Genomic DNA, 121896 nt, shown 5'->3' with positions numbered 1-121896 from the left:
TCTGTAGCCGATAGGCTTCCGTAGCTATCCCCTAATTAAGTAACCTTGATGAGCTGGAGTTTTGCCACCCATGAAGATGAAATTATTTATACATCATGATATAGGTCTGACTGTGGATGACTTACTTCTAGTTTTCTATAAATTACACATTCACATTACATCTACTCTGTCCTAATATTTAAAAAAAAACAAAAACAAAAAAAACACAGATGAACAACTAATGTTATGCTAATGCAAATGAAAGCTATTTTATTTTGACTACAAGACAGACATTTGAACTTGCCAAGTCTCATGTGTGAAAACTAGTGCATCAACAAAAATCTCCATAACAACAATCTTCTAGTTCTCATTTTCCGGAACAAGTTAGAATATGAGATAAGGAATCTGACTGGATTTTCTCATTTATCCTTATTTTTATAGATTATGGGGAATATTTATCAAGCAGTCATACAGCAGGAATATTCTCTGTAGCCCGTAGTAACCAATCACAGCTCAGCTTTAATTTTACCAAGGCTAAATAATATTTCAAAGCTGAACTGTGTTTGGTTGCTGGGCAAAGAACATTCATAGGGTACAATTGCTTAATTTAATCTCCCCCCGTGTAGTCAGTTATAGATTCAGTTAGTTTGCATGCAAAAAAACACTTAAGGCTAGAATCACACACAGCAGTTTTTTTTTTTTTTTTGAAAACTGTCACTGACAAGTGAATCCAGCATTTTATGTGCCTAGACAGTATGCAAACTGTACAACTGCTTGTCTCCTATTCCTGCTCACTCATCCCCTCAACCCCCCCCCCTCCATAGATTACAAAAGACTCAGCAAATTTGTCTTCACTTTGCTCCTCTGTAATGAAGACAGCTTTGCTTCATAATAAACAGATAAGAAGTGAGGGAGGGGGGACGCTGGAAAACAGCTTTTAGAGTACAGAAAGAGGCCAATTTTTGCCTAATAAAACCTGTTAAAGAGTTTCTTAAAATTGCTTATAGTACGGATTTCTGCAATATATATTAATTACTTTTTCCATTAAGGCTTCAGCTTCTACTGCAAAGTCCTATTTTAAGTTTAAAAGAGAAAATTCATTTAGTAGCAATAATATAAAACACTTATCACAATAAAAAAACCTTTATTAAATATTTTTTCAGTTCACATCTGCATTATAAATTTCTATTGATCTGCAGAACAAAGAAATAGAAGAGCCAAATCTGTTCTGTGGGGTCAGTGAGGTACCATTTGTTCCTAACTTCTGGTTTCTAATATTTTACAATACAAAACACTGCATTATTTTGTCTGGCATTTTGCAAGAGGCTCCTACTAAAGCTCCCACACAGTTGTTACCACAGCTTGTTACCACATTGTAGTGGCACAATTTTTGTATGATTGTATTCACATTTTCTTTTTTGCTTTCAACCAGTGTACACCATGTACACACCACACTTTCTTCTGCCAAGTTTGTGTGCCGCAAGCAAGCCACATTCAAGAAAGCAACATCCATTTTACTTTTGACAGCCATTGTTATTTTAATTATAATTAAATATAAAAAACAGAAAACAAACTGAATCCACTATACTTGAAGTGTCACTGTCATTACCAAGACTTTTGACAGGTCATAGAGACATGTCAGAAGTTTTTTGTAACAGGTACATTTTAAAAGGACATTCACAATGCTTGCTCTAGCTGCAGACCTATCCACTAATTCTAAAAGGCATCCACAATGCAAAGCACTTGCCCATAACCTTGACACCAATCTCCGCCAATGCAATTTTATTGTTGTGCATTTGGGTTCAGAGAAAGCACCCAAGCATCTCAGGTTTAAAAAGTGTCCAGCTTCTTGTACTTAGCCATCATGTGGCTGAAAAAGATGCCTGCAATACTCCCATATACGGGATACAACATGAGCTCTATATCTAAAGGTACAAATATCAATTCAACCAGTATAAACTGCCTTAATCATAGAGGATAATGTTCATAAACTTGTCTCTTCACATACTCTAACTGGAACATTGTAATGTCGATCGTCTTCAGTTATAAGTGTTACAACTGGCCAGTCGGCCTGGTCATTAGGATAGTGGGTGATAAATTCATCTGTTCCATATTTGTATAATCTATAGACTTTGATGGTGTGCTGCAATGCATATCCAAGAAGAAACATTTCGACCTAAAAAACAAAACATAAGACAATTGTTAGGCCCCAGTGACATTAGTTTCCATACGTCAGATATATACAGTAAAAGGTAAATTCACACGCAACAGAATCGCAGCGGATTTCATGCACCTCCTGAAAGTTTCAATAGGATTACAAAACTGCAGCGGAACTGTCATCCTGCTGCGAGTACATAAGTGGCAGCCACCTTAAACCTCCCGCAGCCTCCGGCTTGTTTTGTGGCTCCCAGCGTACTGACATCCCAGCCAATCAGTGCACTGTCCCACCACAGCACACCAATTGGCTGAGCGGGATGTCCTGATGCCGGGAGCCACAGAATAAGCTGGAGCGCGGACCAGGAAATGTATGCACCGGGCCACGGGAGGTTTAAAGGGGCTACTGCTTACATACTTGCAGCAGGATGACAATTTCCTATTGAAATTGAAAGGAGGGGAAATGCAGCGGATTTAGTTGCGATTCCGTTACGCATGAACCCACCCTAAGGCTGGGTTCACACTATGTATATTTCAGTCAGTATTGTGGTCCTCATATTGCAACTAAAACCAGGAGTGGATTGAAAACACAGAAAGGCTCTGTTCACACAATGTTGAAATTGAGTGGATGGCCGCCATTTAATGGCAAATATTTGCTGTTATTTTAAAACGGCTGTTATATTGAAATAATATCCGTTATTTACTGTTATAAGGCGGCCATCCACTCAATTTCAACATTGTGTGAACAGATCCTTTCTGTGTTTTTAATCCACTCCTGGTTTTGGTTGCAATATGAGGACCACAATACTGACTGAAATATACGTAGTGTGAACCCAGCCTCAATGTATACTTTTTATTGTATGACAGCTAAGCATTCTTTTGTGCCAGTTTGAAATATTTTTTTAACTCTGCACAGGAGCCTCTGCCGCTCACACAGCTAGTGCCACTCATTGATAGCAATCACTGCTCATTGTGGAAAAGCTGCCACACTGTGCTATAGCGATGGACAGCCTGCCTCTCAGGGTACTGTATAAAAGAGTATACATGGTATACTGTACTGTGTGGCAGTGCTTGAAAAGAGCAAGGGATAGAGAGCTGCAGGGCTTAGACAGGCCTACAGAGTCAAATGTTGGTTGCAGCAGAGGGTCTGTGTTGCCCCTTATTGCTGCCACTCAATGAAAGTTGCGCAATGGAGAATAAATGTATAGTTTTTTTTCTCTAGAACGTGCCTTCAAGAAAAATGCAAATGCAGAGTAAAAGCCTGTTGCACACACTGTAAAATTTGCAAATGTACCACAAACATAACAAACTATATGATGCACTTTTTGCATACATTCACTTACCTCTTTGCGACCAAAAATTTCCATTTTTGCATTTTGTTTTCCCTTCTAACCTTAGCGAAACCATTAAAAACGGTAAAACAAAAATGTTATTTTGATTAGTTGGGCGAGTACAAATTTTTTTAATGAAAGTTAAAGGGGTATTCCACTCAAACATAACTTATCATATGTTGCTGCCTATGGTGAGACAATGAGTGATGCATGTGTCCCAACACTGCGCCCTGCAACTTCAGAGCTGTCTGAATTGACAGGCAGTCACTGGCTGGGACCACCACGGCTGATCGGCCTGTCAGCTCAGAAAGGTCACTCTGAAGCTGCAGAGCGCGGTGCCAGGAAGCATGCAGAGCACAGGAGAATACCTGGAGTGTGGAGAGGTAATGTATTAGCCCTTGCTTAACCCCTTCCCCCAATATGACGTCCAGGGACGTCATGAAAAGCAGTGGCAGAACGCATCATGACGTCCCTGGACGTTATGGTTTCCCTGCCTCCCCCCTCTGTCTCTATCTAAGATTGAGCAGCAAGAGGAGGCTGTGTGACACAGTCTCCTCCTGCTGCCTCTGCCCGGAGGGAAGCCACGCTCCCCCCGGGCAGTTAACCCCATAAACGCCACGGTCAATGCGACCACAGCGTCTATGGGGAGATTCAGTGTCCTCCCGCCGATAGGGCGGCGGGGGGAGGCTGAAGAACGTTGCCTCCCCCCACCGCCACTACATTTATGTCCCCCGGCCCCCTCCCCTCGTCCACCGATACCGGCGGATCGCCGCTATTACCGTTATAGCGGCGATCCGCCGGTACCGGGCATTACCGGCGCCGCCTTACATCTCCCCCCACCGTGAATCCACGGTGGGGAGAGATGAAAATGTATCCCCCAGACCCCAGATCAGCCCCCCTAGTGGGTGATCACTATCCCTCCCCGGGCCCCCATCCCTGCGAACAAACGATGTTTGTTCGCAGGGATGGAAATGAATAAATGATCAAAGCCCCATGCTCTCCGCCACCGAGGTAGCGGAGAGCATGCGGCAGTGATCGGGGACCCCCCCGTGTGGTCCCGGAGCAGGCGATCAGCGGTATATACTATATACCGCTGATCGCCTGTTTCTAGTGCAAAAAAGCACTTTTTATCCCCTGTCTCCATAAATCATTGGTGACAGGGGATAAAAAGTGATACAGTGTCGTCCCCCACCCCCCCAGTCACCCCGTCCCCCAGTCACCCCCCTTCCCCATATACATTACCTGATCCAGGGAGGTCCGTCCTCCTCGGCGTCCAGGCTGATTCTGAAGTGCGCATGCGCTCCAGAATCAGTTATCTCGGAAAATTTAAAGTGACAGACTAATTTGGTCTCTGTCACTGAACTATGATTACTGTGATAGAAAATATCACAGTAATCATAGTAATATAGGGAAAATGAATGTGTAAAAGTACAAAAAGTGAAAAACATACAAAAAAATAAAACACACACTTTTTATTATAGTAATAATTGCAGTTTACTCCCAGATTACCCCTAACCCCCCCCAGATTACCCGTAATCACCGCAGGTTGCCCATAATCACGCCAGATTGCACGTAACCACTGCACGTTGCCCATAACCACCGCAGATTGTCTGTAACCACCCCATGTTGCCCGTAACCACCGCAGATTGTCTGTAACCACCCCAGGTTGCCCCTAATCACACATAATTCCCCCCAGATTGCCTCTGACCACCCCAAATTGCCAGGGACCCTCTCCAGATTGCCCGTAACCACGCCAGATTGCCTGTAACCACCCCAAATTACAGGTACCCATCCCAGATTACCTATAGACACGTTGCACATACCCACGTTGCCTGTTACCACCCCAGGTTGCCCGTAACCACCCCAGATGGTCTGTAACCACCCCAGGTTGCCCGTAACCACCCCAGGTTGCCTGTAATCTCATTTTTTTATTGTATTTTAGTAACTGCGCTATTCTAATAACTATTACTAGCTGCGGTTTTGATCCAGCAAATTGGCGCTCCCTTCCTTCTGAGCCCTGCTGTGTGCCCATACAGTAGTTTATGCCCACGTATGAGGTACCGTTTTACTCAGAAGAAGCTGCGTTACAGATTTTGGGGTACGGTTTTTCTCCCATTCCTCGTGAAATTGAGAAATTTTAAACTAAACGAACATATTATTGGAAAAATTCGAGTTTTTCATTTTTACTGTCTTATTTTGAATACTTTCCTCTAATATCTGTGGGGTCAAACCGCTCACTGCACCCCAAGATGAGTTCTTTGAGGGGTGTACTTTCCTAAATGCGGTGACTTTTGGGGGGGTTCTATTCTGCTGACACTACAGGGGCGCTGCAAACGCACCTGGCGCTTAGCATTTTCAGTGCAGATTTTTCTGTAGTTTCTAAGCGCCAGGTGCGTTTGCAGCGCCCCTGTAGTGTCAGCAGAATAGAACCCCCCCAAAAGTCATCCCATTTAGGAAAGTACACCCCTCAAAGAACTTGGGGTGCAGTGAGCGGTTTGACCCCACAGATATTAGAGGAAAGTATTCAAAATAAGACAGTAAAATTTGAAAAACTCGAATTTTTCCAATAATATGTTCGTTTAGTTTGAAATTTCTCAATTTCACTAGGAACAGGGGAAAAGCTGCATACCAAAATCTGTAACGCAGGTTCTCCTGAGTAGAACGGTACCCCATATGTGGGCATAAACCACTGTATGGGCACCCAGCCGGGCTCAGAAGGGAAGGAGCGCCAATTAGCATTTTCAGGGCAGATTTTTCCGAAGAAGTTTCTAATTGGCGCTCCTTCCCTTCTGAGCCCGGCTGGGTGCCCATACAGTGGTTTATGCCCACATATGGGGTACCGTTCTACTCAGGAGAACCTGCGTTACAGATTTTGGTATGCAGCTTTTCCCCTGTTCCTAGTGAAATTGAGAAATTTCAAACTAAACGAACATATTATTGGAAAAATTCGAGTTTTTCAAATTTTACTGTCTTATTTTGAATACTTTCCTCTAATACCTGTGGGGTCAAAATGATCACCACACCCCAAGATGAATTCTTTGAGGGGTGTACTTTCCAAAATGGGGTGACTTTAGGGGGGGTTCTATTCTGCGGACACTACAGGGGCACTGCAAACGCACCTGGCACTCAGAAACTACTTCAGCAAAATCTGAACTGAAAATGCTAATTGGTGCTCCCTTCCTTCTGAGCCCGGCTGTGTGCCCATACAGTGGTTTATGCCCACATATGGGGTACCGTTGTACTCAGGAGAACCTGCGTTACAAATTTTGCGGTACTTTTTTTCTCTTGTTCCTCGTGAACTTGAGAAATTTCAAACTAAACAAACATTATTGGAAAAATTCGTTTTTCATTTTTACTGTCTAATTTTGAATACTTTCCTCTAATACCTGTGGGGTCAAAATGCTCATCCTACCCAAAGATGAATTCTTCGAGGGGTGTACTTTCGAAAATGGGGTGACTTTTGGGGGGATTCTGTTCTGCGGACACTACAGGGGCACTGCAAATGCACCTGGCGCTCAGAAATTTCTTCAGCAAAATCTGCATTAAAAAAGCTAATTGGCGCTCCTTCCCTTCTGAGTCCGGCTGTGTGCCCATACAGTGGTTTACGCCCACATATGGGGTACCATTGTATTCAGGAGAACCTGCGTTACAGATTTTGGCATGCTTTTTTTCTCATGTTCCTTTTGAAAATTAGAAACTTTAATCTAAACGTATATATTATTTGAAAATTTTCATTTTGGATTTTTTTACGGCCTAATTGTGATTACTTTCCTCCAGCCCCTGTAGGGTTAAAATGCTCATTATAACCCTAGATTTATTCTTTAAGGTGTCTATTTTCCTAAATGGGGTCACTTATGGGGGTTTTCAGGATACCAGACTTCTAAATCCATTTAAAAAAAAGAACTGGTCCTTAAAAAAAAAAAAAAAAAAAAAATCAGTTTTGGAAACTTTCACAAAATGTGATAATTTGCTAATAAATTTCTAAGCCCCATAACACCCTAAGGCTGGGTTCACACTACGTATATTTGAGGCTGTATGTTTGAGGCTGTATAGCAACCAAAACAAGGAGTGGATTGAAAACACAGAAAGGCTATGTTCACATAATGTTGTAATTGAGTGGATGGCCGTCATTTAATGGCAAATATTTGCTGTTATTTTAAAACAACGGCTGTTATATTGAAATAATGGAAGTTATTTACCGTTATATGGCGGCCATCCACTCAATTTCAACATTGTGTGAACAGATCCTTTCTGGGTTTTCAATCCACTCCTGGTTTTGGTTGCTATGAGGACCTGACATGAGGACCAAATACAGCCTGAAATATACATAGTGTGAACCCAGCCCAAAAAAGTAAAATAGGTTTCCCAAATTATGCCAGAATAAAGAGGACATATTGGTAATGTGATTTAGTTACTAATTTATGTGCTATGACTTCCTATTTTAGAAGCAGAGAATTTCAGAAGTTCATAAAATGCAAAATTTCCTAATTTTTCATGATATTTGTGTGTTTTTTGTGAAAAACATCAAAAGTAGTGACCAAATTTTGCCACTAATAAAAAAGTGCCATATGTGACGAAAAAACAATCTCAGAATCGCTAGCATACATTAAAGCATCACTGAGCTATAAGCGCATAAAGTGAGACAGGTCAGATTTAGAAAAATGAGCCTGGTCATTAAGGACAAAACAGGCTGCGGAGGCAAGCGGTTAATGATTATTGGGCCGTGTAATGGGCCCAGTAAAGGAGTGCAGATCTAGCAGATCGGCACTCAATTACAAATATTGATCAGGCCGCCATCGGCTCAGGTAATAAAACCCTAACACTGCGGAAGACACAAAGAACTGTGTGAGCTTCTCTCAGTCTCCCCCTCATTCCCAAAAACAAGTCCCTGGAAAGCTTTATCTGCAATTCTGGGAGGGGTAAAGAGGAGGTTTCATGGAAAGACAAAAACTGCAGGCAGGTTGGCAAGGGCAGGAAAATAATCAAAGACCTGAACTCACCCAGTCCTTGTGCCGCCGATGAGCCACTCCTGGGTCTTCCAGCTTCAGCTGGAAACAGGTACATCACGTACCCGGCTTCACCAGCTGAAATGTCATGGCTCGGCTGAGTGATCACCTGCTCAGCCAGTCAGTGACAGGGGCCGTGTCCCGTCCCAGTCACTGATTGGCTGGGCGGGCAATCATTTAGTCGGGGTTGTGACGTTGCAGCTAGCAGAGCTGCATGTCACCGGTTGGTGTTTATTATCCTGCCCCCACAAGTCTGCCTGCTGTTTTGGCCTTCCATGGGACTTCTCCTTTATCTGAGGTGGTGTTACTGATGAATCAACTGTGATTGATCCTCCCGGGATTACAAAATTACAAATAGGAACTTGTTTACATCAGTCGTCTTGGTAGTAAGGGGGGGAAAGGGGGAGATAGAGAGAGCAGCTCACAAACAGTTTTTCTTCAGCAGAAAGCAGCAGCTCAGAACTGGGGGAAGGAGACTGGATAGATAACAAGTATGGAGTGAATTGTTAGTCTCAACACGGGCAGCAACATATGAAAAGATATGCTTGAGCAGAATAGCCCTTTAAGTAAAATTAAAAAGAGTTATGGCTCTTAGAACGAAAAACAAAAACCAAAATGAAAACCAAAGCCAAAATATGTGTCATTAAAGTTTGTGATTTAGTGATTCTGCATGTGGAGATGTTATTTTTTGTTTACTTTTATTATTTTTGTTAAAGCACCCTTAATTCCAGAGTGCTTTTTACTTAATAGGAAAAATGGGAGTGATTTAAATATTTATCATTTGATTTCTTAGGGCCCTTTTACACAGAAAGATTTGAAGCCAAAACCAGGAACAGACTATAAACAGAGATCAGGTCATACATAAAAGCCTGGGATTTCTCCTCTTTTCAAATCCAGTCCTGGCTTTGGCTTCAAATCTTTGGCAGATAATCTGTCAGATAATCTTTCTGTGTAAAAAGGCCCTTACTCACATCAATGCATTACTAATTTATTGCACTAATCTGAGATCTTAGCACTCTGCTAGTAAAGTCTGCCTAAGGGCCCTATTCCACCGGACGATTATCATTCAGATTATCGTTAAATCGTTCGAATCTAAACGATAATCGTTCAGTTGAAATGCAGTTAACGATTAACGACCGAACGAGAAATCGTTAATCGCTTTATAAGACCTGGACCTATTTTTATTGTTGCTCGTTCGCAAATCGTTCACATTGAATAAGACAATCGTTCTGTTGTTCGCAAAAGATACGAAAGCAATAGCGAATAAATAGCGAAGAAAAAACTATCGCAATTACGATCATGAGTAATGATTATCGTTCCATGGAAGTGAGTGAACGTTTTCAGGTCTTTCGTCATTTTTCTAAGTCACCGAAGGTACACTTCAAGAAATTGTAAAAAATTAGCATATAGGAACTGCAAGGTTTATGAAAAGTACATTTTCCTTTACTTTTTGCCTAATTGATAAGCATACCTGCTCAAGTCCTCCAGAGTGCCCCACATGATTCAAATGATTCTTTAAAAACTCACAAGGATTTTTTGAGGTGTTCCTAGCAAATAACAGCCATGAGAATACAGGAACTTCCTTCCCATCTTCATTGGCATTAAATAAGTCAATGGCAGTTTTCAGCATCAAGAACTTCACAGCCTCATATAAGCAGTACTCCTCTTCACTTTGAAAGATCTCATCACAAGCAGCTTGTCTCTTGTCTGGGGTCTGGATTTCACTCAATTCGGACCACTTAGCAAAAACAGATGACATAAGAAATAAAACCCCTAAATAGTAGTATAGAATTAATGACAAGACACACATTGGAAAACAAGTCACGATAAAGTCTTGTGTGGTGCTCTGGGGGGGGGGGGGGGGGGGGAAATACTTACAAACCTCACTTTTTGGTGTAATATGACCCATTAGGAAGAAAGGTTGCTTTCCCTTCAAGTCAATCTTTGACTCTTTAGGAAGGCTCATAACATGACTGGGGATTTAAGAAGCCAGTCAGAAACTTACCTAAAAGAGCAAGTTAACTAACTGTAGAAAGCGGTTTTGGAGTGGTTTCCACTCATTAGTACAGGGCAGGGTGCTGGCTGGCTATTATTGTGGGACCAAAGGGGTAGTGCTTTTGCCTATGACAACATTAATGACAAAGGGGCGCCTGGCTGAAGCTCAAGCAGAAAGCATGACCGTTGTGCCCCACAGCCCTGCCTACATCTGTGCCGTAGGCCATGCCCTGTCCCCTCCATGAAGTCATCTGCATTTAGGCCCCCTCAGCGGCGTCATCTGCATGGGCCGACTTGAAGACATAGGCCCTGCCCCTCTGACGGCTGGATCAGTGGCGGCGGGGTCTAGGCATCTCGGTCGAGCTTTTGACGACATGGCAGAGGGAGCAGGGCTTATGCGGTCAATGGTTCTGATGTAGGCAGGGATATGGGGCACATCGGCTAAGAAACCCCGCCCAAGGGTATGTGCACACTAAGGAAATGTGGCGGAAAATCCGTTGTGGCGGGAGCGTCTCCGCCCGTGTTATAGACTCCATTCTATGCACGGGCGAATTCCGTCATCCGTCCAAAGAATGAACACGTTCATTCTTTAGACAGATGATGGAATCCGTCCATGTATAGAATGGAGTCTATGACATGGGCGGAGAGGCGTGCCCCCACCGCAGCCTGCGAGCGGCAAATTTTGTGGCGGATTTTCCATCACATTTCCTCAGTGTGCACATATCCTAAGATATGAAATGTTGAGAATAGAAGCTTAAGGAGGGTGCTGAGAACTCCTTATATGGAAAGAGGGTGACAATATCACTTTAAACTTGAATTTAAAGGGGTATTTTATCCAACATAAATTTATAATATGTTGCTGCCTCCGGAGAGAACCTAACCTATTCTTACCTTTATGTACTCCTCTGATGTTCTCCTATGTCATCTTTGGGTCCCTGGCTGAGTGAACCCCATCTCCCCCTCCAAGATGTACTGTTCTGGTGGTGAAAGCCTGCTCAACCAATCACTGACTGAAATAGACGAGTCTGTCTCGAAAGTGAAGGTGGGATTGCTCAGCTGGGGACCCGAAGAGGACATAGGAGGACACCAGGAAAGTGTGGAAAGGCGAATAGGCTGTTATGGTGTCCTCAGGGGCAGAAACATCGACTTAAGGGCACCAGTTTTCTATTTTTTAGGGCTATAACTGTGAAAAAACACGTCACTATGAATAAATGAACAGCACTGCTGCATAAGCTACTGAACGCTAAATAGGGTTTGGAGACCTTTCATTTTAAACTAGGTCTAGTAATATCAAAAATTACAAAAAGGGTACATGGCTCCTCCTAGAGTTTCTAATTCAAATACCCCGGGAATCATTTATAGCAGCCTGTAGTTTGTCAATGCACCATAAATATGGACTTATGAAATCTGACAGTGGGTTTAACATTGCCCTACAGTATGTCTACAAAGCACTAAAGGAATTAAGTGTTAAATAACTAAAAATACATTTACCTTTTTCTTAAGCAGTTCCAAAGACTCCTTTATCTGCACCCATGTTTTTTTGCCTCCATATGAATGCCAGAATCTCCACAGTTTAATCCACTCATACTTTTTAACAAGCTTTTCAGGCAGCTATGAAAAAATGTATTTATTGCATTAATCCAAGTAACTAAAAAGAACAAATAAAAAAACACACAACGACACATTCTACAACCTCACAAACATTAACTCCTGTGAGAAAAGTAAAGAGCAAGATAATTTTGACAGGAGAATCAATCCATAGGTGGCAGATATTGGGGAAAGTTCTGCAACTGAAAATCAGCTCCATTTAACACACCCGACTTTCGTAGCTTTTTGGCTTTGGTTTGGCCGGTGCCAAGGTCCTTTTATTCCAACTGCAGCCTGGTCACCATGCATGGGGCCAGTCTATTACCGAAGCACTGGAGGCAGGCTGGGCTGGCCCTGGGAGGAAACCCCCTCCCCTCTAGGACGCAGCTCCAAAAGTGGCATGAATCTATGAACGAATCCAAGTATCAACAGTTCAGTCTTGTGGAAGTAGAGTAAAGGCCCTATTACACAGGACCATTATCGGCCGTACTCGGCCCGTGTAATAGAAGGCAACGATCAGCCGACATGAACAATGTCGGCTGATCGTTGCGGTCAATATGTTGAACGACAAATGACAATGATAGCAGCGATATGCTGCCGCTGCTCCATGGAACAGAAGCGGTGGCTGCCTGGACGAGCTAGCGAAAGAATAAGGCGTTTAGAGCATGTCAGTACCTCAGTTTATCTATTATTTAGAAAAATAAATATTTAAATTAGGTAGTTTTGTGCACTACACTAGGGGTGTTCCCCAGCCGCTAGGCTCTTCTGTACCGCCTTCTTATGCATATTTATGTAAGTATAATGTAGTGACATCTTCACATATGCATAACTAGATGGCACAAGAGGTTGGCAGACGGGCAGACCAATGCACTGAGGGGTCAGAAAAGACCACAGCCAACTAAACTTCCCAACTTGGTTTATGAGGATTGCTTTGGTTTAACCTCTTAACGACGCCTGATGGGTATACCAGTCATGCGGCCGTTAAGGGGGATAAGAGAGGGCTCCTGGCGTGAGCCCTCTCTGCAGCCCGCGGTCCCTGGTTGCTATGTGTAGCCAGTGACCGCCGACGCAGCCGATCGCCGGCTAATAGCTATTCAAATGCAGCTGTCACAGCTGACAGCTGCATTTGAATAGTGACTGTGCCTCTCTCCCTGGTGTCTAGTGGGGGATCTCCCCCCCGCAATGCGATTGCGGAGGGGAGATCTGTTCTAAAGAGCCGGCCGGGGCTCAGCATCGGAATGACGCTGATCCCGGCTCGCCAATCTATGTAGATGGTCTGCTGCAGACCATTATAATAGAGCACCAATCTGATGGATCAGTGCTCTGTTATATACACAGAGCCTGAGGGCTTCTAATTAATGTATGTGAAAAAAAAGAATAAAAAAGTAGTTTTTATTAATAAATAACCCCCTCCCCTAATAAAAGTCCAAATCACCCCCCTTTTCACATTTTATAAATAAAAATAAACAAAGTTTGGTATCGCTGCGTGCATAATTAAATTTATTTAATTCCTGATCCCTCCCGGTAAATGGCGTAAGTGCAGAAAAATTGTAATAAAAAAAAAACGATCAAAAAGTTGCATATGCGCAATCAAGGTACCGATAGAAAGTACAGATCATGGCGCAAAAAAATGACACCTCACACAGCCCCATAGACCAAAGGATAAAAGTGCTATAAGCCTGGGAATAGAGCAATTTTAAAAAAGGTTTATTTTCTGTAAAAGGTTTTAATTTTTTACGAGCCATCAATTAATATAAAAGTTATGCATGTTACATATAGATTTAATCATACCGACTTGAGGAACATATATATAACATGTCAGTTTTTCCACAGGACACACGGCGTAAAAACGAAGCCCTCCTAAAGAAAAAGAATTGCGTTTTTTTTTCAATTTTACCACGCATATAGTTTTTTATCTGGTTTTGCAGCATATTTTATGCAAAAATTTAGCCTGTCATTACAGTGCTTGAAAAGCACTACATTGTAATCCGTATTCTTCTTCTTCCGTTTCTTCTTCCAGCCATTTCTCTGCACGTAATACAGCCCGAACCGCTTTGCGCACACACTCCGTTCAAACTGCGTTTCGAAGCCCTCGGCGGTGTGTGGTGTGCTATTTTTCGTTTCGATCGGATTTGTCGCTTTTAAGAAATTTAGGTTTAAAGACCCCGAATTTCCCATAGAAAATAATGGCCCATTGCAAATAATGGCCACACTCTGACCGCTAACAGCCAATCACAGCACATATGCAAATAGCTGAAATATAGCAGCCAATAGGAACTCTAAGGTCTCGTCAGGCAATGTATCACACATCCAGTCACATGTCCACTATTGGCCAATAGAAGATGTAATATATGGAAGGTCCTTAACGATTTTGTCTCACTGACATGAGTAAGATTGTCATGGTAACCGAGCAATGATCTTTACCATTATAAGTACCCAGATCGCTTTTACAGGGACCCAAGTCGCTCTTAAAAAGGGACAATAGCCATGACACTATTAAAGGGACCCAAGTCGTTCTTAAAGGGGCGGGACCCAAGTCGCTCTTAAAGGGGCCCATGTAGCTCTTAAAGGGATCCAAGTCGCTCTTAAATGGACGGGACACATCTTGCTCTTAAAGGGACCCAAGTCACTCCAAAAGGTATGGTACCCATGTCGCTCTTAAAAAGACCCATGTCGCTAGAGACCTGGGTCCCTTAAAGAGCGCCCTGGGTCCCTTTAAGAGCACCCTGGGTCCCTTTAAGAGTGAAATATGTCCCTTTAAGAGCGACCTGGGTCCCTTTAGGAGCGACCTGGGTCCCTTTAGGAGCGACCTGGATCCCTTTAGGAGCGACCTGGATCCCTTTAGGAGCGACCTGGATCCCTTTAGGAGCGACCTGGATCCCTTTAGGAGCGACCTGGATCCCTTTAAGAGCGACCTGGGTCCCTTTAAGAGCGACCTGGGTCCCTTTAAGAGCAAAATGGGTCCCTTTAAGAGCGACCTGGGTCCCTTTAAGAGCGAAATGGGTCCCTTTAAGAGCCACCTGGGTCCCATTAAGAGCGAAGGGACCCAGGTCGCTCCTAAAAGGGACGGGAGCCAAGTTTCTCTTAAAGGGACGGCACCCAGGATTAAAGTTTCTCTTAAAAGAAAGTCACTGGTAAAGGGACGCTCTGGAAGTCACTGGTAAAGGGGCGCTCTTTTCAAGCACTATGTATTTTCCTGGAAATGCAAATCTAGTATTTTGTAATCCGTATTCTTCCTCCTTCAGCCATTTTTCTGCGATTAATACAGCCCGAACCGCTTTGCGCACAGACTCCATTCAAACTGCGTTTTGAAGCCCTCGGCGGTATGAGGTGTGCTACCTATTTTTCGTTTCGATCGGATTTGTCATTTTAAAGAAATTTACGTTTAAAGACCCCGAATTTCCCATAGAAAATAATGGCCCATTGGAAATAATGGCCACACTCTGACCGCTAACAGCCAATCACAGCACATATGCAAATAGCTGAAATATAGCAGCCAATAGGAACTCTAAGGTCTTGTCAGGCAATGTATCACAACATCCACCCAGTCACATGTCCACTATTGGCCAATAGAAGACGTAGAAAATCCTTAACGATTTTGTCTCCCTGACATGAGTAAGATTGTCATAGTAACCGAGCAATGATCTTTCTATACCATTATAAGTAGCAGAGTTCAGTCAGTAAAATAGCAGGGCTGAGGGGACGGTACCCAAGTTTCTCTTAAAAGGGACGGTACCCAATTCGCTCTTAAAGGGACTGTACCAAAGTCGCTCTTAAAAGAGAGGGTATCAAGGGTTAAAGTTTCTCTTAAAGGGAAGTCACTGGTAAAGGGGCGCTCTTTTCAAGCACTATGTATTTCCCTGGAAATGCAAATCTAGTTGCAAAGTACAATTATTGACGCAAAAAAATAAGGGCTTATGTGGGTCCATAGATGTAAAAATGCAAAAACGAAAATTAGTCCGGTCCTTAAGGGGTTAAGAGCCCCCTGTACTGGGTAGAAGGTGGAGTGAGGGAGGGGCATGGAGATCAGTGTAGTTGTATAAGAAGTTAAAAAAAAAAAAAAAAAGGAAAAGGTGTCTTTATTCATAAAAAAAACCCTCCCCTAATGAAAGTCTGAATCACCCCCATTTTCCCATTTTATAAATAAAAAAAAAAAAAAAAACAAAGACATGTTTGGTATTGCCGAATGCGCAATCGCGCAAACTATTAATTTATCACATTCCTGATTTTGCAAGGTAAAAGGCGTAAGCGCAAAAATTTGGCATTTTTGGTCACATCAAATCCAGAAACATTGTGATGAAAAGCGATCAAAGAGTCGCATATGCGCAATCAAGGTAACGATAGAAAGTACAGATCATGGCGCAAAAAATGACACCTCACACAGCCCCATAGACCAAAGGATAAAAGCGCTATAAGCATGTGAATAGAGCAATTTTAAAGGAACTTTTTTTTTCTGTAGGTTTTATTTTTTTAAAAGCCATCAAATAATATAAAAGTTATGCAAGTTGAATATCGTTTTAATTGTACCGACTTGGGGAACATATATAACATGTCAGTTTTTCCATAGGACAACCCCCCCCCCCAAGAAAAAGAATTGCGGTTTTTTTTTTTTCAATTTCACCGCGCATAGAGGTTTTTTTCTGGTTTCGCTGCATATTTACAATTAGTGACACAAAAAACAAGGGCTCATGTGGGTTTCTAGGTGAAAAAATGCAAGCGCTATAGCCTGTTAAACACAAGGAGGAAAAAACAAAAATGCAAAAAGGAAAATTGGCTCCCTCCTTAAGAGGTTAAGTGGTTTATCTTATTTCACCTAGACCTTAGATATATGTTCCACACGTAATACTACATTTTAGCATCAAGAGCTTGTAAAGCTGGTGCAAATAGCTGAAAATTAGGATAGCTTTAGCTTAATAAAAAGGAGTTGTTGCATTAAGAAAAGCCCTTTCCTTACTAACTTGTGGCATGGGGTATGGATCTGCACACATACCCAAACATATTGGCGGGCCATAGCTAACTATATTCACATGCACTGGAAGATAGAGATATCAAATTCCCCCCAAGCCTTTCTCTTCCATCAACTACGACCCCGGAGGAAGGTACAGTAGCAAAGGTACCGGACATAGTCCACATAGTCATACATGTGTCATTGCGATGTCTTTTCCAGGAGTGGCTCTCAAGTAAGGCTCCAGATGTTCTTATGGTAGTATCTCAGTTGAAAAGGTTATTTGGCATAGATAGGGTATATGCTGAGAGACACAAACACACAGGGATCAAGAGGTTTTTTGACCGTTGGCGTTCCTTCTTGGAAACCTACTACAATGCTCAGGAAATACATGACATAATGTACCCTTTTAGATATACTAAGTGGTATTGTCAGCATGATCTGGCGGGAACTCTGGGGTGCTTACGTGTCCTACAGTCAACACCGGCAGCTCCTGACCGTACTGTATCTCCTTAGAAGACCTTACGTCCCAGAAGATGTTTGAGTGGAGGGGCAGGGGAGGCGAGGGGGGGGGGGGGGGTCTTTTCATTTAACTGCTACTGTACCAAGATAAGAAATAGCACTGTACACAGGCTTGACTATGTTTCCTGCCTTACTGTGCTGACCCGTGACATGCCGGATGTATCTACACCACGTGTTTCCAATTGTGTGTTATGTATGGTTTTTCATTCTATGTTGTTCTTCTCTTTTTCTTTAAAGAAGATTTGTATGCAAAAAATGAATAAAAATTATAAAAAAAAGCTCTTTGCTCCTGGTCTGTTTCCACTTCCTGCTTTGGGTGGAGGGCAGGCACCTCCAGTCACTGGCTTTTCTGGCCAGCAGCACTGTGCTCCTCTGCTCTGCACTCAGATGTTCTGTGTTCAGTTCTGTTATGTCAAGTGACAGCTTCAGGAGGTAGAAAGCTGTCAGTTTAAGATGGATTACAGTAGATAAGGTGGCCTAGCAGGCAGGCAGACAGCTAAAAAAGTAAATAGAACCAAGTGCAAAGTTTCTTAAAGTGTCACTGTTGATTTAGATTTTGAAAGTTAAAACAGTAGATGTCATATAAAGCAAGTTTTCAACTTACTTTTTTTTTTTTTAATCATGGAAACACAAGTCTTAAAGGGGTAGTGCGGCGGTAAAGAATTATTCACAGAATAACACACATTACAAAGTTATACAACTTTTTAATGCATGTTATGTCTGTGAATCGCCCCTTCCCCGTGTCCCACCCCACCCGTGTACCCGGAAGTGTGGTGCGCTATACATTACCTGTCACGTGCCGACACCCATCTCCGATCTTCATTCAGTGACGTCTTCTTCGGCCGGCCGGCGAACTGCTCCAACTGTTCCGAATGCCGGCCGCCCTCTGCAGCGTCATCCGATGCTCAGCCGCGATTGGCTGAGCATAACTGTGCTCAGCCAATCGCGGCTGAGCACAGTTGAGACGCGGCGGAGGGGGGACACGGGTAGGGGTGGTGGGACAGAGGGAAGGGGGCGATTCACAGACATAACATACATTACAAAGTTGTACAACTTTGTAATGTGTGTTATTCTGTGAATAAATCTTTACCGCCGCACTACCCCTTTAACACAGAAGTCCAGTATTTCCCAGGTCATCTACACACTCACAGAAAAGGCAGTCATGTGATTGATGGACACAGTGATAGAGGCCGGGACTTCATGTGTTTAGCCTCTATTTTTCATCCAGCACAAGATTAAAAATCTGCCTTCCGGAGACTAGACCGTAAGTATAGCTTACTTATGTTTTACAGCATAACAAAAAAACAAAAAAACAAAATTATATATATAATATATATATATATATATATATATATATATATATATATATATCACTGTATATGGCATACTTTATTTCACATATACTGTTGATTTAGATTTTGAAAGTTGTAGTTACTGTTTTAGATATGGTTGTTATGATGAAAATACCCCTTTAGGCCAGTTTCACACTTAACTGATCCGCTGCGGAATGCTTGCCTATCATTTGGACTCTGCGAATTTGCCGAGTGAAATCCACTGCGGATGAATTACGTGTGAAACCGCCTTAGGGCCCTATTCCACCGGACGATTATCGTTCGCATAATCGTTAACGATAAACGATCCAAACGACAGATATTACGAAAGACCTGAAATCATTTGCCCATTTACATGGAAAGATAATCGTTACTTATGATTGTTCTTGCGGTCGTCTTGTCGTCGCTATTGCGTTCCTCACTACTGCGAACGACCGAACAATTTCTTATTCAATGCGAACGAGTAACGATAAAGATAGGTCCAGGTCTTCTTAAACGATCAACGATTTCTTGTTCGGTTGTTAGTCGTTAACTGCTATTCAAATGAACGATTATCGTTTAGATTCGAACGATTTAACGATAATCGTCCGGTGGAATAGGGCCCTTAGGCTAGGTTCACACTACATATAATTTCATTAAACAACGGCCGTAGTTGCAGTCTATGGAATTCTTGCTGGAGTGTATACACTCTGGCCGGGATTTAAAGTGGTCACACAAGGAACCGACATGTCAGTTTTGCGTGCCCACTATTCATTGAATAGCAGCCGCACAAGATTGACAGAGCAGACCATGTAAAGTGCGGCTCCAAATCAAAAGAAATGAGGTTCATCTGGGATGAACCTCACCGACACTGGCTGTTCTGTGACGCGGCCGTGTCACACGTAGTGTGAACCCGGCCTCAAGCTACACTGGGCACTACACTTCAAACCTTATCGGCAGAAGCATCTGAAATTAAAGAACCAGGAAGTTCTGAAACTTTCTAATATACATTTGACTACAGTTTTGTTTCCTTGGTATCAGAGGCTGTGCTGTTGTGAACGCAAACATATTTTCTCAGATAAAGCCTTTAGGTTACCAGGACTGAGATATGCTACAATAATCACAACGGTTAAGCTGAGCAACTTTGCTAATGTTTTTCAAAGGTTTTTGACATTTAGCAAGTGCCAAACTACTGAATGTTTCTTTGCAGTCATCAGCAATATTATAGAGGACACAGTACAAGCAGTGTACATACTGCCATCTAGTGTCCTCTCTCTCTCTCTTACACACACACACTCGTTTATTTTTAGGACAATTATTTTTACAAGGCCTAAATACAATCTTACTTTCAGGGGATGACTTGGGCTCCTATTTTTCAACGATTGCAAAGTAGATTGTTTAGCATTAACCGGAAATTATCTATATCATAAAAATGAAAGTCTGTCTGTCTATCTGTCTTCCCTCTATAGACTTCCAAACGCCTAAACCGTTTGACCCCAAATTTGGTCCACAGATACATTGGGTGCCTAGGAAGGTTTGAGTGAAGGTCCAGTCCCCGCCAGATGTACAGGAGAGGAGGGGGAGGGGGAAGAGCGGCACCCCATAGAAATGAATGGGAGAATCTCCACACTGCACACAAGTGATATAATTAGTGCTGCAGCTGCCCAGCAGAAACGGCAGTTGGAAGCCTTTAGTAATCCTATTGGTTGCTCTTTCATTTTCACAGGAAGCTGGAATCTGATTGGTTGCTAGGGCCAGCTGCCTCACAACAGATCCACAGAAATAAATGCAGTAAAGGTACAAACACCTTTTGGATCCGCAGCGGATTTCACGCTGTGACTTCACAGCGAAATCCGCTGCGGATCCAGTGTCATTCAACCCTATGACACTACATACTTGCAGCGAGATTGAATGTAAATTAACCCCCTCGGGGGCTGGATCGTAACTTACACTGACAGAGGCACCCATCATCCATGGTTTTTGTCCGTCCTTTAAGATTATTGTGCAGGATGATCATTTTAATTACTCCTATTCTTAATTAGGAATGCACAACCTGCTGCAGACTACAATTTCCATCATGCAATTCCCTGGACAGCTAAAGGTTTTGGGGAATGATATACACCACTGTTTAAAATGAACCTGCCATGGTCTGTGTGGGCAGCTCCTTCATACTTTACAGGGGTAGACCGAGTAACCTGCTCTATTTCCAGTGCTAAATACCAGGCTAAAAACAAGACAGAGCGAGCAGGATAAAACAAGGCTCATCCAGTGTAAAGTATTGATCATTGCTCACAGAGAGGAAGTCAGGCTTCTTCCAAAAGCAGCACCATTCTTGTCCTGTTTTGGTTTTGTAGCCCAGTTCTACGGACATCAATGGAGCGGAATTGTAATACCACACACAGCCTGAGGAAAGGGGTGGTGAAGTTTTTGCAAGAAAGTAGCTGTTTTTTTGTCCTTTAAATCCTGGATAACCCCTTTACATTCAGCCACTGTAAATCTTTCATACTGACAGTTAAAAATATATGAACCCCAATACACAAGCAAATTAATAATTGTCCAGTGTACAGTATATTCTTAGACATGTTCATTATTATTTTCTGTTTTGATCAGTGGATTTGTTGTTATACAGCATACTACTATGTAAAAAGCTTATAATCCTGAACCATGTAGATTAAAGCATAACTGTCATTTCAGGGCCATTTTTTTTTTTAAAACATTAAATATCAACAGTACAAACGATTTTAAGAAACTCTGTAATAGGTTTTATGTACTAAAAGAGTTTCCTTCTGTAGTGAAAAAGCAATCTCCCAGCCTCCCCCCTCAATGAAGCAGGATTTCTGTGTCCATTATGCGGCTATGGAGAGGGGAGGGGCTGTTAGGAGTGACTGAGCACGGAGGATTTCTGCAAAGCACAACACCCTGCAATCTTCTCTCAGTAAGTTCATAGATAAGCACTGACCTTTCTGACACCTGAATTTAGCGTTTTAGGTGCCCAGAGTCTACAAACAGCTGACCATGTCACCTCTTCCTGCTCCCTCATCTCCCTCGGCCCCTCCCCCCTCTATAAGGATAGAATGGAGAGAGCAGAACCCGTCTTCACTGGCTTCTCTGTAATGAAGACATGTTTGCCTGATAATGCACAGATAAGAAGTCAGGGGGGGAGGCTGGGAGATTGCTTTTTGAGTACAGAAAGAGGCTTTTTTGGCTGATGAAACCTATTAGAGTTTCTTAAAATCGCTTATACTACTGATTTCTGCAATAAAAAAAAAACATGACAGTTACGCTTTAAAGTTCCTAAAGTGTATTTATGAGCACATTTTAATATTCTATGCAGACTGTTAAAAATCTTTATGAGCTGGTAATAGTAATAAGCTTAGATTATAAAAAATATGCATCAAATCAGACTTCATTGTACGGTTATAGAAATCACATCTCAAACAGTACAAATGAGTAAGGCAATGAAACCAGAAAAATATTGTGGGCTAAATGTTTGAAATTGCTGGGCTGAATGGACAAAAGAAAGGATTGCTGCTCTGGTACATTCTAAGTTAGCAGAGGGATTCCAAATTCAAAAGGGCACAATAAAAATACTCAAGTTTATCAAGCTTTACTTCATTCTGATGGAAAAAAAAAAAATACTAACAGGGATGATGTATATTCATCCCTTACTACGAGTCTTGGGTCTCAAAGTACTTACAAAATAATGTTGAAATTTACTACTAAACATGCACCAGTATTTTGGGAAAATTTGGGGCAACCAAAAGTTCCCCCCAAAAAACAAGTGTACATGCTGTGCACCATATTTATTGAGGTGTTCAGAAAACTTTGTATACCTTGTATGGTGAAAGGGCGTAATTTAGTTGGAAAGGGGGCTTGACTTACAATAGAAAACATGCATAAAACTTGTGGAAAAATTTGGCGCAATAAATGAAGTCAACAATTTTTCAAAAAGCCCAAGCGTCTGGAACATAATAAGCAAAGTATATTTACCCGTCCACATGCCTCTGTTGCGCTGCTCCCAGGTCTTGCTGACGGCCACTGGCTCTTATACTCAGGTGGTATCCGGGTGCGTCACGTACCTGGCGTTTCCAGCAGCAACATTACTGCCTGGCTGATTGATTGCCTGCTCAGCCAGTCAGTGACGTTGCAGCAGGAGGAGCTGCAGCGAGACCCAGGAGTGGTGTTAGGCGGCATCTGCTGCAGTTCCTGTACGTGTGAATGGATCCTAAAACATACTTAGAAAATAGAATAGCACGCACCAAAAATCTGTTGCAGTTAGAAGCAGTTTAGGCTACATTACCAGGTCTGGCACCTAAGCTAGGAAAAATGTGGCCTAATCTAAACAGTGAACCACTGTATTCCAATAAGTTGACAATATATTATTCAGTTATCCTACAATACAAAGGATGAAGAGCATGTATGAGTCAAACACTTCAGTACATACCCGAGTAAGACCATCATCATCTATCCACTGTGGAAGCAATGTCATCTGACTAAGGCACTGGAATAAGGTAGCTCTTAAGGCACAATAATTATCTCCTCTTACACGTCTTATGGAACCAAAAAAGCGAGACACTTCTTCATAACCCTATAAGAATAATTAGCAAATAGTGGGGTAAAGGTACCGCATAACAAATAAAATAAGATATCGAAATATAATCAAATATGCAACATTTGCCTACATCTTAGGGCCAGGTTCACACTATGCAAAAACAATGGACGCATTTCATAACAGCCATTGTTAAGCAAATAATGAACGTTGTTTGCACAACAACGACCGTTGTTATGAAATACGGCCATTGTTATTTTTAAGCAAACTTGCATAAAAGGCCCCATAAGCACACAAAACATTTTCTGCAAAAATTCTAAGATGTGAGAAGCTCATTCATACTATACAAGTTTTATAGTCATTGTGAGGGCTTTCTAAAGAGGATCTTCCGAACTGGCTGTACCATCTATCTTGTCAAATAGGTTAGGTGTGTTCTTCTACAACCTAAGGGTTCCCATACATCTTCATTAACTGTCAGTCGAAAGTTCAATTCTACTTTATTACCCAATCCACATGAATGTTTGCTCTGGTCGAATGTTTGTGTGTTCTGAATGCAGAAGGGTAGTGAGCCGCTATCCAACATGTCTGAACCTTCTCTCCACCAAGATCATCTGCCAGGGGTGGAGTTGGGAGGCTTCCAAACACAGGCAGTTGGGTGACCACTACCAATAAGGACAACTCAAACATGCTAGAGTCCGATCATTTAGCATTGAAATACCGGTGGCTGAAGAAGTTGGTCGAAGGCCTAAAGCGGCATGGAAAAAATGCATCTAACTTCTTCAGCCACCGTTATTGTAATGCTGAAAGATCAGACACAAGCATGCCAAAGTTGTACTCCTCTCTAGTGATCACACAAAGCGGATTTGTTGCAGCAATACTGCAACTATCCTATAATCTGAAAAATACATATTCAGGTTAATGGAACGGATTTTCAGAAGCAACAATTTATAAAACAAACCTGCTGTGTAGGTAGTGGCTATAAGAGAAGGGTTAGACATGTTAATTTTCAAAAGAGAGAAGTCTGGCAGCAGCTTGTCCATTTAAAAAAAAAAAAAAAAAAAAAGAGCAATAGGCCAAGCAATCAAGTGTATGAGAGAGAACAGTTGCTGCTTGAACAAATATTTGTTTATAACACCACTAGTTAAGGTTTGCCTGCCATTTCAAACAAATTTGCAGATATGAATAATACAAGCAAATATAGGAAATTCTGTAATGTATCTTATTAGGCTTCTTTCTATACCTAAAAGGCTGCTTTCCAACCTGCCCCTACACTTCTTATCTGTTCATCATTAATGGAAAACAGCCTTCAGCAGAATGAATCAGGCTTACACTGTCCATGGAAGGGGGAGAGGAAGAGATATCTATGAGAAAAACTATGGATTTACAGGTTAGACTGCTTTGTACTGGTCTAGGACCTTCTGAAGGTTTGCTATAGTGAGGCAAGATTGCAGGATGTTATTTTTTTGTGTGTCTATATAGTCTATAGCAGCAGTTCTCAAACTTTTTCTACTCAAGCCTCGCCCAGCAGAGCAAAGTAGTGTCTGTGCTTCACCAGCAGGACCAAGTGGATGCTGGGGCTTCACCAACTGTGTTTGAAGTCCACACAAAAATAAAAACTATTGCTTAGTCTAGCTTTCATTTGGCTACATATGATATAATGTAATGTAAACATGCTATATATCAGCATGTGATATGTTTTTTTAGTTATCATGGAAACCACGGCACTTCCTGTGTTTAAACTCTAAGGATAAAAAACAGGAAGTCAAGTGTTTCCCAGGTAATCTGCGCTCACAGAGAGAAGGCAGTCATGTGATTGATGGACACAATGAGCCGTGACTCTCTGTACTCGCTAAGACTTCATGTGCTTAGTTTCTTTTTTCAACCAGCACAACACTATAAAGCTGCCTTCAGGAGACTGGACCTGGATAAAGAATGGTTTATATAAAAAAAAAAAATCATGAATGTAAATTGCAAACATGCTTTATTTGTCATCTACTGTTGATTTAGAGTTTGAAAGTTATAATGACAGGTGCACGTTAAAATAAGTACAAAATGAGTCAATGTTTTTAAAACCAGAGATTGTTGCAGCCAGGTAAAGGACTGTGCAGCTTATAGTTACTTTTGTGAATACTGCCTCACTAGCTGCATCTCAGCAACAACTAGGGGGCGCCTCACAATTTGAGAAGATCTGGTCTATAGGGGCTAGCGCAGAAACTTGTCTGCATTTACAATACAGATATGAAATGGGAACAGAGATTAACTTTCCAGGGTGTGGAAAATGCCACATACTAGTGATAGAATGGCTAGAAATGTGCTGCTCCTCATGTACACACAGGACAGCACATCCTTAAAAGTCAACTGAAATTACAGTTAAGGCCACTAAATGTGAAGTATGACTAAGGGTGCCTTCACACAGACAGATTTATCTGAGAGATTTTTGAAGTCAAAGCTAGGAATGGATTTGAGAAGAGGAGAAATCTCAGTCTTTCCTTTATGACCCATTCTCTGTTAATAGTCTGTTCCTGGCTTTGGCTTCAAACATCTGTCAGATAAATCTGTCTGTGTAAAGGCACGCTAACAGCCCTTTATTTACACTCAATCATCAATTATTAGAGAATATGTATTTGAAAGAACTTGACCTGTAAAAAAAATAAATAAACAATGATGCAAACAATACATTCAGTGTCTCATACCTCTTTCATTTTCTTTGCTACTGTTGTTTTCCCTCTCCATTCCCTTTGGCAATATTCTATAATGTCAACCTCTGGTCCCACTCCTAATTTAAGATCATCTAAGACATAAAAAATGTAAAGTATGTAATTGTGTAAAATGCAACACAAAATAGCTATCAAATATGCATTTGGTTAATTCTGCACCATCCTTGCAATACAAAACCCGAGCACCACCAGCAAATGCTTTGCGAGTGGGGAACATCTGTCATATTTATCAGCATGATTGAATGTTGCAATAAACTGGATGCTTTTCCACCATACCGCCGATAGGATGCTGTTCATATTTTGTATATTTGCTGGACTGATGATTTGGAGATGCCACAAGAATGTGCATTGTACTATCTACAGCTGAGTGCTGCTGAGCCATTTGTACACTGAGCCTTATGATTTTAGAATCACGTGACTGGATAGTACATGCTCTTGGGTAACTCGCTGGCCCATTACTTTGCACCTTGTCGGACTGTATTTGGTGAATTATTCCATTATATTATTTTCTATATATGCATCACCAAGATGATGTTGCACTCTACAGGTATTCTGCTTAGGCAGCCTTGTTAGTACTTTATAGTATAATTACAGTCTAGGGGCCAGTGTGGTTGATTGGTCCTGGCCGGCACACCGGCAAGACCACTGATGACATTTTAAGTGTTTTTAATGTAGTGTAGTTTTTGGGGTTGGTCTCCCTTGCTGCTATACTCTTGCTCAATTGTACGTTGGAATATTTTTGTATATTCATGTTATAATAAAAATAATTGTTTTGATGTGCTACCTTATTGTGCATATGCTTTTGTTTCTGGAGGTTTAGTACATGCTCTTGAAGCAAATGTACCACTAAGGCTATTGAAAAAAATTGATTCAGAAGGGAGTGCGTAACCAAGAGGAGAGGACATCGGTACACTGGGGGTGCCTGGCCGTTTCCGGTGCATAGTGGCCTTATTTGCATATGAAAAACCAAAGATGGGAACTGGGCAGTGATTTGAAAAATGGACCGGCCAGGTTATAGATAGATAAAATCGATAGCCTTAGTGGTATATTCGTGCCCACACCTACCCTCTCCACAAAGGTCAAATTGACACTATGAAAAATAATAAAATGACAATTTTGATTTAGCTATTTAATAAGCTTTAAATCCCATTCTGGAAGTGCACACCCAACATGACACACCTACGATAAAGCTCATGCACATTAAGCTGGCTTAAAATGTCCGGCCTCTACAGAAAGTTTACCAGAAGATGCTCTTAAAGCGTAATTCTTAGTAGTAACTTATGACCGTAACATGTAAATAGTTACTGATCGCACCTAGTCTAACTGCCCAGATATAGCTAGGGCAGACTGGGTGCGCATCAGCATTTACCTCTCTCCAGCTGCCAAGTAATCACTGAACTCAAGGAGAACAGTGAAAAAAACTCCAATGAAGTACTCAAGAGTCTCCACGGATGCCCCCAAAAATTTAAATATGCAAAACAAGAGTCCGTGGAGTCTCGGTTGCGAGTCTCAAAACACAGGATAGCCAGATAGCTCTAGCCTGTTGCCACGGGTTGCCTCCATGATGGGGAGAGCACCACACCACCCTGATAAATAGCCCCTTAAGTCCCACTCGGTTGCGAGTATTGGAACACAAACAGGGAAATACCAGGGTATTGACCCTTTTTGTCAATGTCTAACTCAAGGTACGAGTATTGCGATCATGACAAGGGCTTGCCAAGGCAGGTCTCCACCCACAGACAGCCGTTTCGGGGTATTTGCCCCTCGTCAGTGTGGATTGGGATTCTGGCTAGTTGGGGCACTAACAAATCAACCAACAAAACACAGTAATCACTGAACTCAAGGAGAACAGTGAAAAAAAACTCCAATGAAGTACTCAAGAGTCTCCACTGATGCCCCCAAAAATTCTGCTGGACTCTTGTTTTGCATATTTAAATTTTTTGGGGCATCAGTGGAGACTCTTGATTGAGTATTTCATTGGAATTTTTTTCACTGTTCTCCTTGAGTTCAGTGATTACTGTGTTTTGTTGGTTGATTTGTTATTGCCCCAACTAGCCAGAATCCTACTCCACACTGACAAGGGGCAAATACCCCAAAACGGCTGTCTGTGGATGGAGGCCTGCCTTGGCAAGCCCTTGTCATGATCGCAATACTCATACCTTGAGTTAGACATTGACAAAAAGGGGCCACCCTGGTATTTCCCTGTTTGTGTTCCAAAATTCGCAACCGAGTGGGACTTAAGGGGCTATTTATCAGGGTGGTGTGGTGCTCTCCCCATCATGAAGGCAACCCGTGGCAACAGGCTAGAGATATCTGGCCATCCTGTGTTTTGAGACTCGCAACCGAGACTCCACGGACTCTTGTTTTGCATATGGAGCAAAAGAGTCAGATGTCTGGCCAGCTGGGTAAAAAAAAACTAAACACAAAAACACAAAGTGAGAATTGCTGTATTTTCTTAATCTGCTTTCCGAAAATGGAAAAGATACCATTCAAATAGTCATATTTACCTGAAATGATAAAAAGAGAGACACGTTTTTTTTTTGTCTTTGACTTGGATTGATCCAAACCAGGGTAAAATAAATAAATACAGTGGTACCTTGGTTTAAGTTTTAACTTGGATTTAGAGCGTTTTGCAAGAAGAGCTCACAGTTTTTAAAAATTGTGACTTGGTTTAAGAGCTTACTGTACTGAATGGGAGAGGGAGTGGAGGAGGGGCATGGTCTGCACAGCGGGGTCTACAGCCCTGTACTCTGACCCAGGAAGTCTCCCTCACCTTCCAAATCATAGCAGATCCACTTCAGGCTGGGGCTTGTATCAGGGGACAGGACTGTGGAGATAATCTCTCCATAGCTGTAACCCCTCTCTCCCAGGACAGAGAGTGCTGCATGTATGTGCCCTCATATGTCCTGCTCATTCCTTCATGCTCCCTGAAGTATCTGTTAGTCCTTGTGTTTCCCAGCCTCTCCATTACTGTACAGTAACTTATAATATGACATATTCAGCTGTTTCTAAATGTTTGTTTCATTTGTCTTACATGTCATTCGGAATAAAATATATATAGATATATATCTATCTATTCTTTTTTTTGGGTGTGGAACCAATTGTCTGCATTTCAATGATTTCTTATGGGAAAATTTGCTTTGGTTTAAGAGACGATTTGGATTACAAGCACGGTCCCGGAACGAATTATGCTCGTAATCCAAGGCACCACTGTACTATAAAGAAATAAAAGATCACACACGGTGGTTATGTAAATTTAAAACAAATATAGACAAAATGACACTATTTTCTCAAAAATTTATAAAATCAAGTCAATCAGTTAAATCTACCCAAAAATGGTGTCACTTTTTGCATAAAACAAACCATCATATGGCTGTGTTGATGGGGAAAAAAAAGCTCTCAAAAAGTGACCGTAAAAAAAAAGGAAAGAAAACGAAAAAAAAACTAAAAGTACACGCACAAAAAAAAAAAAAAATGCTCAGTACAGATGTGCTAATTTATGGAGGGGAACTGTTTTTTTATAGGGTAGTTTACATTCTAATGAAACATAATAGGTTTACACTATGTGTAAACAGACAGGACTGCAACCTACCACTTCCTCATCAGTTGGGTAGGGAGAACGGAGCGCTCAGCACTACAGAAGTTTCAAAACACGTCAGAAAAAAAAAAAAAGGAGACGGAATTCACATGGGGCGTAGGGGAAAGAGGAAAAGTACAGAGAGCTGAGTACCTTTTGCACCTTTTTCAACTGTAGCACCTCCTTTCTGGATTTTTTCTTTTTCAATTTCTTCTTCGTCTCGATAAATGTCTTCATCACTAAACAAAGCAATTAAGTATGGCTAGATTTAAAGGGATATTATCAGGCATTAATAATGAAACAAGTCGGTAAAAATAAAGTACCAGTCACTCTTCGTTATGTAGGTCATGTTAAAAAGGGAATGTGTGACCTGCTTTAAACAATATGCCATTTCCTGATGATATATTCTCTTTAACCCTTTCAGGACCAGGCAAAAAATATCCTCAACGCATTACGATGTCTGGCTAAATCACACTGCTAATAAAACCTATTACAGAGTTTCTTACAATAGCTTTTACTATTAAAACTTGTTGTTTCCTGAAAAGTGACATTTAAATGACAATTCCGCTTTAATTTACACCCTCTCCAGGCATATGCTTAAAAATAGTCCTGCCTGGACAACCCCTTAAAAAAATTGTTTAATGTATGCACTTTAAAGCTATGTTCACACAACGTTCTTTTTTCTCCGTTTTTAAAAGAGAAAATGACGTACGTAATTTCGCTGTTCGGCCGCCCGTCAGTGCAGTGACGGCTGTTAGTACATTATTCTAGTTTAGGTGGACTCACTGCCCTTTGGGTGTGTCTTTAATCGAAAAGCCCATTTAATTTAACGTCCGTCATTTTATACAGTGTGCATTGGACGTCCTTCATTCCATCGACTTCAATGCACGGACGTCTTTTCTCTTTTTTGAATGTAGTATGAACATAGCCTAAGTGTGACAAATATGCACAAATGGAAGAGATCGAGGAGGCGAGCATGCTTACACAGCACATCAAGCTCCTAAATCAGAAAAATCACACTGCAATAGAAACAAAGCACTACAGAAATAGATCTAGCAGAAATAGATCTGTAAACCAAGTGGAACAATCTTCTAACAATATAGAAGGAGCAGTTTACTACTCACGTGTCCAGAGACAATTCTTTTTGCACTGTAGACAATTGACCTGCTGTACAGGATTCGGATCCCAGGCTAGTGTGGGAACTACATGTTTCATCAGTAACATCCTTATTTAATATCTCTACAGCATCAAACTGTTCTTCCAGTGCCTGATCACTTGGTGGCCTATTAGGTTTGTTTTTAACACAGTCTCCCATTACTCTGGAGTCTTTACAAGTATGCAAAGGTTCTGGGACATTTTCTGGTTGTTTTTCACCTATGGTATTATCTCTAGGAACAAAAATAAATATGTGATTAGGAAACGTTTATATTGTCCCCTTCGAGCAATACACAAACATCTATAAAAGAAATATTTTTACCTGATTGTATACAAACATAAAGACAAGGGCCATTCACGTTATCTTCTCATAGTTGAATAAAGCGGCTTACTTTATTAACCCCTTAGCATCCCATGACGTACCTGGTACGTCATGGTGACGCTGGGGGAGTTCAGAGAGGGGTCCCGCCGGGACCCTGCTCTGAACGGCACTGCTCCCGGCTGCAATGTTCAGCCGGGAAACGCCTCTATTAGCCGGCGCGGGTCCTGTTGCAAAACAGGAACTGCCCAGAGCAGGAGAGGTTTTCTATGACAATTTGCTGCTGCTCTGGACAGTTCCTGTCTCAGACAGAGATGTCAGCAGAGAGAACACCACTTCTTGCAGGACATACAGCAGCTGATAAGCATGGGAAGAGTTGAGATTTTTAAATAGAAGTAAATTACAAATCCATGTAACTTCCTGAAGTCAGTTGATTTGAAAGAAAGATTTTCACCGGGGTACCCTTTTAAAATTGAGGGGCATGTGAAGTTATATATGATGACATAAGACCACTGCCTGATGGGCCACCACTGAGTGATGGGAGCTACAGGGATACTAGTAGTCTAAAATGAGACGAGGCACGCCGAGGTTTCACATTAAATTGCCATGGGATTGGACAGGTGCGTTAATAATTTACATAAATTTTTGATATTTACATAAAATGCTTTTAGCATTTTTTTTTTAAAGGATGGATAACCCCTTTAACATTATCATGCCCATTTCTGACTTTTGGCATCCAGGCTTATAAGCAGGGGAACCTGACTATTAGAGCCATATTCTTATAACCACCCTTTTCTGTTATAAATCAAGCATATAAATGTTTAGGTATGTTACGTGTTTATGCCTTAATACAATTATGTTTAATTAAGTTGCTATTAATAATGCTCCACTTTTCTGGTCTGATCAAAAGACAGTTGTTGTTGCCACTTTGGGAGGGTTTAAATATTAATAAACATCAAGCATGTTTGTATCTGTCCTGACATTTAAAGGGGTTGGCCAGGCTAAGAAAAACATGTCTGCTTTCTTAGGGTGTGTGCACACTGAGGAAAATAAGCAAAAATTCTGCACGGAATCCTGCCAAGGCCTACGCTCAGAATTCTGCCTGCCTCTGTGTTTCAATTTTAGGTATAGGGCACCTCCACTCTCCGCTGAAAGAATCGACACGTCAGTTCTTTCAGTAGAGAGCCACAGAGAGCAAAGGCACCCCGCACTTAACATTGAGGCAGGCAGAATTCAGATGAGGAGTTGTAGTTTTCAGTAGTACACATTGGTGGCTTTTATTGGGAGGCAAAATAAAAAAACTGCTATTCTAGAGCTTTATACATTGTGTTTTTATTTTAGTAAAAATATTACTGCTTTTATTTCCTTTCACAACAAGTTTACAGAAGGTGGCAGACCTAGGGGTGTAGGAGATAGAGATGCTGACTGGTATTTAAGGGTGTTATTACACCCCATTTTTGCCTTCTGAGGCATGGATACATTGTGAAAATCTCAAAATGGGGCGCTGATGTATCTGTGCTCTGACAGGCATAGGTCCCACACGTTTGAAAGACCTGAATGAGGTCAGCTAGTGGCTATGTTCAGGCCTTTTTCAGAGCAAAGCTGAGTTTTGTCTCAGGCTGGAGAGCACAACAGACCATGCTTTTCAGTCTAAAGCAAAATTTGTATATACTTTACACAAGTCCTTAACACAGAAAGCAGCTGATCACGTTCAGTCCTTTGAAATGCATGGGATTCATACCTGTTTGGGCACAGACACATTGGCATCCCATTTTGATATTTTTGCAGTGTATCCATGCCTCGAAAGGCAAAAATATTGTGTAATAGCAACTTTAGATACTACAGTCAGCATTTCTACCATCTACACCTTAGCAATAATTTATCATGGTACTTTATTACAGTGGGGAAGTGTTTTATAAAAAAATTAAAAAATAAATTATAAAATAAAGCTATATCTTAATATACCCATCAGTCATTTCAGGCTGGGAATCCTGGAAAAACTTCGACCTCTTACTGCTTTCAGACAGGCTGCCGGCATCTGCTTCTCCATCATCCGCACTGCTCCACTCTCCTGATAACCTTTTCGGATTCTGCTCCAGACAGGCATAACTCACAGGTTCCAGAGCCATTATTCCATCAACCTGGTTGGTGTAAATTTCTCCAGTATCCAGAAAATAAAGAGGATTTTCTCTGAAATGTTATAAAAAAAACAGAGATATGTCTTAGAATTTTATGTAAAAGAGGGATTCAGTTGCAGACCTAGCTGTAATGTGCCCCCCTCCTGGTACAACCAGGTCACCAAGAGCCACTGACCCCGTGTAACTTTAGTAACGAGTACAAGACTGCGCTGCAGCTCAGCCACATTACAATGAATGGATTACTATACCTAACACAGCCTATTACCCTATATACTGTTGGTCCAAGAAACGGCAAAAGAAAAAGCTAGAGTAGAAGCCAATTTCTCATTTAAAAATTTTTCTTCCTGACTACACATCTGTCAGTAAGAATAAAACACTGGATTAACAACCCCTCTCCAGAATCTAATGCCTAGCACCTGTAATGTTATTACCAGATATGTATCCAGGCACTTGTGGCCTCTTATTGCATTTACCATAACCAATTCTGGCAGAGAGTGATATAGTCTCACTGCTCTTACAGTAAAGAAACCCTTTCTGTGTTTTTGAAAGGCAAACTGACACATGATCGGTGGGGGTCTCAGCAATTGGACCCAATGATCAAAACTCCAAACGCTATCTGTGAGGCAACTGCAACATAACCATGTAAGCAGTTTACTTCTAGGCGACAGTATCCCTTTTAAATGATGATTATTTCTTTGACACGCCCAGTGCCGGTCTTCGCAAATGCTCAGTAGCTCAGGCCCACTGCCTGACACTGGCCTAGATTTATCAGTCTGTCTGAGACAAAAATAAATAAATAAGTGGGACACATCTCAGTTTTCATTGCTGTGGTTGGTTACCAGCTGTGTAATGCAAACATATGTTTGATTATTTTCTCAGACAGATTGGTAAATCTAAGCCAGTGTAGGGATGTATGATTACCTGTGTGCTAACCAATAAGAATGAGTGCAGGAAAAAAAAAAAAAAAGTCTCTTCTCTTTGGCACTAAACTAACTGGGTGAATGTCTTGAGTAGAAAACAAAAAGAACAGCAAGGGGCACCATAAATAGCAATACCTACAAATGAGCATTTTTCTTTAAACAAACTAAACGCAGGTTAGAAAAGTCTGACCTGCTGTTACGTTTCCATAGGGTAGTGGACGCAGAGAATAAAGGTAATTTTCTTAGCCTCCTCCATAGTGGCGTTTTCAGTAAATCTTCACTTTATTCAATATGTAAATAAGGCAGGTATGGATATCAAATAAAAAGTTACATATTATGTGATCAGTGGGTGAACAGCCTAGGGGGGGAAATGGTGGGGTAGATCAGTATGTCCACAGCTTGGGGGGGGGGGGGGGGTGGTGGGGTAGATCAGTATGTCCACAGCTTAGGGGGGAAATGGTGGGGTAGATCAGTATGTCCACAGCTTGGGGGGGGGGAATGGGGGGTAGATCAGTATGTCCACGGCTTAGGGGGGGAAATGGTGGGGTAGATCAGTATGTCCACAGCTTAGGGGGGGAAATGGTGGGGTAGATCAGTATGTCCACAGCTTAGGGGGGGAAATGGTGGGGTAGATCAGTATGTCCACAGCTTAGGGGGGGAAATGGTGGGGTAGATCAGTATGTCCACAGCTTAGGGGGGGAAATGGTGGGGTAGATCAGTATGTCCACAGCTTAGGGGGGGAAATGGTGGGGTAGATCAGTATGTCCACAGCTTAGGGGGGGGGGGAATGGTGGGGTAGATCAGTATGTCCACAGCTTAGGGGGGGGAATGGTGGGGTAGATCAGTATGTCCACAGCTTAGGGGGGGGAATGGTGGGGTAGATCAGTATGTCCACAGCTTAGGGGGGGGAATGGTGGGGTAGATCAGTATGTCCACAGCTTAGGGGGGGAAATGGTGGGGTAGATCAGTATGTCCACAGCTTAGGGGGGGAAATGGTGGGGTAGATCAGTATGTCCACATACTGCCTGGAGAATAGCTACATATATAGAGTGGCAGAAGGGTAGAAAGCTAAATAGAACTCACCCATTTTCTATCTCATTGCTTTTCTCAGGAAGTAAGGTATTTCTCTGCGTATAAATGAACACCTCTACAGCACAGTTCAGAAACTCAGGTTCCAGCTGCTGTGAGCTTTCAGGAGACGCCTCTACTTCCTCTTTCAGGGGTATATCTGGCTCTTCTTTGCTGCAATAGAAATATGCGTACAATAGTCCTATTACACAGAAACATCAATGAAAAACTTGAGTTGTCCTAAGACTACAATAAACAGAAAACTTTAGATGAATGAATCAACAATGATCTCAGCAATGACAGGTGTAGGGAGTGTACTCTAGCTAATATACACTGACATCACTAGATGTTTACTACTAAAGGTACTATGAAAATTCTTATATATTAGTATAAAGCGCTAAAACTAGTTGTGGTGCACTGATCCCTATAGTGCTAACACAATAGCGGATCCTATGCTAGTACTCCAAAATTTTTGATTAAGTAAAAGCTTGTTTGTACCAGGTCATCTCCGTCCCCTCAGAAGCAGAGTAGCTTAGAAGTGTGTTGGGAGCAGGCCTTGGCCGGCGGCTCCACTACAACTAACAATCAGCGTGTTGCATGCAGTACTCAAAGTTCAAGTAACGTCAATCCTTTCTTGGGTATGGTGGCTGGTGAGGGTCAAGCTTCGTTTTTGCGCTCTCGGCCCCCTTCGCCGGAGATCTTGTTGTAGCGCTGTATACCATTATATTCTCACAGCACTCTCTCCAGAGGACTGCATCTGACCGATTGTGCTGGCTGCCACCGGTGACTATGCTGGACCTTACACATGATATGCATAGTCTGCATTAATACTATACAGTACTTCATTGCATTATAGCTCGGTAGTTTTCCCGTGGAGTACAAGCAGTTTGCATCCTTTATGTCTGAGTGTATAGCTCAGGGGAGATTCATGTGTGATCCTAAGGGTCAGAAGGCAGGTACCCTCAGAAGTTCTGCTCTGCTGGCTGAGTATTACTTTCCTAAGGAAGATGAAGCCATGTGAACATACACTTAGCTGGGCTTTTAGATGTATTACAGTGCATGCAGAACGACAACCCTCTATTGACTAGAACAGCAAATCCCCACAACATGTCAGTGACATATCACCTGGAAGGACACTTCTTGCCCAGGTGTGACATACTTAGAGGGGCACGTCACTATGTTTAGCTTTGTCCACTGCTGCTGGGTTCCCATCTGATGAGGAATACAATGGGCCCCAATGACAGGTGCCCCAGCTGCCCGGCGCTCACACAGCACTAGACGCTACGCTGTGAGGTCACATGACTCACGTCTGGCTGTATTTATCCACAGAAGCTGTCGCTCCGGGCATATTAGTGTAGTGCTGGGGCAGGACACCTGCACACCGGCCGCCGGCTGTCACCGTACAGGACGCCGCAGCCAGTGACAGCACTGCACCCTCCACCACATGGATGTGTACACGTGCATCACCACACACTGTACCTGACACCAACATCTCAGCGACTTACCGTGACAACTACCGGAAACCGAGTACTGCACTCCTACACTTTCCTGCTTCACCCACTCCGCCTAGACTGTCACTAACAGCCAATAAACGTGTCCTGCGCTGAAGACCAATCAGCTCATCACGTTGGAATTGTCCAATCACGGGAGGTGTAGCTTACGGGGTTACTACCATTTCAGAGGTGATTGGTGATTGGTTGCACGTGACGTAGCGCCGTGGAAAGGGCGGAGATGAGTGTACAGAGTGACTAATAGACGCATATGTGGAGTGTCACGTGGGATACCGAACACGTGATCTCTCAGTCTCCTACTGATTGGCTGCTTGGGGTCAGCCTGTATATCTGTGGGCAGTCAGGTACGCGTCCTGTTCATGTCCTTAATTGCGGATCCGCAATAATATAGGACCAATGTATTTCAATGGACCTATACACACATCCGTGTTGTGTACTGGGCTGCAATCCGTTCCGCAAAAAAAAAAGGACAGACCCTAGTACGGACAGTAACTGACACATCCAATACAACTCTATGGGGTCTGTATTTTACTGAAGCAATACGGATGCAATACGGATGCAATACGGACTGAATTTGCGGATTGTATACTGACTGAAATTTGCGGATTGGAAAAATATACTGACGTGTGAATAGACCCTAAATCCCATACTGTAAAAGGACCTGCTGACATCACAAGGTCACATGACTTCCGCAAGTCATGTGACTATACAGCAGGTGTGGCATATTCAGTTTAGCCTGGCTGGTCTACAGGGCAGCCACAAGTTAGCTTCTCTCTGCTGGTCCTTTCCACAGGTAATTGTTAGGGGGGACACAACAATAAATATGATAATGGTGGGTACAGTAGTACATGGGGGAGGGGTGGAGTAGTACATGGGGGAGGGGTGCAGTACAGCATAATGGTGGGTGCAGTATATGGGGGAGGGGGTGCCTTACAGTATAATGGTGGGTGCAGTAGTACATGGGGAGGGGTGCAGTACAGTATAATGGTGGGTGCAGTACAGTATAATGGTGGGTGCAGTAGTACATGGGGGAGGGGTGCAGTACAGCACAATGGTGGGTGCAGTAGTACATGAGGGAGGGGGTGCAGTACAGTATAATGGTGGGTGCAGTACAGTATAATGGTGGGTGCAGTAGTACATGGGGGAGGGGTGCAGTACAGTATAATGGTGGGTGCAGTAGTACATGGGGAGGGGTGCAGTACAGTATAATGGTGGGTGCAGTAGTACATGGGGGAGGGGTGCAGTACAGTATTATGGTGGGTGCAGTAGTACATGGGGAGGGTGTGCAGTACAGCATAATGGTGGGTGCAGTAGTACATGGGGGAGGGGTACAGTACAGCATAATGGTGGGTGCAGTAGTACATGGGGGAGGGGTGCAGTACAGCATAATGGTGGGTGCAGTAGTACATGGGGGAGGGGTGCAGTACAGCATAATGGTGGGTGCAGTAGTACATGGGGAGGGGGTGCAGTACAGCATAATGGTGGGTGCAGTAGTACATGGGGGAGGGGTGCAGTACAGCACAATGGTGGGTGCAGTAGTACATGAGGGAGGGGGTGCAGTACAGTATAATGGTGGGTGCAGTAGTACATGGGGAGGGGGTGCAGTACAGTATAATGGTGGGTGCAGTAGTACATGGGGAGGGGTGCAGTACAGTATAATGGTGGGTGCAGTACAGTATAATGGTGGGTGCAGTAGTACATGGGGGAGGGGTGCAGTACAGCACAATGGTGGGTGCAGTAGTACATGAGGGAGGGGGTGCAGTACAGTATAATGGTGGGTGCAGTACAGTATAATGGTGGGTGCAGTAGTACATGGGGGAGGGGTGCAGTACAGTATAATGGTGGGTGCAGTAGTACATGGGGAGGGGTGCAGTACAGTATAATGGTGGGTGCAGTAGTACATGGGGGAGGGGTGCAGTACAGTATTATGGTGGGTGCAGTAGTACATGGGGAGGGGGTGCAGTACATGGGGGAGGGGTACAGTACAGCATAATGGTGGGTGCAGTAGTACATGGGGGAGGGGTGCAGTACAGCATAATGGTGGGTGCAGTAGTACATGGGGGAGGGGTGCAGTACAGCATAATGGTGGGTGCAGTAGTACATGGGGGAGGGGTGCAGTACAGCACAATGGTGGGTGCAGTAGTACATGAGGGAGGGGGTGCAGTACAGTATAATGGTGGGTGCAGTAGTACATGGGGAGGGGGTGCAGTACAGTATAATGGTGGGTGCAGTAGTACATGGGGAGGGGTGCAGTACAGTATAATGGTGGGTGCAGTACAGTATAATGGTGGGTGCAGTAGTACATGGGGGAGGGGTGCAGTACAGCACAATGGTGGGTGCAGTAGTACATGAGGGAGGGGGTGCAGTACAGTATAATGGTGGGTGCAGTACAGTATAATGGTGGGTGCAGTAGTACATGGGGGAGGGGTGCAGTACAGTATAATGGTGGGTGCAGTAGTACATGGGGAGGGGTGCAGTACAGTATAATGGTGGGTGCAGTAGTACATGGGGGAGGGGTGCAGTACAGTATTATGGTGGGTGCAGTAGTACATGGGGAGGGGGTGCAGTACATGGGGGAGGGGTACAGTACAGCATAATGGTGGGTGCAGTAGTACATGGGGGAGGGGTGCAGTACAGCATAATGGTGGGTGCAGTAGTACATGGGGGAGGGGTGCAGTACAGCATAATGGTGGGTGCAGTAGTACATGGGGAGGGGGTGCAGTACAGCATAATGGTGGGTGCAGTAGTACATGGGGGAGGGGTGCAGTACAGCACAATGGTGGGTGCAGTAGTACATGAGGGAGGGGGTGCAGTACAGTATAATGGTGGGTGCAGTAGTACATGGGGAGGGGGTGCAGTACAGTATAATGGTGGGTGCAGTAGTACATGGGGAGGGGTGCAGTACAGTATAATGGTGGGTGCAGTACAGTATAATGGTGGGTGCAGTAGTACATGGGGGAGGGGTGCAGTACAGCACAATGGTGGGTGCAGTAGTACATGAGGGAGGGGGTGCAGTACAGTATAATGGTGGGTGCAGTACAGTATAATGGTGGGTGCAGTAGTACATGGGGAGGGGTGCAGTACAGTATAATGGTGGGTGCAGTAGTACATGAGGGAGGGGTGCAGTACAGTATTATGGTGGGTGCAGTAGTACATGGGGAGGGGGTGCAGTACATGGGGGAGGGGTACAGTACAGCATAATGGTGGGTGCAGTAGTACATGGGGGAGGGGTGCAGTACAGCATAATGGTGGGTGCAGTAGTACATGGGGGAGGGGTGCAGTACAGCATAATGGTGGGTGCAGTAGTACATGGGGAGGGGGTGCAGTACAGCATAATGGTGGGTGCAGTAGTACATGGGGGAGGGGTGCAGTACAGCACAATGGTGGGTGCAGTAGTACATGAGGGAGGGGGTGCAGTACAGTATAATGGTGGGTGCAGTAGTACATGGGGAGGGGGTGCAGTACAGTATAATGGTGGGTGCAGTAGTACATGGGGGAGGGGTGCAGTACAGTATAATGATGGGTGCAGTAGTACATGGGGGAGGGGTGCAGTACAGCATAATGGTGGGTGCAGTAGTACATGGGGAGGGGGTGCAGTACAGCATAATGGTGGGTGCAGTAGTACATGGGGGAGGGGTGCAGTACAGCACAATGGTGGGTGCAGTAGTACATGAGGGAGGGGGTGCAGTACAGTATAATGGTGGGTGCAGTAGTACATGGGGAGGGGGTGCAGTACAGTATAATGGTGGCTGCAGTAGTACATGGGGGAGGGGTGCAGTACAGTATAATGGGTGCAGTAGTAAATGGGGAGGGGGTGCAGTACATGGGGGAGGGGTGCAGTACAGCATAATGGTGGGTGCAGTAGTACATGGGGGAGGGGTGCAGTACAGCACAATGGTGGGTGCAGTAGTACATGAGGGAGGGGGTGCAGTACAGCACAATGGTGAGTGCAGTATATGGGGGAGGGGTGTAGTACAGCACAATGGTGGGTGCAGTAGTACATGAGGGAGGGGGTGCAGTACAGTATAATGGTGGGTGCAGTAGTACATGGGGAGGGGGTGCAGTACAGTATAATGGTGGGTGCAGTACAGTATAATGGTGGGTGCAGTAGTACATGGGGAGGGGGTGCAGTACAGCATAATGGTGGGTGCAGTAGTACATGGGGGAGGGGTGCAGTACAGCACAATGGTGGGTGCAGTAGTACATGGGGGAGGGGTGCAGTACAGCATAATGGTGGCTGCAGTATATGGGGGAGGGGTGCAGTACAGCATAATGGTGGGTGCAGTAGTACATGGGGGAGGGGGTGCAGTACAGTATAATGGTGGGTGCAGTAGTACATGGGGGGAGGGGTGCAGTACAGCATACTGGTGGGTGCAGTAGTATATGGGAGAGGGGGTGCAGTACAGTATAATGGTGGGTGCAGTAGTACATGGGGGAGGGGGTACAGTACAGCATAATGGTGGGTGCAGTAGTACATGGGGGAGGGGGTGCAGTACAGCATAATGGTGGGTGCAGTAGTACATGGGGGAGGGGGTGCAGTACAGTATAATGGTGGGTGTAGTAGTACATGGGGAGGGGTGCAGTACAGCATAATGGTGGGTGCAGTAGTATATGGGGGAGAGGTACAGTACAGCATAATGGTGGGAGCAGTAGTACATGGGGAGGGGGTGCAGTACAGCATAATGGTGGGTGCAGTAGTATATGGGGGAGAGAGGTGCAGTACAGCATAATGGTGGGAGCAGTAGTACATGGGGGAGGGATGCAGTACAGTATAATGGTTGGTGCAGTATATGGGGGCGGGGTGCAGTACAGCATAATGGTGGGTACAGTACAGTATAATGGTGGGTGCAGTAGTACATGGGGGAGGGGTGCAGTACAGCATAATGGTGAGTGCAGTATATGGGGGAGGGGGTGCAGTACAGTATAATGGTGAGTGCAGTAGTACATGGGGAGGAGGCGCAAGGAGGCACAATGGTGGGTGAAGTAGTAAATGGTGGATGTGGTGCATGGAGGCATAATGGTGGGTGCACCCCCTCCCCCATATACTACTGCACCCACCATTGTGCCTCCTTCCACCTGCTAGTGAACCCATCATATTTACTGTTGTGCCCCCCATAAAAATTTCCAGTAGAACGGACGTGCAGTGGCACAATTGGAGACGCAAACTCGTGGCAGCCGTGTAGACCAGCAAGGCTAAACTGAATAAGCCACGCCTGCTGTACAGTCACGTGAATTGAGGAAGTCATGTGACCACGTGACGTCAGCAGGTCTATTTACGCTATTGGATTTAGACATTACCGTTCTCAGATCCGCCACTCTGTTCCCAAGTTACAACCTTCTCTGTATGTTGATGGATTAGACCTGACACCAGTATACAGTGAAGGTCGGAACTCGGGAATGAAGCAGCAGATCTGAAAATGGAATCAGCGCGACGGCCCGATTACGTGAGTATGCAGCACTTATAGGTTTACTTGCAGTCTGGACCAGTGAGGCAGGGGTTAAGGCTATTAACCAGGCTGTGTCCTGAAAATGCAGACACAGGGGAGCTGCTTTCTCTCCCCTGTGCCTGTATCTTACACTGCACCCAGCCGAGGGGGGCACTTAACCCCCTTCCTTGCTGGTATGGGTGCAGTTTGAAGTGTCTGGCTCCCAGAGGGTTGAGTGTGGATACCATGCATCCATACTTAACCCCTTAGGTGCCAGACTGTAAGCAGCTATTTGGAAAGATGCTGCTACTGTAAGCAGTAGAACACCTGTCTACAACCCCTGGTAAAAAGTATGGAATCACCAGTCTTGGATGAGCACTCATTCAGACATTTCATGCTGTAAAACAAACTCAGATCAAAAACATGATACAATATTAAGGCCATTCCAAAGTGCAACTTGTTGGCTTTCAGGAACACTCAAAGAAATGAAGAGAAAACATTGTGGAAGTTAGTGAATGACACTTTTATTGACCAAGCACAGGGAAATAAATATGGAATCACTCAATTCTGAGGAAAAAAGTGTGGAATCATGAAAAACACATAAACAAAAGACCATTCAAAATACATCACTAGTATTTAGTTGCACCACCTTTGGCTTTTATAACAGCTTTCAGCCTTTGAGGCATGGACTTGATGAGTGACAAACAGTATTCTGCATCAATTTGGTGCCAACTCTGATAGCAGTTGCCAGATCAGCTTTGCAGGTTGGAGCCTTCTTGTGGACCATTTTTTTCAATCTTCACCACAGGTTTTCAATTGGGTTGAGATCTGGACTATTTGCAGGCCATGACATCGACTGAATGTGTCTTTCTTCAAGGAATGCCTTCACTGTTTTTGCCCTATGGCACGATGCATTGTCATCTTGGAAAATTATTTCATCATCTCCAAACATCTGTTCAATTGAAGGGATGAGAAAACTGTCCAAAATGTCAATGTAAACTTGTGCATTGATGGAAGAATTAACCACAGTCATCTCCCCAGTGCCTTTGCCTGACATGCAGCCCCATATCATCAAGGACTGTGGAAATTTGGTTGTTTTCTTCAGGCAGGCCTCTTCATAAATCTCACTGGAACGGCACCAAAAAGTTCCAGCATCATCACCTTGTCCAATGCAGATTCTTGACTCATCACTGAAGACAACTTTCATCCAGTCATCCACAGTCCATGATTGCCTCTCCTTAGCCCATTGGAGTCTTGTTTTTTTATGTTTAGGTGTCAATGCTGGTTTTCGTTTAGCTTTCCTGTATAGAAATCCCATCTCCTTTAGGCGATTTCTTACGGTTCGGTCACATACATTGACTCCAGCTTCCTCCCATTTGTGCTTCATCTGTTTAGTTGTACTTTTTCGGTTTTCAAGACAAATGGCCTTAAGTTGTTTGTCTTGACGCTTTGATGTCTTTCTTGGTCTACCAGTACGCTTGGCTTTAACAACCATTCCATGCTGTTTGTATTTGGTCCATATCTTGGATACAGCTAACTGTGAACAGCCCACATCTTTAGCAACCATGCGTGAAGGGTTACCTTCTTCAAGAAGTTTCACAATCCTCTCTTTTGTTTCAAGGGACATTTCTTTTGTTGGAGCCATGGTTCTCGCCACTCCACTTCGTCCAGCAGCCCTCCAAGGTGTCATGACTGCAGGTGTTTTTAACTGCAGACTAATGGGCACATCTAATCTGGGGCAGGTGTCCATTTAGGGAAAGGAAATAGACTGGGTGTGTCCTTTTTTTCTACCTCCAATTTGAGTGATTCCACACTTTTTTCCTCAGAATTGAGTGATTCCATATTTATTTCCCTGTGCTTGGTCAATAAAAGTGTCATTCACTAACTTCCACAATGTTTTCTCTTCATTTCTTTGAGTGTTCCTGAAAGCCAACAAGTTGCACTTTGGAATGACCTTAATACTGTATCATGTTTTTGATCTGAGTTTGTTTTACAGCATGAAATGTCTGAATGAGTGCTCATCCAAGACTGGTGATTCCATACTTTTTACCAGGGGTTGTACTCCTGCCTTTTTTGTGCGTCTATTTTTTTTTTTTTTTTTTCAGATAACGGTATCCAGAGGATTACATTGGTTTCTGTGGACTACGTCGATGGTCAGCTTTTTTTTAAAATTTTTATAAAATGGTCAATGAGGGGTTTAGGGGTGGTTTTTAAATAAAAAAAAAATGTATCAATTGTGCCTTGTGTTTTTTTATTTGCATCACAGGCTTAGTAGTGGAAGCTGTCTGATAGACAGCATCCATTACTAAGGGTGGTATTACATGGGCCGATGGGAGCCCGATAATAACTATTACACATTCCGATAATTGTTTAACAAGGGCAGCAGGGACATTGTTACTGATGTCCTTGCAGCCCTTGTTTAAACTCAATACATTACCTATCCAGGCTACAGGGCTCCTCTTCCTCTGTGCTTCTCACCGAGTCCCGCGCACTCCAGCTTCAGAGCGGCCTGTCTCAGCTGACAGGCCGCTCAGCCAATCACTGGCCACTGCGGTCCCGGCCTGTGATTGGCTGAGCGGCCTGTCAGTTGACACAGGCCGCCCTGATGCGCGGGACCCAGGGAGAAGCACAGAGGAAGATTAGCCCTGCAGCCTGTATTGGTATGTATTCTTCTTTGCATATCGTCGGCCACGCACCGCTATTACACGTAGCGGTGAGTGGTCGGCGCCCGACAATTATAGGTCAGAACCTATATCAACGATCAGCCGATGATCATTGTCTTTATTACACGGAACGATAATCGGCCGGATAGGGCCGATTATCGTTCCGTGTAATAGTACCCTAAGTCGGGGGTTAGTGTTAGTAATAAAATGGCTAACACTAAACACCCCCCCCGGCTACCGCCCAGTCCAGGAGAGCCAAATTTGATGCTCCGGGACTAATGGCACCCGGCTCTTCCTAGTAATCTGGTAGCATTGAGTACTGGGGTAATATTGGGGGGGTAGCGTTAGCCATTTTATACTAACATTAAGCCCGACTTTGCAATGGATGCCGTCCACTACTAAGCCTGTAATGTAAAGAAAACAAAACACAATTGATAATTATTTTTTTATTTGTAAAAACCCTAAAACCCTCGTTGACCATTTTATAAAATAAAAAAAACTAGTCATTAACGTCATCCATGGAATCCAACATAGTCCTGGAAATACCGGTGTCTAAAAACCCCTCAGGGGGTTAAAAGGGTACTTCAGCCATTGGCTTTTTTCAGAATGCCCTGGGGGGATGGGGCGGTGAAAAGAATAACACCCACTTACCTTACTGGCTGCTCTCCCTCCCCATTCAGTTGTATCTGCAATTGCTGATACAACTGAATATACTGCTGGCAGGAGTTCCCTTTTCTGCCTCTGGGACTTCTGCCAGACCTGACAAGAGGAGACCAGAGCCCAAGAAGAAGAGCAGGAATCTGGACAGGTGAGCTTATCCCAAGAAATACAACCCCCATCATGCCCTGCTTAACAGTTCATGGTTTGAGTTGTAATTTGGCAGCCTGTAGCTTTCCCGGTTGCAGAACTACAACACCCATCATGTCCTACTGGCAGTTCATGAGAGGAGTTGTCGTTTTTCAGCTGGAGAGTCAAAGATTGGGAAAATTGATTAGAGAGTCAGTCCATTAATAATAGGGGACAATGGCACAGTACATGAGGGGGACACAGTGACACAATGCAAGAGGTGGAGGTAGTAGCACATTACATGAGGACAGTGACAGTTCATTGGAACACGGTGACACATTAGAGGGTGTGACTTTAGGATGCATTCACACTATGGGATAACCCGCTCTGGATTATGTTGCTCGCCCCCACTTGCGCGCATCTCCATTCTATGGTGAGGCAGATAACGCCATCCACCCAAAGAATTGACATGTCAATTCTTTGGATGGACGGGTGACTGCGTCTTATTTTTCTGTCTCACTCTGTACTGAACCCTCCTGCAGCTACTGTACAACAGATTGTGCAGGACCCTCCTGCATCTTAATCACATTGCGCAGGACCCTCCTGCAGCTTCATCACATTGATTTCCAACTTCCAGCAGCTCTTTCTTATATGGATTTGCTTTATCTGTGTTACTTATCTGCTAATTCTTCTTAAAGGCCCTATTCCACGGAACGATTATCGTCTGTATTCTGCTGATATTGACGAACGATAATCGAACGATATACGAACGATAATCGTCCCGTGGAATAGAGTGCAATGATTCAACGGCAGCAGATCGTTGCTATATCAGTCGCTTGTTTTTCAACATGTTGAAAAACAAGTGACTGCAACGATCAGCCGACATGAACGATGTCGGCTGATCGTTGCAGTCGCTTGTTTTTCAACATGTTGAAAAACAAGTGACTGATATAGCAACGATCCGCTGCCATTGCTCCGTTGAATAGGAGCGTCGGCAGCAGATGGTGCTGTATCCTATGGGCTGCCCGGACGATCTAGCGATCACCCGGGCAGCCCCCCCGCAGCTCCCCGCCGCCCCTCCCGCACTCACCCACTCGCTGCAGTCGCGCTGAATAGCGGCGTCAGCAAGCGGGGAACGAGGAGCAAACGAGCGCTGAAAGTGCTCGTTTGCTCCTCTGACAATCCGTGGAATAGGGCTTTTAGGATCCATTGTTTTCTCTTTTGGTGGCTTCAGAGACAATTACCAGTGATCAATAGAGCTAAGGGTCCATTACACAGGGCGACTATGAGCGGTTTGTTAAGCGAAACACCGATAATCGGCCCGTGTAATATCATTGTTTGGTTGCTTGGTTTTCACCAAGCATAAAATCCTCGCCCATTGCTCATACATGTATTGTGTAATAGGGGAGCAATGAGTGATGAAAGTGAAGGGACGCACAAATAATCCAAATGATTGTTCTGGCAGCCACTTCCTCTGCCATCCGCACAATGTCTTAGCATCTAATAGCTTAGACAAACATTCGTCAGCATTTGGTGTTGTAATACCATGACATACAATCATCTTCCCGGAACCATTTAACCCCTTAAATCCAGAAAAATGTTAATAAAAAGCGATCAAAAAGTCGTATATGCGCAATCAAGGTACCAATAGAAAGAACATGTCATGGCGCAAAAAATGACACCTGACACAGCCCCATAGACCAAAGGATAAAAGTGCTATAAGCCTGGGAATGGAGCGATTTTAAGGAACGTATATTTGTAAACAATGGTTTTAATTTTTTACAGGCCATCAGATACAAGAAAAGTTATACATGTTACATTTCGTTTTAATCGTAACGACTTGTGGAACATATATAACAAGTCAGTTTTACCCCAGGGCGAACGGTGTAAAAACACACATCCACTAAAAACACAAAATGTGTTTTTTTTTTCAATTTCACCACACATTGAATTTTTTCCTGCTTTTGCAGTGTACTTTATGCAAAAATTCAGCCTGTCATTGCAAAGTACAATTAGTGATGCAAAAAATAAGGGCTTATGTGGGTTTCTAGGTGATAAAATGCAACTGCTATGGCCTTTTATGCACAAGGAGGAAAAAACAAAATCGCAAAAATAAAAATTGCCCCGGTCCTTAAAGGGTTAATATTGTAACTTGAAGAACCACTGTTTAATAGTCTGATGACAATATCTGAAAGTGCGGCTGATATAACTCTACAACAGAGACCATTCCTGAGTGAGGAGGATAAATCCCATCACTGAAAAGGACCTTTCCTACATGTCACCTTCACGGTATAGGATAGGTAAAAAAGGTGTTTCTCCAGTATGGGAAATAGCCATTAGTATGTGAGGGGGCTAAACCTCATCACTCAAAAGGACCTTTCCTACATGTCACCTTCATGGTATAGGATAGGTGGTAAAGGTCCTTCTGCAGTATGGGAAATAGACATTACTATGTGGGAGGCTAAATCCCATCACTGAAAAGGACCTTTTCTACATGTCAACCTTCACGGTATAGGAATGGTTGGCAAAGGTCCTTCTGCAGTATGGGAAATAGCCATTACTATGTGAGGAGGCTAAATCCCATCATTGAAAAGGACCTTTCCTACATGTCACCTTCACGGTATAGGCTAGGTGGCAAAGGTCCTTCTGCAGTATGGGAAATAGACATTACTATGTGAGGAGAATAAATCCCATCACTCACAAGGACCTTTCCTACATGTTAACCTTCACGGTATAGGCTAGGTGGTAAAGGTCCTTCTGCAGTATGGGAAATAGACATTACTATGTGGGAGGCTAAATCCCATCACTGAAAAGGACCTTTCCTACATGTCACCTTCACAGTATAGGATAGGTGCCAAAGGTCCCAGTATGGGAAATAGACATTACTATGTGAGGAGGCTAAACCCCATCACTCACAAGGACCTTTCCTACATGTCAAAATTCATGGTATAGGATAGGTGCCAAAGGTCCTTCTGCAGTATGGGAAATAGCCATTCCTAAGTGAGGAGGCTAAACCCCATGACTGAAAAGGACCTCTCCTACATGTCACCTTCATGGTATAGGATAGGTGGTAAAGGTCCTTCTGCAGTATGGGAAATAGCCATTCCTGAGTGAGGAGGCTAAATCCCATCACTTAAAGGACCTTTCCTACATGTCACCTTCATGGTATAGGATAGATGAAAAAGGTGTTTCTGCAGTATGGGAAATAGCCATTACTTTGTGAGGAGGCTAAATCCCATCGCTGAAAAGGACTTTTCCTACATGTCAAAATTCATGGTTTAGGATAGGTGGCAAACGTCCTTCTGCAGTATGGGAAATAGCCATTACTATGTGAGGAGGCTAAATCCCATCACTGAAAAGGACCTTTCCTACATGTCACCTTCATGGTATAGGATAGGTGGCAAACGTCCTTCTGCAGTATGGGAAATAGCCATTACTATGTGAGGAGGCTAAACCCCATCACTGAAAAGGACCTTTCCTACATGTCACCTTTATGGTATAAAATAGATGGCAAAGGTCCTTCTGCAGTATGGGAAATAGCCAATTCACCATAAAATGGCTAAATCCTAGATCTATGCAGGACCCCACCACTAGGGGGCAAAATGGTCCTTACCAGTTATGGGAAATAGCCAATCCATTATGAGATGGCTAAATCCTATACCTATACAGGACCCCACCACTAGGGGGCAAAAAGGTCCTTACCAGTTATGGGAAATAGACAGCTGCTATAGAGCAGGCTATTTCCCATAACTGGGAGGAACCAGGTCCTCTTGCGGTATGGGATTTAGTCACCTGCTCTCCGCTCTGGCTTGCTTCGGGGCTCCCGGTGTCTTCACATCCCGCTCAGCCAATCAGTGCGCTGTGGCGGGGCAGTGCTCTGATTGGCAGAGCGGGACGTGCTGGGAACCCCTCAAGCTGAGCGGGATGTGCTGGGAACCCCTGGCGGAATGCTGCCAGCCTCCCTGTCATAATAGACTGTCATTATGACAGGTAGGCTGGCGGCTTTATCCGCCACTTTGGCTACGTGTGAACTGTGGAATATTATTCCGCTGTGAGGATGTAGCCCCTGGCCACTTAACTTGGCAGTTGCTGGACTAATACATTACCTGCTCACATTCCCGCGTGATTCACCGGCTCTCTGATGTCCTGATCAGCCAATCAGTGCCCTTTCCTGCCACAGCCACTGACCGGGACGTCAGGGAGCAAGAGAAACAGAAAGGAGTGCGGGCTGGTAATGTATTAGCCCTGCAGCAGTGGGCAGGGACTACGTTCTCACAGCAGAATAAAAATCTGCTGAGGGAATGTAGAAACATAGGGAATGACACTACAGAGTATCAGAATGGATTTCCCTGCGGAACTCACAGCCTGAAATCCACTGCTATACTGTACATGTGGACAGGGCCGGCGTTAGGGAGGGGCAAACAGGGCAAATGCCCAGGGCCCCGGTCGCAGGGGGCCCCGCACGCAGAGTGAGAGTAAGAGTAGCCAGCCCGAGCCAGCCAGCAGCATGAGGAGACGCGCAGCTTCCCCTCTGATCCATCAGACCTACAGGGGCACACACACAGCATCGCATTGCCCCGATCGCGCCCCCCCCTCTCACAACACAGCATCTCCCTGTCACCTGCTGATCGCTATGTACAGGCTGTGACAGGGATCCCTGGATGATGCTGCGACCCCCTGAGCCCGGCTGCTAATGATCGGTGGCTCCTGATGCACATCCTGTCACATGCCCATCGACAAAGTGCTGCTGTGGTCCTGGAGAAGCTCTGTGCTGTTTGTCCCTGGGGGGAGGGGGGTGTTTTACTACACACAGTCTGTGCTGCCAGCGTTTAAAAATTCATCCGACCCACCTCCTCTCCCCTCATGTGATGCTCTGCAGCTTCCTGCTAAGTTATCAGCAGCAGTCGGAACGACAGGAAGAAGGGAGAGACAATATTGTGCAAACCTCTGCACAGAAGTGAGACTGTCAGCCCTCAGCCACCTTACATCAGCCTGCTGATTAACCCCTTGTAGACTGCACCCAGCTGGATAAGTATGCTGTGTTTATGTGTACACTGTGCAGTGCTGTGTGTGATGTGTTATGTATTGGTGATGTTGTCTATCTGTATTGTTCTTTGTATGTGTGATGTGCATACTGTGTTTATATATGTGTAGGAGCATATGTCTGACTATTTATCTGACTGAATATCAATCATCTATCTATCTATCTATCTATCTATCTATCTATCTATCTATCTATCTATCTCCTGTCTATCTCCTGTCTGTCGGTCTATCTATCTATCTATCTATCTATCTATCTATCTATCTTCTATCTTCTATCTATCTATCTATCTATCTATCTATCTATCTATCTATCTATCTACCTACCTATCTATCTATCTATCTATCTATCTATCTATCTATCTATCTCCTGTCTATCTCCTGTCTATCTCCTGTCTGTCGGTCTATCTATCTATCTATCTATCTATCATCTATCTATCTATCTATCTATCTATCTATCTATCTATCTATCTATCTATCATCTATCTATCTATCTATCTATCTATCTATCTATCTATCTATCTATCTCCTATCTGTCAGTCTATCCATATATATGTAATAATAGCCAGTAGAAATACAACGGCACTCACCGGTGTCAGCAAAATTGATGCTTTATTACAGGAAGAGATATACAACAATAGTGTTCCACACCTCCTTTCTGTGGAACGCACCTGCTATTGTTGTATATCTCTTCCTGTAATAAAGCATCGATTTCGCTGACACCGGTGAGTGCCGTTGTATTTCTACTGGATATTATTATGATTGCTGGACTTACTGCTGTCTCAACGAGCAACACGTGAGCGAGTACCTTGCACACGGTACGCTTTGTTTACGGAGCCCAGGAAGCCGTAGTGCCTGCTCTGTCTTCTTGTGGCTTATCTATCCATATACACATGTGGGTGGGGGGGGGAGCAATGGGTCATTGTCTTAATAAGTTGCATGCACTCACTTAATTGCACAGGAATGAGCTAATTTAGTTTTTTCTTTCGCCTTTTGAGTGAAAATTGCTTAAGGCAGGCAAACTTAATTTAATAAAAATAATTTAATTTGCATAAAAACTTGCGCCTGGGGATATGCTGCTGCACACTATGCACAATACCTGCTGGATGTATATATGTATTTTTGGGGCCCCACTTTAGTTTTGCCCAGGGCCACATTTTGTCTAAAACCGGCCCTGCATGTGGAGCTACCTTTAGGCTGCCTTCACAACGCCATTGGAAGAGAAAAGACAGCACGTCCAGGATGAAGTTTGTGTTGTCTCTTCTCTTCCAATCAATCTACTGCCACCTTGGGCTGGTGTGGTGAGACGGGCACCCTTTTCATTCATTTAGTTTGTGCTGTTGTGATTTCCTTGTGCTTCAAAAAAAACACAACATTTATGATTTCCCTTGCAAACATGGCATTTTTTTCTCTCTTCTCTGGCAATTTTGCAATTCTGTGGCAGCTTTGGCAAAACGCAGCGGGCTCTAGGTCTGTTTTTTTTTTTCAAACCACTTTTTTTTTCTCCCATTGACTTTAATGGAAGTCTTCAGCTTTACTAAAATGCCATAGCCTATGCATATGGCGTTTTTTAGTGGTGCTTTTCATGCAGTAAAACGCCATTGTCTGGTCCCCAGTGGGTTAACTTAAAGGGGAACTCCGGATAAGGAAAACTTGTTTTCTATTAAAAGTACATTAAAAGTTATATAGATGTGTCTATATAATGTATTACCATATCTGTGCGGTTCTGCCATACTGGTAGCTGATAGAAATCTAGGAAGTAAAGAAAAATGGCCTCTGTGCCAATCCACATTGTCTCCTGCTCCCACTGCTCTCCCACCTTAGGAGACAGAGATTACATGCCTCTGTCTCACATTGTATGTGTTTGCTGAGAACAGGCTGAGGATACAGACAGGGGGAAGGGTGTGATCTCACAGGAGGCTTGGCTGGATCATCCAATCCCCTGAGTGATTCACCATCGCTGACCGGCCAGAAGCAGGTGTTGCACTTATTTCGCTGATTGTGCAGAAGTGTGCAGTGAAATTAGGGCATGTGAAGTGTCATTGCAGTACTGCAGCATATTCACAAAAATGATGCAGTAACACAAGTAAATTATGCTAAACGGCAGAGAGGATCACAGCCTTATTGTGGGGCTTAACTTCAAAGATAAAAGATGCTTGATCATAATATGTGCGTGGAAATAAAAAAAGTGTGGGGGAGCTAGGGCAGAATGTGGGTGACTGGGGGAGCTGGGGCAGAATGTGGGTGACTGGGTAGGACTGTGGGTTACTGGGGGACCTAGGGCAGACTGTGGTTGACTGGGGGAGCAGGGGAAGACTGTGGGTGACTAGGGCAGGAGGGCACATACCCAGTATACCCTCACAGCCACACACGGAGGTCCCTGGAGGAGGGGGCCGCCGCTACCGCAGGGACAGCTGGGACAGATTCGGGTGACTGGGGCGGAGATGGTAGTGTCCCGCAGCGATACGCTACCATCTCTGCCACATTCACCCGAACTCCCGAAGACCAGGAACCCCTGTGAGGAGTGGAGATTGTGTACTGTAGGGGCGGATCTGTCGGGGACAGTGGACGCTGCTGGGTGCTCTCCCTTCCCAGGCTCTGCCTCAGCAGCCAGAGGTCACCTGCCTGTGCATCCATTTGCAATTTATGATTTTCACAAAAAATCTAATCAATTCTAAAAGTCTGGGCGAATTAAGTGTTAAGTGACAATGGCATGCACTTAAGCCCTGGGGCCCACATTGTTCAGTCTGGCACACAAAGGTTTAGGTGTTGATGCCATGTATCCATACTTAACCCCTTGTGTGGCATACTGTAAACAGCATCTGCTAAGCTGCTGCCTACTGTAAAGTGCAGAACACCTGTCACAATGATGGGTGTTTTGCTCCTGGCCTTCGTTTTGCGCATTTTTCCCCTTTATTTTTTCAGATATTGGTATCCTTTGGTTACATTGGATATGTTGGACTACGTCAATGACCAGCGTTTTTTTTTATTTAAAATGGTCAACAAGGGTTTGGGGTGTTCTTTTTTGTTCTTTATTATGTTTTGTTTTATTTTTATTTACTTTCAGACGTAGTAGTGGAAACTGTCCGATAGCGTTAGCTGATATAAAATTGCTAACACCCCCAATGTTACCGCAGTACCCATCGCAAATTTGGTGGTAGCAAGCTGGTATTATTAGGCTGGGGAGGGCCAAAAAAATGGCCCTTCCTACCCTTGTACTACTAGGCTGCTGCTGTTTGGTTTTTAACAAAAATATGTAATTGTCAGCTCACCGACCAAGAATGCTCTGGTGCCCCGGATTCGCATCTGGCAAATGCGTGGTACTGCAGTTCAGAAAAAGAAGTCGGTAATCCAGCACTTGAAGCAGAGAAATTCTTTTTATTTTTCCAAATGCCAAATGTACAAACAACACCTAAGTGCAGTGACCCCACAGGACGCATTTCAAGCGCATGCGCGCTCTTGATCACCCCTGTTTGGTTTTTAAACCTGTCTGGTTATAAAAATAGGGGGAACACTATACGTTTTTTTCAAAATTATCTATTTATGGAAAAAAACGTGTATGGTTCCCCCTATTTCCATAACCAGCCAGGTTTAAAAACCAAACAGCAGCAGCCTAGTAGTACCAGGATGGGAAGGGCAATTTTTGGGGGGCTATCCCCAGCCTAAAAATACCAGTCCAAGAATGCCAAATTTGACACTCCGGGACTACTGGTACCCGGCTCTTCCCAGCACCCCTGGTGCGATTGGTACTAGGTAATATTGGGGGGGTTAGTCTTAACCATTTTATACCGGCTAACACTAGGCCCCGACTTAATAATGGATGTTATCTATAAGACAGCTTCCACAACTAAGTGTGAAAGTAAATAAAAATAAACACTACGCAATAGAGAAAAGTCTTTTATTAAAATATAACATCCCCACACCCCTTGTTGGCCATCTTATTTAAATAAAAACAATGCTTGACATAGTCTACAGAATCTGATGTAATCCACAGGATATCGATATTTGAAAGACACACACAAAAAACAGGGAGGTACAGACACGACAAGACAGTTCGCCCGAGGTCTGAACCCACCCACTGTCATTGCCTCAGTCGGCCCTAGGCGGCAGTGGACAACCACGCTGACGTTCCCTGCACTAAATGTGCACACGGAACAAGACAAGGCCGGGTCAAAATCCAAACAGGCAGTGCAGTACAGAATCGGCAAGCAAACGGATAGTCAGATAGTCAGGCAGTAGGTCAGGTAACAAGCCGAACAAAACAGATAGATTAGGAGCGGGGATCGCAGGAGAAGACAGGGGAAGCTTGGACCAGGAAGTTAACCTAATAGCCAGCGCTGAAACTCTGCCTCAGCTTAGTTTTATGCTGACCAAGAGCCCGGTCCGGATCCCCATTGGACCAGCGCTCTGATCTTTCAGGTAGCAGACAGGCAGAGGAACCCGTCAATCACACAGACAACACAGGTGCATTATCAAGTTCAGCAGCTTCTCAGCTTAACTCCTGCATTGCCGGAAGCTGAGAAGCAGTCCGGTGTGGTACACAAAAAAAAGCACCAGGACCAGTTCACACCAGGTAGTACACATTCCTGACAGTACCCCCCCCCCCCCCCATTATGAGGGGCCTCAGGGTGTGGACCTGGCTTAGACAGATTACGTGCGTGAAATTATCAAACTAGACGTGGGGCATGCCTGTCCTTAGCAGCAACCCACGTACGCTCCTCTGGCCTGAAGCCCTTCCAGTGGACCGGATACTTTAAAGAGCCTTGTACCCAACGAGAGTTTAGAATTTTCTCCAACTCACCCTGGATGATAAGTGGAGCAGGGGGAGGTGACGGGGACATCGGTGGCACATACCTTTTCAGTAGAGACTTATGAAATACACAATGAACACGAAGAGATGTGGGCAGTTTCAACCTGAAGGTAACAGGATTAATAGCCTCTACAATAGTAATGGTCCTATGTATTTAGGTGCCAGTTTACCGGACTGCACCCTTAACCTTAGATTCCTAGTAGATGACAAGACCTTTTCCCCTACTACGTACTGATGGCCAGGTATGCCTCTTTTATTAGCATGTTTTTGGTATTGTTCTTGGGCTTTAACCAAGCTCTGATGAGCTTGGGCCCAAACTGTGCACAGTTTGGAGAATATGGCTTCAGCTGAAGGGTTGAATGATTCAGCGGCGTGAGTAGAGGAATACCTAGGGTAAAAACCAAAATTATAAAAGAATGGTGACATCCCAAGTGAGCGCTGTTCATAATTATTTAAGGCGAATTTGGCTAGATATATAAAGTGCCTTCATTTGTCCTGGGAATCAGCCACGAAACACCTCAGAAATTGCTCTGGAGACTGATTAACCCTCTCAGTTTGCTCATTCGTCTGTGGATGTAAGGAAGATGAGAAGGACAAAGAGATACCCAACTTTTCACAAAATTCTCTCCAAAATTTCGCTACAAACTGAACACCCCTGTCGGAGACCACATTTTCAGGAATGCCATGCAAGCGCAAAATATGATTATTAAACAGTGTCACCAAAGTATTAGCATTTGGTAGTTTAGACAGAGGATAAGATGGCACATCTTAGAAAATCTATCCACAACTACCCAAATGGCAGTTTTTCCTCTGGACAGGGGGAGCTGGGACCAGGAAATTAACCTAATAGCCAGCGCTGGAACTCTGCCTCAGCTTAGTTTTATGCTGACCAAGAGCACGGTCCGGATTCCCATTGGACCAGCGCTCTGATCTTCCAGGTAGCAGGCAGGCAGAGGAACCCGTCAATCACAAGTTCAGCAGCTTCTCAGCTTAACTCCTGCATTGCCGGAAGCTGAGAAGCAGTCGGGTGTGGCACACAAAAACAAACACCAGGCCCAGTTCACACCAGGTACTACACATTCCTGACACTACCTCTTCAAAAATGCAGCAGAATCAGCGACTGCAGCCAGGACATTGTGGCAGCTGCTGATAGGCTGAGCTGATGATGCTCCAGCGTCAGCTCAGCCATTCAGTGGCTAAAGCACTGTCCCTGCTCAGCCGCTGATCCGAAGAAAAAAGAAAACCGGAGGGTAAGTTAAGCATTTTACTCCCCCCCCCCCCCCATTTCATTTAACCGCCTGTGGACCAGACTATGCTGTTCTGCATTACTATCACCCCCTCCCCCCTAAAAGTCAGAGGAAGAAAGGGGAGGTTAAACCCTTAGAAACCAGACGAAGGATTAAAGAAGGAAAAAAGTGTTAATTTTTTTGTGGTGGTTATAGTTCTCTTAGTAATCTGAGAAATTAATAGAGAAAGTGTAAAAATTTGCCTCTGACTCAAGGATTAATATATTTGAGGCTTTTAACGATATCTAGGTATGAAAAGATGAATAATGTGAAGAAATATTTTCTGGAGAGAAGTGCTGGAGGGGAAAGGACCATATGGGAAATGAGGAAAAGATTGGAGAAATTCACAGTGGTTTAAATCCTGATTCAGTGGATATCTCACAAAATGTAGAAGTATTTAAAAATCTGGTCCTAGAAGACTTAAAGGGGTAGTCCAGCCTTTTTAAAAATTTTCATAGGTTGCTGCTAGAAATAATCGCAACTGGATCAAGCTAGAATCTGATCGTTCGGCATTTGAATACTAGTGGCTGAAAAAGTTGGATGTAGGTAATGGTGGGAAAATGTACCTCGTAAAGCTATTGGGTTCACAACATTGGTATAGTTGTAATTGAACTGACCTACATATTAAGGCCATGTTCACACACTGTATTTTTCAATAAACAGCCGTTATTGCAGGTTGAAACAATTGCTTCTGTTTATTGACAGTTTGCAATTACATTAGAGTGTATAGAACAACTGTCTGGAGTGTGCACACGCTGTATACACTATGGCCAGTGTTCTCTGACAGGTCTATTTTTTGTGGCCACTATTTACTGAACAGCCTGTGCTCATAGTGAAAGTACAGCTCCCGGCCGTACTTTACATTGTGGGCTGTGGCAAATTATAGCGCAGGCACACCCGGATGTGCCTGCATTCCATTTCAAATAAAGTGATGTTCGTCCGGCCGATACTACAGTTTTTCAATTTCACTTAGAGTACCTGTCGTTAAAAAACAACTTTGCATATTTTGAAAAAGGCGTCAATATGTAGCAATTTTGTAATTCACTTCATTAAAAAATAAAAAAATAAATTGTGTGGAATTCAAAGTTATAACATTGGTCGCTAGGTGTCAATATTTCAAGTTCCAATACCAGTTTAGTTGGTTATTAGGGAAGTAGATTCAAAGCTCTGCTACCATGCTGTGCAGGGAGAGAGCAAAAGAGACAGACAGAGAAGCACACATCATACTATATTCTTTGTATATATGATTGTGACATCTATAATTTTATTTTATTACAGTATAAATAAATGTATGTTTATATTGAGAAATAGAGTTTATGTATTTTTAAATGCAATCTTGCCACAAATTTGCCAAACTCACAGCAAATAAAAATCACAATTATATGGCAAATGGCGCAATTCTTCCTAAAATTGTTGAATTACACAATTATTTCAGTAAAAACACACTTTTTTTTTAGAAAAAATGTGCATCAATCGAAAAAAGAATTGCTTAGTTTTTTACTGTGAATTTAAGGTTCAAATTTGCGCAATTTTAGAAAAATGTGCTTCACTCGTGAAAAAATAGGGTAATTAGACGAAAAATATACAGGTACAATTGTGCAGTTTTAAAAACAAATTGTTCCAATCACAAAAAAAAAATTGAACATTTTGACAGCAAATTTGCTGTAAAGAATTGCTAAATTTTTCAAAATTTGCGTCACAGAAAAATAGCAATTGTGTAATTATTGTAAAATTAATCCAAATTGCAAAAAAAGACCAAATTTTTGGCCGTCAGTTTATGGTTTTAACCCCTTAGGGACCATGCCTATTTGGACCTTAATGACCAGGCTCCTTTTTAAAATCTGACCTGTCTCACTTTATGCGCTTATAGCTCAGTGATGCTTTAACGTATGCTAGCGATTCTGAGATTGTTTTTTCCTAACATATGGTACTTTATGTTAGTGGCAAAATTTGGTCACTGTCTTGTGTGTTTTTTGTAAAAAACATCAAAATATCACGAAACATTTGAAAAATTTGTACTTTACGAACTTTGAAATTCTTTGCTTCTAAAAAAAAGAAAGTCATACCACATAAATTAGTTAGTAAGTCACATTATCAATATGTCCTCTTTATTCTGGCTTCATTTCGTAAACATATTTCACTTTTTTAGGGTGTTACGGGGCTTAGAAATGTATCAGCAAATTATGAAATTTTCATAAAATTTCCAAAACTGATTTTTTTTTTTAGGGTCCAGTTCTTTTTTTAAGTTGATTTAGGAGGCTTGTATACTAGAAACCCCCATAAGTGACCCCATTTTGGAAACTAGACACCTTAAAGAATTAATCTAGGGGTTGAATGAGCATTTTAACCCTACAAGGGCTGGAGGAAAGTATTCACAATTAGGCCAGAAAAAAATGGAAAATAGAAATTTTCCAATAATATATTTGTTAAGATTAAAGTATCTCATTTTCATAATAAACATGAGAGAAAATGCACCCCAAATTTTGTAACACAGGTTCTCCTGAGTACAATGGTACCCCATATATGGGCGTAAACCACTGTATGGGCACACAGCGGGGCTCAGAAGGGAAGGAGCGCCTATTAGCATTTCCAGTTCAGATGTTGCTGAAGAAGTTTCTGAGCGCCAGGTGCGTTTGCAGAGCCCCTATAGTGTCAGCAGAATAAAAAAAAAACAAAAGTCACCCCATTTTGGAAAGTACACCCCTCAAAGAATACATCTTGGGGTGTGATGACCATTTTGACCCCACAGGTATTAGAGGAAAGTATTCAAAAGAAGATGGTAAAAATGAAAAAATAGAATTTTTCCAATAATATGTTTGTTTAGTTTAAAATTTCTCAATTTCACGAGGAACAGGGGAGAAAACGCACCCCAATATATGTAACGCAGGTTCTCCTGAGTATAACGGTATCCCATACGTGGGCATAAACCACTGTATGGGCACACAGCAGGGCTCAGAAGAAAGGGAGCGCCAATTAGCATTTTCAGTGCAGATTTTTCTGAAGAAGTTTCTGAGCGCCAGGTGCGTTTGCAGTGCCCCTGTAGTGCCATCAGAATAAACCCCCCCCCAAAAGTCATCCCATTTAGGAAAGTACACCCCTTAAAGAATTCATCTTGGGGTGTGGTGACCATTTTGACCCCACAGGTATTAGAGGAAAGTATTCAAAAGAAGACGGTAAAAATGAAAAAATTGAATTTTTCCAATAATATGTTCATTTAGTTTGAAATTTCTCAATTTCACAAGGAAGAGGGGAGAAAACTCACCCCAATATATGTAACGCAGGTTCTCCTGAGTAGAACAGTACCCCATATGGGGGCATAAACCACTGTATGGGCACACAGCCGGGCTCAGAAGGAAGGGTGCGCCAATTAGCATTTTCAGTGCATGATTTTGCTGAAGAAGTTTCTGAGCGCCAGGTGCAATTGCAGTTCCCCTGTAGTGTCCGCAGAATAGAACCCCCCCAAAAGTCACCCCATTTTGAAAAGTACACCCCTAAAAGAATACATCTTAAGGTGTGGTGACCATTTTGACCCCACAGGTATTGGAGGAAAGTATTCAAAACTAGACCGTAAAAATGAAAAAAAATTAAATTTTTCCGATAATATGTTTGTTTAGTTTGAAATTTTTCAATTTCACTAGGAACAGGGGAGAAAAAGCACCCCAACATTTGTAACGGAGCTTCTCCTGAGTACAATGGTACCCCATATGTGGGCATAAACCACTGTATGGGCACACAGCAGGGCTCAGAAGGGAAGGAGTGTAATTTTAGTTACAGGCAATATGTGAGTGTTTACTGGTTATCTGGGGTGGTAATGGACAATCTCGGGGTGTTTACTGGCTATCTGAGGTTGCGACAGGCAATCTGGTGTGGTTATGGGCAATCTGGGGTGGTTACGAGCAGTCTGTGCCAATCTGGGGTAGGTACGGGCAATCTGGGGTGGTTAGAGGCAATCTGGGGTGGTTACGGGCAATCTGGGGTGGTTACAGGCAATCTGGGGTGGTTACGGGCAATCTGGCGTGGTTACAGGCAATCTGGGGTGGTTACGGGCAATCTGGGGGTGTTTACTGGCTATCTGGGGTGGTGATGGGCAATTTGGGGGTGGCGACGGGCAATGTGGGGTGGTGACGGGCAATCTGGGGTGTCGACGGGCAATCTGGGGTGTCGACGGGCAATCTGGGGAGGTGTCGGGCTGTCTGCGATGGTTACGGGCTTTCTGCGATGGTTACGGGCAATCTGGGGGGTTACGAGCAGTCTGGGGGGTTACGGGCAATCTGGGTAGTTACGGGCAATCTGGGTAGTTACGGGCAATCTGGGGAGGTGACGGGCAATCTGGGGGGGTGACGGCCAATCTGGGGTGGTGATGGGCAATCTAAGGTGGTTATAGATAATCTGGGGTGGTTACGGGTAATCTGGGGTGGTTACGGGTAATCCAGGGTGGTTACAGGTAATCTGGGGCACTTGACTTTGGTGACGGGTAAAAAAGTTGCGGCACCATTCGGAACAAGCGATCAGTGGTATATAGTATATACCGCTAATCGCTTGTACTGGGACCACACCGGGGATCATTGCCCCATGCTCTCTGCCACCTCTGGTGGTGAAGAGAATGGAGCTTTGATCATTTTTAGAAATTCCATCACTGTGAGCAGAGTCTGTTCACAGTGATGGCGGCGGGGAGGGTCAGGGAGGGGAGGGTCAGTGACCAGGTCACTAAGGTTAATTCTGGGGACGGGGGGGGGGGGACATGTTCTCATCTCCTCTCACCGTGGATTCACTGTGAGAAGAGATGAAAGCGTTCAGCTGCGCTGGCAAAGCCCGTTACCGGTGGCCGCCGTTATACTGTTAATAACGGCGATCGCCGGTGAGGGGACTGGCCAGGACTGAGCCCACACTCTACCCCGACTTCTCAGCGACCTCCAATAGCTGACAGGAGGGGGCTGCGGGCATTACCAGCGCCGCTGCACTATTCTGCACCATCGCCATAAAGAGCTGATGGCATCAATATAGAGCCCATTAGTGATCGCTGTAAAAATCCATATCGGCGGTCACTAATAACATAATACATGGGTATTAATTAATATTCTCTGGGTCGCTACGTTTTTTTTAACTATTATCACTTTGGCGCAATAGAAACTATCTTCCTAGCAAAAACCCACAAAAACTGTCGCCGCATTGCAAGATCCATGTGACAGAGCTGGTTTGGGGCTTATTTTTTGCGGGAAGATCTGTAGTTTCTATTGATACCAAGTTTTATATGTATATGACTTTTTGATCTCTTTTATGACGTATTTTCTAAAGTGGATTGATAGAATACAGCTATTCTGGTACTGTTTTTTTTATTTTTTTTTACAGCGTGTGTCGTGCGGTACAATTATTGATACAGTTTTATAGATTGGGTCGTTACGGACATAACGATACCAAATATGTATAGGATTTGTGTTTTTGATTACTTTTATGTAATGTTTTATATTATATGGGGAATGTAATGCATCTTTATTATTGGGGGGGGGGGGCTGGGGGGGCTTTGTTGTGTTTGGTGCACATTTTGTTCACTTTTTTTTTTACTTTTACACTAGTGTACATTACTGTACACTAGTGTAAAATACTTAGATCACTGATACAATACATTGCAGTACCTGATGTAATGCAATGTATTGTATCATGCCTCATGCTGACAGGCAATAGCCACGACCACCCCTGTCAGCATGAGGCATCTCCATGGTGACCCCGGGGACCTTCATTAGGACCCTGGGATCACCATGGAGACATCGGAGGACCGGACGGCACAACGGGACATCGTGATCACGTAAGTGACCCACGGCGCCGACCGGAACCCGTTAGATGCCGCTGTCATGGATTGACAGCGGCACTTAACGGGTTAAACTGCCCGGAGCGGAGAATCTTCCGCTCCGGGCAGTTTCAGGGGGGGGGGGGGGGGTCAGCGGTCACACTGACCGCTGATCCCCCGCTCTGCCGCCGCCGTTAAAAGGCTTACGCATCGGAATAAAGCCCATTAGTGGCCGCCGTGAAAAGGCAGCATGGCGGTTAAAATTTTACAGTTTTAGAAAAATGCCACCAATCATGTAAAAAGTGCATTATTTTTTTTACCAGGATTTTATGGTAAAAAATTATGCAGTGTTAGCAATAATTTGATTTTTGCAAATGTTCAGCAAAAATGCATTAAAAAAACATACAAAAAAGCTATTTCTCAAATTGACTACATTTATTAATACTGTAAAAAAGGAACTTAGTGATGTCACAATCATTTACACAAGGTGTATAGTATGATTAGTTTGCTTCTGTCTGTCTCTGATGTCTGTTGCCTGAGTAACCTGAGTCATCTGACAAAGGGAGACTGGCCTAACAGGGCTTAGACCAGACTCCCTATTGATAATGTTAGTGTCACAAAATGTCTTCCGGCCCTGTGCCTGGCAGAGGCATTGCTGCGCCGATCTGCACCTGAATAAAGACTGTTATTTCATAATTACTGTCGTTATATGTACAGTCATGGCCTCAAAATGTACAGCTGTCCTAAAAGATGGCTGTCCAATTGCCAAAAAAAGATGGTGTATGAGCCATAGGAAGCAGGTAGGGCTGAATCTTTGTCACTTCTTTTAAATCGTGTTTCTACTATCATTGGTGATGTATAACCTTCTATAATCTAAATAATTTGTTGCTTTTTGGTTTTCTCTGAAACTGTGTTTTTTTCCACAATTTTGGAAAGCCGTCATATGACCACACCATGTGACTACACACTCAGTTGCAGTTCCTAAACTGACTGTCCTTTTATTGAATCAGAAAATACCAAGCCATTAAAGTTACAATCTATATCTATTTACAATTTATAGGGGTTAATGTAGTAGCAGGTTACCAGTCCAAAGTAAATATATGCACATGCAAAAATTGCATCAACAGTAATATAACAAGAAAATAACATACCTTCCACAGTTTGCGTCTTGTAGTGGCAGTCTCAACTGAAAGGAGTCGCATACAATCCATTCAGCTGATTTGTTTTTTCTTTTTCCACAACAGGAGAAAATTCTTGTTCTTTTTCCATTATGTTGACACCAGCAAATGTAAGTGCAGATGGAGCATAAACAGCCCATGATTTCTTACAACTTTTTATAAGATTTAGCCAGTTTGCTTGACTGTATCTACATTTTTTTACATTGGACCAGTTAGGCCATTGGTGTTACTCTGTAAAAATACATTTATTATTACAATCTGGCCAACAGTTACAAAAACAACCTAATACATTATTAGGCTATGTTTACACAACGTATGACAGTTTTGTGTGGCCGCTATTCATTGAATAGCGGCGGCGCAGACCTGTCAGTTTACACAATGGAGAGTGTGGCTCCGGCCGCACTCTTCATTGTGTGCAATGGGGAACTGGGCAATTGCTGACAGAATATAGGATCAATGTATTTCAGTTGCCCCATTCACATATCTGTAGTTGTGTACAGGGCTGTCATCCGTACCTTAAAAAAAAAAAAAAGGACAGGCCCTAGTGCAAACTGAAATTCCTCCACGAACACACAAATAGAACCCTATGAGATCTGTATTTTTGTGGGTGCAATCCAGAAATACATATCCGCAAGTAGTGACTAGATTATTATTAGGATGCCTTCACACGTACCATATTGCACCGAATTTCCCGCACAAAATCTGCATGGTACAAATAGACGCACATAATACGCTGCTGAGGAAATACATTGCCATTGAGTTACATAGTAATCATTATTGCAGCGGATTTCATTGCAATAAACTTGTAGCGTGAAATCCGCTGCGATATGGTACGTGTGAAGGCACCCATAAACACACTTTTTAATTTTTTGCGGATCATCAAAAGATACAGATGCAATACAGATGGAAATTTGCAGATTGCTAATGAAAAATAGACTCAAATTTGCGGAATAAAAAATATACTGACGTATGAATAGACCCTTAAAGACTGATTTGGAGCTCTAATGAGACCACGTCTAGAATACTGTGTCCAGTTCTGGAGACCTCACCTAAAAAGGAATACAAAATAAGTTAAAGGACTAATTAAAGGAAAGCTCTTTCAGAAAAAAAGCTGAACTCAAGAGGAAGGGAACACAGTCAGATTTAATGGGGGGGTCAAAACCTTTAAATATGTTAAAGTGCTAAATAAGGTTCAAGAAAAAAAAAACGAACTTAAGAACAAGAGGAAACAGTAAAAGGTTAGTTGGGGGAAAGATCAGAAGCAACGTGAGAAAATATTACTTTAGGGTAAATTCACACGGGCGGATCCGCCGGGAGTCTCGCGCACGAAATCCGCATCTAATCCGTAATACACGTATTAATAATAATAAGAAGAATAATACATGTTTTGCGGATTAGCTGCGGATTTCGGGCGTGAGACTCCCGGCGGATCCTCCCATGTGAGATTACCCTTACTGAAAGTTAGAAGATGCATGTGTGGTTGGTAAATCTACAATAACAGAATTTAAACCTGTCTGGGATAAACATATATATATCCTAATAGGAGGGAAATACTAAAAGGGAAGACTAGATGGACCAAGTGGCCTTTTTCTGCTGACAATCCTCTATGTTTCTATATTTCATTTAAATAAGTACCATACAGTATACAGTGAAATCGCTCCAAACGTCAAAGTAATTTCAGTCCACCATACATTATTTATACAGCTATATGTTTTACTATAGTTGATCAGCGCTCGTCTTTAGCAGCTTCCTGTCTGTGCAATTGGCAACCCCTTTGTTCAAAAACAGATAAACTGCCATGAGAGCACTCTCTCTTCATATTACTCCTCCAACCCTTATAGAGAACTCAAAACGAGACGTACCCTCCTCCAAGTAACAGTCTTCATGGTTTTCACCAGAGCCCGCAGCAAAGCCTATCCTGGTTGCTACCCTCAGAGAAGGCCCCACAGTGGCTGCCGACTGAAGGAATTTTGGAGCCCGGGGATAGATGTACTTCTGCTCCCGTCAAACTTCCATATGACGATGTTGACAAGACAAGCTGAGCAGAGAGCCAAAGAGGAAAAGGGAAAGTGGCGAATAGCCAGGGAGCACAGACATTGTAGCTAAAGGAAACAACACCAACAACTGAGCAGAGAGGTAAGCAGGTTAGGGCAATAAATGCCCTCAGGTAATTGGCTTAGAATTTACTAGAATTTGTAGGCTGACCTTTTGAATGCAGGAGAACAAGCTAATGCAACCAGAGGGAGCCCAATAGCACAGGAAGCGGACACAGCCTTGGACAGGACGCTGAGGACTTTGAGAAGAAGCAGGAAAATGAGCACCGTGGACCGAGGAGTGGACAGGTGCCCGGAGCATGGTTCCACCCACAGCAGGTACAAAATAACAGGCATGTCCACGGACCAGATGCTGGCTCCTGGCATGTGCCACTACAGGAATGCTCGACCGTGTAGCGTGCTCCTGTGTATTGGGAGGACGGGTGACTGGATATGACTGTCGGCTGGACAATCATTTGGCCGTCAGTTATTGAAGGTATATAGGGGCCATAAGTGTCTTTAAAATGAAAACTCTGTAAACTAAGTAGATAAGTTGATTATTTCTCAGGCTTAGGGACCTTTCAAACAACTTGATATGGGGCCATCTGTGGAAGCAAAGTGCTGAGTGCTGATCTCACTGTATTCAGTGCCTTTACACGTTACAACTAATTGAGCGACTGGGCCACATGAATGGTTACTGTATTGTTCGTGCTGCAATTTGAATTCATTGCTATCGGCCACACATCTATTTACACAGGGAGATGAGTGGGCAGTAAACAATAATTTATTGGCCTTGATGTGGTCAGCCAACAAGCGGGTGTTTTCCCAATCCTTGGCTGATCGCTGACATCTTATAATTTTTTTTTACCAGTTCAACATTTTTGCAGAGACACTACAGATACAATTACTGACCATTTTTCGACGATCACAGATTTTTCGTTGAGTAAAAAACCCATATGCGGACATGGAAAAAATCACTGAATGTGTGAATAAGGCCCTGAGATCATAAATTAGGCCCTGCCCCCAACTGCCCCGCCACATTCACTAATAAGAGGTGCACACCTCTTATGGTGTATTTACACATTTTTTTAAGCCAACGCCAAGAATGGATTTAAAGAGGAGAAATCTCAGTCTTTCCATTATGATTAGAGATGAGCGAACCTCGAGCATGATCGAGTTGATCCGAACCCGAACTCTCGGAATTTGATTAGCAGTGGCTGCTGAACTTGGATAAAGCCCTAAGGCTGTGTGGAAATCATGGATATAGTCATTGGCTGTATCCATGTTTTCCAGACAACCTTAGAGCTTTATCCAAGTTCAGCAGCCCCAGCTAATCAAATACCAAACGTTCGGGTTCGGATCAACTCGAACCCGAACCCGGTTCGCTCATCTCTAATTATGATCTGTTTTCTGTTTATAGGCTGTTTCTGGCTTTGGCTTAAAAAATCTGTCAGATAAATTTCTCTCTGTAAACATACCATAAGTGAAACTGGCCTGACCTGCGCCTGCCGTTTGGCAGGCATAGACATCTACACCCACGTGTGAGCAGGCATAAATCATGGTAAATCAGGTGCAGGAGAAGGCCATGCCTCCTCCTCGCCATCTTGCCGTGCCCAAATTCTGCCCACCCATTGGGTGAGTGGGGCATATGGCAAAACTGCTCCTTCTCCCTCCATAAATGTCCCCCTTAGTGTTAAAACATAACAGTTGAAAGTTGCAGTAACTTTAATAGCAAAACCTAGTTGTATGTTATACGTAGCTAGAAGAAATAAAACATGCTTTGCTGTGATACTAGTAAACTACACTGCCATGCTGGTATTTTTTTTTTTTACTGTCTGCTTTTCCAGTTTCACAAGGTGGAATGCTTGTGCTTCATCTTTGCTACCACAACAAACAATCTGTAAAGGGTGGAAGTATAATATGCATGGATTTACATGGATTTATCCTAGTCCTAAGTGATCCTGTAACTATATTTAGCATCATCCTATTTGTTGTTCGCATGACATTAGGAAGTGCTCTCTAGCTGTTTGTAAAAAAGTGAGAAAAAAATTGCTCTCTCTAGCTGCTCATACTGAAAAAAAGTGAAAAAAAACATTCAAGTACCATTAAACTACTCAAGAATATGGGGGTACAACCTAAATGTAGCTGGGGTGGGAGGTTTGGAGGGATCAGAAGCATTGTCAGAGAATACAGCCACCTTAGGGTTTGTTTTTGGAACCAATTGTACTTTTCAAAGACAGCCCTCTCATTTAACCATAACACATACTGAGAAACAGAAAAATAAATATTTGTAGGCTGAAATAAAAACCCAGTTTTAGGGTAACTTTACATGTTGGTTGGTCCACAGTCCCAACTGGACACAATATCTAGTACAGGGGTGTCAAACTCAAATAGACAGTGGGCCGAAATTAAAAACTTGGAGAAACTCGCGGGCCAACCTTGATATTCATTGAAACGCATAAGCAGCATATGTGGAACTTTCAGAGTGACGTGCAGCGTTCCTGGCACTGTCAGAGTGCATCACCAAGCACTTTGCACTACGATAAATGATATGATAAATACCCACAATGGTGCCCCATATAGAACTCAGCCCCTCCAAATGTTTTTTTTTTATATATATACAGTGTCTCACATAGTAATAGTGTCCCATTTAGTAGCCATTCCCTCACAATACTGTCCCATATAGTAGCCATCACCCCACAACAGTGCCCAATATAGTAGCCATCACCCACAATAGTGCCCCATATAGAAGCCAGCCCTTCCAATATTGACCCATATAGTAGCCAGCCCCCCACAATAGTGCCCAATATAGTAGCCAGCCCTCACAATAGTGCCCAATAAAGTAGCAAGCCCCCACAATAGTGGCCTAGGTAGTAGCCAGCCCCTACAATAGTGTCCCCTGAAGTAGCCAGCCTCCCATAATAGTGCACCATGTAGTAGTCAGCCCTCCCACAATAGTGCCCCATGTAGTAGCCAGCCCTCCCACAATAGTGCCCCATGTAGTAGCCTGCCCTAACACACTATTGCCCCATGTAGTAGCCAGCCCTAACACAATAGTCCCCATGCTATAGCCAGCCCTAACACACTAGTGTCCCATGTAGTAGCCAGCCCTAACACAAAAGTCCCCATGTAGTAGCCAGCCCTAACACACTAGTGCCCCATGTAGTAGCCAGCCCTAACACAATAGTCCCCATGTAGTAGCCAGCCCTAACACACTAGTGCCCCATGTAGTAGCCAGCCCTAATACAATAGTCCCCATGTAGTAGCCAGCCCTAACACACTAGTGCCCCATGTAGTAGCCAGCCCTAACACACTAGTGTCCATGCTATAGCCAGCCCTTACACTTGATGGGGGTGAGAGCAGGGGATGATGGGGGTGAGAGGAGATGATGGGGGCAGAGAGGAGATGGTGGGGGCAGAGAGGAGATGATGGGGGTAAGAGGAGATTATGGGGGTGAGAGGAGGAGATAAGGGTACAGAGGAGATGATGGGGGTAGAGAGGAGATGATGGGGTGAGGAGGAGATGGGGGTAGAGAGGAGATGATGGGGGCAGAGAGGAGATGATGGGGGTGAGAGGAGATGATGGGGTGAGAGGAGGTGATGGGGGTGAGAGGAGGTGGAGGGGGCAGAGAGTAGATGGAGGGGGCAGAGAGGAGATGGAAGGGGCAGAGAGGAGATGATGATGGGGGCCGAGGAGATGATGGGGGCAAAGAGGAGATGATGGGGGCCAAGAGGAGATGATGGGGGCAGAGAGGAGATGGTGGGGGCAGAGAGGAGATAATGGGGGTAAGAGGAGATGATGGGGTAGAGAAGAGGAGATGGGGGTACAGAGGAGATGATGGGGTAAGAAGGAGATGGGGGTACAGAGGAGATGATGTGGTGAAAGGAGGAGATGGGGTTACAGAGGAGATGATGGGGGTGAGAGGAGGAGATGGGGTTACAGAGGAGATGATGGGGGTACAGAGGAGATGATGGGGGTGAGAGGAGGTGATGGGGTGAGAGGAGATGATGGGGGTAGAGAGGAGATGATGGGGGTAGAGAGGAGATGATGGGGTGAGAGGAGGTGATGGGGGTGAGAGGAGGTGGAGGGGGCAGAGAGGAGATGGAGGGGGCAGAGAGGAGATGGAAGGGGCAGAGAGGAGATGATGATGGGGGCCGAGGAGATGATGGGGGCAAAGAGGAGATGATGGGGGGCAAGAGGAGATGATGGGGGCAGAGAGGAGATAATGGGGATGAGAGGAGATGATGGGGTAGAGAGGAGATGATGGGGGTGAGAGGAGATGATGGGGGTGAGAGGAGGTGGAGGGGGCAGAGAGGAGATGGAGGGGGCTGAGAGGAGGTGGAGACAACACACATTTTGTACTTATTCTTTTTATTTCCTGTCAGTGATGAATCAAGCAAATACATGCTGAAGCCATAAGTGATAACTATATTAGTAAGTTACAGTGGGGAAAAAAAGTATTTATTCAGTCACCAATAGTGCAAGTTCTCCCACTTAAAAAGATGAGAGAGGCCTGTAATCGACACCATATGTAGCCCTCAACTATGAGAGACAAAAAGAGAAAACAAATCCTGAAAATCACATTGTCTGATTTTGTAAGCACTTATTTGCAAATTATGGTGGAAAATAAGTATTTGGTCAGTAACAAAATTTCATCTCAATACTATGTTATATATCCTTTGTTGGCAATGACAGAGGTCAAACGTTTTCTGTAAGTCTTCACAAGGTTGGCACACACTGTTGTTGGTATGTTGGCCCATTCCTCCATGCAGATCTCCTTTAGAGCAGTGATGTTTTGGGGCTGTCGCTTGGCAACACGGACTTTCAACTCCCTCCAAAGGTTTTCTATAGGGTTGAGATCTGGAGACTGGCTAGGCCACTCCAGGACCTTGAAATGCTTCTTACGAAGCCACTCCTTCGTTGCCCTGGCGGTGTGCTTTGGATCATTGTCATGTTGAAAGACCCACGCCACGTTTCATCTTCAATGCCCTTGCTGATGGAAGGAGGTTTGCACTCAAAATCTCACGATACATGGCCCCATTCATTCTTTCATGTACCCTGATCAGTCGTCCTGGCCCCTTTGCAGAGAGACAGCCCCAAAGCATGATGTTTCCACCCCCATGCTTTACAGTAGGTATGGTGTTTGATGGATGCAACTCAGTATTCTTTTTCCTCCAAACACGACAAGTTGTGTTTCTACCAAACAGTTCCACTTTGGTTTCATCAGACCATAGGACATTCTCCCAATACTCTTCTGGATCATCCAAAGTTTAAACAGATGCCATTACTACAGATAATGGAGGAAAAAAGAGACTCTTAAAGAACAAGTTACAGGTCTGTGAGAGCCAGAAATCTTGTTTGTTTGTAGGTGACCAAATACTTATTTTCCACCATAATTTGCAAATAAATTCTTACAAAATCAGACAATGTGATTTTCGGGATTTGTTTTTTCATTTTGTCTCTCATAGTTGAGGTCTACCTATGATGTAAATTACAGACGCCTCTCATCTTTTTAAGTGAGAGAACTTGCACTATTGGTGACTGACTAAATACTTTTTTTCCCCACTGTATATGTCTTGGGGTGATTTTATTTAAATACCATTTTTTTAAACTGGAATACCCCTTCACATGTAGTGAGTTCACTGTGGATTTCACCCTATGACTTTCACAGCGCAATCTGCTGCGATACCTCGCTGCCACTGCAATCTTGCAGTGGATTGTAGTCATACATATATACTAACATACTATATATATGAAAAGGTATTGGGATACACCTCTTAATCATTGAATTTATGTGTTTCATTCTATTGGAGGAAGTATCTGTGCCTATTTTCCAGGGGGAAGGGGGGGGGATTTATCAAGGCTCATACGCTCATACGCCAGTCTTTAGGTCCGCCCCCTTTTCTCCAGCCAAATTCACTTAGAGGTGTACAGGGGATATGGCAGGCGTAAGCTAGGGAGAAGGGACGAATCTGCGCCTTCTCCCAGTCATAGCCCCGGCTGGACCTCTCATAAATGCCCCCCAGGGGGTTGATAAATTCCCCTCTTATATTCCTTAATATAACTTAATATAATCTTACTATTAAACAACACACAGTGGCAGAGGACATTTAATACATTGGTCCCAGTTGCATGACTGCACAGCCATGCCCACTTTGTATCAGTAAAAATGCAGGAAAACCTTCCTGCATATGGTGTATATGCTCAATACCATTATGCATTGCAGCATGCAAGATCTACTACTGAACATTTGGTACTTAAAGGGGTACTGCTCAACCGCTATTGGCTGAGCATAGTTATACTCAGCCAATCGCGGCTGAGTAGCTAATGTCGTGCTGGAAGGGGGCCGGCATGAGGGAGGGCTGGGGCAGTCCGACCAGCCTTCTGAAGATTACACCATTGTCCCGAGGTGGCGGCCGGGGTCAACAGTAATGCGGTGAGTATAATGCACCACACTTCCGGGGGTGGGGGGAACACAGGGAAGGGGGCAATTCACTTAAATAACACACATTACAAAGTTGTTATGTGTGTTATTTAGCGAATAAATGTCTAACACCGCTCTACCCCTTTAACCAATAAGCTTAGGCTAAGCTGAAATGGGCTACACTCTGATATTTGTTACCCAAAACATGCTTTTTACATAGAAAAACTGGAAACAATGAATTCCATAATGGGATGGACATGTCATTTCTAAAAAAGGCTTTTGTTGGAGTTCACTGATAAAACACACAATTGTTTAGACTTATGGGAATTTATCCTTCCCTGCAACACTGAAGAGAGGCTTAATATTTTGTACAAGCCCTGGTTTTGGTAAAACAAACAAACAAATAAACCCACAAACAAACATAAAATGCAATTTTGCCATTCTGTCCTCTGGCACAGGCAATGATAAATTCGCCCCATAGTCTCTAGGCGAATACTTTTCACATTTGAACACAGACTATGAACTGACTGGACATACTGAAAGTTTTAGTTTTTCTATAGCTAAAGAGCCACAATTTGGAGACTACTGATTTACAATCTGATATACAAAACATTTACAAAACATATACAAAACAAACATCAGCTTATGACTATGTTCACACAATGTAAAAATAAGTGCAAATTAATTATTTAATGTTTAAGTCCATTAATAATGGTCACTATTTGCACTTATTTTTACATTGTGTGAACACAGCCTATATCTTTATGAATATAAACAAGAAGTGTGTTAACATCAGAGACCACTGAGATAGCTTTTACTATGTTTTAGTATACATAGGATGTCCTTTCTAAGTACCCTTATTAACTTGTCGATAACTATCTATCTCTAATGAAATTGTTATTGAAAGAAGTTTTACCTTTACAAAGATGGTCTGTGCTTCCTCAGATTCATCCTACAGCTCAGTTTCATGCATTCTTTGGGATAGACTGTATACCCAGTGTGATTTTATCAGGCTAGTCCAGACAATGCATCTAACATTTGGCAACAAATGCCAGCTTAACTTTGACAATGAGCAATCCTTTTTAGTGGCTGCTTGGAAAAGAAAATCCATGTCCTATTTATATACATATTAGACACTGAACTAAAAATATAGTTTTAAAGGGTTGTTATCAGAGTAAAGAAGCTGAGTGGTTATACTGCCTAACAGTGAGTCCAATAGGCCGGAATGAGAACTTGAGCTTTGGAGTTTTCTTTATCTAAAAATCAGGTAACACTCAACTCTTTATCTAACAAGTATTTTTGCCACATATGGGGTGGTAGGGTGGCAGGGGTGTGACAAAGCAGTATTTCCCTCTGCAACTTTTGCTCAGTCATCTATATTGTGGAAGGTTCCTGACCCTACCAGACATATACAGTGGTGCCTTGGACCAAGCCTATTTGGACAGTAATGACCAGGCTCATTTTTCAAAATCTGACCTGTCTCACTTTATGTGCTTAAAGCTCAGTGATGCTTTAACGTATGCTAGCGATTCTGAGATAATTTTTTCGTAACATATGGTACTTTATGTTAGTGGCAAAAATTGGTCACTTTCGTGTGTGTTTTTTGTGAAAAACATCAAAATATGAAAAATTCGAAAAACTTGTGTTACAGGGCTTGGAAATGTATCAGCAAATTATCAAATTTCCAAAACAGGTCTTTTTAGGGACCAGTTTTTTTTAAGTGGATTTAGTAGTTTTGTATACTGGAAACCACCATAAGTTACCCCATTTTAAAAACTACACACCCTTAGGGTAGCTTTACATGTACCAGATCCGCAGCAGATTTCACACTACGAGTTTGCAGTGAAATCCGCTGCGAATTCTGGTACTGTGATCTTCAATGGGGTTACATACCTGCAGCGGAATTTTCATTCTGCTGCGAATATGTAATGCCAGCCCATTTAACCCCCCGCCGCCCGCAGCATACGTTACCTGGTCCGCGCTCCGGCTGCATCTGAGGACGCGCAGACACCGAGAACCCCCGAAGTAATCCGGAGCGCGGAGCAGGTGATGTGTGCTCCGGCCGGCGAGTATGTATTCTCATAGGATCCCGTATGTGTGAAGCTACCCTAAAAAATTAATCTAGGGGTATAATGAGCATTTTGACCCTACAGGTGCTTGAGGAAAGTATTCACCATTTGGCCTAAAAAATGGAATATAGAAATTTTCCAATAATATATTTGTTTAGATTTAAGTATCTACAGGCAAAAAAACAAAACAAAAAAAAAGCTTATAAGTATGATCTCAAATACCACTCAGTAGAGAAGTAATAAAGCCAGGGGTTGCTAGAAAATAGCTAGAAAAGTCTATAGACACTGCAAAGGAATGTGGCAGACCATCACTGCGTGGTCTACAGGCTGCATGTAATCTGGTACTATGCTATGTATAGGGAAAAAGTCGGGTGAAACTGAATGGCCACTGGAGCCACACATTACTAACCATGCAAAGCCTTAAAGGGAATATAACGTCCCCGGTAAGGACATGATATGATGGGAAATGCAAAATGTCAGAGGTAAAAAAACAAATGAAAAATGCTGAAATTGACCATAAAAATACAGATAGAGATATAAGGATTGCCATAATACCAGCAATTAATTATGCTGAATGACACTAGTATCAGGTATGAGAACAGTAGCCAACCACTGTAATAACTGGTTAACCAAATTACATATTGCAAAAAATGTGGGTAGTCTTCCTCTGATAACCCGCAAAGCTCAAAGGATTGTATTGCCACAGTGAGAGGCTATGTTCACACAATGTGAAAAATAGAGAAAAGGTCACAGTACAGAATCAGAAGTCAGGGGGAATAGTCAGAAGGTCAAACCACAATCTGGAAAGCAGGGAAATTACAATCAGGATAGCTTAGTCACACTCTTAAGAGGCTCTTTCGCAGGCAATGAGATAAGATTCCCAGCCCCAGGCGTGTTTGAGGCAGAGACTCCAGCCCCTAGACTATTACACAGCTGACTGGCGGTGCCAGCTGCCAGTTAGCACATCACAATCCACAACACCTTAGCCGATTGGCTTGGGGGGATAAAGCCCCAGCCACAGCAATAACTAAGGGTGATTTCCAGCACACCCCTAGCAATCATTTCAACCAAAAAATTACCCCTTCAAATAATTCAAAAACACATTACTTCAAATCAATACGTCTCATCTTTATTTAAATCCATAATTCCCAAAATATCCCATAAAATCAACACTTACACAATAGACATTTAAAAACAAGGTGGAGGGGTGTCAACACATCATACTACTATCAATATTGGTACATGTGACAGGCAGGGATCATTGATAAATAAATAAATAAATAAGGTATTAAAGTGCTGTAGGGCAATACAAATCCAAAGTGCAAGTGCCTCTATAAATATATAAACCTATACAAAAATTCATCCAGGTCAATGACGCAATTGTTCACAGGCTAAACTGCCTGTATCATAGGTCCTAAACTGCAGCCCAAACAGCTCTCCACCGCCCCCCTGCCGCACATACACCCCACCACCTCACCCTCCAACGCGTTTCGCAAAAATCTTTCTCAAGGAGTGAGAATTTTTGCGAAACGCGTGTTTCACAGGTGTCTGCTGTATGGAGACCCATGAGCCACACGATTGGCGCAGCATTCCTGCAGTGTTAATTAGCTAGCCAACCACAGCATTGCGTGGGCTGGCTGGCCTGACACACCTTCTTGATATGGCACGTGTCCGTGTCCGTTACCCCCTACCTGCTCTAGGTTACACTGCGCTGTGATCATCTCTCTTTCTCTAAGCTTCTGGCAGCTTCTCTTATTCTGAGCAGCCCTCCTGGAGGATTGGACTCCCTCTATTGGCAGGCGCCAACACACCTGTATCTATCTATAGGGTTAATTGTCAGCGCCAGAGCGCAGCTCCAGTGCTGACAGTTGCAGCGGGTCCCTGACTATGACTAACAGCTGGGACCCACCATGGATGACACAGGCACAGCATTGGGCATAGGCTGCAGCGATGTTAATTTACTGTGCAGCGGCCGGAGGGGGTTAAGGAACATTTATATTTTTTTAAGGGTTTAATTTTTTAAAAGATGGCAAATAAAGTGCAAGTGAAAGAAGTTGCATATTATTGTAATTGTATCGACGTGAGGAACAAAGATATTGTATTTGCAAAGTACAATTGGTGGCGCAAAAAATAAGAGCTCATGTGGGTCTGTAGGTGGAAAAATGCAAGCACTATGGCAAAGTCCTTAACCCCTTAGTGACCGCCGTGCTGCCTTTTCACGGCGGCCACTAATGGGCTTTATTCCGATGCATACGCCTTTTAACGGTGGTGGCTGCAGAGCGGGGGATCAGCAGTCAGTGTGACCGCTGACCCCCCCCAGTAATTGCCTGGAGCGCAGGATTCTCCGCTCCGGGCAGTTTAACCCGTTAAATGCCGCTGTCAAACCATGACAGCGGCATCTAACGGGTTCTGGTCGGCGCCGTGGGTCACTTACGTGATCGCGATGTCCCGCGGCGCTGTCCGGTCCTCCGATGTCTCCATGGTGATCCCGGGGTCCTAATGAAGGTCCCCGGGATCACCATGGAGATGCCTCATGCTGACAGGGGTGGCTGTGGCTATTGCCTGTCAGCATGAGGCATGATACAATACTTTGCAGTACATCAGGTACTGCAATGTATTGTATCAGTGATCTAAGTATTTTACACTAGTGTACAGTAATGTACACTAGTGTAAAAGTAAAAAAAGTGAAAAAAATGTGCACCAAACACAACACAGCCCCCCCCCAATAATAAAGATGCATTACATTCCCTATACCCAATAAAACGTGACATAAAAGTGATCAAAAACAAAACCGTAACCACCCAAGATTGCCCGTAACCACCCCAGATTGCCCGTACTCACACCAGATTGGCACAGACTGCTCCCAACCACCCCAGATTGCCCATTACCCCACCAGATTGCCTGTTGCCACCTCAGATAGCCAGTAAACACCCCAAGATTGTCCATTACCACCCAAGATAGCCAGTAAACACTCACATATTGCCTGTAACTAAAATGACACTCCTTCCCTTCTGAGCATATGGGGTACCATTGTACTCAGAGAATCTCCGTTACAAATGTTGTGGTGCTTTTTCTCCCCTGTTCCTAGTGAAATTGAAAAATTTCAAACTAAACAAACATGTTATTGGAATTTTTTTTTCTTTTTCTTTTTTTACTGTCTAGTTTTGAATACTTTCCTCCAATACCTATGGGGTCAAAATGCTCTTCATACCCTAAGATGAATTCTTTGAGGGGTGCACTTTCCTAAATGGGGTGTCTTTTGGGGCGGGGGTTCTATTCTGCGGACACTACAGGGGCACTGCAAACGCACCTGGCGCTCAGAAACTTCTTCAGAAAAATCTGCACTGAAAATGCTAATTGGCGCTCCCTTCCTTCTGAGCCCGGCTGTGTGCCCATACAGTGGTTTATGCCCACATATGGGGTACTGTTTTACTCAGGAGAACCTGCGTTACATATATTGAGGTGAGTTTTCTCCCCTGTTCCTTGTGAAATTGAGAGATTTCAAACTAAACAAACATATTATTGGAAAAATTCTATTTTTTCATTTTTACTGTCTTCTTTTGAATACTTTCCTCTAATACCTGTGGGGTCAAAATGGTCACCACACCACAAGATGAATTCTTTGAGAGGTGTACTTTCCTAAATGGGGTGACTTTTGCGGGGTTTCTTATTCTGCTGGCACTACAGGGGCTCTGCAAACGCACCTGGCGCTCAGAAACTTCTTCAGAAAAATCTGCACTGAAAATGCTAATTGGCGCTCCCTTCCTTCTGAGCCCGGCTGTGTGCCCATACAGTGGTTTATGCCCACATATGGGGTACCGTTATACTCAGGAGAACCTGCGTTACATATATTGAGGTGAGTTTTCTCCCCTGTTCCTTGTGAAATTGAGATATTTCAAACTAAACAAACATATTATTGGAAAAATTCTATTTTTTAATTTTTACTGTCTTCTTTTGAATACTTTCCTCTAATACCTGTAGGGTCAAAATGGTCACCACACCCCAAGATGTATTCTTTGAGGGGTGTACTTTCCAAAATTGGGTGACTTTTGTTTTTTTTTTATTCTGCTGGCACTACAGGGGCTCTGCAAACGCACCTGGCGCTCAGAAACTTCTTCAGCAACATCTGAACTGGAAATGCTAATTGGCGCTCCTTCCCTTCTGAGCCACGCTGTGTGCCCATACAGTGGTTTACGCCCACATATGGGGTACCATTGTACTCAGGAGAAATTACAAAATTTGGGGTGCATTTTTTCTCATGTTTATTATGAAAATTAGATACTTTAATCTTAACAAATATATTATTGAAAAATTTCTATTTTCCATTTTTTTCCGGCCTAATTGTGAATACTTTTCTCCAGCCCTTGTAGGGTTAAAATGCTCATTATACCCCTAGATTAATTCTTTAAGGTGTCTAGTTTCCAAAATGTGGTCATTTATGGGGGTTTCCAGTATATAAGCCTCCTAAATCAACTTAAAAAAAGAACTGGACCCTAAAAAAAAATCAGTTTTGGAAATTTTATTAAAATTTCATAATTTGCTGATACACTTCTAAGCCCCGTTACACCCTAAAAAAGTGAAATATGTTTAGGAAATGAAGCTAGAATAAAGAGGACATATTAATAATGTGACTTACTAACTAATTTATGTGATATGGCTTTCTTTTTTTAGAAGCAAAGAATTTCAAAGTTCGTAAAGTGCAAATTTTTCATGATATTGTGATGTTTTTCACAAAAAACACACAAGACAGTGACCAAATTTTGCCACTAACATAAAGTACCATATGTTAGAAAAAAACATTCCCAGAATCGCTAGCATTTATTAAAGCATCACTGAGCTATAAGCGCATAAAGTGAGACAGGTCAGATTTTGAAAAAGGAGCCTGGTCATTAAGGTCCAAATAGGCTTTGTCCCTAAGGGGTTAAAGGGTTAAAATATAGCTATGCATATCAAGAGAGACTGGTATTGCCAGTGATTTATTTCAATATGCACAAGAGATAATAAACTCTAAGTTTAAGTCTTTCAATATTCTAGGTGATGCACATTCTGTCAGTGCAGAAAGTCCAGTATAGAAATACATATATGTAAGCGAGGACTGATCTGCAACCATATATAAATCTGCGTAAGAATGCAATGCGCAGCAAGCTGTATTACTGCATCCTGATTTATGAATCATTCATTGCTTATATATGTCTTTGAAATATAATAAAATGAGTACAGGTTGTACTAAGTACTGTAAGAAAATAACAAAAATCTAATAGAATAAATACTAGACTTATAATATGTGATTCTTTGAAGAGCAAATCTCAGCTTGGAGGTGAATATTAAATACAGCAGGGATTAGGATATAGATATTTATCATTAGCATTCTCCTACAATTCTTTCATAATTTCATCACCCAAGCCCCTAAAATATCCTGTTATTACTACGTATTACCTGAGACGTTGTTGGTCACTGACAGTGGAGTAAGCATATAACATTGCCTTGCCCTTTTCATTTAAATTTTATTAACTTTAGTACTTCGTACAAACAGTGCCCATTATTATTTTTATGTTTAAAACATTAATGATTATATTTTATCCTTTTCTTCCAATGCCTTACATGTCTGAAATCGGCTTAAAAACATATATGTGATACTATAGTGACATCGTGTGGTATAGTTGGGGTATTACAATCTATCTCATCACTGGCACAACATTTAGCTGAATACAGTACAAGATCTGTCTAAAATTTTTAAAAGGTTCTTATAATTCTGCAGGATACCTTTTTAAAACTCCAGCAGGTATGTAGATATAGGATTCGAACCCAGAACCTCCTGTACCCTAAGCAGTAGCTCTTCTCATTGGGTCACTGGTAATTCTGGACAGTGCCTTTTCTGAATCCGTTGAACAGTTTCTTGTTCCTTGATAATATTGCCTTGTTTGCCTAAAAAGCTTCACCTTTTGATTTTTAACACCCTTGGCCAGATTATTAGGCTTTCAGCCTCTAGTTCAGCAACTGCTCCTGAGCTCCCTACTTACTGCTATTCTTCTGTGTAACAAACGGATGGTTATTTGACTACACATCTTCCTTACTCTACAACTTCTGCCATTCCTCTTTTATGTAGAGATGAGTGAATTGCTCATTTAAAGTAATAATTCGCCCAATTGATCGTTTAACGATGGTCAAGCAACGATTTGTTTTTTACAATGATCAGCGTTTAGACAAATAAATCGTTAGAAAATTTGTTAGAAAAATTGTTATTGCGATCGTCTTTTAGATTGCTTAAGCCCATCTCACACATTGGGTGAATCTTTGAAAGACTCTACACGAAGCTATCTGCGATTTGAGAACATGTTGAAAGATCACAATGAACGATTTCTCGTTCATCGCTTGATCGTTCGCTGTGTTTACACAAACCGATTATCGCTCAAATGCGATCGCTTTTTATATATTTTTTTCTGATACATAGTTTTAAAAAATCAGCAATCCTGGTGTTTTTTTTTTTCTTTGTTTATGCCGTCCACCGTGCGGGAACAGTAATGTAATATCTTAACCCCTTAATGACACGGGGCGTAAATTTACCCCCCTCGCACAGCCTGGGCCGTCATTTAATGGCAAATATTGGACGTTGTTTTAAAATAACAGTAATTATTTTCTATTAAATGTCAGCCATCCTTTCTGTGTTTTCAATTCAGTTCTTGTTTTATCCACCAAGAAGAAAGGAAGCTGTGGCCACTCACTGTTCAGTAGACCAACTTTAGATTTCAGATGAAGTGCGGTAGAGTCGCGTGAAACAGCTGTCATAGCAGGGGGGGTTGGCGTCTCCGCATTTTACCTGCCACAATGAACTTTGCATATAGTTTACGCGAATAAAGTTGGTCTACTGAACGGTGAGTGCCCACAGCTTCCTTTCTTCTTGGTGGATGATTTATGTGCATGCTAAGTATCTTCAGCTGTGCAGTAGCACCCCGTATATAGACCCTATATATCTCCCATACAAGAAGCACACCATAGAGGTCCGGCCGCATAACAGGTCCGACCGCTTGGGGTCGTGAATATCCTTTATTGGAAAAACGTGGTACACTCAGCTGGGAAGGGGGAAGGTGGTAGAGGCAGGGAGCGTCACTAGTGCAACAAACGTTTTCGCGAAAACGTTTTAGGCGAAAACGTTCGTTGCACTAGTGACGCTCCCTGCCTCTACCACCTTCCCCCTTCCCAGCTGAGTGTACCACGTTCTTCCAATAAAGGATATTCACGACCCCAAGCGGTGAGTGCCAACTTCTGTTCCTTTATCAGTATTTACACTGTGCGTTTTTCTGCAATTCAGTTGAGCACCTCCAAGGGTCTGTTTTTCAAACGTGGGAGCTACGCGTGCTACTTTTTAGTGGTCCGAGACGCCTGTGTTTTACGTGGTGCCGGCAATCGCTCTCTCTACTCCACTGACTGAAATATACTGTGTGTGAACATAGCCTTAAAAATGATACAATAATGAAGAAAAAAGAAAACCTATTTAATTTCCATCAGGGGATTCGAACCAGAAAATGAACTGCTGTCAGGTCACTAGACAGGTGAGTTATCCCTAGACCACAGCTCCAACACGTTAGGGAGAAGAGATTCAATTATACCTAAGTGTTTCTTTCAGACATAACCTGCCTACAGAGGACTGATCTGCAATCTGACAGCTGAGCGAGCAGGAGGCCAGGCAGCATTGATTATTCATGAAGAGGGAGGAGGAGGAGGCATGCCAGAGTGTGGCACAAACAACTGCTCTGTGACTCTTTAGTACAGTAGGAGACACAAGATTGTACATGATCCGTTGCACGGAAAATTACCAAAGAGGCACCATGCTCACTGGGGGCTGCCAGCTACAGCACACTGTCAGCACCTTAGGTAGGGTCCAGGAGCTGACAGATTCCCTTTAAAAACTTTTTTAAGCAAAGTCAAGGTAGGTAATAGAGGTCAGAAACACAGAGAACAGAGAGAAGGGATAGGGAGCTGAGCAGGCTAGTAAACTCTTATAGTCAGCAGGGAAAAGAGGAATCTGCTGCTGTTTATCCAGAATCAGAGACTAGGTCCAGCAGCTGATTGGACCAGCTCTGATCCCAACACTAAGCTCAGCTGAGCAAATCTAGCAGTGCAGTAACCCCTGCACTGCCAGAAGTCTAGCAGGCAAGGCGGATGTGGCTGGAAATTTCAGACACAATGCAGACAGAGAAAAAACACAGACAGAAAATCAGCGCCTCCTCGGCCGCCCAGCATGGACCGTGGAGCGCAAAGTCACATTTCTTACAATAGATCAGTGTAATTGGCGATCTATGCATAGAGCCTGCCTGAGAACACCAAATCGACAGGACGGAGGTAAAAGGGTTACCCCCACCTGTCGTACATGCAGTCGGGACCCCCGCAGCATGGCTGTGGGGGTCCCAATCATTCAGTGACAGATGTTCTGTTCTGTCACTAAGTACCTTAAATATACGACCTGTGGCGTTAAAGAGGACCTGTCACCCCCGATGCCGGGGTGACAGGCTCCCAACCCCCGCTAGAGCACCTTATACTTACCTGATCGCGCCGGGTTCCGCTTCTTGATCCGGTCGGGTGACTGAGATTTCAGCGCCCGAAGCCCGGCGCGTGCGCTCCTGAGATGAGTCCAACGTTCATAGAGAATAACGGAGCGTCGGACTCACCAGTCATTGTCTATGAGTGTTGGACTCATCTCAGGAGCGCGTGCGCTGGGCTTCGGGCGCTGAAAACTCTGTCACCCGACCGAATCAAGAAGCGAGACCCAGCGCGATCAAGTAAGTATAAGGTGCTCTAGTGGGGAGTCGGGAGCCTGTCACCCCGGAACCGGGGGTGACAGGTTCCCTCTAAGTGAATAAAATAAAAAGGAATTGAGGTACTCACGGTCAGCGCTGTCCACATAGAGAAGTGGCCGAAAGCTTAAATAAATGCATTTGATATAGTGAAAAATATATTTAATATAGCACAAATATGACGCGTTTCGAAGACATACACCCTCTTCATCAGATAAAACAAAGTGCATAACATAGGATAGCAGGAGGTTATTTAAATAGGCTCAGGTACAAAAAAGAAACACCCATTAGGGGGCGTTTCCAATTGATTAAGAAAAGTGCATACAATCTACATAAAATCATGATGCATAAAATCAATAATAAATAACATTACATAACACATATCATATAACTGGTACTATCAGAGCACACACATAAAAAAGTTTAAAATAATGACTGGGATATAGATCGCAACATTGCACAAGATACTGGACTAAATAAACCATATACAAAACCTTGCATAAGCTGCTGGGCAAAACCAAAATAACATCGCCTCTATTGAAGCAAAGATATACAGACCTCATAGACCGATCTTATAACACTAGTATAGACAACTTACATTTAGAGGTCAATATCTACTACAGCCATGTGTAATGCTTCACTGCTGATGTTGTGAGTGTCAGGACGCTACTTCCATGAGGCACTGACAGGGAGGGGAAAAGGAGTGCAGGGAAATCTGCTGCTGTCAAAAGAACAAAGGGAGAGTGAGTGCAAAAGGTCAGAGGCTATCAGACACTAAGTCCTGTGCTGCTATAATGGCCAATAGGAGGAGAAACCATGTAATAGGAGAGTGTGGCTGTGTTAGTGAGGCACTGTGCCTTATCACACACTATCTTCAGGGTTGCTACAATACCATAGTGAAGCTGGAAAGGGGCGGAGCCAGAACTCTTCTGAGTTGTGAAAAGCTCAGGCTATGTGAAGCCCCATGCTGTGTAGCTCATTACCTGCAGGAGTGCTACTACCCTGTAGCCAAGTTGAAAGGAGGCGGGGCCAAAGCTCCTCTGGGTGTAGATAATACCAGAGATAAATCAATACATCTAGGGTAAAGGCATACAGTGAAATGGATGGAATGAACGAAGGAAACCTAAATGAATTTTTATGAAATATTATAAAAAAAATAAAATTAAATAAATAATAATAATAATAAAAAAATAATAATAATAATAATAAAAAAAATAATAATAAAAAAAAGAAATAAATAATAAAAAAAAATAAAAAAAATAATTTTTTTTTTTAAAAAAAAAGAAATAATAATAATAAAAAAAAATAATTAAATAATAAATAAAAAAATAAAAATAAAAAAAAAATAAAAATAAAAAATAAAAAAAATAAAATTAAATAAATAAAAATGTAAAATTATAAATAAATAAATAAATAAATGAATACTACACATGTTCAATGTATTCGTTCAGACCCAACGGAGTTTTGAGTTTGAAGATCCAATAATTTTCTCTCCTCTTAAGTCTCTGAAAGCGCTGCCCCCCTGCCGAGATCTGCTCAATAGGGAGTACAGTGAATGAGAAGAAATGATACCCATAACAGCTAAGGGCATGGCGGGAAACACTGTGAAGTAAAAAACCCTTTTCTACATTTGAGCGGTGCTTGTTGATTCTGACCCTCAAGGGGGTTCCCTCTAAGGGGTTTCACATGCCTGGGATTAACATTAGAGATGAGCGAACCGGCTGAGGTTCGTGTTCGTATGAATCTGAACTATCGGCTTCTGACTTCCGCTGTCTACCCGCTCCTTGGAGAGGGTGGATACAGCCTGAGGACCGCCTAGAAAACTGGGATACAGCCTATGGCTATGGCTGTATCCCAGTTTTCCAGGCGGTCCTCTAATAAACATATACAGTATCTAAGATAAGTAGAAAGAAGTTACTATAAGGGCAGACTAGATGGACTTGGTGGTCTTTTTCTGCCAACAATCTTCTATGTTTCTAATTGCAGCGACAGAAACATGAGTTGTTTTTACATTACCATTGTGTCTTGCATCCTTTTTGCACATGAACATCAAAAGCATGAAAAACCACCAGGGTATAAAGAAACTAAAAGTACCTATATCTCTAGTGCACTCTTTTTTAACAGGGCTTGTCCATAGAAGCTGAGCCTTGTCTGTCTATCAAAGAAGCCGAAGGAAGGAATTCAGAGGGAGAGGCATTGCAGCCTAAAGGGAACAGCGGACCTTGGGCGATACCTCTTTTTAACTTTAAACTTGAAGCTATGGACAGCACAAGTAAAGGTATCTATGCAATCCTTTTATGTTGGTAAATTTTTGGTCTTTAAAGGGGAACTTTCAGCAGGTTAGACTATTCTAACCTGCTGATAGTTCCCTATTGTGCAGGAGGGGCCAAGGAAGAAGGTATGTCTCCCGTGCACTTAGTCATTCACTCCACAATCTGGTAAGACCGATAGGAATACTGCCTCCATTGATAATAATTAGAAGGGCCGTAGGTGGATGGGCACTATGGGGCAAAGCAGTGCTCCTAACGCCACCCTAGTGCTCCAAACGCTCTTACTGGACCACGAAGTGAATGACTGAGTGCACGGGAACGGTGCCGAGGATGAATGTAAGAGACATTTCTTCATCCTTGGCAATAAGGACATATCAGCAGATTATTTGTCTAATCTGCTGATAGTTCCCCTTTAAACGTAAATGTCTTAGAAAGCCAAATCTGATTGAATCCAAAAATACATAGCATACCTGTAACTGCCAAAGGCTTCAAGACACAGTTTGCACAGAGTTTGTATGCAAAGTGGTTTGGGCTGTATTAATTGCAGAAAATCAGGAGGAGTACAATAGAAGAAGAATAAAGAAGAAGAATAAAGAAAAGGGATTGCAATATACTGTTTTTTAAAGCAATATAATTATTTATGCTTTCTTCACTGTTAATATTCAGAATTTTTAACTTTAAGGTAAAATACTAACAAATATATTTTAGCCAACCTAACTTTACCTTCAAAGGCTTTATCCAGACAGGTGTCAGATAAAGGTTCATTTCAGAATTCTCTTGACAGTGCGATGGTCTAGTATTATTTTTCCTCTACATTTGAAAATAAAATGTCATTCTAAATCTTCTGGAGCTGTAGTATTCAGAGCAAGATTTACAGTACGTGACAAGCCAGATTCCATATGTGGAAATGTCAAGGTAATTACCAGAGAGCTGCAAATAGGAATGACCATTTTTATCTAGCATTGCCTAGGAATGCAACCTCCCTAAAAGAAACTATTAATGTGCAATTACCAGAAAATATTGTGAAAAATGCTTTGCAGAATGAAGAATAGGGCTTTTAAAAATTGTAAATGGATTGTTTCCATACAGGTCATAAATGGAATGGCTTCTAGAGGAACAAAATCTACTTTTAAATAACATAGTTAACCCACAGTGAGCATGTTTTGCTTTAGTATTCAAAGAATTCTCCCTCTGAGGATTGACCTGCATCATCTGCATTATATACATTCTCACTTTTCTCACATTCCCTGTTTAAAAGAAATACAATGTAGCTTAGTGGTAACAGTAGTAGTACATTTTGATAAAAGCGTTGCCCGAATTACTTAAAACATTCTCCAGCGCTTAGGATTGAGATAAAATAAAAAAAAAAACCTATACTCCCATGCCATCTGATGCCTTTGCTCCTTCCCACTTATTTTTGTATGAGGGTAGAAACACACATACCGTATCTTAAATAATAAACACCTATATTCCTAGGAGCCCGCAATTTCTGACCACTGAAATAAATTAGCTCAAATCGCCTTCAAAAGCAATCAGTCTACACCTATTAACCAACTTGAGCCCAAGAATAATAACACATAATACTGATGTATTGAAAAGATATAACAAGGCTTTATTGAATCTACCACAAACAATGAATTAAAAACAGGACCTGGGAGGTGGGAGACCCCACTACTGGGACATGAGAAATATAAAGTGCATGTGCAAATAATGAATGGCCGTTCTGTAAACTCATCAGCATAAATGCATATAATAATAGTAAAGTACAAGTGCTTATAGTACGCTGAACAAAGTATGTGCAAAATGCAATCCAGTAAAACACATGCAGTAAAATAAAAATAAATCACAAAACTGTCATGTAATGTGTCCCAGTCCGCTGGCCTCCCACCTCACTCTAATGCCGTTTCGCTTCCGCTTCCTCAGGGATGCTGATGAGTTTACAGAACGGCCAGTCATTATTTGCACATGCACTTTATATTTCTCATGTCCCAGTAGTGGGGTCTCCTACCTCCCAGGTCTTGTTTTTAATTCATTGTTTGTGGTAGATTCAATAAATATCTTGTTATATCTTTTCAATACATCAGTATTATGTGTTATTATTTTTGTGCTTAAGTTGGTTAATAGGTGTAGACACATACCGTATCTGCAGCGGTTTTCATGCTGCAAGTTTGCCTTCCCTGTCAGTTTCAATGTGATTACATACTCGCAACAGAATTGTCATGCAGCATATGATCAGTCGGACTTACAATGAATAATGAAGCTCTATAAGAGCCAACTGATCACGTGACACAGAGCCTGAAAATAGAAAAATACTATAGCACTCCTCTTCTTAGACTTGCCAGTCTTAATAAGTAAATAAATAACAAGTTAATACGAGATGCAATGCTATCTCCCAATCGGTATGGGTCTGAACACTCACACCCGAACCGATGAAAACTTTTTGACATGTGTCTATGACATTTTCGCTTTTGCACTTTTACCACTTTATGTTTAAAAGACCATAGCGCTTGCATTTTTTCACCTAGAGACCCATGTGAGCCCTTATTGTTTGCGACACCAATTGTACTTTGCAATGACAGACAATTAAAATATGCTGGAAAAAAATCATTTGCGCTGTCAAATTGAAAAAAAAAAAAGGAATTTGTTTTCATTTGAGGGAGTTTCGTGTTTACGCCGTTCACCCTATGGTAAAACAGACATGTTACCTATGTTCTTCACATTGGTACGATTACAACGTTATGTTACTTGCATAACTTTTATTTTATTTGATGGCTTTTAAAAAATTAAAACCTTTTAAAATCAACTAAATATGTTTAAAATTGCTCTATTCCCATCGTTATAACGCTTTTATCCTTGGGTCTATAAGGCTGTGTGAGGGGGTGCGGGGTGGGAAGGGAAGTGATAAACAGAGCATCTAAATGCAGCTGTCAGGTTTGACAGCTGCATTTAGATGCTTAATTAGCTGGCGCGGCAATGGGACCCTCGTCGGCTAAAAGAGCTGCTCCCCAGCTGCAGATAGCAACGGTGGGACCCCTCTCTGAACTCCCCCAGCGTCATTATGATGTACCAGATACGTCATGAGACGCTAAGGGGTTAAAGTACCATATTTTTTGCTTTATCAGACGCACCTGATGGTAAGACGCACCTAGATTCTAGAGGAGGAAAATTGGAAAAAAAGGGGATATAATACTTATTAACCCCTAGACGACCCTGGGCGTACAGGTCCTGGTTGCCGTATGTAGCCCAGACCGTGGCTATTAGCGGGCACGGTCCGATTGCCATGCCCGCTAATAAAGTAATCAGATACAAATGACAAAGTTGAGAGCTGCATCTGATTACTTGTTGTAAGCCATCCCTTGTGTCTAGTCGGGTGAATCGCCCCCCCGGGACCTTGTCCCGGAGGCACGATCCACACATCCGGCACCGGCCGGGGTCTGAGCCGTAATGGCGCTGATCCCGGCTCGTCACTCATCCAGTGCCTATCTCATTGATCTATGCAGTATAACTATACTGCATAGATCTCAATGAGAGATCAGTGCACTTATACTAGAAGTCCCCCAGAGGGGCTTCTAGTATAAGTGTAAAAAAAAAAGTGTTATTAATAAAAAGCCCCCTCCCCTAATAAAAGTTTGAATCACCCCCCTTTTCCCATGTTATAAATAAAAAACGGTAACCGGCACAAGCACAAAAAAGTGCAAAATTGCGCATTTTTGGTCGCATCAAATCCAGAAAAATTGTAATAAAAAGCAATCAAAAAGTTGTGTGAGGAGAAGTGTACTGCATTGATCTATGTAATCAGCACTGGACTATTATGGGCCCATAGTAAAGCAGTGCCGAGCCGGGATCATCGTCATTGCAGGGCTGATTCTTTGCCCAGTCTCTGCTAAGCAGGTACAACGGATTCCCCCCTCTCAATTGCATCAGGGGGGAGGGGGAAGGGGGCAACCCACTAGACATCAGGAAAATCTATTTTATAGCCATTTAAATGCCACTGTCAGTTTTGACAACAGTTTTAAGTGGTTAACTAGCTGGGCACGTCGATTAGCCAGGTAAAAACCGCGGTCCCCTCTCTGAACCCCCCTACCCGCCTTAGGACGTGCTGGTACATCCTATTGTAGAAAAGGGTTATTGACATCACTATTTTTTACTTTAAATGATCACTGTTGTTTTAAACAGCTCCCCTAGGTTTTACTTGGTTATTAGTGTCAACCCACAAAGCCTTGGCTGTCCAGGCATGATTGCAAAAGAAGTTTTGGAACTGAAGGGCTGCATTTTTACCACTACTGGTCTATGTGATTCCTTACATTGCTGTCAATCACTTAATTTACCAAAAATTACTCCTTACACCAGAAAAACAGCTCTAAGCCACGAGGCATCTCTCTTCTCTGCTCTCTGTAGCCCACTGCCTGTTAGGGGAAATCCATCACTAGTAGCAGCCTTAGCAAGACCCATTACAGGAAGTGGTTGTGGGGCTTAGCATGTGCGGTATCCTGGAGACACAGTAGGTTGTATACCTGCTTCTGTTACTGTCCAGATGATCTACACTCTCCATGCTTGGTAAATCAAGGCTTGCCTCATCTCAGCAGTAGCAAGTGATAGTGCAAATATTTACTTGCTTTGCTACTATGTTCTTTCTGCTCATAGCACATTGCAAAGCCAGTGTATTATTAACCCATCCTCCTATCACAGGCGATCTATATCCAAAAAGATATAAGATGAAGGAGACGAAATGTACGTCAGGTTTTGGCGGAATCCCAGGTGAGCAGCGCACTGTGTATGTGTTGCACCTTGCTGTTGGTTATACTTGCACTAGTCACTTTACTAATGATAAATTGAAATTGAGCAGTAAGCCGTGTATGACGTTATTATTATCATCATAGTATTGCTGGGCTTGGCTGTTACCTTTTTATAGTTTGTGTGCATTCTTTATCATGAGGCTATCCAAAGCTGCCTAACCTGGGGTGCTTACTAAAAAGAAAAAAGGGGAATACAGCGCACGGCGCACATAGTGTAATTCTGCAGAGTAGGTTGGTCAATGAGTTAATGATAAGGTGTTGCTCACCTTTGCGGGTCGTGCTACGAGCCCGACACCGCCAGATGCTTTGAACGCCCGCTGCCCACCAGGGATGAATAACCTGGGGTGCTGTTAATCATGTGTGGATTTCTGACATTTTATACTGCCATAATTTAAATAAAGGTACATTTTCTATAATTTGTAGTTACTTTTTTGCATTGTACTTATATGACACACAAGGTCTTGGTTCTAGTTATGATTGCACATGCCATCTATAGTAATGTATTGTAGAAATCATTCCCCAGCACAGTGCTAACCTGTTTAGTACTTAGTGTAACCCCTTGTCTTTCACGTATGCTCATAGCATCTTACTAAAACCCTGTGCATTAGTAAGCACTTCTCCTCACATGTCATCTAGGGTAATAATGTTCTTTGCAAATCCCCAAACCTGCACAGTACAAGCCTGTTCAGTGCATTTTATCGGCACTATGTCATGGCATAGCATAACATGTGTATGTGATGTGTTGTGCTGTGATTGGCTACAAAAGTTACGCAAGTAGCCCAGCTCTCGTACCAGCCTCTGAGACAGTGTTGGACTGGGGTATCTGGGGTCCACCAGAGGAAATTATCCTGGGGGCAAACCAATGTAGAATCAGGGAGAAAAGACATGTCAGTCAGTGTTTCTTCAGGTTCTAAAGCTGGGGGCCAACCGGAGGATCCTCTGGTGGGCCAGTCCAACACTGCTGTGAGAGGAAATAGCTAAACACCATGAAGAGGAGCCTCTGGGACCCAATAACAGCAGTGAAAGCACTAAAATCACCATGTCAATATTCTGAAGAGTTAATGTGATAAAACCAAGCGGGTCTTTTACCTTTTGTGCAACAATAGGTACACTTGAAAAGACTATTAAAGTGAATAAGATGCAATCATATTTGATAACTGGTGACATTTTAAGATAGATGTCAAAGAGAAACATGGTACTTCTCATATATCCTTATATGTTTTCATGCCATACAAAAATGCTTTTATTTTTCTGTGCAAAGTGTCAAAGAGCATCTTCCAAGCCCTTGAATTGCTGCAAGCCAGAATGTCTCCTCACCTATGTTCCCTTTAGGCCCAGCACTTCCAGCTTACTGTCAATCGAGCAGGGATAGCGGGGTGTTTCCTTGGCCTAACAGCTTTAAGTATCAGCAGTTTGAAAGGTGAATTGCACCTGCCAGATTCCCTTTAAAATGATGCATCTCTCTGCATTCTGGAGGACATGACTTTTAATATCAGTTTGGCTGTGTGCCTGCAGTTGAGAGAAAAAGTTATAAACCCTTTAAAATTACCTGGATTATTGCCATGATTTTAATAAAATGTAACCTGATATTGTGTAAATGACTATGGGCTCTCCTTTTACCCACTGTTTTGTATTGTTATACTTGGGCTATTCAAGAAGTAACTTTTGGTGCTCAGGCAGGTGCTCTCCCTCTGCTATCATAAAGCTGCCATAAAGCACAAAAAAACTGCTGTATTGCCTACAAACAATACAGGAAAGGAAATGTGTGCCTCCAATATGACTGCCCTAGGCAAGATTATAATTATCAAAAATAAATAATTAAAGGGGTTAGAAAAAGCAATTTTCTAAATTATCCTACTTCCTAATACCACCCTACATCTAATAAAAATGTATAACCTACCTTGCACCCTTTTCCAGTTTTTCATACTTCCCGACTCTAGATGTCTAAAATAATCTCTGTGTCCACTGTGACAAGACACGACTCCCTCTTCCTCCCTGCCTTTGTAGTCACAGGACATGTGATCTTCTCTCTGGGGGCGGGGTTAGCTGTCTGTTGACTTAGTAACCCAACCCCCAGAATACATCATCTGCATCATCTCCATGCACCTGTGCTGCTTTCATTGACTTACATGTGTCTCTGAGCCTAGGTTTCTATTCTATCTCTGCGTGCTGTTAGTAAGGGTATGTGCACACTGAGGAAAAGGTGAGGAATTAGGTGAGGAATTGAAGAGGAATTTCAGCTTGAAATTCCTCCTGTAAAATATGTACAGAGCAAAGTCCCATTGTGTTCAATGAGTTTTCTGCTCTGTTGTTCACACTGCAGAATTTCTGAGCAGAATGCTTTAGATCTGCTAGAGGAATCCTATAGAAGTCAATGGGGGGGATTAAATTCTGCTTGAATTCTGCCTGAAAACTTTCTGCTTCAATTCCTCGAGAATTGCTCAGTGTTCATATACCCTAAAGCAGGGATATGAACCTGTCTTTGTGTCACAGCTCTGTATATTGTAAGTGTTATTAGAGTCTTAGATGTTGTTAGAGTCTGAATGGAACTAGGATGTTTTCATTCACAGTCAGCAAACAGAGATCTAAACTTACACTACATCCCACCCTCGGTAAAAAGATGCCTGTTATGCAAAACATAGCTACACCATGCGCGCGTCAGCTCTGCTACATCATCAGCTAGTATGGAATACATATTGGGGTGATATGATGCAAAATCAGTGAAAAAACAGTCCCGCATTTGCTGTGTAATAGTAATGACAGCAGTGGGCAGGAAAGAAAGCTAAGGGAGCGAGTACACAAAGAGACCAAGCAGGGAGATGCATGGTGGAAAATGTAGTTTCCTGGCTGGTGTGATCTTGTATATAGATCAGCTTTTAGAAAAACTTGTACCTTGTAATGGCTCAAAATACTCAGTGGGACTTGGTGTGTAAGACCATGTTTTGGAAGCATTTCAATTTTCATCTCTAGGTGGATAACCACTTTAAGTATAGTATTTAAAAGAAGTAATGATTATTTCATTTCTATAGACTTACATGTAATTATTGAAATTAATGAAAATAAGACATCATTCGCTATTCAGAGAGGACAAGTGAATGATTGTGGAGTTTTCCATCTGGAAAACAGGATTATAAAGCTCCCATCTGAATAACGTAGTTGTCGAGCATGTGCTCTGCAGCTCCCTTCATTGTCTATGGGACTTGTGAAGATAATGAAGCACTGTACTCGGCTATCTTTTGCAGTCCCACAAACAATGAAAAAAAGTGAGTGTGCATACTCGACCTCTGCTTCAACAGTTTACGGCTGGGTTCACACTACGTATATTTCAGTCAGTATTGTGGTCCTCATATTGCAACCAAAACCAGGAGTGGATGTAAAACACAGAAAGGATCTGTTCACACAATGGTGAAATTGAGTGGATAGCCGCCATTTAATGGCAAATATTTGCTGTTATTTTAAAACAACAACTGTTATATTGAAATAATGGCCGTTATTTACTGTTATATGGCGGCCATCCACTCAATTTCACCATTGTGTGAACAGATCCTTTCTGTGTTTTTAATCCACTCCTGGTTTTGGTTGCAATATGAGGACCACAATACTGACTGAGATATACGTACTGTGAACATAGCCTAAAAAATACCATTCCCAAGATCGCAGGGGATCCCAGTGGTTGGATCTCCCCATGATCATACATACATCTCCTATCCTGTATTATTGGTGATACAACCTATGTCATTAAATAATATGCAAAAGCCTTTTTGGGCCCATAATCTTCCAAAATTTAATAGAAACCTATTGTTAATTCAAGTTGCAGCAAACTGTCTTGGCAAAAAGAAATTTAACCAAGGTAAGTTTCCATTGTCTTCCAACGCAGTTTGAAAATGAACATAGATCTGCATTGGTTAGTAACTAAAGGATACATGACAGTTTGTGACAGTTTAGATACATGAAACCTATTGTGATGTACCACATTGTGTTGTACCAAATGACAAACTCCGCTTCTCTGCATGTGTAATTGACTATGAATGTTCTGTTCACCTCATACAACACCACTCAGATTTATAGGCTGTTTGTAGAAACATTAGGCTCTCTGGGTGAAAAATAACTATCTGCTAAGAGAGATATGAAACCATGTAAAATAAATGAGATATCACTTTGACTTCAGTGTGTGAAAACTGAGAATCAGCTTCTGTCAATGCTCTGACATATACCATTACATGACAACATGCAGCTGCCTTCAAAGAGTCTTCTTTATTTGTCTCTCTCAGACTGCCGGGAAACATAGAGATTCCATCTGGTGGATAATGTGCTTACGTATAGCAAAATGACACATTGCATTTTGCTTCTAAACGTGTTAGACGATGTTCAGGCTCATTTTATCAGATATATTTTATTCCCTTTGTTTATTCAGTCCTCTTTATTTTGTTTTCAGTCTTGTACTTTTCATTATTACGTGGAAAGAATAAAAAAGATGACAACAGTTAAACACGGGTTAAAATAAGTTTCTTCTTACTATATCAATATAATGGACTGCAATATATAGAATCTAGTCAAATTCTTAGCTGTATCGGAACATATTCTGCATACACTATAGCGAGTGATATTAATAAACTCTTATGTTAGCAACACACATATGGTTATGAACCCTGTATTCACCAGAGCATACTGTCCCTGCTCTTATTCTGAATGACCCAGCATGCCTAAGTATTCAAGAAATGGCCCATTGAATTCATTGTAATAGAGGTCCTAGCATTCTATTAAAATATGAAAACTTTCTTTTCTTCCAATGTCCATAAAAAATAAAATTATAAAGATGCCAGAAGCTGGAAAAAAATTGCAGCTAATTGTAATCATCATCATTGTCATCAGCATCATCATTCTGTTTACAGGGTAGGCAGCTAATGTGTTACCCTTTGTTTAGTGGTGGCATTACCCACATAATAAGAATTTAAGAACAATTCCAGTGATATTCAAAATGAACACCAATGACATTTTATATTCTAAGGCCAGGTTCACACAAGACACACGTAAGACACCGACCGTTCTGTGACATGGCCATGTCACAGAGCTGTCGCTGTCAGTGATGTTTATCCCGTCCGGTACTGCAGTACTGGCCAGATGAACTTCATTTATTTTGATTTGAAATGTGGGCACGTTCGGGTGTGCCCACATTCCAAATCAACATAGCACATTGTAAAGTGCGAGCGGAGCCGCACTTTACATTTTCTTAAGAGTCAGTTTTGTGCGGTCGCTATTCAATGAATAGTGGCGGCACAAAACTGACATGTCAGTTTTTAGTGTATACAGAGTGTATGCACTCTTTCCGGGATTCCATATACTTCAATGCAATGTATATTTTTAATTAATCATGGCCGGTGTTGCAATTTGCAACAACGGCCATGATTAATTGAAATATACGTTGTGTGAACATAGCCTGAATCTGAATGATAAAGACATAAAAGAATAATTTCTACATGATGACACATGATGTTTAACATATAGGCTATGTTTACATGAACCATTTTGGTCAGTTTCTTTTTTTTTAACAAAAAGTGGGTCAAAAACACAAAGTGCAAATCTTTCCATTATAGTTTTTCTGACCAAAATACTGTGCGAACAGGAAATTTTTAGACGTTCACAATCCAGTCTTCAATCATAAAAGGAAAAAAAACTAATTTATTTACAACCTCATTTTTGTAAAAAAATTGGATTTTTTTTTTGCAAAAAAATATGCAAGCATTGTGCAAACAGTTATCACTTTTCTTATACCAGTCTTTTGGTGTGAGAATAAATTGCGCCAGCATCTACTGTATTTTCTGCTTATTGCACCTGCACCAGTTAAAGGAATTAAGAACTTTGATTCATTCTGTATATTTATTATTGGAACATTGACACTATTATCAACTGTGAATCATAGTAAAAACATTTGTGTTGTTGTAATTGTGGTATTTGTCTTTGTATACACATTTTTGGTACACTTTCCATTGTTCTCAGTTGTCGTAGGAAGTTATTTTTTTTTTAAAGAGAGGTCTCAAAGGAACAAAAGTTTGCTAACATCCACCAGATGGCTCCAAGTGTGTATCATTCTGTAAGTAATGTAAAAGGACACAGTTTCCACATTCTCCTTTTGTATATTCATTTCAGTGATAGAAGCTGTGTGTTCCATATTGCTCGCACAAATGTCTGCTTTGCTTTTATTTTTATTGCTTTAATGCGTGTTTGCCCTGATATATGTGTTTGCTTGCTTTGTAAGTATGCAGTTTGGTAAACTAATAAAAATTGATTAAAATAAGTGGAGTTGCTTTATAAAAGCTATCTAGCATGAAGTGAAAGATACAGGACTTATTCAGATGCCACGTCAACACATTTAGATACTGTCAGAATTAAGGGTTGAGTTTTGCCTAAAATCTGAAGAGAATCCGCTGACATTCCAACGGAAATGCTTATGAATATTTTCTACCAGGAAAAACAGCAGATTAGCACACATGACTTACACTGGGTTTAACCTGCACGTGGATCTGCTGGCCATTTTTTCTGTAAGTCTTTCTGTGTTTCAGCTGTGGGTTTGTAAGAAATCAAAGAAACATTTTATCTACTGTACACTGAACTGCTACAATGTTTCTCGACCAAAATGTAGCAGCTTTGCATAGTGTTTCATTTTAAGTTAGTAGTTGAGATATAACATGTCTCTGCCCTACTCCTGCACTAGCACATGACACATGTATTGCTTCATGCATACAGCATTGGGTGCCTTTAATATCACAATTGGGAATCTGCTTTTGCAAAATTTTGGACCACCGGAGAATTGGATTATGGCCCAGAGCAGAGGGGAAGCATTTCCTAACATCTACCTAGGACAATGGGTTAGATAAATCCCCACCCCCATTTATCTTGGACGTGCGCCTCTTAGTAAATCTGGTTTCTGCCATAGTTAATGTCTGTTTCCAGACATTAACCATGATACTGTAAATTAGGTGCAGGAGAAGCCCCTGACTTCCCCCTACCTTGCAGTGCCCCTCGGTCTGCCCTTCGGGTGAGTCGGACTTAATCCTGGCGTACACCACAGAAAAAGTTACCATCTATGCCTTTTCTCTGGTGTATGCCAGGGACACAGGTACGCAGGTATGCCAGGTATTGATAAACCTCCCCCAACATTTCTGCATCTTGTTTTGAGGTCTGATCCTCAATATGTAGCATATGTGCTAAGTCCTACAAAATTATAGACTCCTTTAGTTGTAACTCAACTATTTGCACCCCTGAAAAGTAAACCTTTTTTTTTTTTTTTAAGTGTCTTTGACAATGCAGAGACATTAATACCACTGTGTAAAGCTGTTGATGTGTTTTGCCCTGAGCAGTTAGTTATGTTGGTTTTGTTCATAATCTGTGTAAGTTGTATATACATAATGAGTGTTTAAACCAGAATCTTACTGTACAAACTTGATACCCCAATTTATGCTTATTTGTGCCTGACAAAGCTTAGTGGTTAACAGTGATATTCTACAACTTCTTATTTGGTCACTGTTCTGTGATCTTATTCAAATAAAAAATAAAAAAAAAATCACTGAATGTAGATGTTGCACATCTATGTACAAATAGGCCCATGTCAGGCTACTTGGGATTTTACTCACTTTCTAAGGTTATGGTTATGGTTTCTAAGGTTATGTTCACACTACGTCTCTGCGGCGAGAACTACGGCCGTAGTTTTGAGTGGCGGAACATAACCTTACTTTCAATGGGATCCCGGCCGGAGCGTACACACATCGTATGCGCTCCAGCCGGGATCCCATGCGGCACTGGAAAAAACTGACATGTTAGTGAATTCCAGCCACAGAAAGACCTGTCAGTTCACACAGTGAAGTGAGCGGCTCTGGCCACTCGCTTCACTGTGGGCTATGGGAAGCTCTGATGCGGGCGCACGCTGATGCGCCCGCATCAGAGCTCTGCGGCCGGCGGCGATGATCCGGGCACAGAACGGACGTCCGTGACCTGGTCTGTTCAGTAGTGTGAACATAGCCTAATACTGTATGCAATCTCCTTTTACCTGACCCTACTTATAATATCTTATCTGAATGGGTCAGTGTTGCAGGATAATAGTTTGAACTAGATTGATTTATATTTTCAGATGAATTAATTATGTTACTAAGGGATTAAAGCATACTGGAGAATTGGAGCATATTTATAGATAAGTACCTATGTAAGCTGGTGAGATTTGTAAGCAGGGTTGCTTTTTAGCTATAGTTCAGCACCTAGTCTAGCACGTTTATATATAGCCCTATGACTACACATAGCAAACATTCTATCAGTATTCATATGAATGTTTTATTTGTTAGGCATAGCTGACTTCACTGTTGTATTGGGAGAGTAGCAACCTGCCAGAAAGGTCTGAGAGCACATCACTCTAGCACTAGATGGCACATTCTGCCTGCTACTGATTGTGAAGGAAATAAAGCAAATAAAAAAGGCAGAGAATAAATACATAATTGAACTGGATAAATCAGGCATATTAAATATGAAACTGTTGAAGTTCAATAATGCAATGCATAACCTGATGCCATTACATCTGATTTGGAAATCATTGCCTACGTAGATATTCCCTGATGTTCAGAAAGGTTCTATAAATCCTTTTATTAACATTCTGTTGCATGATTGCAAAACAAGATCCAAATAATTCTTTTACCCATTAACTCATTTAAACACATTAAAATGCAATGAGAAGTAGTAGGGTTCGGTTAAATCATTAGAAGTATTTCATTTGTATAATATGTGGATTTATGGCTCAAACTGGAAAAGTCAGCATGATCCATTTTAATACATATTATCCACATTTATTTTTAGTTTAAACATAGAAGCCCAAAACAAGGAAAAAGGTTATAATCGTATCAAAGCCATACATGCGCTGTACACCAACGCCATGACTGTAAGGAGACCTGCTAAGTAGAACATTAAAGAAAAAGCAGGGATCATTAACTTACTATCATTTGCAATAATGAATTCCATGAGATTCCATATCGGTATTGTGCTTGAATTTACAGCAGGATAACATGTCTTATATCTTATAGCATTATTAAAATAGACAATAAAGGACCCTATCCATCATTTTTTTTGTTCTTGGCTATAGAGATTTGAAGCGCCAGAGGTACATATAAATACTACATGAACTTCAAGCACTTCATCCCTATCTGAACGCTTACACGGGATCTCCACAAGATGGTGTTTATCAGATTTTGTCACCTGTCAACCAAATTCTCTGGATTAAAGTAATGCTTTGAACACAACTGAGTGAACCGCAATAAAACAGCTAAACAAATTGCAGCTGCAGTAGTGGGACGATAGTGGCTCTTTTGCCACAAAAACTGCAGCGAAAACACACTTTTTAATGTCCCATTGATTTTAATGGGAGACCCCAGAGAGCCAAAACACACAGTATATGACAGTAACAGCCCAATAACAGGCAGGCTGTGTAGTGGTAGAAGAGGCCTCAGTGACCTCACAGGGCCAAGTAGGGCCTAGAACAGCCAGTTGATGAATCCTGTTGATTGATGGTTCCGAGTTTGGCTACCAATCTAGGACTGCAGGCTTGCTGGTGAAAACATGATTAATGTATCTTACAGGTAGCTGCACCCTGTTGTCATGTCTGTTGCTAACATCACCACCAAGACACCTTGTACTGTTACTTTTCCCACCTTCACTGATCATTCTGCCACTGCCAATGGTCATACCTTGAAAAGGGCCAGACCTTTTTGGCAACTGTATGGCTCCAGCAATTTCCATACATGAGGCCAATAGTAATTTGTTGAGCCTGTGCATAAAACTTGTTTGGCATTGTACAGTTTTCTCAGAAACCAAAATGTCCAGGGTTGTCCTGTGCCTCTTCTTAACAATCTGAAGAACAGGTTAGTTTTTATCTTACAGTGACCTGTGATGTGTTGGTATCTTTAGGCTGACTTCCATTTGTATTACAGTAAGCTATGCTGTTAATATTTTTGGGTACATTTTTCCTGCTTACAGTGCTGTTTCATAATGGAGAAATCTGAGGAACCACCATTAAATTTGTATTACTTTTGCTCTTGGACATAGGAGTGTGGCCTCCTTGGATTAATGCACTCTCTATGGATCCATGCACTTTTTATGGATAAGAGCTGACTGCCACATTGACAAAGGCTGACAGTCAAATGCATTGTGACCTTGACAGAAGTAGAACTGATTGTCAGAAACCATCTACTCTTACCTTCCTGTACAATATGCATTTACAAACAGACACATTTCAATCATGATAGTGTGGACGCTGAAAAATTGAGCTGTCCATTGTACATGTCATATTGTTTGTCATATGGATTAGAGTTACTTTATTGCTTCACACCACAAACCAAACATATTCTTTTTTTTTTAAACATATTTTATTAGTTCTACAGAAAAAAAGGTATACATAGTAATAGAATAGCCATTTTGTCAAAAGTATCAACACACAGAAGAAACGTGCCAAGGTTATAATGACATAGCAATATAGTACATTGAAGAGTACACATTATAGCACAATTGGTATCATCACTGATCGGGGCCTGTATTGTAGGCACTCGACTGAGAAGGCTGCGTTCGGGCTAAAGTGTCCCATGTAGCCTGAAAGTGGCGGTGTATACTCTAAGCGTTTTGTCATAACACATAACCAAAACAATAACAAACTGTAATAACCTTTCCATCCAACTACATACAATCCATTCCTATCACAGAAATAACAACAAAGTCCCCTCATCAGTAGGTGCACTCATTGTCTCTGGGAAACAATTGTGCTTGAAATGTCATGGGTTCGTCATAGAATCTTAGACTAGACAAGCATATAATTGTGGTAACATTAAAGGTACTGTATATAGATCTGAGGGTGCAGCGCGCCACCAACAACCACAGAGGCTAGAAATATCACGTTTTATCTGGTGCAGTTCGCACCTCTGGAATCTTGAGATTGCCCAGTGATCCTTTAAGATCCATCTGACAATACCAAGAGGTCAACCTAAAGTGGTGCATTAATTGTCGTCTTCTTTCAGCTGACGCCCAGGCCTGTATATAGCTCTTCCACTTATTAAAAAATGATTTTGTCGTGTGTTCCTTATTTCTCAGTGCTGAAGTCAGCTCATGGTGAAGTAAGGAATCCATATATTCCTGGATTTCCTCGATCTTGGGGGCGGTAGGTTGGAGCCAGTGGCGCAGTATGCATTTGAGTGCTGCCAGCAAGAATAAATGTACTCCTTTGTGCGCAATCAAAGGGGAGGAGGGGTCGGAGGAGTCTTTAGGGACGTAGTGCAATATGTAGGCGAGGGGGTCTAGTGGAATGTAAATCCCCCACACTTTTTTGAGAAATGTTTGCACATCCTGCCAGACCTCCTTCACCTGTGGGCATTGCCACATACTGTGGAATAGGTCCGCTTTAGGCAGTTTGCACTTGGGACATTTATCTAGGTGTATGACTTGAGTGTCTCTAAATGGGATGTTGAATGCATATGTAGCCCGATGAACCATGCAGAGATGTGTCTCCCGCAATGCCTCACTGGGAGTCGCCTGTCTGACATGAAAGATGCCTTTCTTTATTTTGTCTGGTAGATCTTCTGTTTAAAGGCAGGGTGACCATTTATTTAAGGCTTTAAGTTCCACTGGATTGAGGTGAAGTTCTTTTAGATTTTTATAAATATCCGACAGGGAGTCATGTCTACTCGCCGGCCCTATAAGCAGTAGCGGTCTTGGGCACCACGCATACCACGCAATTGCGTGGGGCCCCCGACATCCAGGGGGGCCCCGCTCTGGTGCCCAAGACCGCTGCGGCTAACTATGTGCGCTCGTAACGAGCGCACATAGTTACAGGCAGCAGCGGCACTGACAGGGCAGGAGCCATTGGCTTCCTCCCTGTCAGTCACTCTTGTGGCCGCAGGAAGTGTTTTCCCTGCGGTCACAAGAGGCCGCTCTGTGTCTCTGGTGCCGGCGCTCGAGGCGTCACTGGAGCGCCAGTGCCATGACAACGGGAGAGCGGCCTCTTGTGACCGCAGGGGAAACACTTCCCGCGGCCACAAGAGGGAAGAGACGAGAAGAGAAGAGGAGACGCCGGACCCAGGTGAGTAAAAATGTTTTTTTTTGTGTGTGTTATATATAGGGAGCCTATATAAAACGGGAGGAGCGCACAGGGGGGCTATATAAACGGGGGGAGCGCACAGGGGGCTATATAAACGGGGGGAGCGCACAGGGGGCTATATAAACGGGGGGAGCGCACAGGGGGCCTATATAAACAGGGGGAGCGCACAGGGGGCTATATAAATGGGGGGAGCGCACAGGGGGGCTATATAAACGGGGGGAGCGCACAGGGGGGCTATATAAACGGGGGGAGCGCACAGGGGGCTATATAAACGGGGGGAGCGCACATGGGGGCTATATAAACGGGGGGAGCGCACAGGGGGGCTATATAAACGGGGGGAGCACACAGGGGGCTATATAAACGGAGGAGCGCACAGGGGGGCTATATAAACGGGGGAGCACAAAGTGGGGGTCTATATAAACGGGGGAGCGCACAGGGGGGCTATATAAACAGGAGAGCACACAGGGGGGCTCTATATAAGTGGGGTAGTGCACGGGGGCTATATAAACGGGGGGAGCGCACAGGGGGGCTATATAAACGGGAGCACACAGGGGGCTATATACAAGTGGGGGAGCTCACAGGGGGCTATATACACGTGGGGGAGCTCACAGGGGGCTATATACAAGTGGGGGAGCTCACAGGGGGGCTATATAAGGGGGGAGCACACAGGGGGGCTATATACAAGTGGGGGAGCTCACAGGGGGCTATATACAAGTGGGGGAGCTCACAGGGGGCTATATACAAGTGGGGGAGCTCACAGGGGGGCTATATAAGGGGGGAGCACACAGGGGGGCTATATACAAGTGGGGGAGCTCACAGGGAGGCTATATACAAGTGGGGGAGCACAGGGGGTATATAAAACTGGGGGCAGCACACGGGGTATATACAACTGGGGGCAGCACACTGGGGGTATATACAACTGGGGGCAGCACACGGGGGGTATATACAACTGGGGGGAGCACACGGGTATATACGACTGGGAGAAGCACACAGGGGGTCTATATAGTATACTGGGGGAGCACACAGGGGGGCTATGTATAACTGGGGGATCACACAGGTCTATATATAACTGCGGGAGCACACAGGGGGGTCTATATACCACTGGGGACAGCACACAAGAGGTATATACTACAGGGGGCAGCACACAAGTGGTATTTACTACTGTCGGCAGCGCACAAGGGGTCTATATAACTGGGGGCAGCACACAGCGGTCTTAATTACATTGGGACTGGGGGCACAGAACATACCTAATTATTAAGTGGGGGCACAGGGACACCTTTAATCTGTGGGGGCACAGAGGGGCGTAACTACTATATAGGGGTACAGGGGACCTAACTACTATATGTGTTGGAGCCTAAAATATTTCTCTGACACATTCTGGAGGGAAGATTACCAGCCGGGAGAAGACTTCAAGGTGGCTCAGGCTGGATGGAGAGAGAAAGAAAAAAAAGTAAAAGACGCTGATCAGAGAAGACGCCTCCTGTAAGTCACTGGATGTAACTGCACTCTGTTATAAGGTCTGTAGTGATAGGGGTCATGGTGTGGCAGTATTATGTTATGGCATCATTGGTAATATCTTCCTGTTTTGTTCAGAGCAGTTTTGAGGTGATATGTAATCTCTGTATGGTGGTAGGAGGGTTATAAGAGGACTACTGGGGGGGGGGGGGCAGCGCATGTCGAGGAGGGGGGGCATGGGGGGGCCCCCAGACATGACTTTGCTTGGGGCCCCAGAAATGCCAAGACCGCCCCTGCCTATAAGAGAATCAAAGATATTTTTTTTCCCCAACACCTCACATTGTAAGGCTAGGGCTCTGAAGTGGGATTTCAATTGTATGAATTGCCATGATTGTGAGGGGGGCAAGCAGTATTTGGTAGAGCAGGCTTCCCAGGATAGGAACTTGCCCGTGGAGTCAATAAATCACCAAAGCAGTTCACTCCCTGTGCCTTCCAGTCTCGATAGAATTTATTAGTTGAGCCTTGTATAAAAGCTGGGGAATGCCATAGAGGGCAGAATTTGGAGACCGTGTAAGGTAGGTTGTAAATTTTTCTGACCTGTTTCCAGGTAGAGATGGTGTCTATAATGAGAGGATTGGATCGTACGCATCCAGGCAGATTCGCATATTTAGAATGTAATAGGGCTGCCAATGACCATGGTGAGACTAGCCTGGATTCCAGAGCATAGTTTGAATGGTAGTTTGAATAGTTTGAGGAGGTGGATACGGCCAATCAGGGAGAGGGGCAGGGAGATCCATCTGGAAAGTTCATGTTCTATTTTCCTGATTAGGGGCGAGTTGTTAATCGGGATGGATAGGGCATCAGGTATATCATTACTAGTTATATTTCCGTTTAGGGGTAGTAGTTGACACTTGTTGACATTGATTTTATATCCTGAAAATGATCCAAAATGGAGTAGAGTTTCAATCAATGGCGACAAGTGTTCACGAGGGGAATTCAAAAATATAAGGGTGTCGTCAGCGAAACAAGCCACCTTGACTTCTTGGTCTCCTACCATAAACCCTTTGTATATCTCTAACTGGATGAGATGACGAGCCAAAGGCTCCAGGGCCAAGTTAAACAATAATGGTGAAAGTGGGCATCCCTGTCTGGTGCCCTTCTGAAGTGGAAAGGCCTCAGACAGGGTCCCCGGTGTGTGTATTGGTGCCAAGGGATTGGAATATAAAGATCTAAGAAAGGTCCAAAAATGACCTTTGATGACAAATTTTTCCAGTGTCATGTCCAGCCAGGCCCAGCTGACATTATCGAATGCCTTCTCAGCGTCAACTACAAAAAGGGCTGGGGCCTGGCAGTACGGTTCTTAAGTTGGATACCGCCGACCTGCCTATGACAAAACCTTACTGATGGGGGCCCACCAGGTCCGGGAGGAAAGAGCCAAGTCTGGAGGCCAATATCTTTGACAGCAGTTTAAGGTCCTGATTAGAGATGAGCGAACCTTAGAGCTTTATCCAAGTTCAGCAGCCCCCGCTAATCAAATGCCTCGCTCATCTCTAGTCCTGATTGATCAAGGATATTGGCCTGTAAGATCCAGGGAGAGTAGGGTCCTTACCGCCCTTATGTAAAACTTTAATGTGAGCCGTTTCCTCGGATTTCAGGCGTGCACCCTCGGTCAGCATGGCGTTGAAAGTGTTAACTAGGTCTGGGACGAATTTTTCAGACAGTATCTTAAAATATAACCCAGAAAATCCGTCGGGTCCAGGTGCCTTGTTATTCTTTAGGGATTTCATAGTTTCACTGACCTCGGTCGTAGAGATAGGTGCATTTAGGGATTCAAGATCATCTCCTGACAGTTGTGGTAGCTGTAGGGAATCTAGGAATTGTCGTCCTGCCTCCAAATCTAACGGACCTTGTGAATATAAAGACTGGTAATAGTCTTTTAAGATCTGCAATATTTGTTTCGGGTCTTGCTACAGGATGATCCAGAAGAGTCGCGTAATGACTTGATATGCGTGGGTTTTGCAGCGTCCTTTGGCTAAATTATCCAGCATCTTCTCTGACTTATTGCTGAATCGGTACAAGTCAGCAAATCTCTGGTCTCTGCAGAAATTTTCTAAATTGTCCTGTGCTCTGTCAAAACTATGTTTAGCCTTGACCCATCTGTCTTTATTATGTGGAGTTGGTTGTTGAAGGAAGGCCGTATAGGCTGTCCGCAGTGCTATAGTTTCTTTATCAAAGTCAAGGGATACTTTTTTTTTGTTGGCCGTAGTGTAGGCCATTATTTTACCTCTCATGACTGCTTTGGAGGTCTCCCAATATAATATTGGGTCTGTGGTGTGAGCTGCACTATCAGAGAAGAACTCCATCCACCAGTGTTGTAATAGTTGCTGAAAGTCAGTATCCCCTGCTAGATAAGAAGGGAACCTCCACACTCTATCCCGGCCTCTAGGGAAGTCTTCTCTGATAACTAAGCTCACCGGAGAGTGGTCTGTTATAAGTAAATCATGGATGTGCGTGTCTGTGATTTTATGGAGGAGAGATGGAGAGGCAAAGAGATAGTCCAGACGTGACCACGCGTCTTGAGAGTGGGAATAGTGTGTGAACTCTCTCTCAGTGGGATGCATATGGCGCCATGTGTCAATGAGACTGGTTGTGTCTAAGAATGGTTGGATATGTGTATCATGTGGAAGATTAGAAGAACCCACTAGTCGAGATCTTTTGCGATCTTCCTCTACATGTGCTACTGAATTGAAATCCCCGCCTAGCAATTTATTCATTTCTCCATCCTGCAGTACAGTCGCTTCCAATTGAGCGAAGAAGGGTCGTCTATCAGAATTGGGAGCATATACAGTATGTTATGGAGGGACAGTCTCCCAGCTGGTGTGTCTAACAGTAGACTATGACGTCTGCCATCTGAATCCCAGGATTGCGAAATGATGGAGTATTTAAGGTGTGAGTACACCTGCCTTTTTATCTACTGCTGGAGACCCAAGTGCCTCACCCACCCAAAATTTATTTATTCTAAAGTAATCAGCATCAATAAGGTGCGTCTCTTGAAGCATAGCTATATCTGCCTTTAGGCGCTGTAAGTGTCATAGAACTTTAGAGCATTTTGCTGGGGATTGCAGATCCTTTACGTTCCATACCACTATCTTCATATTATATTACTCTGAAAGGAGGTGAGTTGGTGAGACACCTGGGTACTCCAGATAAAGCAGATGGGTGGCGCGCTGCACACCACACAGTTGGGGGGACAGATTAACATAGAGGATGGACAGAAAAACAACAAATAAACAACCATAAAAACTATGAAAAAACAGAATGCACTGTTTAGAGCTGCGAGAAGGGGATGCATCATGGACTTCACTTTTTTCGCGGAGTGAAGTGGATCTCGCATGTCCACCATTACATAATAGCTTGCCAACATAACATACCCTGCGTGGAGAGGGCAAGTTCCTCACCATGGCAACCCAAGAGAGCTGCAGGCCACGGCCGCAGATAGTAAACCTCTCTATATGTGGCATGTAAAGACAGAGCATAGAACTATATATGGATGTGCTCTTAACCATAGAAAGAAGAAGCTAAAGTGCTAGGAATAAAACAATCATTAGTAACAATATATGATATTATGAAATGTTCCCTTGCAGAAGGATACACTGGGCAATAGAAACCCCATGAGGATCACTAAAGTCAGACCTAGGACTCTCAGCCCATGGTGTCCTGGGAAGACTCTGGGCTGTTCATTCTGCGGCGCTTGTGCTTGTCTTGTGCGGCGTGAGGGTTGTTAATGCCTACAAAATGAGCTGCATCGTCCGGGTTGTGGAAGACTTCCGAGGTGCCATCCGCCCTGAAGATTCTCAGTGTCGCCGGGAATTCCAGGACAAAGCGGATCTGGCGCTTTTCCAGTTCGGTGCAAAGCGGGGCAAAGGCCTTTCTCCTCTTCGCTAAATCAGCAGAAAAATCGTTAAATAAAAGGATCTTGTATCCCCTGACAACTGTATCCGCCAGTGTGCTTGTCAGTGTCCCCCCATATTTGCGTGAGAGCCGCCGTTATTGTGGAATCTTTCAAGTCGGGGCTCAGTATACGGGCCACTTCTATGGCTAGCGACTTGCATGTTATCTGTAGCCCTGGGATGACTGGCCCTGGCCCTGACTCACCCGTGTCATTTACGGCCAGGCTGGTGTCCTGGGAGGAAGGTATTTCAGGGTCCGGAGCTGCTGCGCCTTCCATGTCTGTACTAGCGGGCGCCATCTTGGATTTCGTCTTCACACGCGGGGTCAACGCCGCCGCCTGGGATAAATATGTTGCCTCACCGCCACACTGCAGAATCTTCTCCATCTGGTAACAGAGAGGATCAGGTGAATTTTCAGGCCCACTCCGAGCAGAATCGGTGGCAGGAGGACAGCTAAATGTGTTGCCTGGCACAGAGCTGCTTCCTCACGCTGCTAGCATCCGCGCACCGGAACCGGAAGTCCAACATATTGTTAACTACTTATGTTATTTTAGTATGTTTCTTTCAGGTTAACTATTTTACCAACATCTACCATGTTAAAATAAGTGGAAGGATAAATATGGATAGACTCAATATACAATATCTGTTAGATAAATTGGAGCCTGCCATGTGGAACCTTTTCTAATTGTAAAAAAGTGTTGGTGAATAGGAATCTCCCTAAGTATATATCAGACATATTAATAGACTTGTGTGGACCTGACAAGTAATAGAACAATTTCTTTGTGACATACATCCACCAGGCAATCAGCTTGTTCTTTGCTATGGTGGTTGAAATGTTATATATGTATTATATTCTTTATAGCCATCTTGAGTATCCAGAAAGCAGGGCAGTATCTGCCATGAGGCGAAGTGAAGACTTTGTCTCAGGCAGCAGATCACACAGCCCTTGAGGGGGGCAGCATCAGCCTCCCCTGCACTCACCATGCCAGCACTGGCTGTGCTGTGAGCACTGACAGCCAGACCCCATTACAATGTTCCAGGAGAAGGAGGAGATCTGCAGCACAAGGCACAGGATACAGGGGGTTACTGAGCAGTCCCTTCCCCCTGCAAGAGGAAGCTCCGCCCACACACTGCCCAGCAACATACAGGAGAGGGGAGGAGGACTATGTAAGTACCTCAGAGTACTACAGCATTTGTGTATATATGTGCCTGGGTGTGTGTGTATGTGACTGTATGTGTATATATGTGCCTGTGTGTGTACATGTGACTGTCATACCTTCCAACTTTTTGGATAGCCAAAGAGGGACACTTATGATTCAGGCCTTTTTCACATGTATTCATAAGTTTACTTTGTAGCCCATATGAGTACTTTGTAACCCATTAATTCCTATGGTGAAATTCACACATCCTCAACTTTTAGGGATCTGCAATCCACAACATAATAAAATAGGACAGGTTGTGATGTGGTCCGCCATTACGGTCTGGACGCTCCAACACCTAAGCACTCTGCAAAACCATCCGCAATTCCGTTCTGCAATTCTGTGGCATCACTATTTAAGCTCCTCCTGGCTGGTTGGGACAGCTAGTTACATCATTTTATGCCATCCCCAATGCTTTTTTTTTTTGTGGATTGACAAAATACAGAGCACAATACGGATGCACTACGGATGATATTTTGTGGATTGCAGAGAAAAAATGAGGAGGGGAACGTGCACACACTTCAGATCACATTTATTATGACCAATATGTGATTTTGTCTCCTTGTTTACATTTTTAGGTCAGGTGGCTTTGTGTAATATAACATACATAGGGGATTGTGCAATGAACTGTGATCCTTTACAGACTGTTGTGCAACAGTTCCTACATGTTCTTGTGCAAACACTATTTTATTTACCCTGTGTGTCGATTGGTCTCATGTGCATGGCTATTGGCTTTTATCACTGTTAATTATGTATTTTATTGAACTCATTATTAAAGATTACGGATATTGATTACATTAGTGTCATTCTTTGTAGGAGATGTATTGTGTTGGCCGAGGAACAGGCCATTTTGTGGTTAGTGTAGGAGTACATATGTGTATATATGTGCCTGACTATGTGTATATGTGTGCCTGACTGCGTTTATTTGTGACTGTATGTGTATATATGTGCTTGACTGTGTGTATATGTGACTGTATGTGTATATCTGTGCCTGACTGTGTATGTATAAGAGACTGTATGTATGTATGTATGTATGTGCCTGTGTACATGTACTTGTATGTGTCTTTCTGTATGTATGTTTAAGTTCATATGTGTATATGTGACTGTATCTATGTGCTTGTGTGGACAGTGAGTGTCTCTGAAAGGGTATAAATGTGCCTGGCTGTATGTACATATGTGACTGTAAGTGTCTCTATGTATGTATGTATGTGCCTTTGTATACTGGCTTTTATGCTGTAAAGTGTCACTGTTGTTAAAAGTTTATTTGCAGAAATCAATAGTACAGGCGATTTTAAGAAACTTTGCAATTGGGTTTATTAGCCGAAAAATGCACTTTTATCAAGAAAAAGCAGTTTGAAGCTCTCCCCCTGTCTTTATTGTTCTCTATGAAGAGGGGAGGGGTGGAGGGAGATGAGTCACCAAAACAGGACAACAAAGAGTTAATTTACAGCTACATGACCAGGCTCTCTCCTCTGATGTCAGCACTGACCTCTCTGACCTCTGAATAGAGGCTTTCAGTGGCTCCCTGCTGTGTAATCTTTTGTTCTCTGCTGCCTGACTAATCTCCCTTCTCCCGCCTCCCCCCTCCCCTCTCCATAGCACAGACAGGGTCTGACTGATGTAAAACAGTTGAGATTTCCTGATAATGAGCAGTGCATGACAGTAAAGAGAGGAGGGGGGACCTGGGAAAAGTCTTTAAATTCAGATAATTCCATATTTGCCTAATAAACCCAAATACAAAGTTTCTTGAAATCGCTTGTACTATTGATTTCTGCAGTGACACTTTAACCCATAGCTGCACCAGGACGTTACTGAACGTCCTGGTGCTGCTAGGGGAGTTCAGACGGGGGTCACGCGTCGACCCCACTCTGAACTGCCGCGATCCCGGGTGCTACATGCAGCCCAGGACCGTGGCTATTAGCGGGCACGGTCTGATCGCCGTGCCCGCTAATTAAGTATTTAGATGCAGCTGTCAAAATTGACATCTGCATCTAAATACTTGCTGTTCCCTCACCCTGGTGGGGGGGGGATCGCCCCCGTGACGCGATCGCGGGGGTGTGGGGGGGAGGGGGCGATCTCTGTGTCTGCTTTGGGCTGGGGTCTGCGCCGTAATGGCGCTGATCCCGGCTTGGCACTCTATTGCTTTTGGCTGCAGCAGCCAAAAGCAATGGAGCACAAATCTAATGGATCTATGCAGTATATCTATACTGCATAGATCTCTATGAGAGATCGGTGTGGTAATACTACAAGACCACCAGGGGGACTACTAGTATGTGTATGTAAAAAAAAAAAAAAGTCTTTTTATTAATACAAAATCCCCTCCCCTAATAAATCATATTGCTCCGAGCAAATTGAGAACGATTAATCGATTTACTAAGTCTGAACTAGGTTCAAAACCATGTGGTAGCTACAGATGTAATAACATGCGGTGTAAGTGTTGCTCCACTATAAAACATAACCAACATGCATTTCAGAGCAACATCACTGGAGATTCCTTTGAGATTAACCATTTCATGAATTGTGCCACTACATATGTCATATACCTACTACAGTGTCCATGTGGGCTACAATATGTAGGGAGGACACAGATGAGCTTACGCACTAGATTAAATAAACATAGATCTAATGTAATTAATGTTATTAAATGTTATTAATAGTTATTAAAAGTTTGACAAACATAGCGTGTCAAGTCACGCCAGTATTTGCCAAAATGGGTCTTTTGACTGTCTTTCTATCATGCCAATCGAATATGTTCCCCAGGGACACAATAATCGTTTCGCCACGCTACGACGTAGAGAAATGTACTGGATATACAAAATCTCTTCACTTATCCCCTGGGGATTGAATGAAGCCATTGAGAGCAACATATAGGATCGGGCGAGTATGTAGATAGGAAGGTGGCACCTTATTATCCATACGCTTTTATGTCCTTTTTTATCATTATTAATCTTTGTTTTTTAACTTTTAGTCCTATGTCTGTATGTATTTATAGTAGCGTGGTGAATTCTACCCTTTAGCTGACATTCTTCCTATATGTGTGTGTGTGTATATATAAGTATTGTATACCCATATTTTGTATATATTTATTTATTTATTTATCTATTTATATATGCACTTTATGTGTGCACTCCATGTAGGACAGTCAGTGGGGATTGTAATATTCATTCATTTCATTACTACAAACTTTACTCCCCGGGCTGTTAAAAGCTAATACGGGACGCTTATCTAACATAGTAATATACAGGACTATATACTGTTCCGTTTGAGTTCTTTTGGAACAATAGGGGTTTACCCAATTCCTTTCCACCCTTCTCCCTCTTCCGATTAATACACATAGGACCTTTAGCGTCTCCGGTTGCCTAGGAGAGTAGGACCAGAATGCGCATGCGCCAAGGTCCTTGACCGACGCAGAGACCCGGAGAGACACTATGAGGGAGCGCATGGTGAGTTTATGAGATGTATCTTTATTTATTTATGTATTTATGCACTTTGAATCATGCGATATGCCACAGCTATACGATGCACATTTGGGTTATGTGACTGTAGTATAGTTTGTTATGCAATAGATTGTGACTGGACTTCCGTTGTGGCTTGTATGTGGGCAGGCCTGACATATGTATGAGGGTATATATGGACTTTGATCTGTGTATTGTTTTTAATCATCCTGGAGGTTTGATAAAGAGAGCATAAGACTCTCGAAACGCGTTACCTATGGATATTTATGTACCATTAAACTAAAGATTTCATATATGGTCTGCGCGAGGACAGTATCTCTTTTTTGTTTTTTGGATTTTACTACTCCCCTAATAAAGTCATAATCACCCCCCTTTCCCCCCTTTTTTAAAAATAAAAATAAATAAATATACAGGTTTGGTACCGCTGCGTGCGTTATCACCTGAACTAATAAATTATCACATTCCCGATCTTGCACGGTAAACGGCGTAAGCGTAAAAAAAATTTCAAAGTGCAAAATTGCGCATTTTTGGTCGAAAAATTGTAATAAAAAGCAATGAAAAAGTCACATATGCGCAATAAAGGTACCGATAGAAAGAATGCATCATGGCGCAAAAAATGACACCTCACACAGCCAAATAGAACAAAGGATAAAAGCATTATAAGAATGGTAATAGAGCAATTTTAAGGAACACATATTTTTGTAAAGGTTTTAATTTTTTAAAAGCCATAAAAAAAAAAATAAAAGTTATACAAGTTACATATCGTTGTAATCGTAACAACTTGAGGAACATGTATAACAAGTCAGTTTTACCCTAGGGTGAACAGCATAAACCCCCCCCCCCCCAAATAAAAAATTGCATTTTGTTTTTTCAATACATATACATTTTTTCACATATCATTTTATTCTGATTTCATGGCATATTTTAGGCAAAAATTACTGTCTGTCATTGCAAAGTACAGTTAGTGGCGCAAAAAAATAAATGTTGAAATTGAGTGGATGGCCGCCATATAACAGTAAATAACGGCCATTATTTCAATATAACAGCCGTTGTTTTAAAATAACAGCAAATATTTGCCATTAAATGGCGGCCATCCACTCAATTTCAACATTATGTGAACATAGCCTTTCTGTGTTTTCAATCCACTCCTGGTTTTGGTTGCTATACAGCCTCAAATATTCAGCCTCAAATATACGTAGTGTGAACCCAGCCTTAAAATGCATTTGTTTTGGTGCAGAAACAGGCCCGCAATGTTGATGTCCCCTAGCTCTGCCGCCTCTCTGATGTCCCCTGCCGCTGTTACTATCTTATAACAGAGACAGGGGAGAGAGGGGAGGCGGCAGAGCTCATAGACGCGCGCCCGGCTGCACATCTCACCCATGTCTGATATGGCAGCCCAGTGGTCCAGCAACCCCAATGTCACAGGACCAAGCCCCTAGGGCCAAGGTCACACCGCCCCGCAAACACAGCAAGCGGGGGATACAGCTGCCAACTAACATCAATGTGAACAGGTCTTAAAGCTCACTCCATGTGCACCCAGCTAGACTGGGAGAAAGAGGAGGTACCTACCATGTAGGCAGCGTCCTGCTAATCGGTAACATATGTTTCTTATATGGGTGATGTGCAAAACCACAAAAAAAGAGAGAATACATAAAATGCACAAGTCTGGAGAACAAAAAAATGGCTACATTAAAAACCAACACCAGAAGTTGGTATACCATTTGATCAAACAATATTGCCTCATGTACCAGGTTAGCTGATATACATGAGTTCCTACTCATGTATATGAGTGGTGGTGGTGGTCGCAGGCCGACACTGTGCCATTGTGTATCAGAAGACCTGCATGTGGTACATAAGGCAATATTGTTTGATCAAATAATATACTAACTTCTGATGTTGGTTTTTAATGTAGCTGAGAAGCTTTAGTATCAAACATGTGTGAGATGTGTAGCCATTTTTTTGTTCTCCAGAGTACTTAAGGTGTCATTTTTTGTGCCATGATCTGTACTTTCTATCGGTAGCGTGCTTGCATATATGCAGCTTTTTGTTCCCTTTTTATTACAATATTTCCGGGTTTGATTTGACCAAAAATTAGCAATTTTGCACTTTGGCGTTTTTCTGCTCTTATGCTGTTTACCTTGTGACATCAGGGATGCGATAATTGTATTAGTTTGTTGTGATTCCACATGCGGTCATAACAAATATATTTATTAATTTTTATAAAATTGGAAAAGGGGGTGATTAATTTTTTTGTTATGGGACAGGTTTTTTTTTTTTTATTAAAGATAATTTTTTTAAATTAATGTATTGCATTCAACTACTATGGGTTGCTGGACCCTATAGTAAAGGATTGCCAAGTCAGGATCAGCGTCATTGTGTCGCTGAGGCCCGGCCAGAAGCACTGGTTGCATCTTGGGGTGTTGGTGTTGGCCGGAAAGGTCTAAGGACCGAAACGTCCTACTGTGGTATACTTACACACTGGAAGTTATTGTCTTGAACGTCTGATGTATTGTTTGCCGATCTATATATTGTGGAACTACTAATAAACCTTATGGCCTAAGAGCATTTTGAAAAGGTATTTGTCTGTGTGCTGTTGATAACTGTTTCCATTTAAAGCATAGTCTGTGGGACTAGTGCAAAAATACTCCATGTAGCCCTATAAAAATGCCCTATAAAAACCCACTGATATTACATTATGACTGCACATATTGCAAATTAGAAACCCAGTTCTACTGAATTGACAAGATCTGCTATGTCTATCATTCAAAAAGTGTGTGTATGTTCTCTGTGCATAGAGGAAGCATAAACATTATGTGCTTGAGCTAGTTCTTAGGGAAACATAAAAGAATTGTTTTCCCAAAAAATTACGACAGCTGATCGTAAATGTATCATTACATCTACAACTCTATTATGTGTTGGAGTGCCTATGCCACATTTACTGGTTTTGGAATGAAGATGCTGAGTGTCTTGGGCTTCCAGGTTTTGATGGTAAATGTCCTGGATATTACAGAACTAAAAAAGGCTATGGCAGTAAATAGTAAGTAATGACTTGATATTCCATAGTGGCACAGCAGTCTGATAAAACCAGACGAGACCTGATACAGGAGCTTGCTAAAATCCTTTAACCCCTTAACGACATCGGGCGTAAACTTACGCCCTGGCGCCATGGTACTTAGCGCATCAGGGCGTAAATTTACGCCCGATGTTTCCCCGATCGCTGCGTGTTCACACACAGCGGTCGGGGAAGATGGCCTGCTATAAATCATAGCAGGCCATCTTAGCTTCACGGCACGGGGGGTGGTTAACACCCCCCGTGCTTACGATCGCTGCTATAGGCTGATCAATTCAGATCAGCCAATAGCGGCGATCGGAACCTTTCCGGGTCATCGGTGACCCGATGACCCGGAAAAAAATGGCGGTCGGTGCTGTCCGAGGACGGCACCGACCGCCATTACTGTAAAAAGTAATGTTGATCGCCGTGCCACCGGCCCGATCGCCGTGAACGGCCGGCCGGCCGTTCACGGCGATCGGGCCGGTGGCACGGCGATCAGAGTCCCACAAAATAGTAAATACCTGCCCTGGACCCCTCAGCTAGGTAGCCGAGGGGTCCAGAGCAGGTATTTGTACATTACTCACCTGTCCCGGGCTCCTGATCGGCGTCTTCCGGGTTCGCGGCGTCCTCCGTCATTCCGTTCGGTCTTCGGGTCTTTCCGGCGGTCCTCGTCGTCTTCTTTCGGCTATTTTCGGCTCCAGCCTCGTCATTTTCCGGATTTTGCGCTCTGCTGCCCCCTAGCGGCTGATATGTGTAATACACTTATCAGCAGCTACAGGGATATTCAGAATATAAAAAAAAATTATTTTTTTTTCCCAAATTTTTTTTTTTCTATTTTCCGCACCCTATCGCCGCTGAGTGTTGATCAGCATCGCACGAAAGTGCGCTGCTAATCAGCAACTCCTCCTTTTTGGCGTAGGGTGTTTTTTTCTATATTCTACTGCCACGGTCTGCTTATAAGTGCCGCACATTGCGGCATTTATCAGCAACTCCTTTGTTGGCGTAGGTTTTTTTTTTATACTTACTGTAAAAAAACACGTAAAAAACACTACATTACACCACACTACATTGAATAAAGTTTGACACTACACCACTACATACCCCATATACTAGTCCCCGTATAAAGATGGCCCCCAGGGTGTTTTCGGCGTCAGAGGGATACGTTATTATTGCCTCCGACACCAAAACAGCCAGTGAGGATGAATGGGGGGATCCTTCTTTCCTCCATTCATCCTCATCATCCAGTGACGTGTCTGGGAGTAGCGTAGCGTACGCTGCCCCCCAGACACGTCTTTTCCGCCAGTACCGTCCCAATAAGAGATGACGGCATGGTGTGAAATTCTACACACTCTGTGACAGTACCTCAGGGTACACTTACAGATTTCGGGTACGTGCAAACTGCGGAATGGCGAAGGATAACCCTTTGTGCATTCCGCAGCTGGCACCCACCGGCGGACTGATGCGGGCGCATGTCTCCACCCGTGTCATAGACTCCATTCTATGCACGGGCGGAATCCGTTGTCCATCCAAAGAATGAACACGTTGGACGGAGAGCGGAATCCGCCCGTGCATAGAATGGAGTCTATGACACAGACGGAGACGTGCGCCTGCATCAGTCCGCCGGTGGGTGCCAGCTGTGGAATGCACGAAGGGTTATCTGTCGCGATTCCGCAGTGTGCACGTACCCTTACAGTGTATGTAGGAAGGGACACCCGAATCCAGCCCCCAGATGCCCCCTTCCCCCCCATCCTTGGAGTTAGTGGGGAGATCGTCCGGGAACTGATCTTCCCACTGCTGGGTAAAGGTTACCACCTGTACGGGGATAACTTTTATACCAGCACCCCCTCTTCCGGTCCCTCGCTGCCCTGTAGCTTGCGGCACGATCCGAAAATATCAGAAGTAGTAATAGCGCCCTAATATTTAGCAGCCATGGAGCGGACCCAGCGCTTCTGGATATGAGGGACCCCGTATCGCACCAGGACAACATTTTCCAGGTGACGTCCCGCACACAGGAGAAAGGGAGACCCCAGAAGAAGTGCAGAGTGTGGCGTAACAGGGGGATCAGGAAGGACGCCATTTTCCAGTGTGACGCCTGTCCTGATCCCCCCGGCCTCTGCATACTGGATCGCTCCAAGGCGTACCACACGTCATTGGGGTTCTACATTATCTAAATTCTCTCCCTTATTCCTATTTCAGGGGTCACGTTGGTCCGGGGATTATTCTGATCGCCATTATGGAGTCGGGAAGGAATTTTTCCCCTGTGATGAGGCTACTGTCGTCTGCCTCACGAGGGGTTTTTGCCTTCCTCTGGATCAACACAGGTTGAGTTTGATGGACACCTGTCATTTCCAACCTTATAAACTAATAATTGGCCTAATAACCCCAAATAAATTAGAATTGTCCCTTTTCCCCAGCTAAATAGGTATGGCCGCCATTCCCATTAGAGGATGCCATGATGCAATTACAAAGCCTCTGTGCGGCCAGGACAGTAGAAACCCCCCACAAGTGACCCCATTCTGGAAACTACACCCCATAAGGAATCTAAGAAGGGGGGCAGCGGGGATATGGCCCCCTGGTGACGGCCACATTTGGGACGTGAAAATGAAAAAAATTGTATTTTTTATTTTCTCGGCACATGTTCTACGTAAGTGCCCGTCACCAGTGGGGTCCATATGCTCACTGCACCCCTTGTTAGATTCCTTATGGGGTGTAGTTTCCAGAATAGGGTCACTTGTCGGGGGTTTCTACTGTCCTGGCAGCACAGGAGCTTTGTAATTGCGACATGGCCTCCATCCTCCATTCCAGCCTCTAAATGGCGCTCTGTCCCTTTGGTGACTTGTCCTGTGCCCATATGGCACATTATGCCCACATGTGGGGTATTTTCGTACTCAGGGGACACTACCCTACACGTTTTGTGTTCATTTTCTTTTTTAACCCCTTGTGGAAATGGAAAAAAATCAAGGCTAGACCAACATTTAGTGTAATTTTTGTAAAATTTTTACTCTAAATTATTAATCTTGTCATGTTTTTTCATTTTCACAAGGGGTTAAAAGATAAAAAAAAACATTAAATGTGTAGAGCAATTTCCCCTGAGTACGGAAATACCCCACATGTGGACATAAAGCGCCATGCGGGTGCAGGGTAAGCCTCCGAAGGGAAGAAGCGCCATTTGGTTTTTGAAGGCTGGATTTGGATGGAATGGATTTCGAGGGGCCATGTTGCATTCAAAAGGCCCCTGTGTTGCCAAGACAGTTGAAACCCCCCACAAGTGACCCCATTATGGAAACTGCACCCCTCAAGGAATGTAACAAGGGGTGTAGTGAGCATATGGACCCCACTGGTGACGGACACAAATGTGGAACAATGCGGCGTGAAAATGAAATATTACATTTTTTACACTATAATGTTGGTTTAGCCTTGAATATATCATTTTCACAAGGGGTTAAAAGAGGAGAAAAAAAACAAAATGTGTAGCGCAATTTCCCCCGAGTCCGTAAATACCCCACATGTGGACATAAAGCGCCATGTGGGCGCAGGGCAAGCCTCCGAAGAGAAGGAGCGCCATTTCGTTTTTGAAGGCTGGATTTGGATGGAATGGATTTTGAGGGGCCATGTTGCATTCAAAAGGCCTCTGTGTTGCCAAGACAGTTGAAACCCCCCACAAGTGACCCCATTATGGAAACTACACCCCTCAAGGAATGTAACAAGGGGTGTAGTGAGCATATGGACCCCACTGGTGACGGGCACAAATGTGGAACAATGTGGCGTGAAAATGAAATATTACATTTTTTACACTATAATGTTGGTTTAGCCTTGAATTTATCATTTTCACAAGGGGTTAAAAGAGAAAAAAACACACAATATATGTAGAGCAATTTCCCCCGAGTCCGTAAATACCCCACATGTAGACATAAAGCGTCATGTGGGCGCAGGGCAAGCCTCCGAAGGGAAGGAGCGCCATTTGGATTTTGGAGGTTGGATTTGGCTAGAATGGATGATGAACGCCATGTCGCATTTACAGAGCCCTCGTGCTGCCAGGACAGTGGAAACCCCCCACAAGTGACCCCATTCTGGAAACTGCACCCCTCAAGGAATCTAACAAGGGGTGCAGTGAGGATATGAACCCCTTGATGACGGGCACATTTGTGCCATGAAAGTGAAAAAATGAAATTTTTCCCTTTCACGTCACATTGTTCCACATTTGTGCCCGTCACCAGTGGGGTCCATATGCTCACTGCACCCCTTGTTAGATTCCTTGAGGGGTGTAGTTTCCAGAATGGAATCACTTGTGGGGGGTTTCCAGTGTCTTGGCAGCACGAGGGCTCTGTAAATGCGACATGGCCCTTGAAATCCTTTTCAGTGAAATTCAGCTTCCAAAAGCCAATTGGCGCTCCTTCCCTTTGGAGGCTCGTCCTGCGCCCCCTTGGCACTCTATCGCCACATGTGGGGTATTTCTGTACTCGGGAGAAACTGCGCTACACATTTTTTGTCTTTTTTTGCCTCTTATCCCTTTAAGAAAATGAAAAATTGAAGGCTAGAACAACGTTTTAGTGTAAAAATTAAATTTTTCTTTTTTCACGCCATATTGTTCGGAAAATCTGTGAAGCACCTGTGGGGTCCAGATGCTCACCGCACCCCTTGTTACATTCCTTGAGGGGTGTAGTTTTCTAAATGGTGTCCCTTTAGGGGTGTTTTTTAGGTTTTGACACCCCAGAGCCTCTGCCAACCTGAAGTGGTACAGTCAAAAATGACCAAATATAACGGAGGCGTTGAAATTCACTAGGCGCTCCCTTATATCTGAGGCTTGTGGTTGCGTCAAATAGCGCAATAGGGTCACATATGGGGTATTTCTATAAACTGCAGAAACGGGGCAATAATTATTGGGGTGCATTTCTCTGGTAATAGGTTTATAATTATGAAAAATATTGGATTACTATAAAATCTCTGCACAGAAAATTAAAATTTTCAAATTCCTTACACACTTCGCTTTTATTTCTGTGACTCCCCTAAAGGGTTAAAACACTTTCTGGATGTGCTTTTGCAGAGTTTGGGGGGTGCAGTTTCTGAAATGGGGTGCTTTGTGGGGCTTTCTAACATACAGGCCCCTCAAATACACTTTAAACCTGAACAGGTCCCTAAAAATATCTGATTTTGAAATTTTACTGAAAATTTGGAAATTTGCTGCTAATGTTTTAAGCTTCCTATCGTCTAAAAAAAATGAAAGATAGTTTAATAAATGCCGCCAACATAAAGTAGACATGTTGCTAATGCTATTTAATATATAATTTATGTGGTATAACCACTTTCTGTATACGCAAAAAAGTTTCAAAGTTGGAAAAATGCATATTTTCACATTTTTTCACATTATTTGTTTTTTTTTCATAAAGATTTGTTATGAGTATCGACTCCAATTTACCAGAAATGTAAAGTACAATATGTCACGAGAAAACAATCTCAGAATCAGCCGGATAGGTAAAAGCATCCCGAAGGTATTAATGACTAAAGTGACACTGGTCATATTCATAAAATTTGTCTCTGTCATTAAGGCCATTTCAGGCTCTGTCCTTAAGGGGTTAAAAAAAAAAAAAAGACAAATCTATATAATGATTATGTTAGGTATCAGTAAAGTGTTATCAGTGTGAATTTACTTTTCATGTGTGAAAGAGTTGTTTTGCTGCGGTAACTGCAAAGTTGAAATAGATGAAGTCTTTTAGTCGATAAACATGAATAAACTTGACCACTATGCTAAAAAGATCTCTTTCAAAGCATTGAGTCTTAAAATAGAGTTAAAAGGTGCTTTGACGGATAGAATTGAGATAAATATATGTTGCTGTTGAGCTCATGCTGCAATTGCTAAATTTAAGTGGATAGTGGACAGCATGTAATTCATCCAAAGAACATAATAAACCAATTGAAATGATATGTTCAGAATGGGTTGGTATTTCTTGTCACAAGGTTTGACGTAAAGTTAGTGAAGCAATGTTCGATACATTTCAGTTACGTTTCTTAGGACATGGCTGTTAGTGCTTTATTTGTATTTCTATTAATGGATAACTATTATGATTAGAATTACACTATCACTGTCATTAGCTGGTATGCAATTGGTAGTGAAATGCAGTCCCGCTTTACTTCAAATGTCATGTTCTTTTCATCTATTTTATAATGTTTGACGACCATGGAAATATAGTCTGCATTTATTTGGAGTGCTTGGAGAATAAAAGTTGAGTAGTGATAAATTACAGTCAATTAAAAATAAAAATTTAGTGATAGGCCATGTAATACATATACATGTAAACTGTTATGATAATTTGTTTATTGATTGTGATACACTGATACCTCTTTGAGATGATTAAACAAAATTACATTAAAAAGTGGTCTGGGCCCCTCACCTACCCAGTCAGATGACAGCGATCAGTTAGGCTCAGATAGTTCCTGCTGCTCAGCAGTACTGCCTTACATCTGGGGCTCAGCACTGTCATAGGCTTCCTGCTGTGCCAATCATTGTGGGCAGAGCATAATGCCATAA

General features: G+C 43.0%; 1 protein-coding gene and 1 long non-coding RNA gene across 2 annotated transcripts; both read right to left on the bottom strand.

Moving 5' to 3' along the window:
* Positions 1 to 1491: 1491 nt before the first annotated feature.
* On the bottom strand, positions 1492 to 63866 carry OTULIN (OTU deubiquitinase with linear linkage specificity). Its single transcript, XM_069958140.1, has 10 exons — positions 63731 to 63866; positions 35288 to 35446; positions 33112 to 33336; positions 30797 to 31060; positions 29826 to 29911; positions 26072 to 26169; positions 23274 to 23417; positions 11957 to 12076; positions 9942 to 10208; positions 1492 to 2155 (listed from the first exon to the last, which is right to left on the bottom strand). Exons 3-10 carry the CDS (start codon positions 33273 to 33275, stop codon positions 1964 to 1966), a joined length of 1335 nt encoding a protein of 444 aa, XP_069814241.1. The 5' UTR covers positions 33276 to 33336; positions 35288 to 35446; positions 63731 to 63866; the 3' UTR covers positions 1492 to 1963.
* An 11-nt stretch (positions 63867 to 63877) lies between these two features.
* On the bottom strand, positions 63878 to 73200 carry LOC138783437 (uncharacterized). Its single transcript, XR_011361686.1, has 3 exons — positions 73131 to 73200; positions 64725 to 64806; positions 63878 to 63988 (listed from the first exon to the last, which is right to left on the bottom strand). It is a non-coding gene; the product is annotated as an uncharacterized lncRNA (long non-coding RNA).
* Positions 73201 to 121896: the final 48696 nt, after the last annotated feature.

The sequence above is a fragment of the Dendropsophus ebraccatus genome, chromosome 2, assembly GCF_027789765.1.
Source record: "Dendropsophus ebraccatus isolate aDenEbr1 chromosome 2, aDenEbr1.pat, whole genome shotgun sequence".
Classification (NCBI taxonomy): domain Eukaryota; kingdom Metazoa; phylum Chordata; class Amphibia; order Anura; family Hylidae; genus Dendropsophus; species Dendropsophus ebraccatus.
This window is presented reverse-complemented; position numbering and strand designations above follow the sequence as displayed.

Excerpts from the sequence above, each read along its gene's own strand:
- OTULIN (XM_069958140.1), bottom strand. The coding sequence starts at position 33,275 with ATGGCTCTGGAACCTGTGAGTTATGCCTGTCTGGAGCAGAATCCGAAA. Across the intron at positions 31,061-33,111 it reads CAGCCTGAAATGACTGATGG|AGATAATACCATAGGTGAAA; the intron begins GTATATTAAGAT and ends TTTTGTTCCTAG. Across the intron at positions 12,077-23,273 it reads ATGATGATGGTCTTACTCGG|CTGCCTGAAAAGCTTGTTAA; the intron begins GTATGTACTGAA and ends ATTTTTTCATAG.